The 126,550-nt window shown below is 33.2% G+C and overlaps 5 protein-coding genes and 2 long non-coding RNA genes across 15 annotated transcripts; 4 read left to right on the top strand and 3 right to left on the bottom strand.

Annotated features, from left to right (window-relative positions):
- Positions 1–451: 451 nt before the first annotated feature.
- Positions 452–3,223, top strand: LOC148284067 (uncharacterized). The gene has a single exon (XM_088242726.1). The coding sequence runs from the start codon at positions 452–454 to the stop codon at positions 3,221–3,223; it is 2,772 nt and encodes a 923-aa protein (XP_088098852.1).
- A 19,471-nt stretch (positions 3,224–22,694) lies between these two features.
- LOC148284068 (uncharacterized) lies at positions 22,695–24,004 on the bottom strand. The gene is made up of 2 exons (XR_015825418.1): positions 23,848–24,004; positions 22,695–23,152 (listed from the first exon to the last, which is right to left on the bottom strand). It is a non-coding gene; the product is annotated as an uncharacterized LOC148284068 (long non-coding RNA).
- Positions 24,005–30,568: 6,564 nt separating this feature from the next.
- LOC148284069 (peptide chain release factor 1-like, mitochondrial) lies at positions 30,569–35,169 on the top strand. Its single transcript, XM_088242716.1, has 3 exons — positions 30,569–31,424; positions 33,025–33,279; positions 34,866–35,169. The coding sequence occupies exons 1-3, from the start codon at positions 30,690–30,692 to the stop codon at positions 35,115–35,117; spliced, it is 1,242 nt and encodes a 413-aa protein (XP_088098842.1). The 5' UTR covers positions 30,569–30,689; the 3' UTR covers positions 35,118–35,169.
- Positions 35,170–37,323: 2,154 nt separating this feature from the next.
- On the bottom strand, positions 37,324–72,870 carry stj (voltage-dependent calcium channel subunit straightjacket). 3 transcript variants are annotated; one of them, XM_088242713.1, is made up of 28 exons: positions 72,408–72,870; positions 72,098–72,179; positions 70,795–71,173; positions 70,510–70,641; positions 69,323–69,582; positions 67,762–68,028; positions 65,884–66,066; positions 64,296–64,436; positions 63,867–63,953; positions 59,850–59,930; positions 58,598–58,672; positions 58,410–58,514; positions 58,048–58,119; positions 57,387–57,589; positions 55,948–56,075; positions 55,349–55,402; positions 54,044–54,134; positions 51,983–52,021; positions 50,443–50,553; positions 48,367–48,664; positions 46,719–46,844; positions 46,482–46,607; positions 45,437–45,554; positions 44,361–44,378; positions 41,284–41,429; positions 38,995–39,071; positions 38,116–38,317; positions 37,324–37,819 (listed from the first exon to the last, which is right to left on the bottom strand). In XM_088242713.1, the coding sequence occupies exons 1-28, from the start codon at positions 72,506–72,508 to the stop codon at positions 37,694–37,696; spliced, it is 3,828 nt and encodes a 1,275-aa protein (XP_088098839.1). In that variant the 5' UTR covers positions 72,509–72,870; the 3' UTR covers positions 37,324–37,693. The 3 variants fall into 3 exon arrangements, with proteins under 3 accessions (XP_088098839.1, XP_088098840.1, XP_088098841.1); XM_088242714.1 differs by lacking the exons at positions 51,983–52,021; positions 55,349–55,402; XM_088242715.1 differs by lacking the exons at positions 44,361–44,378; positions 51,983–52,021; positions 55,349–55,402.
- Positions 44,901–48,354, top strand: LOC148284071 (uncharacterized). Its single transcript, XR_015825420.1, has 2 exons — positions 44,901–45,082; positions 47,462–48,354. It is a non-coding gene; the product is annotated as an uncharacterized LOC148284071 (long non-coding RNA).
- A 1,185-nt stretch (positions 72,871–74,055) lies between the features above and the next one.
- Positions 74,056–92,641, bottom strand: Ca-Ma2d (Ca[2+] channel Muscle-specific alpha2/delta subunit). 7 transcript variants are annotated; one of them, XM_088242718.1, is made up of 19 exons: positions 92,235–92,641; positions 88,749–88,830; positions 88,282–88,383; positions 86,369–86,618; positions 85,784–86,286; positions 85,481–85,697; positions 85,266–85,402; positions 85,036–85,125; positions 83,938–84,117; positions 83,713–83,787; positions 83,131–83,507; positions 82,897–83,048; positions 82,418–82,655; positions 79,556–79,820; positions 79,219–79,461; positions 79,007–79,133; positions 77,860–78,103; positions 77,372–77,573; positions 74,056–75,825 (listed from the first exon to the last, which is right to left on the bottom strand). In XM_088242718.1, exons 1-19 carry the CDS (start codon positions 92,354–92,356, stop codon positions 75,721–75,723), a joined length of 3,711 nt encoding a protein of 1,236 aa, XP_088098844.1. In that variant the 5' UTR covers positions 92,357–92,641; the 3' UTR covers positions 74,056–75,720. The 7 variants fall into 7 exon arrangements, with proteins under 7 accessions (XP_088098844.1, XP_088098845.1, XP_088098843.1 ...); XM_088242719.1 differs by having other exon boundaries at positions 77,860–78,076; positions 88,282–88,392; XM_088242717.1 differs by having other exon boundaries at positions 88,282–88,392.
- A 4,003-nt stretch (positions 92,642–96,644) lies between these two features.
- Positions 96,645–97,620, top strand: LOC148284073 (E3 SUMO-protein ligase NSE2-like). The gene has a single exon (XM_088242711.1). It carries the CDS (start codon positions 96,763–96,765, stop codon positions 97,372–97,374), a length of 612 nt encoding a protein of 203 aa, XP_088098837.1. The 5' UTR covers positions 96,645–96,762; the 3' UTR covers positions 97,375–97,620.
- Positions 97,621–126,550: the final 28,930 nt, after the last annotated feature.

Raw genomic sequence — 126,550 nt, forward strand, 5'->3', positions numbered from 1 at the left:
CAATAGGCAACACGCTCTCAGCCGCCTGGAAGGAGTGGAAAGAAAATTAAGAAATAACAGAGAGCTTGCCGCCGCATATCATGAGAAAATGAACGGATACTTACAAAAGGGATATGCATCCGAGGTATGTGAAAGTGAATTAAATAACGTACCAAAGAGGTGGTACCTGCCACATTTTGCGGTCATTAATCCGAAGAAACCCGCCAAAATACGGGTAGTCTTCGACGCCGCAAGCAAGTATAGAGGCGTCTCTCTCAACGACAAGTTAATGGCCGGACCGGACCTATTATCATCGCTATTGGGAAATATGTTTCGATTCCGGGAGGGACATATTGCGCTTGCGGCGGACATAAGTGAAATGTTTTTACAAATAAAAATCACAAAACAAGATCAACTCGCTCAACTTTATCTCTGGCGAGATAATCCGGAGTCGATGCCGAAAACCTACAAGATGACGTCAATGACTTTTGGAGCCGCGTGCTCACCAAGTTCTGCGCAGTATGTGCGAAATACAGTGGCCGAACAGAGTCAGAACGAGTTCCCGGAGGCAGCGGCGGCATGCAAATCCAAATTTTATATGGATGATTATTTGGACGCCATGGACGATGCCGGCGCTGCTGAGAAAATGGTCCGGGAGGTATCCGAAGTCCTACGCCGAGGCGGGTTTACACTGACGAACTGGGCTAGCAACAAGAGTGAAGTGCTCAGCTCGGTGCCGCCTGAAGCGCGCGCCGCGCCGGCCATGCCGATATGCCTAACGGAAGCGCACGAGACGGCCGGCGCTACAAATGAATTCACAGGACGAGTCCTGGGAGTGACTTGGAGACCTGCCACAGATGAGTTTATTTATCAATTCGACGACCCACTCGGCCAGGGTAGCGACAGTTGGCCCACTAAAAGGGAGCTGTTGAGTGCAGTGATGCGAGTTTTTGACCCGGTCGGATTCCTGGAATGTCTCGTCATCCGCTCTAAGATGCTCCTACAGGATGTATGGAGGGCTCAAACCGGATGGGACGAAACGATAAGAGAAGATCATAAGACTAGATGGCAAAATTGGATCGCACAGTTAGAAAATTTAAATTGCGCCATCCCCAGATGCGCCATAGTAAGTCGGTGGAACCGCCGAGAACTACATCTATTCAGCGACGCCTCGGAAGTGGCGATCTGCGCAGTAGCTTACTACGTGGAGAACACGACCGAGGGCAAGAAGACCACCTTTATCAGCAGTAAATGCAAAGTGACGCCGTTAAAGGTGATGTCAATACCGCGCCTTGAGCTACAGGGCGCACTCATGGCGGCCAGACTGGCGGCCACCATCAGGAGAGAAACCCAGTGCGCCATAGAAAAGGTGGTGTACTGGACTGACTCCACAACGGTCCTGTGCTGGATCCGGTCGGAGCCGCGCGCCTACTCAACGTTCGTGGCCAATCGGCTAGGTGAGATAGACGAACTCACCGACGCCACGGACTGGAAGTGGGTGCCGACAAAACTCAACCCCGCCGACATCGGTACGAGAGATGGCCGCCCGCTTGACCTGTCCCTCGAAGGAGTATGGTTCCAGGGGCCAGACTACCTCCGGCAAGGAGAAGAATCATGGCCTCGAGAAAAGAAGATGACGCCCACTCCGGACGATGCGATGCTGGAGAAGAAAGCAGAGCGAGTGGTACTGGCGATAACCACCAGCGAGGCGCTACCCGCGCCACAGCGATTCTCGTCGTGGAATCGCTTGATAAGGACAACGGCGTGGGTACTGCGCTTCGTGAGAAAAAGCCGCCAAAGAGACGGCGCCCGCAAAGTTGGCGAACTGACGGCCGGGGAGCTAGAAAATGCTGAGCTCCATTGGGTCCGTCAGTCGCAAGCGGACGCTTTCGGCGGCGATATACCTACCCTGAGACGGGGGGAGCGACTCCCTACGCGGAGCCGCCTATACGGGCTGACGCCGCACATAGACGACAAGGGTGCCGTGCGAATGGGAACACGCTTGAGGAACACAGATACATCAGAAGGACTGAGGGCGCCTATAATATTGGATGGCGCCCATAGATATACCCGCCTGCTCCTGGAGGAGTACCACAGACGAGCCGGGCATCCGGGGACGGAGAGAGTGTTATGTGACGTGAGACGTAACTTCTACGTGCTCAAGTTACGAGGGACGCTGAGAAATATAAGTCACAGATGCGCCATCTGCCGAGTTCGGCGAGGACGAGCCGGCACACCGCAAATGGGCCAGATACCGGAGGCGCGAGTGGCCAGCTACCAACGACCATTCACCCACTGTGGGTTGGACTACTTTGGCCCCCTATATGTTACGATAGGGCGACGCCGGGAGAAGCGATACGGTGTCTTATTCACCTGTATGACGACCAGAGCCATACACCTCGAGTTAGCATCATCCCTGACAAGTGACGCGGCCATCCAAGCCATCAGACGGATGACCGCTAGAAGAGGCCAACCGAGGGTGATACATTCCGATAACGGAACAAATTTTCACGGCGCCGACAGAGAAATGCGAGAATCAATTGCCGATCTCCATAATGACGCCGCATTCCAAATAGAACTTGCAAATAAAGGCGTAGAATGGAAGTATATACCGCCATCCTCACCGCATATGGGTGGCGCGTGGGAGCGACTAGTGAGATCAGTTAAAACCTCCCTAGTCGCTATCCTCAAAGAACAATCTCCACGAGAGGAGACCCTGTTGACGGCGTTCGCCGAGGCCGAATTCTCGGTAAACAGCCGTCCCCTTAGCCATGTGGCGGTGGACCCCGCAGATGAAACCCCATTGACTCCGAACCACTTCCTAATTGGTTCGGCCGGGGCACGCACACATCTCGCCTTCTACCCCAAAGAAACGGAGAATATCTGCCTGAGAAAGCAGTGGCGGATAGCCCAGCAACTAGCCGACAAATTTTGGCGACGCTGGCTGGGCGAGTTTCTGCCTACACTAGCACAGAGGAAAAAGTGGCTCGATAGATCGGAGCCATTGAAAGTCGGCGATTTTGTAGTGATCGCCGACCCTTCATCACCCCGCAACCAGTGGACAAGAGGGAGGATCATGGAGACACGACTGGCTGCCGATGGACAGGTGCGGACCGCACGAGTTCAGACGGCGGCCGGAGAATATGCCCGACCAGCGATCCGGCTCATCCCACTACTGCTAGAGGACCGTCCAGAGAAGAAGATGCCCCCGCAGCCGAACAGCGTGGCATCGGGGGGAGTGTAACGGACGGTTAAATATGTAAATGAAATGCAATAATATAGTTAGGGCCCCCGGTATCTGTAGGCTAAATGTTGGACCCACAATAAAGGATGAATATTCCACTTTCGGGTCTGACTTTAGCGATACCGGGGTACTATAGAGCAGGAATTTGTGTTACAGGCCCTAAAAAGGGCCTGAATCTAGACGTTTGACGCGTTATTGCCCTAACATGCATATTTGTATTTGTATAAAGACTAAGGACTGCCTTAAAAAAGGCATTTTGTAATTGATGTGGCGCGTGCGGCGGCTCCCAGCGAAGTGACCGGGCCGAGCGCCGGCACCTCCCTATATGCACTTTGGGGGAGGCGCGCCGGCCGGGTATAGTGGGAGCGGTATTTCCCCCCCCACTCCCGTATTGGCCTAACGCCGGTTCGGACGCAGGTAGCGGGAGCCCGCAACACGCCCTATATAATGTGTACATTTACAACAATAAATATTGAGTTCGCCTCGAGACATCAAGTTAGTCTGATCGTTTCATTTCGTCACCCCGCCCGACCTCCCGCTCTACTACTGGATCTACACCTTGGACTTGACCATCGCTTCACCCCAGGACTACGAACCAGTATCTTCCACCGACCTACGCAGTGACACCGGACTTGAGAGGAATTTCGAGACTACATAACTTTCGGGATTTACGACCCCGAGAGCGACGACGGCAGCGAGACACGGCCAACACCTACCCCTTGCTACAGGATTGTGGAATACAGTCCAAACTGTTACTTGTACAGTACATTAAATAAATTCAAAATGTTTTTCCACAAAGTATATGCTTAAACAATAAATAATATCATAAATTTTAATTAGAAAATAAATAAACGATGCGTAAATTTGATAGCAATAAAAAGAAATATTCGCAAATTCTTTTTCACTCGAGTAATTTTCCTACCATTTTTACGGTCAAAGAACCAGAAAAAAAAACAAATTGTCATCACAACTTTGCTATATAGCTAGTTTAAATATTGTAATATCCATATCCCTAGTCGATTCCAGATATTCATGGACAGTTAAAAATATCAAACATTGTTTTCATAAATGACCCTCTAAACCTGAGTAATAATGTATGTTATTACACTTACTGTGAAACTATTCAAAACGCACGTGCTGTCCTACGAGGCGAGGTATATGTTTTAGACTCCTGAAAACAAGAATCAAGGCAACTCAGAACATTCTGTACCATAAACGACTTAAGATGTTTAGTGTGTTGCCGAAATAACTAAGGGATGCTGAGTCCATCGCATCGTTTTGTGGGATGGCGATGGTTGCCGTTAAAAACAAACATCCATACAGGATACAGGTATCTAAAGTGTCATCGGAAAGAGTCTGAATTACTAAAAAAATTACAAATTATTGTAAATTATTTTATTTTTTTTAAAATCACCACTTATTTTTTTCCGTTTCTCGTTTTCTGTTACTGTTCATAATACAGAATAACTCCGTTAATCCGAACTCCAGTCATCCTTATTGGCAAATATCCGGATCGTTATCAAGAAATAAAAAATAAAGAATATTTATTTTTTTAATTTTACAATACGCCCAAGGGGCATTTACAAAAAATATACAGGTAAGTACAAACATAATGCGTAAAAATTTAAAAGATAAACAATGCTTTTTTGTATACATTTAGAAACAATAAGAAGCATACTGCCATGCAAAATAAAAAGTGAAACTTTACATAGTAAAAAAGAAAAAAAAATGGAAATAATAAAAAGCAAATTTTAAATAACTTGTAAAGAATTCAAACAAAAAAATAAATACATTTTCATATACTTATAAGTATTAAAAAAATGGTATCAACAAATTATTGTTAAAAACAAATAATGAAAATTAGTTAACAGTAAGTATATATGTGATAATAATATAATATACGGTACACAAAAATATTTGATAAATTAATATCAGAAAGAGATAAGATAATAATAATACACATCAAAAACAGAGAAAGAATTGTATGAAAAAGAATGTTTTATTACGACATTAATAATTAGTTTCAAACAGTGCATTTAAGAACGTTTTAAAATGGATAATTGTCGTATTAAAAATGTCTATTTCACATGTAAATTTGTTGGCCAAGGAATGTAAACGCGGAATCGGAGAGTGATATGTTATGATAACGAATAAAAAGGGCAATTGACTTTGCTGGACATGTTTAAGCAAGTTTTCAATGTGATTTCAATTCGCTGTTTTATTTTAAACGAAATAAAAAAGTGGTATTTGCGTTATTTAAAAAAACATTGCTTTAATATGGTTAATCCAATTATTTGTATTTCTGCATATCCGGAAAACGTCTGGCGTTCATTGATTCGGATAATTAGAGTATTACTGCACATACAGTTTATTGTAGTTATATTTCGTTATAGTTTGAACACTGTGCTGTGCCAATAGTGTACAGTTACAGATTTAAAAAAATGTAATTCAAAAAAATTATTAGATAGGTACTAAAAGCATACAGAAATAGTAGGCCTGGCTGTTTTTAGCAAAACATAGAATCGACCTTACTGCACCCTATAACACCAATATCTATTTTTTTCAAAATCGCGGACCGGCTGCCTTTTGCATAACTACGTTTAATTGCAACTAATTTTATTAAATTGCGTGCCCTGTGCTGCATTCACGATTGACTGCAGTGTTTACATTCACTGGGTCAACTTTAAAAAGGCTCAAGACCTCAGCTTCTTGTTTTGTTTATCAACCAGCGAAGACAATGATTCCGCGTGACCGATTGACCTTGATACTATGGACATCATTACGGTCGTAATACTTCGATTGCAGTAAACAAGAGCGGCGGATTGTGGCACTGTCTGCGCATGCTCCCTCCGCCTCCGGGTTCCCCTCCGACCGACAAGACAACCGCCACAGTGACAGCGACAGTGACGCACGGTAACCGGACGGTTCTGGATAAACCGGGTGGCGATTGTGCTATCTACATTCATTTGCTCATTGTATATATCTGACATCAATAAAATTTATATAATTTGTTTAATAATTCATAAGCTACCTATGTGTATGTTTGTTAGAAAATATTTCGTCCTAAAGAGGAAAGGCGATCTGACTTTTCTTCTTACAGACGTATTCCCGTACTTTCTCCCTGGGTTATGGCACTAGAGCTTTTTGCACCCTATAAATATTTTTCGTTGGCGTGTCTCTGTGGCTGTGCTTTTTTGGTAAATTGTTTCTTGTGAGAGCTAGGACCATCCAAAAATCCAAAAAAGCGCCCAGTTTTATCCGCCGTTTTTGGACGTATACTGATCAAATATGATAAATATTTTGAAAAAAAAACAAAAATGTAAATACGCAGAATTTTTTTTCTGATACTTTCAAAAAAATAAACTAAATCGGTTCAGTTTTGAGGTGCGGAAAACGGAACAGCGAAACGCCGATTTTATTTAGTCAAAATCAGTCCGACATGCAGTTTTTTTTTTGCACAGTATTGAGGAGGCATTTGCGAGAGAGTGACAGAAAAACATTATTTAAAATTATCGTTAAGGGAAGTTGCACAGCAAAAAGTAAAAATTTTCTTCGTAGAAATAGGTAAAGTTTTCTAGCGAACAAAGCGTTTTGGAAAACTGCAACAATTATTTTGCTTAAATTTTTCTGAACTCTTCGATACAAAAATTTTATTTTAATTTTAAAAATCTGTATTGTGTAATCAATGTTATAATTACATAATATTTACCACGGTTCGAGTATAAAAAAATACATAGATTTTTACATTGTTTTTTATAGCACAGTGCTTCAAAGGACATACCGACTAGAAAACATAGAAAAGTAGCCAGAAACTAAAATGCACGCAACGACCCATGGAAAGACAGATGCTAAGTGTATGTCTAAGAGACAGAATAAGAAATAAAGAAATAAGGCGCTGAACGGGAGTCGTGGATATCATGGATCGTGCAGCAATATTAAAATAGCAGTGGGCAGAACACTCGGCGAGGCAAAATGATGGCAGGTGGACACCCAGAATAATAGAGTGAAGACCAAGGGCAAATAAAAGCAGTGTTGGAAGGCCACAGAAAAGATGGGCCGATGACATTGCTTCAATAGCCGGCGAAACATGGATGATGAAAGCGGGTAATAGGAAGGAATGGAGACGTTTGGAAGAGAATAAGGCTGAAGAAGAAGAAGAAGAAGAAGAGCGTGTTTTAAATAATTAATTCAACTTTTTATGGTACTACTGGCCTTAGATCATATTTTCTAAAGATATTTAGAAAAATACAAATATCCGTTTTTCTTTTTTATAAAATGGGTGTACAAATTAACATGATTATTTCATTCATCGTCATCATCATTCCCTTTACGCACCTAATGGTGCATAGGGCACTGGATTGGCACACCAATCGCAGCGTATCTTGATCATTTTCGTTACATGAAGGTGAGATGATCAGTCTCACGCTTCAGGTACCAAGTTCAGGGACTATGAAATATATTAACTGTAAAAACACCCTTTTAATCAATATTTCATATCAACCATGTCGGGAATCGAACCCGAGACCTCTTGCATGGTGGGCAAACGCGCTGACCATGATACTACGAGGCCGACAAATTATTTAATTTAAGGTAAAATAATAACCCCGTGTTACCCATAGGATTTGCAGGTACAAAAGCTCTCTAATTAAGGTTTACTAATTTATAAATGAATAAAATCCTAATTTATAATTTTAATAGTGTTTACATAAATCAAGTATCTAATACAGAATATTGTGGTAATGGAGAAAAAAATAATTTTCCCATAGTTTACTCCTATTCACTCTGCTGAGAACAAGTGAAAATAATCGAATTTCAACCCCCGTCACCCCTCACTCGTGGCTCTGGAAAAACACAAAATACTAATTTATTTATTACTCCCTTGTGTATTCGTTTTATGTAAACGCTGTTAAAAATATAAAATAGGATTATATTCATTTCTAAAATATGTCCATTGAAAAGAGAGCTTTCGCGGCTCCGAAACCGTTCTACAAATACATTACAACGGATATGAAAAACATTTTATAGAATGGAATATAGAAGTCGAAGAATTTACTGGTCTTATGACCTGTCATTGGCTAGTTTAAGAGACCACTTTATATATACTCTGAGCAAAGATACCAGTCTCGAAGAAGTGGCGAAAGTGACGAAACAGGTCATGGGGTATTCGAAATTAACTGCATTCTGGCTATAGTTAATCATCCACATTTCCTCAACTCTTCCATCAGTTTTTTTCATATTTATTCATTACCACAAGCATTTGTCATATTTATTTATTTAAACACTTTATATACATATACAGTTTACATATATATGCTATGCATATAGGCGGGCATATTGCCTTAAGGCAATTTCTTCCTACCTACCCAAACCGTTCTATTTGAGAAAATCAGTGGTATTTGAACATATTGTTGGTTTATTAGTAATTTAATTACGGAACAAAATATCGATAAAATTTATTTTTTTAAGAAGTAAAAATTGACTAAATATCTACACTAAACTATGAAGAGAGGAGAGGGTAAAGGAGGAATGAAAGGGGGAGGAAAAATGAAAATCTTTAATATTCAGGAAGTGACATTTCATACGTAATTTGAATGTAAATAAAGAAGGGGCGTCTCTGACATTAGTGGGTAGATTATTCCATGATCGAGCAGCTACTTCTGTGAAAGAGGAGGCTTAAAAATTAGAGCGGTGAAAGGTTTATCTCGTTACTAGAACGAAGAGTTAACCCATGCTCTGATAGAGGTTGGAAGAGCTCTCTCAGATAAAGAGTTAACCCATGCTCTGATAGAGGTTGGAAGAGCTCTCTCAGATAAACAGTCATAATACTAGACACCCCAATAAGAACCTGATTCTTTCTACAAAGAGGAGTCAATACTTTTTTATCTCAAAGGCAGCAATACTATATAACGCCCGATGATATAATATAACCTTATCCTGGATTCATGAAAGTGTGGTAAGATAGCCAGTCTGAGGAAGGTGTTGGCTACATTTTTAAACTGTATTGGACGGGGAGAGTCAGAGCAATTGTTTGTCCGATGTAGAAGAACGTTAGTTAATTTTTAGTTTTAATGGTGATGACTTAGGATTTAGGTATTTGTGGTATGCATATTTATTATTTTTTTTAAATCTGGAAGTAGGGCACACATAAGCATATTCTTATGTGTGCTCTAATAATATAAATAAAATTAAAAAATATAAATTATATTTATTTTAAATAAAAATATGTTTACTGTCTTAAAACGGGGAAGCTATCCCTAGTTAGGCAGTAAAGTATTTAAAAACAACCATATAGATGTGTCAAAACTTGAGTCAGTTATTTATTAACACTAGTAATTTCTAGTTACTGTTTTGTGGAACTGAGCAATCGATGTGTTCATATATCATTGATCAACAATATCCAATGGTAAAAAATTTGATTCTTTTGTATTGTATATTATTTGTGAACCTCAATAAACAAAGAATCTTGTTTTTTTTAGAAAGAAAAAAAAGAGTCGAAGAAACCTTTGTAGATGTGGGAAAGAAAGATTCATCTGGCTGAATTATTTCATCTACTAGGCAACGCCTGAAAATAATTTTCAATTTTAATATTTTTTCTTACTTTAATACTAACTGGTAACGTTGTAATTATTATATTCAAAGTGCCAACTTACTTTTATTTATTTTTTTATTTTATTCAGGAAACATTCAGTACGGTTACATAGTTTTATATTTTACACAGTTAGACTTAACTCTAATGGACCAGTGAAGTTCCCATATTGTATAATAATTATATTATGTAAGGTTATCAATGAAAGTACAAAAAAGGGAAGGAAATAAAACATAGATGGAAGTTGTTTAAAAATTAAAATTAAAGTGAAACAAAGTTGTTTAAAAGTTTGTAGTTAGAAGAATTTTTTTTTGTTAAAGTAATAAAAAGGTAAGAATTAAAATGAAGAGTGAAAAACATGCTCAGATATAAAAAAATAAAAAAACATTTTCAAAGAGGAAAAACATAAAAATACACATACATATTTTATGGGATTCAAAGAAACGATGAGAAGAATCTTTAAATGAAATAATAAAGACAATAAATTTAAAAAAACTTCTTCAAAATTTATGACACATTATAGTAAGAGCAGCAATATATGGATTTTATATACAAATACAATATAAGTAATTAAAAGTAGTTTTAAAGTATAAAAACATAAATGCAGCAGAGAAAAAAGAAAAAAGAACAGGTTTAGCAAGTAATCTTTAAAATTTTAAAAAGCAATATAAGGAAAACCAAAGGCAGTTGATAAAATTAAATTAAAGCGATTTTAGCAGTAATACAAATTTAAGTAGAGAAATTTTATTAAAAATAACAAAATCAATTTATGTAATGTGAAGTGATGTAAGAGAAAAGGGGATCAACGGGAGTTTTATTAAAACGTTTTTAATACACTATTTTTAAATAATTGTAATCCGGTATGATGGATAATATCTACATGGTTAAAAAGCTGTTGAAAGTGGAACACGATCCATGTAAAAACGAATTCTGACAGTAGTTCGCAATAGTTCAGTTAGTGTAGTACTTTACTATAGAGACGGACACCGAAACTTCCGCGACACTAATTATTATCTAGTATCGAAGTAAGCTTATTAGGTACGTATTTTAATACCTCGTTAAATAATAAAATACCCTCGCTTGCAGGGAGGGAGTTGAAGATTAATGATTAAAATATAATGAACGTAATAAAATATCAACAAGGTATAACTGATTAAATTCAGTTTCAAAGAACGCTTTATTTTTATGGCACCTTTAAAGTGATAATAAGCGTCTTTCGAACTGGGTCATTGGCGATAAAAGTGATTTACTGTGTTCATTTCGCGGTCACAATAATATAATAATATTATCGTGCACACATAGGTAAATTTAGTACTCGGTACGTCCCTCTCTCTTTAAAATTTAATTTTAATAATATTCGTATTTTCCCAGTGTTTTGAGCTTTTATGACCAGATTTCTAGACATGTATTATTTTTGCATTTGGCTTACTGAAGTATTCTGATTATGTCTTATCACGTATGCACATGGATATTTGTTATATTTTATAATTAATAATAACGTTTTCTTTGCAATTGTATTTTAGTTTTAAAGCTGTAAGGATATACTCTCTTCTAATTACTAAGAAACAAAATGTACGTAACAAATATGAGAGTACACGGCGTTTAAGAAAAATATTTTTATTGATGACTTTATTTTTTTCGAACAACTAATGTTTATCATGCAAAGTGAAGAATTCACAATTTATTCTCAGTTCGTGTTGATTTTAAGCAAGCCATCCCGTTTAGTCAACTTCTGCCATCGCAGTAGCTGACTGTCCGTAGTAGCTGTAGCTGAAGTCCGGACAAACCGACGGAAGAGTGTATTTGTACTGTTGGCCATCAGATCCACATTCCACGCTGGTCGCATGACCCCTGTCAAACCATTCAGCTTCTCATCTCTGGCATCATCCAATAGCTCACGGTGCCACAGGATGTGTTCGGCCGATTGATGGTCATCTCCGCAAGCACAGCTCGAGACAGGGGCAAGTCCAAGCTTATGAAGCTTGTCTCTAAACTCTCAATGTCCCGAAACCATTTGTGCGGTATGATGGGCAAACACCAAGAAATTACCACACATCATGTGTCTGATGGAAGGTAAAAAAGGGGAATACATTGAAATCTTCGTTAGATTTAATCAGACAGTCAAACAGTTTGTTATATTGCTGGGTAGTGTTAGACGCGTTGTTCCCTGTGGGGGTAGGCTGAGATTATGGAACGCCGTATCACTCTATCTTTACATAAGAACCTCGCTTCCTCTACATTCGTACGTCTTATCTTCGCACTTAACTTCCAGCCTTATTATACTAGATATCTAGGGCGTAGATAGTATCTACACCCTGTTCGTCGCTCATCTGAAAAACCAACTCTTTTTATGTATGACATTTGCACGATAAATAAAGTGAATTTTAATCAAGGAAGTGTTTTCTCTGCTTCATGGCTTCCACTAGCGCCGAATCCCAGAATCTAAAAGACGACACAATCACACTGTGTTACTAATAACTATTAATAATAATTATTTGTTCATTGTACATCATGGTACCATTTAATAAAAAATCGCCAGTTTGGAATATTATGAGATAATAAACTGGCTGTATGTTTTTTTTATTTAAGAAGACTTTGCGAGGTATAATTTATCATAAAAAGCGCAATTGTTTGCTACCAACAAATGCTGAAAAATGTTTTCATTCTTCACAACTTACCACTGATTGACTTTAAGCATAAAACTAATAATTTGTGATAACAATATAAGTAATACGTGCTTTTTTATGACTTGGTATTCGGTATTCAGCAGAATACTGTATAGTATATTATACTTGGTAGCGCGAGTGGTTGATGGGATTGAGTGGTTTGTGGCTGAATCGACCACCGGTGGATGAAAGTCCACCTATCCTACACATCCTGTGATCTCCCAACTTTCAATGTTTGTTATTCTCCTCGTCTCTAAGACCATGGGTTGCTACGGTTGCTATGGGAACAATTTTCCATATCCATAGCAACCAATATCAACAATTACACATTTTTTCCTCTTCTTGATAATTTCTGCCAACTTCAGCATGTTAGAATTTTATCTGCCCGCGTCTGCTCGTCCTATGATCATCTGCCTGCATCTGAACATTTTTACATTATCTGACCGCCGCTCCGCCACATTCATCATTATATTTTGCAAATAACTTTAGTGAAAGTGCCGTGTTCACCAAAAAGGGAAAAACTACTCAGAAGCCAGGACTTGGAGATATCATCCAGATTCCTGTCCCTGATTCCCTTTCCTGTCTTCCTAAAGGTAGGATTTTTGTCTACTGAAGTTTGTTTATCCGCATACTGTTCGATTCCGCACTTTCCATCTCCGCGCAACGCATCTCTCATTTCCCCGCAAATTTTAACACAGATCAATAGATTCAGTCAAATAATATCCACACAAAATTATAATCGCCACCCCAATACTATTTTAAAAAGTAGCGGAATAGGCTAAATACAGAATAGTAACCGAATATTCGTGGCATCTCTAGTTACAACTCAAAGTTGGTCAAATTCTGGAATCAAATATCCCACAAGTCACAACGGAATGCCCCTGAAGTAAAGTTTACTCATATTTTTTCTTTTTCCAAAAAATTTTACAACGTATTGGAATGCGCCAAAAAGAAACGATTTAAAAAAATAAAAATTGTATTTTTTATGCGATCGGTTTATAATACGGGGATGTACATGCACAGTGTACAGTGTACATTTGGGTGTGTCACGCGTAACGCTCAATTCAATAAAAAACATTTTTTAGGTCTCAAAAGTTGAATCCAAAAAATCGTCTATGGTTCGCTAAAATGGATTGAAAATTCAAAAAATAAAAAAAAATTTGCTGTGAGAGAAAAAAAAATATAAGAAGTTTTTTTTTCAATACAAACGATTTTATTAATTTGTTGACTCATTAAAAAATAAAACACAAGATAAATATACATTTATTACTGATTCGACGAACATTAAAAATACCAAAAATAGCATATTTGACACAAAAATACAAAATTTTATGCGTTTTTAAGGCAGTTAATAGACTTTTTAAAGCTTATTAATGAACAGTAAAATAAAAATAATACATTGAGTTTTTCTACTGACATTTCTTGGTGGAACTGCATTTTAATTATAATAATAAAAATACGTAAATAGTTTTATTCCACTTTTATTTATAAATTTTTACCAGTGACCGGGTTTCCTCGTGACCGACATCTTCACCCGTCTGACGATGTCGGTCACGACGAAACCCGGTCACTGGTAAAAAATTATTAATATAAGCGGAATAAAACTGTTTACGTATTTTTATTATTATGTCAACCTCCGCGGTGTAGTGGTCAAGACGTTTGACTCACACACGAAAGGTTCCGGGTTCGATTCCCGGTAAAACACAAAAATTACTATATAATTTTTCTCAAGCCTGGGTGTTCTGTGATGTAATTCACCACTGTAATTGGGTCTCCTGGCCTGTTGTGGTGCAAAAATAAATAACTAAATGATTATAAAATAATAAGATTTCGTGCATATAACAAGGTACATGCATTTTTTTGTAAAACGCAACTTTTGAGATCTGTTACGTTTCTGAGTTCGAAAGTTGAAAAAAAACACACCCTAGTGTACATGCATCGGCACTTGTTATTAAGTGGCACAGCAGGTATAAACATAATGTATAATTATTTTGCTTTTTCGCCTATTAACGAACAAACTGTTCTCTGAAGTAATAAATAATCGTTCGTTATTCACACGCGTCATCTTAATAAGTCAGAAATATTCCCCGAGGCCCTTTGGCCATACTCGTATGTAGTGTAGGATCGCAGGCACGGTTGCCTGTGCTTTGCAAGAAATGTAGCAACTTGTCAAACTCCGCATATTTCTCACCGAGGTCTGTAGACACCCCTGTAGTTTTGTTAGACACACCTCCGATCCTCCGATCCTCCGCTCCACGCGTAATGATGGGTTTTTATGTTCTGTTAATTAGATATTATTACGAAGCAATGGAACACTACTCTTATGTAACGAACAATATTATACCTACAATACGTAAGGTATAATTCCGTGCGACAAAACTTTTTTTGTTTTAGTTTATTAATTATTTAATAAAGAAACCTTGCACTTATACGAGTATAAGATACAATACATCTTCAGGTATGTTTGTTGGTTTTTATCATACTTTTTAGTTAATTTTTGAATTTCTGAATTGTCGCTGTTTTAATATTGTGAGGTTAAGCCATTGCAGATTTTTTTAAATTAATTAATTTATTTATTTAATGCACAAAATATACAATTTTACATAGACACAATTAAATGTTTTGTATGTCCCGACTTGTTAGAAAATTCCGTGTTAAGTCGGGACTCTTCGGTATATAAATCAAAAATATTTATTTACATACTAAAATAATAAACAGGTAATTAAAACAATATGCAAAATAATCAAAACAATATACAAAATAATAAAAATTCATAAAACATGTCAAAAATTGAATTAAAAGTTATATAATAATACGTATGACAGTGATGAGATACACATATACGATATGCGTATATGGATAATAATGAAAACAGCAGCGATGTTATGCATTTATTCCCGAAGCAATCTCATACAGTGGTCTGTACCCCTCGATACAATCCAATTATGGATCTTCATCTTAAATATAGACGTTGTTTTGGAGAACTTAATATGTTCATCCAAGACGCTGAACACTCTTGGAGCTATATATGAAAAGTGTCTCCGAGCAAACATCGTCGTTGTTCATTGATTGGCCTGTTTTTGTTTTCACTCTTCATATGTGGTAATGTTGTGATTTTCTCGTGTTATGATTGTGTTTATCAGTTACTTTTTAAATCACATTTATTTATTTAAAAACTGTAGTCAGCGTCTTTACGGCTTGGGTAACGCATTACGTAATCAGACAGAATAACAGTGCGAATGATAAGTTAATTAATAAAAAGCAGGTAGCCGTTAAACTGCCGATATGTACAGAAAAATAGCTTCATATTATCCGCAGAAGCCGTATTCAACAAGCGAATCGACTTATTAAGTTTAGGTAGCCTGTGAACTAATAATATCCTGAGTAGTTTTTCGTTACACCAGGAGTTCAATTTATTTTTGTGAGTCTGTTGCGATTTGCTGCTGGAGCGGACAGTGTAAAATTTTATTTTTATTTATTAGCGGAAAGTGACTAACCTGCTTTCCTTCCATACTTTTATTTGCTTTTTATATATCTTGATATTTTTATGTTTTTTCACTTTTTATTTTTGTATTATTAAATGAAGTACTCGCTATTATTTGGGATATTATTTATAACTCTCATTAAATTGAAAAAAAAAAAATATATTATAAGATTATGTTAACCGATGTTATTTTGTTGCGTTTACTCAGTACCTATGCCATGTTGTCACGTAGTTTAATTTGTTCGGTGTTTTGACGTTTTCAAAGTCACATTCCACAGTGTAACCATTTGTAAAAAATAAATAAAGAACAACATTCAATTTTTGAGCTTTGGAATCGAAAAACTAGTGGTTACATTTCACTATAGTAAAAATGCGGGTGAAACAACGCACTGATAGTAGAACGATAGTAAAACCAAAATCGTTGGTAAATTAAACTATAGTAAAACTTTACTTTTACTAACGATCAAACAACCGGGCCTTAGAAAGTCCAATGAATAGATAAAAGTAAAGTCGAACGTTACACACCTATCAAAAGCTTATTCAAACAGTAAGCTTTTATCGGTTTATTAACTTTTTTGTGGAAAAACGAGGAAAATATGATATAGTTGACGGTGCATACTTTTTAGTTGAAGTGAACTTATCTTGTGTTATGAAATTATATTACGAATATGGCAACATATTTTAAATTAAAATAGAATTTTCATGACTATGTGTCAACTATTATTATGTCTTTATAAATATTGTTAATACGATTCGACGTTTTTTCATCGCAGAAAATAAACATGACAGTTTTCCATAACGATGTTCCGCGTATTCATAACACGTACGCAACTTTAATAAATCTACGTGGAAGCTTCCAGAGAGCGGCATTTTCCCTCGCTTTGCACAATTATTGCTCAGGGCTAAAGCCTCATTTTTGGTGAGTCGACAACATGGAGCCAATAAAATCTGATTTCACCTTATTATATGTACTCATATTAAACACATGGTAAGGTACTCACCGTGATAAAAAATGCGAAAAGAAATGCTTTCATTGTGGATGTTTTCCGTCACTCAACAGTAACTTGTAAATAAAAGATTTAGTATTTTATGACTTAAGTTTTAAAACATCGAACGTCTCCCAATGATGGTTCTACATCGGGCCAGGAGCCAAGAACGCGTTCAGCGATATTGGCGTTACTTCACGAACTGTTTATTTGGCCGACCATTGCACTTTATTACTACTTTATAGTAGAGATAACTATTTATCAAAATGTTTTTGTAACCAGACGGTGTCAATACTCAACACTCAGATAATTCATTGACATTAGAAATTACACGCTTTAATCCTGCCAGTGAAAGACTTACTAAGTTTAAAATGAAATTGTTATTAAATTTACATTACTCATATAGACAGAAATGAATTTATTATAAGCTCAGAGTAATAATTCACTAGAGAAGCCGTTTAGCTCTATTGCATAGATTGATTAATAGATTAATCATTACTTATTAACTAATTTATAGTAAACTAGCGGACCCGACAGACGTTGACCTGTCCGAACGTTGGCAAAAGACTTTTCATTGATAAGTAGGTACCTAGATTCTTGTTTGTGACTAAATTCCAAAACTAAAAATTGTTCATGTTCAAATATTGAATTCAAGTAAGTACCTTAGTACTTGTTTATGGTTGAATTCCAAAACATAAATATTTTTTCAAATATGGCATTCTTTTTGCAAACGTCAAACTCCGATCTTCTTATCAACAGAGTGGTGTACTAATGTAGGAATACGATTTTTTTAAATGTATTGAATTTAATATTATTTTAGTATTATCAAAAATAAATGGGTAGAAATTATAAGGAATTTAAGGAAAGAATCTGATTGAGATCCACAAAAAACAAATGCTGTTTATAAACACTCAAAAACAAACTTGTTTATTCCCAAAAAACCAACAGCTTTCCATTTTTTTGTAAATGAATTCTCCTCGAATGCAACCCTGGTAGATCGATGAATAAAACATTTATGCTCCTTACATCTCTTTTAGATGTTAGATTGAAGATTTTAATATCCACGAACGCGCACAGCGCAAATATCTATGTTTCTCTGAAAACCGCACATAAATCGGTTAAGCCGTTTAGAAGGAGTTCAGTGACATCACACGTACAGAGGAATTATATAGATAAAGAATAAAAATATTTAAAAAATGCAATACAATACAAATAAAAGCACTAGTTACAATTGTAAGGAAACGGTTGCAAAAAAAAAGCTTTCCAACTTTCTCTGGGGATTTTAGTAGTTTCTGAACTGTTATAGGCTGATTTAAGTCATGATGTTACACACTGTTACATTCACCATTACGCCTGAATTTGTGTTTTCAATGTGTTTAAATCGTTTTTAAAGCCGTGTGTGGATATTTTTTACATGTTATTTGCTGTCGCAAACGACGACTTTTTCTTTGAATTATAGACGCATGAAGTAAATTATTCAACGGAGATAAATTTGGAAGAACATTATGTCGATTGTTATCAATAATTACAATTTCCGCTGAACATGGGCAATTAATTTCCATCGAATTTGGGAAACACGTAGAACCATAATATATATGCAGTTCCATGGTTCTTTCGACAAGGTAAATATGGCGAAGTAGAGTACATTTATTCTAAATCGATATAAACTGTAATATTTTATGTTACCCTAGACTAGTGGCCTCATCACTACAACTTTGTATATTTGAAAGATTACCTTTAGGCAATAATTTTCGAAATTATATTTCAATAAAACTTTTTGTGACAGCTATTTCCCATTACAAGGACGTTATCAAACTAAAAGCAACATAATCTTAAAGCTGTTTGGGTTATATTAAAAAATATTTGTTAAATTTGGTAAACTCAGAAGTTCATTCCTACAAATCGATTATGGCGTGCCTCAAGGTAGTGTTTTGGGACCAATGTTATTTCTTATACAATTTAACGATGTATGAAACTTACAAACAAAAAGTTTTACAGATGTATAAGAAAGCATACAATGTAGCAGAAAGGGGACTTTCAGTTGCTTAAATTGGCTAGTAACAAACGCTCTAACATTGAATTGTACGAAAGCGGATTACTTAACTTTTTCCATCACATCAAGAAGCAATCCAGATGAGTTATTAACAAACCAAATCCGTTAATGCCAGAATAAATCAAGCCGCAACTGTACCACCACCATAGCGCACTCCAAAACAATGAAATATATTGAATATACGCTGAAGATGAGACACTCATATTAATAACACAGCTAAAGTATTTCTTTGAGAGCATTAGAAACATCATTATTATTTTATTTATTTTTACGTGTGGAATGATGCGGAGTGGCTTTTTAAAGGTACGCTTTTTTTCATCTTTTTTTACATTGTATTTAGTAATGTATAGAAAACTATAATCGGCGTATAATTTTTGTTTATTTGTAAATATTTATTTTTTGTTATAAAAGCTGTTGTTTTCTTTAAATAAATAAAATAAAAATAAAAAAATAAACAAAAAAGTACAAATGATATGAAAAGGGTATACTTTGCCGATTAAATTTAGAACATGTACTAATAAAGTAGATACCTATCCACCCTACAGCTACACATCTTATACGAATAGAAATCCATCTAAAAAAAAAAAAAAAACTTTTATATACCTGAGGTACGCCTAATATACACTAGAACTATTCTGCTTACGGATTTGGAGATGGAAATCGTTATCCCCTGGGAAAGATAATATAGGACGGGTACGCGTGAGTTGATTTGAGGTTAAATGAGAAAGATGGATTACAATTGAAGTTATATACATCCTGTTATATTGTACAGAAGGAATTTACAATAGCGAACACTGGCGGAGAGCTGTAGGCAGGCGACACGAAATGCCAAGATGAAATGTAGGGCGTTCTTCCAATGCACGGCATTTAATATCTCGTCCGAGCTGACGTTGCAGCGGACTACGCGTTGCGGGCCAAAGCGGAGTTCAGTCCGGTCAACCTTACGGCTGTTAATGTTGCTCGCCACAATATAATATCATTGTCAAACGCAATATTTGGTCAAAGTTGCAAGGATTATGTATGTTCTTTATTGTTTAATATGCTTCCACGTGATGTAAAGTAAACAAATTACAAAAAATATTTATGAAAATTATTCAAAATCTGGTTGAAGCAAATTAGCATAAAAAAATAAAACAAATATTTGAGTGACAAGCGAATAGTGTAAATTAAATTTTGAGCACTGTACAGAGGACTTTACAGACTGGACTGTCCTCTTTAGAACAAGTGTTTCTAGCGAAGGCGACTTTAAAATTAATTTTATACACTAGGTATAGCAATAAATAAATTTAAAAAAAATCATTAACTATGTTTTAAGTATGTCCGAATGTTTGAAGACCTACTGGATTTCCTCCTTGGGAATTATTTAGATGTGAATTTGTTGCAACTGAGAGGGAAAATATTTTTGAAAAGGGGATATGGAAGTCTAAGCATATACAGGGCTTATGACCTGTCATTGGCTGATATAAGTAGCCACCCTAGAGAATTTAGTTAAAATCACTAAAACCAGGCAAAGTCATCATCGAGGCTTTTCACTATAAAAATGAGATATTGGTCATATTTTACATTTAAACCATGGTTTAGATGTCAGTATCGAAATAGTTGAGTTTTTTTTTCTCCTTCTTCTTTCCTTTCCATCTCCTCTCCTCTCTTCATAGCGGAAGTAGGGGGGTAAATACTGCCCCCACTATTCCCGACCGGCGCGCCTCCTACAAAGTGCATATGGTGAGGTGCCGGCGCTTGGCTCGTCACTTCGCTGGGAGCCGCCGCACGCGCCACATTGATAACAATGTCATTTTCAGGGCAAACATCAGTCTCGTCAAATATAAAAGCTTTTTAAAGGCAGACATTAGTCACGTCAATACAAATACTTTTTTTAAGGCAGACCTTAGTTTCGTCGAATACAAATGCCCTTTTTAGGGTAGACGTTAGTCTCGTGGAATAAAAAGTGCCCTTTTTGGGGAAATAATTAGACAAACGTGCAGCTCCAGGCCCTTTTTAGGGCCTGTAACATAATTTTATATTCTATAATACCCCGGTATCGCTGAAGTCAGACCCGAAAGTGGAATATTCATCTTTTATTGCAGGTCTAACATTTAGCCGACATATACCGGGGGCCCTAACAATATTATTGCATATTATATCATTATTATTTCATTTATATTACATATATTTTTAACCGTCCGTTACGCGTATCATTCGCAAGTTGTCGTTGGCAACACTAACATTCTCCGCGGTCCACCAGACTAGGTATGGACTATCTCCACCGGCGCGGCGCGGCGGCAGCATCAATCATTCGACTGTGCCGTTGTTTTCCTCGCATACAACTTCTGTGTATTTCAAAACAATTACTTCATATTATCTCGTTGGATGAAGTAATTAATGACAATAACAAACGACGCTATGCAAAGCAGCCGTGCACGCGGTGAGGCTCCATATAAAAATATGGTCACGCGATGGCTATCTGTCTGCAGTCTGAACTCCTCATTGAAAATTTCAAGATGAGGTCCTATCGCTTCGGCATAATTTTCTTATCATTTGTAGCATTGAGATATAACAAAAAATAGGGATTTTTTTAATCTATTGCCACATTGAGAAAGAAATATGGAAGTCTAGGCATTTACAGGGCTTATGACCTGTCATTGCCTGGTTTAAGTGGCCACTTTACACACTGTGTAATATTCACCGTTCTGACCATGTTTAAACATCCACATTTCCTCAACTCTTCCATCTGTTGACTTTTGTGAAGTAAAGCAGCTGAAACCTTTATTATGTGGGTGAGATAAACATACTAAAAGTTTCTGCTCCTTTACTTCACAAAAGTCAACAAGTGGAATAGTTGAGGAAATGTGGATGTCTAAACATGGGCAGAATAGTGAATGTTACAGTGTGTAAAGTGGCCACTTAAACCAGCCAATGACAGGTCATAAGCCCTATAAATGCCCAGACTTCCATATTCCCTTCTCAATAATAATTTCCCTCTCTGTGGCAATAAATTTAAATAGGAATAACTCCCTAAGGAAGAAAATCCAGCCAGTCTGGACATACTGAAACATTGTTAAGGAATTTTTATAATAATCGAATGCTGCCGGTTGTATTAGATGTTAACATAATAATTTGGCGGCCTCCGTGGTGTAGCGGTCAAGACGCTTGACTCACGCACGGAAGGTTCCGGGTTCGATTCCCGGTGAGAACACAAAAATTAAAGAATGTGATTTTTCTCAAGCCTGGTTGTTCTGTAATGTAATTCACCACTGTAATTGGGCCTCCTGGCCTGTTGAGGTGCAAAAAAAAAATGAAATGAAATTTAAAAACTATACTTTATAAACTTAAAAATCTAAATTACATTAGGGTCTCGTTAAAACTGCTCGTATATAATATAGTAAACTATAATAAATAAAAAACCTTATTTTTTAGTTTTGACTACTTTAAATTTATTATAACTCAATCTTTTTATGATTTACACATGTTTATAATTATGTTTAATATGTTATCATATCTACGTCTATGCGTAAATTTATCTTGTTTGATTGACAAACTGACTAATTACGACACCGCGAGGAGAAAATTCTAATATTATATAGAAAATTAATAATATTTCTTACACGTGGTCTTTTCCAACTATGAAACTAAAACATGAATAAACTATATCCATTAGAAACATATCACGATTTAGCAAACAAAAAAAAAACAAGCAAGGAAATAATGATTTATGGTTATATTATATCATATATAAACCTACAGATAATTATTTTTAAAGACTTCTAGCTTCAATATCCATGAATTAATAAAAATTTAAGAGTTAATTAAATAAACATCTTCCTTATGTGTAATACGCCATTTTTCCAATTATTGTATTTTCGCGGAGGATACGTTAGAGGCGATTACTACCTAGTTCGAGTTACATTTAGCGTAGGGGTAAGTTTCAGTCAGCCAGCGGCGAGTTTCAGCTAGCGCGGACACAGGGGGGTGTAGGTTTCGCCACACCACGGTAGCAAGTTGACATTGCAGAATGTTCCACTGGGGCAGCGAATCAGTTTCGGAGTACCGAGACAGGTCATAACAGCGTTTTTGGAGACGCATTGCACGTTGAGACCGTTACACTGGGCGCACCCGACGTCTCCTGCAACGGGAGTCAGTCTCATCATCACAAAAACCTATGGATACAAGAGTTTTAACAGATATTATAATTGATTAATTTTTAATCTAACAACATATTAATAAAATAACAATGTTTGAACAAATCTTAAGCGCTACTTTAATATTAATATATTTTATGCGATTCAGAGATCTTTTTAAACTATGTAATCACAGTATTTTTGTGTTATGTTTTGGAATCCAATCATGTGGCGAGTTCTCTTTTGAAGTTTGATCAAAACAATTTTAAGTAGATAATTGATACAGTATGTTCAAATTTTCGTAGATAAATACTAAAGTATAGGCAGAAAGGTACGGTAAAGTTATACAGATATAAAATTTACTATTTTCTAGACTCATAAATTTTGTACTTTAGCACGTTTCAATAGGTTCTCTGATTTTGGAAGGTATCCAAAATAAAGAAATATACAAGAGTGTATAATGTGGAGTGTTTTGTCTAGTTAGGACATTATCAAACGTTTGACATTATCAAATTTAGGATACCTTACAAAATTTTAATATGCAATTCTACCAATTAACAACATACACAATAAATAGGTAAGTACTCTGATCTTAGGATAAAAATGTCTGCTTTTTTACATCAATCAAAAACAGTATTTTGTTTTTAAAAACAACTTTTTTGTCGAAATTGTATATCGTTTAACTAGAACAAATAAATGTATCGATTCTAAATAATAGGAAAATAAAAACTCACCACACAGAATGCCAGAAATACTGTCTTCATCGTGTTTTTGTTGAATTTCTAGTAAAAATAAAATTGTGACGTCGACTTCTTCGGCGACTCGATACTTACACTGAGCAGTGGCTTTATGTTATTGTTATTATACTAGAACCAAGTAGCTATCTTTTAATAATTATCTTATCGATTTGACACATTTATAACCATTTTCAAGAATCACAGACTGAAAAGGTTTATTGAGTCAGCGATGAGTGATAACTTTACTACTTCTGGGAAACGGATGTATTTGTTATAAATTATAATTTAAAAAGCAGTTAAATTATTCCACAATAACCGTAAAATTTGTTTAGTTGCATCATATTTTTTTTAAAAAAACGTATCTCCATTTTATTATACGTCGTCGGTATATTTTTTTAAATTTAATTTATCATGGCTTTTACCATTCTTGGTAATATTAGCCAGAAACATACAACATTTACAAATGTTAAATGGGAGCAAAACAATATTACAGAAAAATCAGATAAACCTTTAACAACTTTATAATACACCAGCGGACCCGACATACGTTGTCCTGCCCGAACATTGGCTTGCCTGCCATTAGCTGGTTCAGCAAACGTTTTTTCGATAAACTATATACTAAGTGACATTTGACATTGAGTTTGACATTTCAATCTTTTCGTTTCGTCATTGTGTGATTTGCTGTTGCCCAAAGCAAATCCAAAAAAAGTGTGCATTACCTCGTTATTCTGCGCCGATTGGCTAAGGCCCGGTTGTATGGTCGTTAGTAATAGTAAAAAATATGTAGCAATAGTCCAAAATAGAAAAAATGCGTTATTTCATCTATAGTAACTAAAGGTGGATAGTAAAAGTTTTTAATGATAGAACATAATAGATCTCAAAATTAAAATAACAAAAATTGGAAAAAACACAATAATCACAATAATAATTTGTATTATTAAGAAAAACACACAAAACCTTAATAATACATATTTAGTACTTTTTTTTTTAATAATGTGCAAATTTTGATATGGTTTGAATGCTTTTGTTTATAATTTTTCTTCTTACTCGGGCACGTATCATATTAAACGTAAGTTTTTTTTTTATTATGGGTACTGAATTCATAGCGTTTGAATCTAATTGTACCTACAAACTACATGACACTAACTTACATATAATCTAAATTATTTTAATATTCCGAAGTTATTACATTAGTAAAATACCTATCATAAATATATATTTTAACAGAAATACTTAAATTAGGTCATTTACCGGGTTTATGATTTGTCATTGGCCTTATTTACAAAATTTTGATGCGTTATTATTCGGTTTTACGATACCTACATAAATATTACGGTATCCCCACTTTACCTACTTAGATACAGGTACTTGTATATTAGATATAAAATATGAAAACAACGCAAAAACTTGTCCCTGTAAATAATAAAGTCATCGCGATTGTATTTTCTCAGCAAATCCGGAGAATAATGTTTATGACAAAGACATTATCTTATCCAAATACACTAAACCCGCCATGAATTTACAATAACAATTGAAGACTATAGGGAAAGAATGGTGTAAGTCACATTTTGGTCAAAATTGACTTATCTTATGAATGCAGTTTTGTTAACAATATTTGGTATTTTTCATCATCACTATTCACACAGTTTTCCCTGAAGATGGCTCCTGCAATGGTAGCCGAAACGTCGGATCAAATCCAACATACACGGTATCACCCAAAAAAGATACATAATATTGATCACTATTCCCTTTCCGCACCAAATGGCGCATAGGGCACTGCATCGGTACACTAATTGCAGCGTATCTCGATCATTTTGTTACACGAAGGTAAAATTATCAGGGATATTTATTTGATACTGTTAAATGGAAAAAACAAACAGAAGAAGAAAATTAATAGTCACTGAGATATTCGCTCTTAAAATATGGCAAACAGGGATGAAAAAGGTGCAAGTCACAATATCCTATAGGTACTAAATATTTTTTGCTTAGGGCAGAAATTTATACAGGTAACTTGTTCCTACCGTCGACAGGCGACTACTTTACATCATAGACTAACAGCGAAAATTAAAAATGCAATAAAAAACAAATATCATCATTAAAAGGACATAAAAGTCATTATGGTTTAAATAAAAGCTCAAGAATCAGACTTTTGATATAATTGAGGCTAATATATCCGCTTTCAGATCGAGTACAACTTTTTATTACCGTTTTATTAGAAAACATGTCCCGTTCTAAGCAGACCCATTCGCGAATTACAAATTAAAAAATAAAAATCTATTTGGATATCTCATTGAAAACATTATAATAGTTGGCGAGGTACAATAGTTGAAGATACCTACTTTAGCAGTCACAAAAGAAAAATATAAATATCTTTTGGATTTATAGAAGCTTTCAAGCCCCCAAGCAGCCATGTACATATTTAAAAAAATTCAAATGTAATCTGTTACTAGTGACATACGCCATTTTTTTCCTGTTTTTGCTGACACACCCTTTTCCCGCTGAATAATTTGACTTACGATTTTTGGTTTTCATTTTAAGTTTACATAATGAAATATTTGTAATTTTTTTGTTTCAATTTATCTAAAACAAACATACATCTAAAAAAATATTTTAAGGAAATGCGAAGTCGTAAACTTTTAAAACGAGTTTCTCAACATCTAAATTTAATGACTTATTTTATTTTTTCTATGTATTCTTTAATTTCCATATTATTTATATTTACTGTTTACATTAATTCCACCTATAAACACTAACATTTCACTTCACTAGAAAGATAGAAACGTTATTATATAATTTATTAAATATTACGTTTACATAAAAAAAACTATTTTAAACTTCAAAGAATAATTATGTAGCTACATTGTTAATTCTGAAGATATAACCAACACAATATAAATATTATATTATTATACGTATTTTATTTATATTTTTACAGAAACAATACCAAAAATAATCCAAATGAATCGTAAATATCTAAATTTCTAGATTGAAATATTCTAGATAATCTAGATACACGCATTATAAAAACACTATCAGGCAACGTAGTGTTATTATAACGCGTGGTTACGTGCTAGGATATTCGGCCCTTCGGGCTTTAGTTGATTAATTAGGATCTCGTGCACTGTGAAATTTTACCCATTGCGAAAATGAAATTAAAACACAAACAAAAAAGTTATGCTGCATCTGATGTTTTGTGTCTCCACAGGATAAAGGAAAAGCTAGACTTGACGCTCTACCACAACTTGGTTTCCATTTTTTATAGTGAGTTATTTATGGCCCCCAAAATTGGAATATTTGTGTAAATCATAAGAACATATTTTTTTCTTTAAATAAAAAATAACAAAAAGAATAATGTCACGCAGAATAATGCTACCAAAGCATATATAATATATTAAATATCCCGGCGGCCTCCGTGGTGCAGTGGTTAAGACGCATGACTCACGCATGGTAAGTTCCGGGTTCGATTCCCGGTGAGGACACAAAAATGAAATGTGTTTTTTCTTAAACCTGAGTGTACTGTGCTGTGAATCAAAGTGCGAAAAAATCTATCGATATACTGAATTTCATCGAAATTCTACTGATTATTAAACAATTCCATTTTTTCCATAGATTTTACTATTTATTCGTCCCCAAAATAAGCAATCCACTTATAAATTAATAAACCAAAAACTCACTTTTTTCTGTTTTCTCAGTAAGCCATGTTTTCTGCCATCTGTTTATTTTTAACATTATAATTATTTTCTTTTTTTATATTACACCACAACAGGTCAGGAGGCCGAATTACAATGGTGAATTACAGCACAGAATACCTACCCAGGCTTGAGAAAAATCACATTTTGAATTTTTGTATTCTCACCGGGAATCAAACCCAGAACCTTCCGTGCGTGAGTCAAGCATCTTAACCACTACACCACGGAGGCCACCTAATAGGTTATTTATACTATGCCTATAGATAATACTACTTATAGAATATTTCTTATCCTTCGGTCGTACATAATACATATTATGTTGATTTTTATAACTATTATTTTTAAAGCTGATGAATTAAAATTATGCCATTTCTCTTTATAATTTCATAGTTTCTATTTTATTAAATTAAATATCGTGTATCTTTAAATAAACGTAATTTTTTTCTGCTCATTTATTTCACTATTTTATTATAATTAAGCTTAAATTACGTAAATTATTATGATCTCACTCATTAAGAACAAATAATCCAAACATACTTTGTTAAGCACTTACAAAGTCACTATTATTACTTTTTATGTTTAAATGTGACCACAGTTCAAAGAAAAGAAAATACATTAACAAACTAACAGAGAGTAAACTTCGATTTTATAACCTAAACATATTTGACGTTTACGTAAAACCAGTCCTGTGATAAAAGAGAGAGAGAGCGCTTTACAAGTGTATTCCACTTGCGTCCTTAATTGTTTTGTTTGGTGATGAGGGAGATAGCGCTTTACAAAACGACGTATGTGTACGACTATCACTGGCATGTCGAACATTCTACTGTAGCACGAAATAACATGGGGTGGATTCATTAATTATTATTTTTTAATTATTTCATTTATCAATAGGCAGGTAAAAACACAAAACAGTACACCATAAAGCACTAATCTCCACTCGATTTATTTTATCAAATTTTCACCCGCGAGTAGAAACTTAATAAATGAAACCAAAAAGAAAAATAATAAATATGTTTCCACCCATCTTAATTTTACCGGACCGAGTGAATTGGCGCAATACATGTGAAACGGGCCTGTACCGGACACACACAATCAGTCATTTTTAGAATAATAATATATATGGTACTATACTTGTTCTTATTTGTTGACTATTTATTTATTATTTGTCCCTATCTAATTATTGGTAGCAATAATTTATTCGAGTCACAAAACTACATGATTTGACTGTTAAAATATGGGAAACGGAAACGATGCCAGACGACTGGAACATCAATGTTATATGCCCCCTGCACAAAAAGGGAGATGCCATGAACTGTGATAATTACAGAGGTATAACACTGCTGGACACAGCTTGCAAAGTCTTTGGTGCATTCTTATTTAAAAGACCTCTCCCACATGTCGAAAATATAGTAGGACAATACCAAAGTGGATTCAGACCAGATAAATCAACAACTGACCAAATATTTGCATTGAGGATCATACTGGAAAAATGCTGAAATATAACGTTGAGACCCACCACATGTTTATTGACTTCAAAGAGGTATATGACAGTATCAAGAGGTCGAAACTGTACGAGGCAATGGTGGAATTGGGGATTCCGAAAAAGCTAATAAGACTCACTAAGATGAAAATGTCTAAAACACAACGCTTGGTGAAGGTTCAAAACAGCAAGTCAGATCCATTCCAGACGTACAACGGTTTTAGGCAAGGTGATGCACTGGCATGCCTGTTGTTTAATGTTGCTCTTGAAAAATCTATAAGAGATGCAGGAGTAGAAAAAACAGGAACTATTTTTAGAAAGACCACCCAGATATTAGCCTATGCAAATGACCTAGACTTAATCTCCAGAACTGTCCCGGGATTAAAAGATGATTTCTTAAAGCTTGAAATGGCTGCAAATGACATGGGTCTTAAAATTAATAAATCTAAGACTAAATACATGTTTGCAAGAAAGTCACAAATAAACTATGTACAACAGGCAATTGACGTTGGGTCACACCACATAGATGTCAATTCCTTTAAATATTTAGCTACTGAAATGACTAATGATAACAACTGTAGTACCGAGATTAGAGCACGGTTCTCGGCAGCAAACATATGTTATTATGGCTTGTTTAAACATCTGGGATCCAAATTGCTCACTAGAAAAACTAAGACCATTATTTACAAAACTCTCCTCAGACCGGTCATTACATATGGTGCCGAATGCTGGGTTATGACTAAAAGAGATGAAAATATGGTATTAGTAATCGAAAGAAAAATATTTAGGAGGATATTTGGTGCTGTCAACCAAAACGAAGTGTGGAGGAGACAGTTTGATCATGAATTAGAGGCACTGTATGGCGAACCCAACATTGCACAATTCATCAAAATAAGAAGATTACAATGGTTGGGCCATTGAAATAAATGAAATGAAATAAATAAATGTGTACAGAATGAATGATAACTGCACCCCAAAAAATATTATTTACCACTCCGGAAGGCAGACGAAGCAGAGGCAGACCAAAACTAAGATCGCTGGATAATGTGGTAAGTGACATAGGAGCGATTGGCCTGACGAACTGGAGAAGAGCCGCGGGGTGCAGGGACGAATGGAGACAAATTCTGGAGGAAGCCAGGGCCCACAACGGGCTGTAGCGCCACTGATGATGATGAATTTATTCGAGTATTTAAATATGTCCGAGTCGTTGTGAACATTTGAAATTTAACCCTCTAGGAAATATGACGATTTCGGAAAATATTTTTGAAAAGAGCATCCTAAGCATTATCAATATATTTAAAGACGTTGCGTAATTTTTCATTATATTTCCATTCTTATTATTATACTATACATTTTCATTTTTTATTTCCTTAGAATTGAATTAATTTAGTATGAAAAGACGGTGCACATAATAATTACTTTATATTCAATATGTATGTTATCGAATTGTAAGAATTTTATTGAAAAATGTTTTTTGACATAGGTAAGTACTCGTAAATATTAGTATATTTATTTTATTTGCAACACATTTTATTTTATGGCAGGAATTTCTAGTGTCAGCTGTCAATTTTGACATAATAATAATTTGTTGAGGTTATGTTAGTGTTGTTGAAAAGTGTATTATCTATTGAAACGAGTTCCCCTTATTTTATTAATTAATAAAAATCAAAATGAATTTCTTACGTAACTTGTATAAACTAACGTCTTTTCAAACAAAATTACCATCTCCTAAAAGTTTTGCTTTTGCATTCAGACATTGTTCATCAAAACCACCATTAGATATCTCGGATCCTGCGGTTTTAAGGTACCTCGAATACATAAAAAAAGAATATTGGAATTTGCACACTAAATCATCCGTAAATACATCCGAGAAAAATAGACTGAAACAATTATTACCCATTGTTAAAGTATTGGAAGAGCGATTGTGCATCGTTGAGAATTTAAACAACTTAGAAGAATTAAACGAAAAGGACTCGAAGGATAAAGACTTGTTACAATTAGTTAAAGAAGAAAGAGACACTTATAATGAGATATTAAAAAAATTAGATCAAAAACTTGTCAACTCACTTTTAGATGATAATGTTAATTATGGATCTACAGACGCGATTTTGGAGATAGTGTCAGGTGTGGGGGGTCAAGAGGCCATGCTGTTCGCGCGGGAAGTGTATAACATGTATATGGGGTATGCCAAGTACAAGGGCTGGATGTGGGAGGTGACACAGCTGGACAGTACGGAGCTTGGTGGGGTGCGCAAGGCGGAGGCGGTGGTTTCCGGAGTGGGGGCCTTCCAGTGGCTGCGGCTAGAGGGAGGTGTGCACCGCGTGCAGAGGGTCCCCGCCACGGAGAAGGGAGGGAGACTACACACGAGCACAATTAGTATTGCTGTCATGCTGCAGCCATCAGAAGTAAGTAATGACATAGACCGTGTCTAAAGGCTTCATACTGTAATAAAAAAAGCGGTTCAATTATTTCATATGTGTTTTAAACCAATTGCATAGGTCTTGAGTTAATAGACGTTTGCAGCTCAAATCCTTTTGCTAGAATGTCCATAAGACCTATGCCATTGGCGTAAAACGCATTTGAAATAATGAAAATGCTTTTTTCAGAATTGTAGTTTAAAACCTTTGAACTTGGTTGACATTATATGTAAGTAATCAATAAAAACCGTGTACTGATAAAAGCAACTCTGAGTTAGCTAATCAAAGTGACCTTTTAAAAAAATAATCAACATACATTAACACCTTGATCTTTCCACTGAAAGTACCTAGGTGCACTTTGTTTTTGAATTTTTTTGCACCACAACAGGCTAGGAGGTTAAACTACAGTGATGAATTACATTACAAAACACCCAGGCTTGTAAAAAATACTATTTCAATTTATCTGATTTCACCAGGAATTGAACCCAGAACCCCCCCTGCGTGAGGCAAACATCTTAGCCATTACATCACGGGAGTCACCCGTAGTTTAAATTATCTTAAAATGAAGATTAATATTTTTTATCACTCAATTTTTTGTTTTTGTGGTTTGTATGAAAAAGAAATTAAAAATAATTTTGAACACATACTGTTCGTTTTTGAAATTCCTTGCATCGCTCTTGTACTTTTTAGGCCCAGAAGGGCATGCCCAAAAAAGTAGTGAAAAATGTTTATTACGATTTTAAGTATTTTTTTATTTTTTGAAGAGAAAATAAATATTAGCGTTCTATAAATTACCCAAATATTTCAATTTTATTAGAAAATGGGAATCATGTTGGGGTAGAGTGGGGTTCGAACCTCGGACCTTTAATCTGTGAGTCTGCAACACTAGCCACAGGACCACAACCCAATTTAATTGTCATGTTATATTTTTAAAATAAAATTGTGGTACAATATATAGTAAACAATTTTTTTTTTTAAATTCCGAATGATTTTTATATAAGAAAACAATAATAACCCATTTATTTACCATGAGGAATTTCTACTACACTATTTATTCTTTGGCTAGGTCCATTTTTTTTTTTTAGGAAATAAGCATTAGCGCATAAAAACATATTTTAGGCAATTTTCTCATATTTGGTATGTAGATATACACATTGTATATAGTTTAATTTTTATGAAGTGTAATTTAAATAATTATTTTTGAAATGGTGTCTAAAGGCTCAATTTGATTATTATAGGTTCTTTCCAAAAATGTTTCAACAAATTATAATAAACAAATAATTTGTATCGAATCAGAGTCTGATGACTTGTAAAAAAGAATTGCGCAACTCAAGTAATATTTAGAGACAGTACGCATAATGTACATATTTGATTACAATAACAGGCTTTTTTATAGATAATTTTTAAAACGTGTCATTCAACAGATTGTTTATTAATTCAGTAATTTAAAAAAAATGTTATGTGAAATAAAACTCATGGTTCAAGCACCAAATCAGCTGTCAAATTCCATTTTTAATATGTATATAAGTGTTAAACCACCGCAATTAAATAATCTTGTCTAGTATTTACTGTAATATTTCTTGTCCAGATAGAGATAGTTATTCCCAGCGGTGACATCCGAGTAGAGACCAAACGGGCCACTGGAGCCGGAGGGCAGCACGTCAACACCACAGACAGTGCTGTTAGGATCGTCCACCTGCCAACTGGGATGGCCACAGAGTGCCAAACTGAGAGGGACCAGCACAAGAACCGCAGGGTTGCCATGGCCAAGTTGAGGGCTCTCCTTTACCAGCAACAATCGGAGAAGCAGGTACAAGAGGAAAGGGCACTTAGAAAGTCACAGGTGAGCATAACTAAATGATAATATATGATCTATAATGTCGATATACGAGGTGTGTTCAGAAAATAACAGGAATTTTTAAATTTCGCGGGGTTGGAGAGTCTGAATTGCTATGCAACAAATTTTTTTGAATTTTGTACAAAAACAGCGGCAAATGGAAGTTGCTCAGGTTTCACTAAATGAAGTCAACGACGATGCAAGATTACTGAAACATGTTATAAAAGGTGACGAAACATAGGTTTACAGATATGACGTCGAAACTAAGGCTCAATCGCCAAGACGAAAATCTCCAAATACGTCAAACCTTAGCAGCTGCCACAAACAAAGTAAACAATGAATACAGCTGAAATTACTTCAGGGGCATGCATACCAACATAATAATAAAAAAAATACAATCGGACTATCCAAAGCCGCGAAATTTAAAAATTCACGTTATTTTCTGAACACACCTCGTATATTGAAACAGAGATAAATAACACTTTTGAAAAAGAATATGCATGCCTAGGCAATTACATGGCTTATGATCTGTCATTGACTAGTTTTAGTAATCTGTTTACGCTTTATGCATACCATTACGCACCATTCTGGCCATGTTTGTACATCCATATTACTCCAACTCTTCCATCCCGTTTTTGTGAAATAAAAGCCAAAACCCTTATTAATTGACCATTATAAATTTTTATTTGATTTGACAAGCCATATTAAAAACACATTTCCTTTAATAAATTTTACGACTATTTTAAACCACCTAAAAATGTATATATTTTGGTAAATATTAAGAATACATATTTTTTTGATGAATAAAAAAAGAGGATAGTAACAAAATATAAGCAGGTACTTAACAGATTATGAAAAGTGAAAAACGACATTATTTATGTACAGCTGACTATACATATTTTATCTGAAATTTGTGTTTAGCTTTACACAATTCGGGATAGATATAACTGGTGGGAAAAAGTCGGCTCCCACCGGCTGTCTAATCTGCCCTCGGGCCTCGTTTTATAGGTTCTGTGGGCAGTTAGTTGGCCCTTTGGGCTTCTGTTGATTTGTATCTCGAACACCCAGAAAGATCGCCCTTTTTTGAATTCATTGTTTTATATTACTATTCCTAATCTTACTGGCGTCAAATCCTGTGGCAGTAATAGACCGCAGCATAAACAAATGAAAGCTAAAACTATAAGAAATCACACAAATAATGGACCTATTGAATGCGTTTCACCATTGTGGACCACAGAGATTGGATATAAGAATAATTATTTAGATTTCATAGATCCTAAAAATAATTATCTTAATATTTGATGTGTTTTTTTATTTTATAAAGCCCTGTTACAAGATCATAAGATCTTACCTAGAAGAAAGAAATATGTGGTGATATCTGACAGTAGTCATTTCTCAGCAACCAAATTCTCTATTGTAACATTCATGGAGAAGGATACAAAAATGTGTTTAAATGCTGATTTTGAAATTAGCTAGTTTTAGGAATCACCCCACTACATAATTTATTTAAAGATAATTTTTGTCATTAGTCAATTTAGGTACATCAAATAAAATAATGTGATTCTAAAATTTATTTTATACTCTGTTTCCAGATTGGTTTAGGACTTCGTAACGAGAAGATCAGAACATACAACTATAACCAGGACAGGGTAACGGATCACCGAATAGGGGGAGCGGGAGGCACAGTCCACGATCTAGCTAACCTCATGCAAGGAGGAGCCGTTCTGGACCAGCTGATCATTAGGCTAAGGAAGTTCACTCACACACAGGAAATATTAAACGACATAGAATTCTTTGGGAATGCAGATAAAGAAAACAAAACCCTGCTCAAAAATAACTGTTGAATTTCTATTTACATTATACTAGGACAATAAAAACAAATGCTTTGATATTCAATAGAACGATTTATTTATACAACATACATATTATGTTTATATACATAAAAAGGCACACAGACTGTACAAAACGCTTTTTAAACATTTCAACCCATTATACAAAATCAGTATATAATATTATGCATTTTCAATAAAGGAATGGAGATAGGAAACATTAAACAACACCAAACATTATAATGTACTTATACTATAAATAACACATTTTAAAAACAACTAGTCTTTTATACCAAGGAATGTATCAGTACATATGAATAAAAAACTATTTTCTGTAACAAATTTGAAATTTTCATCAATAAATAAAACATTTATCAAATTTTGATGAATTGGGATAATAATTTATAAATACTTGACTATTTTTATACCAGCTGTTTGATAATCTAGTTTTATTGATTTAGCCTAAACTAATGTTTTTTTACAAAAACTGGAATATTCTTCCAATTTTAGTATGCAAAATTCAATATGACAAAACCAATTAATTTGTAGATGATTCATAATCACATGGCAAGCTAAATCGAAAAATATTCATTTTCATAAAAAATAATAATAAAATATAAGCAGATAATATGAAAAGCCAAAAAAACTATGATACTTCTGTACAGTCAGATATTATATTTGGCTTAAAACACTTGGGAGAAATCGAATCTCAGAAGTCATTAAAAATAACAATATTCCTACTTATTAACATATTTTTGATTTTGTAAAAAAATTCAATTAAGCTCTACATTTCCATCAAACGAAGCATTGTGTCAGATAATTATTTGAATTACGTACCAAAGCTATATTTTTTTTATCTACATCATAATTTAAATATAATAAATTTGCATTGGTACAATATTCAGGCAAGGGTACATCAATATAAGTAGTTTAATTTATCTAGTTAAGAAAAAATATTCTTGATAGTCAAAAGGATTGATTTCAAATAAAAAATTACGTTGACCGAAATAAACTCAATATTTCCTTACTAGAACGTTTAGATATTATTATTAAAATGGACAGTATTTTGGAATGGATTAATTACATTCTTTGCAAATATAATTAAATGTAAGCATCGTGGAATGTTGTACTTTGATCAAAAGTTCATTTTATTTATATGGAAAATGCATAATCCATTTTATTTTGAATATGTATGTACATTTTTCTACAGTATAAAAATGGGGTTTTGTAATCCCTCTTTGCAATAATATATTTATTATAAATTACATTACAGGAGTGCCTAATTGGCTTGAGCTTTTTAAATGTTTTAGTAAATATTTTAAGTATATAATGTGTTAGATTAGATGCATCTCAAGATCATTGAGTAAAAATTTACCTAAAGGAAAATTTTGATAAAAAAAATAAATAAACTGTCTTATATCGCAAGGAAATATAGGTGTCTGAGTTTCTATAGTTTGGTAATATAAAGACAAGGTAAATCAACACATTTTATTTTTTTTGATAAAAAGAAACATTTACGTTCTTTTGATTTCCCAAACAATTCAATTTAGGGGGCATTTTCAACGAGTTGTAAATAACTCACTTTAGAAAATGGTAATCAAGTTGTGGTATGTGGGTTCGGACCTCTGACTTTTGATCCGTGAGTCCGCAACACTAGCCACAGTACCACAGCTTGTAAATTTGCATGTTATTCAATGTTAAATCATTTGTTGTAACATTTCATTTTGAAAAGCCAAAATATTTTTATTATTTATTTATGAAATAATATATTATGTATAATACTTTTTGAACCATTGAAATGTAAGGAATATTAAACGTTTACTTCAGTAGTGGTAACAGGTGTTCCAATTTTAAAAATTTTGAGGTCTAAAACAATGATTTGGCAGCCCCCGTGGGGTAGTGGTTAAGACTCTTGCTTCACACAAGGAGGATTCCGGGTTTGGTTCCCGGTAAAATTGCAAAAACCAAATGTGATTTTTCTCAAATCTGGGTGTCCTGTGCTGTAATTCACTATTGTGATTTGCCCTGCTGGCCTCCTGTGGTGCAAAAAAAAATACAAACACAAAGAAATATTCTCTTCGCCCCAGGATGCCAAAGTCTAATATGCTACTACAAAAATGAATATACTATAAAAATATATAAAAACTGCAGAATAAATTCAGTGGTTTTTATATATTTTTTTGATTCGTTAATAGACTATCAAATGAAGTCAATTTTTAAATTTTTTTTATAATTTGAATTTACTTCGCATGTGACATCTCAAGTCCTCTTCTTCTTCTCGATGAGTTATTCTGATTTGTCAGTTACCTCACCGTAAACCGGAAATCTGTCACAACTTTCTTATCATCGGTTGATTCGGAAGAACTAGTGACATCATGCAAAGTAGTTCGTTTTTATTAAAATTAATTAATTGGATAAATAACCCCTTTGTTTGGGAGCATCAATTACATTTTGTATGCAATTAAATTAATGTTTGTGACTTTTTGGAACTAGAGTCTTCCTATGCGATTGGACAAGCTGCTATTAGCTATTAGACTTGAAGCTAATTTCAGGGTATCAGGATCACAGCAAAGAGCGTAGGTAATATTAGTTTAGCACGTAATATAGTATCTCCCTGGTATTAGTTGACTGAGAACAGTAATGAGCATCGTAAACAGCGGAAGCTTCCAGGGTACAGTTGTATGGGAAGCTCCACCACATAACTCGATTTGGCTCTCCTATAAAACAAACAGATAAGATTTCAAAACAAACAGTCGGATTTAGCGCCCCGTCACTTATGAAAGGGGACGGAAATAGATACATTTGTAAATTAATACGAGCGTGTTATTCTCCCCTCCCTTGTAACCAAGTGTCTGGTTCTTTGTGCCAACTGAACCTATGGCAGGTCCGGCCCTGATCTCAAGATTAAAAGTGAATTTCCTCAAATTCTGGTTGCTTTGTGCTGTGATTCTTCACTGTGATTTAGCCACATGGCTTGTTGTGTTGGAAAAAATAACTTTGTGTTTTTTCTTACATTAGGGTGAAAGTTGATGCAGGAATGGAGTTTCTGCCTGGGCAGGGGTCGCGTGGAGGCTCTCTCGCAGGCGAGGCTGTGGTTGCGCTCCACGGGGAGAGGAGAAGGTCGCAGGGGAGGGGCCAGGTCGTCCTGGGGGCATAGGGAGTCCACCACCACCAGCACCAGATTGCTGTCAGGAATCATTTGCACCACGTACGCCCTGTACGTCGTTCCATAAATAAGATTATTGTATAAGAGAGTTAATATTTAAATTTAACGCAACAGAGAGGGAAAATATTTTTGAGAGGGGAATATGAATGTATAGGCATTTATAGGGCTTATGACCTTTCATTGGTCACTTTACACACAAACTGGTATTAAAAAAAATTGAAAAATTGAAAAGTATTTTTAGGCATTGCCTAGTAGGTGAAATAATTTAGCCAGATGAATTTCACCCACATAAATAAAGGTTTTAGCTTTTTTTTAAAAAAAAGAAAATTACTCGAGTTCTTATTATTTACTCAAATATTTCAACTCTCAAACCATTTCCTAAAAGTTGTAAATAAATTGTGCTGGAAAAACGGAAATCGAGTTGTGGTAGAGTGGGATTTGAACCTCGGACCTTTGGCCTGTGAGTCCACAATACTAACACGGGACCACAACCCGGTTCACAAAAGTCAAGGAAGAGTTGAGGAAATGCCAATGACAGATCATGAGCCCTGTAAATGCCTAGACTTCCATATTCCCTTCCCAAATATGTTTTCCCTCTCTGTCGCAATAAATCTCGAGACTATTGAAATTTATTTATCTAAATTCACAAGCAATGAAAAATGGCATAAAAGTTTACACATTTTCTACAGTAAAAAAATCTAGCGCAGATAGGTCTATAATAATTACCTTTCACATCCTTTGGCTGGGTTTTTGTAGGGAGCTCGATCCTTATCTGGGTACTGCTGGAGTTGATACAGCCAAACCTATGTGAGTGATAATCATATTAGGATAAATATCTTCTTTAGATTTCCATTTTCTAAAGATTTCCCTATCAATATATCAAAACGGAAAGTCTTTTTAATATTTTCCAATTATGAATTAATAAGGATCTATGAAATGCTGTTGAGTAAAATGAAATGTGTCGTGGTCCCGAGGTAGTATTGTGGACTCATGGACCAAAGGTCCCAGTTTCAAATCCCACTCCACCACAACTCGATTTCCATTTTTCCAGCACAAATTATTTACGACTTTTAGGAAATGGTCTGAAAATTTTAATATTTGAGTAAATAATCAGAACTCTAATATTTCTCTTTTTTAAAAAAAACAAATATTTTTTGTACTTATTAATAGCATAAGAAAATATTTTTTAATTTATCATTCAAATTCCTGCGAAAACAATTCATCGAATTAGCCACGCCCCTAATACGTCACAATTCGGTTAAATTTTTACTTTTATTTGTGACTGTTTAAATTTAAATAGCAGGGAGTCACGAATCTTGACGTCAATTTGTCAAGACCAAACATGTCACATGTGTTGAAAATTATGAATGAAAACATTTTTCCACAATATACATATTGATTGTTTTAAAACACAATTTATTTTTCTAAATCCATCTAGTATATTTTTATCGGTATGTGATATTTGCTTTTTGTATTTGTTTACCCTTTTCCAGGATCATCACGGTATGTTCTATCGTCCTCAATTCCACCTCAATCCCAAAACTCAAAAAAAATCTCTCCAGCAGAGTAGTTTCATACTGAAATAACTTTCTATACATGATAATAAGTATTTGAACATTATTTTTCTGCTACTTTCTCGCAAATGCCTCCCCAACACTGTGCGAAATAGACAACTGCATGTCGTACTGATGATGCCTAACTAAAATCGATGTTCATTGTCCGGTTTTCCGCATCTCAAAATTGAACCGATTCAGTTTATTTTAAGAAAAGAATTAAATTTTCCATGTTGGTACCTTTTGTGTTTTTACAAAATAGTTATTATATTTGTATATTGGACGTCCGAAGACGGCAGATAAAACTGGGCGCTTTTATGTGTTTTTGGATGGTCCTAACAATTTATCAAAAAAGTTAAACAATAGAGACAAGCCTATGGTAAATATCTATGTGTAAAAAATTACAGCTACAGTGCCATAATCAAATAATAATAAAATACGGGAATATGTTTGTATGAAGAAAAATCAGACTGCATTTCCTCTTCAAGAAAGTAAATAATGTCTGAAGATAAACGCACAGCAGTAAAGGCGGATTGATTTCCTATAATCCAATAATAATAATAATTTAATAGTGTGATAGCATGATCTAACTGAGTAGACTAATTACAGTAAAACCTCGTTTTTACATTCCTCAATTTTCCGCTGAAATGTTTAGGTCCCATTCTTTTTCATACATTCTCATTAAAATATTACCCCAATTAACGTTTTTTACGTTTTTCATAACCCCAGTTTTACGTTGAAAATTTTTCAAAACTCATTCGATCTGTCAGAAGACGCCGAGCCGCGCGCCTCTGCGTTTGCCCAAAATGGTTAGTAAAATAAAGGTTAAAAAAAAATGTGTAAATTGTTGTCTCAAACTAAATTCAAATTTGTTTCAGTGTAATCGACCATTTTGTTTGAGTGTCTGATTTTGACATTTTACTAAATTGTGACAAACGGTTGACGCATGTTTAGGAAGAATAAAATATTTACATCAATAAATTACGATGCAGAAAGTTTGAAAATTCAGCAACAGAAATATTATTTGAAGTTATAAACATAATTTGGAAAGAAGATTTTTTTAACAGTTATCGCAAAATGTGAAACAGTTTTGCCACGATGTAAATGACAGTTGAAATTCTGTGGTGCCATACTAAAAAAAGTGATACCATATAAGCCAAATTTCCCAATATTTAGAGAAAAAAATCATTGTATGCTAATTCAAATACTTTTTTTAAATTCATTAATTAAAAAAAACACATTGTGGCATTTATTGAAAAAATACAAAATATGTTTAATGAAATAATAGGTAAATATGAATAATCCCCAAATAATGACCGTTTTTACTATTTTTCTGCAGTTTTTCATTTCCTTACTTAAGCGTTTTCCTCGGTTTAACACTTTTTTTCGCTGCCTTCTTAAAAAACATAAAACAGGGATTTTACTGTACATGATTCATTATAATTGCATAAGATGATATTACTTCTTTATCACACGGTGCTGGTCTGGTACGATTGATAGTGATAGCCTTGTCGACGTAGTTGTCTTGTTGGCGGTCAGAACGCTTCAGTCCCCCCTCTCCGCCGTTACTGGTCTCTGAGTCACTCTCTCCGTAGTTTGTGTACACCACTGCAAACACCACAATAATATTTCTCAATACGTTGCAACACTGAGAAAGTTCAGTGAATTAAAAACATATGTATATATTTGTTAATAGACTATCAAACTTAGCAAAAAATATTTTTATATTTCATATTCTCATCGTTGTAATGTAAAGTGTAATTTTGAAATTACTCTGCCCGTGACGTCACAAGTTCTCTTAGGCGAGTTGTCCTGACTTTATTTAAAAGTAGAGCCCCGTAGCTGACAAAATATACTAAACGTTTAAAAAAAATGGCTTCCCGGAACTAGGAATCTAACACATGTCAACGCTATTATTGATTGGTTGAATGACAAGAACTTGTGACGTCGTTCAAAGTAGATCGTTTTTATAAATTTTTGAGAAATTTAACTATAAATACGCTCTAATTTTTACCGGGTGTAAGAAAATATTTTTTATATCCAATTCCCCATAACACTGATAAGGAACTTTCTCGATAAGGAAGTTGTTCTAATCATTAATTCTTGAATGCTAATAAATGTTTTTTTTTTTTTTTAATGCATTTTGTTATTTTTATTATTGTGGTGGCCCCAGTGATGTGACGCTTGCCTCATAAATGGAGGATTCCGGGGTAGATTCCCGGTGCGATCACAAAAATTAAAAGTGAATTTTCTCAAGCCTCGGTATTTTGGGCTGTGATTGGATATTTTGGCCTGTTCTGGTGCAACAAAAAAATATTTAATTAATAATCCAGCATAATATTACTGTACGGTCTACTTCAATATTTAATAGCCTTCGATTCATATGTGCATAAAAATAAGTTAGTTTTTGTATAAATCATTCAAATGTCCGTGCTTACACAAGCAAAAACTGTATGTTTACTTGGTTCAACGACAGGTACCCATTAAACACATTAACATAGGCTTATTAAACATTTAAACTCTCTATAGGTACAGGATTGGTATCATGTATTGTTTCAGCATTAGATAAAACAAATTTTTACTAATAAATAAAAACACATTTTTGGTTCCACTTATACCTATATGCATGTGTTTTACTTGTAGATGAAAAGGCGTTCTATAAATTAGCTTAAATAAAATTTATTTGAAAACTTAAACTTTTGTTTGAAGCTGTTTATTTTTTACATTTACTTTTTCAGAGCTGCAAAACAGCGTTTATTCATTATTATTATTTACATGTTATAGTTTTAGTTACCCATTACGTCTCAAGACTAAATTGCCCATTTAAAAGTGTGAAAAAAATAATCCAGGCACAATAATATTATTCTTTATGTTGGGCCTCAAAACCTACTTGAATTTTGAATAATTTTCATTGTGTCAAACATGGAACGCGGGTATTTTGCAGTTGTCATCAGATAACTTTGAGGTTAAGTCATGCAGCGTTTTTCAGTCGAGCAACGCATAGAAATTGTGAAAATTCACTACAGAAACTTTACATAGTCGGTTAAAAAATGTTGCACATTTTTCAGTCATCATTATGTACGATCTTGAGCCGCTGTGGGGAATTTCATTAATAAATTTGAAACTGTTGGCTCCGTTCAGGATGTTAAAGAGGGTGGCCGTCCTCGTACGGGTCGATCACTTGAAAACATTGCGGCAGTTAAAGAAAAGGTATACGAACTCCCATCTGCCTCTCGTAACTGCCATACTGCGGCAGAAACAATGCAGTTATTGCAAATTAAATTTCCAGGACGAGTCGTCTTTGGACTTTTTTTATTTCGGGGTTGCTTAAGGAAAAAATGTTTGCTAATAATCGACAAGTTAATGACGAAATTCATCTGGACAAAGCCAAGGTGGGCATTTGTCAGATGTCGCGTTCGTTCCACACATCCGTGTCTATATTTTACATTGAAAAGAAAAGACCCTCAAAATTGAACTGCAATATGTGTTTTAATTTTGTACTAAAAAACATAAAAGAAAATGCTGTCTACCTCAGAACAGGCATTTACTATACCTAGTGAGAATAGACAGTGTCTAATATGTTTGCTTATATGTTTTTTTTTTACCTTCTTCACTGTTTTGCAAACACAATATAATAATACCATGCTTTACTTATAATAAATGCCGATTTTCAGTGCTGAACTGAATAAAAATTAGAATTCAAGTAGGTTTTGAAACACCCGTTATTTAAAGAAAGAGTAAAATAAAAGTTTTTTTAGTAAATTCTTGCAGAATGCACTTACAGAATATGAAAATATTTTTAAAAATATACATACACATCGGTACAAACATATGTAATGTACGACATAACAAGGTATTATCGGTGCATTTATTCAATATTACAGTTAAAATCAATACCACATACGAGTACATGACATCATAACAAAGAATTAAGATCATATTGTATTATTCTCAAGTGTGCAAAGAAAAAACATCCGAAGTAGAAACATTCCAATTAAAACATCCCAAAAATGTTCAAAGACACCAAATACTTTCAAATAAATTTCACCAAAGGCAGGTAGGTACTCTATTAAATCTGAATAGAAAATATTTTTAACACATATTACCCAATCGATAATTCACTGAGGAAATTAATATTGATAAACAGAAACAAAAAATTATTCTATTTAAGTGATAATATTATACTGCTAAAGATAATTATAAAAAGTGCAATTATTTCAGTACGCATTCGGTGCCCCATTCAACATGCTTGTGTGTAAAATATAACAAAATAATACAGGTTATCATTCTACCAAAATAAATAAACAAAAAGCAAATGTTTACATTAATTTAAATACTAAGTAATTGAAAAGTCTAATCATATTTTTCCGATATTAAAAATTGAACTAAGCGCCGCTACTTCGTTGATGGTAAAGTCATGCATAATATTTGCAGAATAAATTCATTCTGTTCTAATCTAAAGTACGAAAAGGGTGTTGGTAAAATAATTCTAATCTATTCAATTTAGCTCTCTCTACATAAGCCGATCGTATAACTTACCAGTTGGAGATACCACTTCTGAAAACCAAAATTTAGGTTTGCATTTTAAGGAAATTTGTACGGATTTTGGACTCTACAATGAGTGCTTGGACCGGGTGGTTTGGTTCTAGAGGAAAATCCCTACAAATCAAGTCTATTAAACCATATTAAAGCACTTCAAGTGAAGAAAATCGATTTGCATTGTACTTATTATAAGATGCTATGCAAAACGAAGGCAGAGTAAGGCCTTCGGAGATATTAAATCAATCCAGTAAAGTTTGGAAGAAGAATTAGAGAAATCACTTACGAGTGAAAAGCCCTGGTTTTGTTCTACATTAGTGATAAATATAAGCGTTATCTAAATGAGTATTATAAGTTCATACTAAGACAAAGGAAAAACCAGCTTTTTGATACGTATTGAATTAAAACATTTAACACATAACATATGAACACACCACATAAAACAACCTTTTGTGAGACACATGCTTCCATATTTATTTGATTATGACAAACAAACACAACTGTTCATTTCTCAAAAAACAATTTGAAACAACGACGAACATATACATATCATTATTGCAAGAGACAATGTAAAGACAGTGTGGTAACAAATCAAAAGTGAATATTATGTTTTGGGGCATCCAAAAGTGACATTAATTATAAATTCATTATTGATCAGTGCTTCTGTGAAAATACAGACTCGTGACATCACTATGACATACGGCGGTGACCAACTTATCCAGGTATTGCAAAACTATAATAGTGATGAAGAAAATTATAAATTTCCAGTGTGGTTCAATTAACTTCTTGAATAAATATAAAAAATTCAGATATTTTTGTATAAATTGTTGGCATTATGTAAAAATAATGTAATTGATGGGACTTATTTGTTTTACTTTAAAAATATTAAACTTATTATAGTTTGTCTACGGATTAAAATGAAGGAATGAACGATTATTTGAAGTATAAAAGATATTTTCTATGGTTGAACAAGGGGTTCATTCTCATTCACATGACACAATAATAATATAATATATAACGTAATGTCTAGAGCACGAGGCAGATTAGTCTACGGTAGTTGGGGGGAAGGGACTTACCCTCCTCGTTGGGGTAAGAGTAGCCGTAGGCCTCAGAAGACACCAGGGGAGCGTGTTGCCATATCCAGAATATGTAGGAAACTGCCCAGCCGAATATGTGCTGAATTATTCTGAAGGGCTACAAGAAAAACATACTTTAATATGAATAATTTTCAGTTGTACTCACCATGTGAACCAACCAGATCAAAAGAAAGGTGTATTAGCCAATAGCTTTCTGGCTTTCAAGTAACTTAATAAGGTAAACCACTACAGTTGTTAATGATAATTTATAGGCAGGCAGCCAATGCTAATGGCTATAGAAACTCATGGAAACATATAAATCTCAATTATTAACAGCCGATTCTGACAGTAATAAAAGCAACAACATCATTATCATCATCGTCATTCCATGTCCTCTCCCTAGTCGGAGCACATGGTATCCACAAAGAGCCTCCATGCATCTATCCAAGTTCCGAAAATAGCCTCAACCGTGCAGGACAGAACAGTGGGACAATACAACAATTCAACCATAGTTCGAACGCAGAACGCTGCTTAAATAAATATACAACGACACGCGCATCGGTGGAGGTAAGCCATTGTCCTGCGGAGATAGCCTGTCCTAAATCTCGAGGACCACGGAAGACAATAGAGGACAATAGGTCTGAAGCAGGGAAAGGACAGGACAATACTGTCCTGTATGTATTCACCGATGCTTCCATTGGTCTTCTGCAGATTCCGAATAATATAATATGAGAAGCTGGCTCAAAAAGACACAATTTTACCATTTGCTTTCAAAACTGAACTTACATTTTTTTTATTCCTTTTAATAAAACAATTTGAGAAAACACGGACCTGCTATAAACAGGTAAGAATAAAATACTCCTTTTAAAAAAATGTCTAAAATTTGTGTGGAAGAACTCGTTTTAGTTTTTTTTGATGTCCTGTAAAATTCTTTAACTATCCCGTTCTGCTGGCCAGCTCCTCATATATTGTCTACTCTAAGTTCTTTCACTGGCGTCACCTTAAATTCTTTTTTTTTTTAAAGAAATTAATATATTAAAATTACCGTTAAAAGAGCATTGGCAGGATTCGAAGTTTTCAGGTGGTCAGCACACACCGCCTGGTAGTCCGTAATCTGAACACTTCGGAATACTTTCTCGGCCACTAGTTGCCTCATCACCGGTGCTCTCACCTATTTAAATGATCAACCGAGATATTTTAGTGAGGAATAACCAAATAAAAATAAAATTTTCTGGGTACTGAGAAATGATTTATTTTCCAAATTTGAATGTTCTTGACTCACCTCTCCAAAGAAGCGACCAGCATCGCGTAGATTCTCACTGACTACTACGAAACCATTGTTATCGATCACATAACAGTCCAATTCTTCCGATTTACAAGTCTTTATGCAGGTTACCGATTCACCACACTGAAAGACAACATTATTAAAAAATCAAAACCTTTACAGTATTGAATATTTATTTTTATCACATGGAACATCACGGGAACATGGAAGTTGAATCTAATGACCTGTCAAGTGGCCACTTTACACACTGTGTAACATTCACCACGGTGAAAAGTAAAATAAAGTGGCCATTTAAACAAGGCAATGACAGGTCATAAGCCCTGTAAATGCCTAGACTTTCATATCCTTTCTCAAAAATGTTTTCCCTCACTGTTGTAACAAATTTAGATATTTCAACCTGTTAAAAATTTACCAGTCAGCCAATGTTTTGAAGAAATTTTAAATCCATATTTTTTCCATTCTTATAAATTTACTGAATACTTCAATTAAGGGCCATTTTTTTTGCTGTAAATAACAGTGTTAGAAAATGGAAAACATCTTGTAGTAGACCAGGGTTTAAACCTCGGATCTCTGATCCGTAACCTACACCTCCACGAGACCGCAATCCATATTTTGTCAGGTTTCTGGCACAAGTTGGTAACTACAATTTTTTTCAAAATGAATTTTTTTAATAAATGGCTGGATAAAATCTGCCCCGATTTCCGTTATAACAGCATTACTGATGTACGCCTGAATTTCAGGGGGAGCGAGATTCCAGGCTTCGAAAAATGGCAGTTGAGAAATCATGGAGTGAAAAAAAAAAGAAGGAAAACCGGGTGGACGGAGACTACGACCCAGCTCCAGGAACAGGGATTAAGAGAAGTCTTCGCTGTGTTTAAGCAAAATCCTGGCGGCGGAAACTACAGCAGGGAAAGCAGCACGCAATTGAGAGGAGTCCAAGCCAGTGCCCGTGGTCGAGCTAAATCCCAGCAGCGGCAGCAGAGAAAGCAGCCCGCACCATTCAGTAGTTTCCTGTCTCTTTGTCTCCTTCCACTCCCCATATTTCATCATCACCATTCCCTTTCCGCACCTAATGGTGCATAGAGCACTGTATTGGTACACCAATCGCAGCGTATCTTAATATTATTTTTGTTTCATGAAGGTTCTGGTTATATTCCACACAACTGTACTCTTCATCCAACTGGACACGGAGAGAGACATGTGATATATTTATAAAGTTTTTAGAGTTTCTCCAGGGTATGCTTGGCTACAACAGTTTAGAGACTAGAAGGAATGTGTATTTGACTACACATTTTTATCGATTGTTGCGCAGTGTGATAGATAATTCTGAGATTATGATGAGCTGGGTTTGTATGTTCCTGATAATTACCTAAGAGCGTCAGCATAGATTGTTTCATATTCCGATATACAGGACCAACCTGCCTATGGTTATGCCTGTTGGAAGAGCTACCGCTATGCTGAACAACATCGCTCTGGATATTGATCTGTTCCATGTATCCAAAGGGGTTTCCCGGAGCAGGATTCTCCTACTACTTTGACATGAGTCTCCTTTTCTTTTTTATAATATGTAAGTATTGAAAATATGTTTGTAATGTACGTTATATTTAAAATAAATTAATTGAATTGAATAAAACATATGACTCACGGATGATGTGATGTTTGTGAAGAGCGCATGCAGGCTAGAGTGGTGGAACTGGAAGCCGACAACAGCGGCCGGAGCGGACTTGTCCGCCACAGAATGGAACACAGCGTGCGTGGCGATAACCAGCGGCTTGCCCTGCCCCGTCCCCGACTGTCCCAGGTCCTCGTCGGAGCCGTACCGCTGCCCGGCGTCCCAGTCCACGGAGTACACGAAGCTGGAGGGCTCCATGTAGTGCTGCTCTACTGCACGCTTGTACCACACCTCATCGGTCGCTCGAGGGTACCTTTCGCCAAACTCGGGTCTGAACAAAGACATTGCAAATTAAATTAATTATATTTAAAAAGCTGCATAGCACTATGGTGCGGTGCTATGATATCGTATATCAATATTATGATATCACACCCCCTGATGTTCACAGTGGTATGTCTAAATTGGCCATTTTCCAGGATAGCAAAAATGAACTTCTTAAAATTTGTTCATGGTAGTAACTTAATGAATATCAGAATAATGCCTAGAATTAATTTGATTTATTTATGCTTTATTAAGTTGGTTCATAACATCTTAAGAACTAATTAAACTTTTAATAACATTTGAAATATTTCGATTTTTTCTATCTCCTTTATCTCTTGAGGTAACTCATTGTACAGCTTCAATCCCTTGTACAATGAGTTTTGAGATTCTGTTTTTCTCCTCATTTGTATTCTTATCTTTTTTATCCCTCGTTTCATGTGTATGACGTTGTTGGTTAAATTTTATTATTGTTTTTTTTTCATCCCCTTAATTATTTTATGTATAAAAATTGCTATACTATATTTAATTTGCTGCTTTACTGTGAATACTAAATACTAAAGTTTGAGGTATATCTCGCTCAAAAAATTCTTAGCGATACACGAGTGTTCTAAGAAAGAGAAAAAAAAATGTGATTAATCTGCATTCATAACTCAACACAGCCAAATTTAGACTTAGGACAGTGTACTTCTGGGGGTGCGATATATTCACCACTGGAATCATTCTGGAAGATAATGAACTCCCCTTTATAAACAGGACTGGAAGCAAAAGGACGTAACTAGCATGTGTTAATGAGAAAGTTCAATGCTACGGGAAACTAATTTCCTTTTTACACCGAAATATTTAGGTCCCATTTTTCCCATACATTCTCATCCAAATATTCCCTCAAATTAACGTTTTTTACGTTCTTCATAACACCAGTTTTACGTTGAAATTTTTTTTTAAACTCATTCGATCTGTCAAAGACAACGAGTCGCGCGCCGCTGTGTGAATGGAGAATAAAATCGAGGTAAATTAAAAAATGTGTAAATTATTGTCTCAAACTAAATTCAAAGTAGTTTCAGTATAATTGAACATTTTGTTTAAGTGTCTTATTAGAACATTTTACTAAATTGTGTTTACATGTTTAGGAAAAATAAAGTCTTTACATCAATAAATTACGGTGCAGAAAGTTCAAAAATTTGGCAACCGAAATATTATTTGAAGTTATAAACATAATGTTAAAAGAAGATAGTTTAACATTTATTGTAAAAGTGTGAAACAGTTTCGCCGCGAAGTAAATGACAGTTTAAATTTTGTGGTGCCATACTAAAAAAAGTGATACCATATAAATAAAATTTCCCAATATTTAAGGAAAAAATCGTTGTATGCATTTTATGCAAATTAAAATTTTTATTTTCGTGGTTTAAAGGTTGATACCCTACATAACCTACATACAATTATTTAAACATGTTTTTTTTTAATTCAATAAAAAATAACACATTGTAGTAGTGCTTGAAAAAATATAAAATATTTTTAACTAAATCATTGGTAAATATGAATAATATCCAATTATGACAGTTCTTACAATTTTTCTGCAGTGTATTTAGAATAGTATAGTACAATAATTATATTTTTATGTTATTTTTATTTTTCCATACATTTTAAATTTTCTCACTTTAGAGTTTTCCTCAGTTTCACACATTTTTTGTTGCTGCCTTAAAAAACGTAAAACATGGGTTTTACTGTACTCAAAATGACTTATACGATGTTGTTAGCTAAAGGACAATTTTCAGCTAAGATAACAAATACCTCTCTGAACTGTGGGGATCATCAGGGTGCGGGAAGGATTGCCAACGTGTCAAACCACTGTGGGTCGCTACAAAGGCTACCGTTATCCCAAATCTCTGGATAAATTCCTTCCTAGAAACAGAATTGAAATTAATAGAAAAAATATTGGAAATAGTCAAAACAGAATCAAACGGTAGACTTTGAAAGATGTAAAAAATATAGGCAAGTATATCTAATTTAATTTTCTCCTTTTCCAATACCATCAAATACACAGTCAACTGGGATAATCCATCTATGGGCCAATTGTGTCAAAATCTAATTTCTTTCTAAATATAAAATATACTGATAAAAATATTTATATACTACTGTAACTTTCTTCTCTTACTTCTGGCATTATATGAAACAGTAAAAAAATGGGATTGTTTTGACACAATCGTCTTTACCCCAGCTGACTGTACAGTGAATTATTTAAGTAAAAATGCATAAAGTGTGATCTTTTTACATGATACCCATAGTAAAGTGAGGTAACTAAGTAAAACTCTCATTGTTTTAATACCATTTTTTTATGTCTTTCAAAAACCTAACCCGATTATTTTTTAAATCAATTATTTTATGTGCATAAGTATGTTGTCATTCAGCGGCATGTAAGAAAATATAAGAAAAAAAATGAAGTAGTATTAATAAGTTAGTTCTCTACCCTGAAAATAATAAGTTCCAGTGGTAGCATTAGGAATTACACAAGGAATTATAAAGATGGTTATCTACTGCACGCGGCTCCTGTGCGAATAACATTCAACCACGGCAGATATTTGAATTTGACGTAGGGTATTTATTGAATAACCACGGCTAATATTATTTGATAGATACCCCCCCTGCAGAAATATATAGTTATTATTATCTGAAAAAAAGATCCGACTGTCAAACTACAGCAGGTATTTAAAATAAGAAAAAAAAATATTCAGAAATACAATTTAACAGATGATCGAACCCGCTAAAACATGTTTGTTAAGGCGCTTAAGTAACTTATTAAAAAAACTTATTTATAGTAGTTAGTTTAAAAACATCAATAGTTAAATACTTATAAATTAGGTAGTTAAGTATAATAAAACTCCAATTATCTGGATTAATGAGTGCTAGATATTACTGCTTTTGAAATAATACAGCGAATTGGAATCACATCAAAAACTTACTTAAACATGTCCAGTAAAGTTAATTGCACAGTTATATTTTAATTAAAAACTTCGCCTTTATTTTTAATTTCCTGATAACGATCTAGATATTTGGCAATCCGGATAACTGAAGTTCGGATAAACGGAGTTCTACTGTAGTAATGAAAACCCTTAATAATTGTACAGTAATTAAATTTTACACTAATTTATGTCTGTTAAATAAAATATTAAATTTGCAACATGTAAATTAGCAGATACAATTATTATTTTTGAAACTCATATTAATTAAAGATTTATTTTATATCACTAGTAACACAAAATAACCGAGTTGTTTTCGTAAGTCAAAAAATATAGAACCATGCTTGTTATCAGTTTCATGGTGTATACTTTACCTGGGTAGCAATACCATCAACATGGTAATGGGACTTGGGCTAATCCAATAAAATGATAGTGCAAGGAGCGACATTTCATTAAAAATATTAATTCATTAGTGAACAAATAAACAGAACAAAACGTCAGAGTGGGTATGAGAAAAGGTAACAAGTTGATGATTGTGAAAAATTCTTTAGTTAGTTTTATGTTGTTTGTATGCGTGAACAAAATAAACTGCCTGAGTTATGCTCATTAAAATAGCTGCATATAAAGAAAAATACTGAGCACATTAAACACAACAAGTTATTTAAAGACTCAAGTATGTACATTCTAGGGTAAAATATACAGTTTTTGGCACTTTAAGAGATGATATTATATTGTTTAGGTAAGTACTAAATTAGGTACATTTAAGATATTTGAATAAAAATATTGTTTTCATATCAAAAATATTTCAAACAACTGGCATGAATATATTTTTAATGCTCGGATAACAATTTCTACAGAAAATTAGAAAAAAATAATTGTCAGCACCCAATGTGGATAAACTAACTCAATGCATTATTTTGTTTACAGATATTCAGCAGTATTCCAAAATGCTAAATATAAACAAAAGTGGTTAAATAATTTAATTTCCTACAACTGACACTAAATATTCATTGGCATAAATACTAACAACAAGATTTTAAATTCTCATTTAGAAGGTTACAACAGAAAAATTTGCTTTGTTCCTTACGAAAAACACAACCAACACCGTCGGATTCTAAATTGGCACTGCAGTAGGCAATAAAACTCTCCATAGTAAGGTTATGCTGAACTCTGGAGGTAGACTACATGCATTATATTTATCACAAAAAGTGTATCCACGAGTTAAACAACTTCACAGAAGTATCAAATGTCAAACAATCTTATTTTTTACATTCAAATGAAGGAATGTAAAAAAACTGGGTAGTTTCGATGAATTGTACATTTATACATATTCTAAAAAATATAATAAAACGAGAAGTACAGTGAATAATGTTTTGTGTAGGATTTATATACTCAATAAATGTATTTGAGGCACCATGTATGTGTCAGAATAAATAGTTATTGAGTGTTTTCTCCAAAGATGTTTTAATATAATTAAATGAGAAGATTCTATTTCATTAACCTCGGTGCTCGGTGCTCCATACATCTGACTTAAACACACATTGACAACTAGTAAAAGCGTATTCAATATATATATATCTAAATACAGTAACTCGATGAGTTGAAATGAAAATGTTTTAACAGTGAGTATTTTTTAAATTAACACTATAGTTTTTTAGGTAGGTTAAGATAAAGTAATGGCAACGCTGGATCTAAACGGATCTAGCGCCCCATCACTTACTGAAAGGGGATAGGAATATATGAATTTGTAAATTGATATGAGCATATTATTCTCCCCTCCCTTGTAAGCAAGTGTCGGAACCTGTGGTAGATCTGGCTCTGAGTAATGGTGATTTTCTCTTTTGAAAAAAACTAATATTTAAAAAATGCGTATGTTTTAAAGACAAGTTTCATCTAAACGATAACAGCGCAAGTCCAAAATTGTTTTTTTTTTAGTAAAGTATGCAAAAAAGTTCTTGATTTCCTATCTCCATCATCAATTTATAAAATGATTTATGTGGCCAAATAAAAGCAAAATTATCAATGTTAAATTATATTTTTTTATCAAATTCAAGAAATAATAGTGGTAGAATGATCATTATGCCATTGTTACTTCTGCAAACATTTAAAACTAGATGGTGCAAGTGAGTGAACTTTAAGTTGAGCCTTTGTTTTTGCGAATGAATGCTTGTTTACTGATAGCGCGAGTATGTGTGTAACTGCAATATTGTAAAAATCGTTTTTTTTAATTGTGCCATTATTATTCCCATGGTGCAAATTATTGTGGATGGAAATGAACAGATTTCCTCAATACTGAAAAAAAGAAATTGATCTAAGGAACATGGCAGTTTATGTCACTTTTGCTCGAACAGGTAGATGTGATATTCACTCATTCCGAGTTCGGAAAATATATGTAATGCGAGGATTTGTAGTGTAATAAGAATTATAATATTTACCCTTTATCGTCTTTAGACCCCGTGATATTCTGAGAAAACCAATCCGTGACTCTCGCATCAAATACAACGGCTTGCATCAAACTACGGTCACCTACAGATCAAGATATTTATTGTAAAACACATTCATACATATTTACTTATCAAAAAGAATAATTTTAACAATAATTTCATTAATAAATTTGTCTCTTTCGATAAATAGTAAAAGAGACAAGTAGGAAAAGTAATTAGTTGAGATTAAAGAATAAATAATAAGTAAATAAATGGTTAGACAGAATGCACTAATTAAAAATATGTGGAAAAGTTATTCGACAAGTTTTAAAATTTATATTCCATATCAGATTATTCACATATTGTTTGTTACAAAAATGCTTAGGTTTTATTTATAATACGAAATGCAAAACCAACATTTTCTTAGGAATCCAGAATTCATTCTAAGTAGGTACGGATGAATTAAAAGGTTTATTATATTTAAAGGGTTTTAGAAAATATGAGTATTAATTGTAGGTTTAAAAAAATATATTAAAATTATTATCTTTCAAATGTATTCAATAGGTATCCGTTTTAAATTTCAGCTACTCAATATTAACCACCTCAAATAATAAAATAAAATACGGTGAAAAATAATAAAACTCAAATCTCAGGAAAAATGTGAGGTGTGAATGAGATGGGTAATCTAAATGATTTCTAGCAACACATAACTTGCTCGTTATACGAGTGTTCCGGATATTAATCACTAACGATAGGCAACAATTAGGAATCATGTGCTGGGAATGTGCCGAGAACGGCCGTATTCATTCGTAGATGTGTGCGTCACATTAACATGCGGGGGACATGATTCACAGTCATTTATACAATAATTTTACCGGACACAATCATTTCTAAAACACAGTGCAAAAATATATTCCATGCAGAAAAAGGTGAGTAAGTCTTAAAAATATTATCTCGAGGGTTTCAATCGCACTATCCTCTCGTCTAGGTTTGGGGAAATAATTATATGTTTGAAAAAGTAACACTAATGCCACAAAGCACAACCACAAACATGCAGTGAAGTGTGGGAATGCTGTCCTCCAAGACATCCTATAAAAGGTGTTGAAAAATTACAAAAGATAGTCAATATTTTATTTCAAGACATAGCTGTTGTTGCTCTCGCCTACTATTACAAATATCGCATCTGTTTAATCCGAGAATGGAAAACAGGATTGCGCAAGGTGTCTATATATTTATGTGAACACTTGACAAAAGCTAATGTGCACACGAATAAAACAAAATATCTATCCATTCCATGTAACATTAGTCGTTACTCACAGAAATATGAATCCTTCTCCATTTTTGGTTCAGACTTGCCTGTACTTGTGTTGGCTGTGGACATTTTGAGAATAGTTTATATCTCAAAATTGTTTTTTCTTTCAGAGGCATTTTTATAATTTATGCAAAAACATCAAATAATACAAAATAACCGATATTTGTAAGTAGATATTACGTTCATTTTACTTTTACATATTTATATTACTTTTACACTTATTTGGACTTTTCATGGTATCATCAACTGTGATATATTCAATTAACTAGAAGAACAATAATTATAACAAAATGCAAAGGAAAGGCAATATGGAATGGAAAATGATCAACTGAAATTAATAAAAGAATAAGACAAAATAAAATGTCAGTTTTCTACGCACAGATAAAACTAATTCATATCTCATCCAAAATGTCGGATAAACAGAATCACGAAAATAGCGATGGATGCAAAAAGGGGACATAGATGTATTTTGGGGGAAAAATCCTCGATAAGTTAAAACACACTGAAAATAAACACATATGTATTAGAAAATGGATAATTCTGGGATGATATTTTATAATGAACGAAGAATGACGAGATATTGTATTATCGGGGGTGTACTCACAGTGCATGTGCTCGGGAGGGCGGGGCTTGAGGGGCCAGTGCCACCCCTGCTGCCTCATGCGATCCAAGAAATACAGCAACTCATCTTCGGGAGAGACAAAGGTCTTCTCGTGATGGCGGCAGTACAACCTAATGTCGCAAGGTGTTCCGTAATATGAGTTACAAAATTATATGCATTTATTTCATTGTGTATTCAGATACAAAACCTAGATTACAGGTGTTCTGAAATAACAGCGAGTGCTCATAAAAATAAAAAATACAAAGAATATTACAAACTTTATGAACCTATAAAATTTTATGGATTAGGATTAATTATGCAAAATTTAATAATATTTTTGAATAACATAATTCTAGAGGGTTCAAAGGTTCAAAACAGGTTCAAGAAAGTTCAAAGGGTGCAACCCTCTGAAAAACCTGACTTAAATGGCAGTTGTATAAAATATTTGATTTGAGTTTTATTATTGTTTTATTTTATTAATTTTTTCCCTACAGTTAAGAAGTTAAGATATTTATGTGAATATATAGAGTTTTTCTACTGACATTTCTTGGTGGAACTGCGTTTTAATTATAATAATAAAAATACTTATAAATAGTTTTATTCCACTTTTATTTATAATTATTTTATAAATTTTTTACCAGTGACCGGGTTATGTCGTGACCGACATCGTCAGAGATATTTATGTTAGTTAGAACGTACATTAGGTTTCGAACGGTGTTTTTTTTTATTAGTATGATATATATACCAGTTGCTAAAATCCATTTTACCAAATATAATGACAACTAATAATACATAATTTTAAACATAATTGGTCACAGGCCAGCTGTCATTTAACCTTTTTGAATCAGATTGTCTAACAAGAGTCAAACTGTCAAATGTGAATGCCATTTTAGGCTCGATAATGTATTGCAACCTAGAGTACAGAAATAGACGCCATAGAGAAGTCGCCAGCAATAAGAAAACAAAAACCCCATATTATTATTTGATTTATTATGGGAAACATAAAATCGCAAAGTGAGTGATCATTTGAACATACATACGGTCTCAAATGGTACAACATATATGAAAAATTCAAATTTTCCAAGTTTGTGTCATTCTATAATTTGGAAGAAACAATAAGCAATTCGGTTTGTTATTGCTTTGCAGATTTATACAAATAACAGTCTGAAGAATAGATTGGAGAATTTGGCCATTTTAAATATTTTTTCGCAATGTCTATTTCAGTTTGACGTTATGAAGGATTGTAAAAATTTTGGTTGTACATATTTTAATATAAAAAAAAAAAACATGTATACCATCTCCTGGCTAACCACAAAGCGTGTTCCAAGCCAGGCAAGTTTTTTTTAATATTGGGATTGAACAATTTATAAATTGGTAGCCTTTATTTAGTCTACTATTTATGTGAGCACATTTGGTTGTAAATTATTGCAGATAGCACTAACCAATCAGGGTGTATGCGCCAGCGTTTCCCTCGGAAGTAATGAGTGGCATTGTTCCCCTTGACCCTATTCCGGTGAATGTCATCCTCAGGACGCAGCGACAGGCGCTGAAGGCCGTAAGGCTCAGGAAGCGCCACCACGAGGCTGAACGGAGAACGGGGAATCCCAGTCCAGAAATATTGTCTTCTGATGCGGGACACCCGTTTCTACAGATAACAAATATTTAATAAATAAACGCATCTTCGAGAACTAACATTGCTTGGGGAAAATCACATTTCCATTATTGTGTTTGTCCTTACCCGTCTTCTGATATAATATGGTATAGGTAACTAAATTGTAACTTGACTGAGGTCAACGCATACACACAAACAGGCGCATATTGGTGTACAAGTATAGTATTCCGAAGGCTACAATAGTGTGTGTAATAGCGATATGGGCGTTTATTGGACAAGATAATAACAGTATAATATTATTATCCGCTTAAAGGGTGATCTTTATGTATTGTATTCGCCTCAACTAAGGTTGCGTTAACCTATAACTCAAGAAACAAACTTTATGATTCTTATTTTAGAGCAAGGAAATACCAGCTGTGTTACTTGAGAATATCGTAAGGATGTAACATTTTATTTTTATGAACATAAATAAATAGACAATTAAAGCTCACCATATTATCAAAATGATATTTGACTTGCATCCATTTGCTGCCATTTGATTGACTAATTATTTCGCTGCGGAACTGCAATAAGAAATCATAAAACATTTTTTAAAAATATTTATCGTTCAGTCTGTACAGAGCCAGATCTACCATGGGTTCAGTTGCCACAAAGAACCAGATGCATGCTTACAAGGGAGGAGAGAATAATATTCTCATATTCATTTACAAACGTGTATATTCCCGTCCCTTTTCAGTCAGTGACGGGGCGCTAGATCCCGTTAGATATGGATCGCAATATTTTCATAAGCTGAAGTGATTACTTTTTAAGTTAAGAGCCATTTTTAACAAAATATAATAAATCTATTACATACCTGGACCAGCTCTGGATTGAAGTCTCTCGGACCTCGACCATCATCCATTAGTTCTACTTCCAACATATCAACACTGTTATAGCTTGGTTTCAATATTCCTTGAAACTAGAAAAAAAAATTATTTTTTTTAAAAACATTCACAAGCCTAATATTTTCAATCAATCGAAGAGTCATAGATAAGAACTTACAACAGGTCTGAGATCCGGGTGAGTTAAGATGAACCCATTGTTAGTGACTATAAATGCATATCCATTCACTCCCAACTGAAAACAAAAAATTCAAGCATGTTCAAAAAAAGCAAAGAGAAAAACAAGTTTTTTACGGTTATTTGTGCTGAATATTTTTTCAGTCATTTTCCATTGATGTCCGTTGGCAATATTAAACGGTTGTCAAAAAATCCACACATCTGGTAGCAACTCGCGACATTTTTTATTTTATTTTATTGGAAAGCCAACAGACATTTATAAATTTATAAGCTACAATTATATTGTAAATACGTATCATAAATGTTTTTTTTTCTTTTTTCGTTTCTTTTCTTAATTAATTTATAAGTAAAAAATATTTCTCTTTATCATTTTTTTTTTACATCATTATATATTATTATACATAAACATATACTATTTACCTAAATATTAGTTTTCAATAATAATACAAATATATATATATATTTTTTAAGGTTATTCAAAATTGACTTCTTAGTTATTTTTTTAACTGGTTCAAAGTATTTCTAATACCAAATTATCTTTTTTTATCGATAATTCTATAACTGGTAATATTTTATTCTTTTATATAGTTTATATTTCTTAGACTTTCTAAATTAATAATATTGTTTTAAATGCTCTGTATTACTTATAATTATGCTTACATGTATGTAAATTTAATTGTATTTGTAAGTAATATGTAAAAGGCACTATGTGCCGTTTATTTAAATAAAATAAAATAAAATAAAGTCCAATTAGAGGCTTCCACATGATATTGTTATTGTAATTGTTGTCACATAAAAATAACACATAACATAAAATAACTAACCATACAAAACTATTACTAAAAATGTAAATGTAATACGTATTATTAAAAATATATCTACTTTTGAATATTGGTCACACAGTTGCAAATTTTAATATATAATACAACTATAGTTGACCATACAGTGTACATTTATTATGTGCCTACATACAGAACTACACATAATTTGCATATTATAGACATCTGACAATCAACATTATTTGTTGGAATTTGACGATTGTCGAATGCCGAGTATGTCTGTAGGCACCTTATGAGAAACCAAAATTTTTACATTAGCACAGTAAGAAGATTTTTTCTATCAAATTTCCAGACACGTTAAGGAAATATTCGGTACTCTTTTACTAAATCCGGAAATAAGTTATACACCAAGTTAAAGGAAGACCAAATGCTGAATATCACGAAGGTTTACTTTACCTGGTGGGGCATCATCAGTGCCTGAATATCCTCGATAGGAACATCTGTCCCCGCCACTCCGAGCAAGTTCGCTACTCTTGTCTGCCCAAGGAAAATAGATCAGCATTAGTCTATGCAAATATTTGTTTATGCAGTCATTTTGAATTCAATTCTGCTGCAAGATTCAATTATAATACCCATATTTTAACGAAAAGTTTTAGTGGATAAAAAGTGTAAAGTGTTGATGTGGAATTTAAATGATTTTGGAAAACATTTGATATCTATAAGTAAAAGGGATATAAAAAATATATAACATATTAGGTAATTCAATTCAATTTTTTAATATAATATTTTATAATGGATACAATTTGATATAAGGAAAATGATTTTAGTCTTCATAGAAATTTATAGAAACAGATACCCATATATAATAATATAGAATAATAAAATATATTTACAAACATGATAAAATCACTATTGATAAAACTGTACATGTACCTATGTATAGTATTTAAACACGCCTTCTAGCAATGAAATGTCTATTTACATAAGTAGTAACTTGAAATAAAGAATTCGACGAAGCATCAACTACTAATAATTATTAATGTATAAATCCTACATTCAAACATTTGATTTAAAATACATAATATTCGATTAAAGGAAAAAAAACTTTACTGAAATCCATTACACAAAGCCAATATTCGTTAAGTTATCCCAATCTCCCAAATGTGAAGACCCTAATGGCCTAATCTAGCAAATTCCTCAATAATATTTCCACTAGATACTATTATTAATATAATTTAATATTATATTTATAGCTATGTACTACGGTCAAATATGACAAATTTTATTTAAAAACAATTTATTAGATAGACAAAAACTACTCTTGGTAAAATCGCGTACAGAATAAATATCATCAGATGTGAAAAATGAGGTAGGTGCAATTTTATAAATTGAATTTTAAATTAACACTTCCCTTACAGTGCCAAAAACATCCGCGCGTTACCATGTAATCAATACACACGCAAAAAATGAGATTCGAAACTGGAAAAATGGAATATTCGTGGGTAATTACTTCAAGCATTTATAGTTGAAGTTATAAGCAAAAATATTTCAAATCTAATTGTAAAAAACATGAAAAAAAAACATTGACTGGCATTCACAGCGCAAACAGAGAGACCGCTCCTAACAAATGCCCGAAAGCAACTGCGCAAAACTGGAGTACTGTGGCAGTGGTACAGGTTACTTTGCAACTAGCCTGCGTGACATGTAAATTTGTCTCGCTTACAAATATACCTATAGCATCGAGAGTGAGACGTAAAGAGTGTTTGAGACCGCCGTTTATTTGGTACTCTTATATACGACATACGTCACATTGGTAATTTTTTTAATGTATTTGTGTTTCATCTCCGATTTGTTACAAAATGCTTTTTCAGTTCCCAGTAATAAAATATTTTAATCGATACGTAAATGTATAACGGAGGAATACCGAACATCTTAATGCAGAATTGATACTGTTCATAGAGATATTAAAGTCATTTGATGCAATGTGAACTAGCTGCACATCACCGGGAAGAGAGAGTTAAAGGTATTGTGAGTAAACGACAACAATTTAAAGATTAATATATGTACTTTTAAGAATTCACTAATGTATAAAATTAACAAGATTATAATGCTAATTTTTCAAATGATTAAATTTGCTTACAAAGAGTAGTTTTTGATTTTTAAAATATGAATCTCAAAATTGATTAAATTTGAATAAAACTATATCTGCCATGACGCTGGCTCTACAGGTAAAGGTAAGTCCTATTTCTCCAATTACAGACAGGAACTAGTAGGAAGTATGCACCTATGTATGGGGGTATAAACCAATATTATACTGCAACCATCCAAAACATAACTGCAATAAACTGCATTAAAAGTGAGTATAGGCCGATGATATACCTCTCGTGTTATGGAAACCCAGTATGCTTCATTTACCAGTACATTCTCTGTAATATTCTGAGAAACAATTTCAGTATTAGAATGTGGAAAGGGAGTTATCTTTGTCTTGTTTATTGTTAAAATATATAAACATTAACATAGGTAAATATTATTACTGGCCCGCTTATAAATAATTGAGAATAAAACTATAATTGTGGGATAACATGTAGCCATTGCAGGTGACGCGAACTAACCGACATTTTGAATGTGAAGTAAACTCATTGCTTATATTACATTTCTGTAATGAGTAAAATCCATAAATCTTTTTTTCCTAGTTCTTTATGTACAAAGAATCCATGTTAGTCAAAAACATCAAAACGGTTTAGTAAAAAGCTCATAGCATTTTGAATAAGTCAGTTGGCTCGCTTTACCTGCAATGGGCTCACATAATATACATACATATTTTTATGAATTTATTATGTAATTTGGAGAGTCACATTTTTATAATTTTTTGTCTAATTCCATAGAGTTAGCTTAGAAAAATATTTCAAATGTAACAATTTGACGTCAACGGATTATATAATAGTCGCAAATTATTTTATTTTTTGTACATTATATAATGCGAATACATACATAATAAAACAGTTATCGAACCCGAAAATTAGAACGCTTTTAAATAGAACAAAAGCGTTCCGAATTTTTAGTTTGGTTTTTAGTTAACAAACGTGTGATGGACGGTTTCGGTTTGTGCTTGCAATTCTCGACCCAAGTACCTAAGGCCCGTTGTATTGCTGTAAACCTTAACTAACTTTGTAGGTGATAATCATAGAATGGTTTTTGTCCGTATGGGCGACTCTATTAACCAGTGGCGAGTTATTACACTAAGCATATTACATACTTATTTGAAAATTCTTAGCATGTTTTACAACAAAACATTAATCTTGGGCTGTAAAAGTGCTTGAAGAAAAAAAAAGTCATTGTATGCAATAAATTAATATCAAACCTCAAACTACAAAATGGAAAAGGTTTAGAAAAATTAAATTATATCACTGCATTCTTCTTGTTGGAATTAAAAATACTGTTTAATTCTCTTTCTCCTCTCATTCCTCTCATCCTCGGCACTTTGGAAGTTATACGACAAAAACTTTAAATATTTTATTACTTTTATAAAAGGTTTAATAAATATACACGAAATTAAAGATTTATTCACTTTCCTACATACTAAAATAAAAAAACGGGGAAGGTTTTTTAAAAATTATTGGTATATTTAGCTATGCAACTTTGTTTTCCTTATTTGATAGTTGAAATAAAACAGAAATGTTCATGTCTTAGTTTGACAGTTCTGGCTGGTTTGTTTGTTTTGGGGTGAATTCTTGTCATCCTTTTAAATGATAATTAAGACCAGTTTTAAATATATTTAAAAAAAAAAAAACGGTTTGGAAACCCAGTGTTAATTAAAAATTTATGTTTATAATTTCTTGGGTAAAAAAGATTTACAAAAAAAAATTAATTAAAAATTCAAATAATTCTGTCAGTACAAACAGAATGTGAAATATTTTGTATGACCCATTTCCTTTCTCCACCTAATGGTGCATAGGGTATTACATTATTACACCAACTGCAGTGTTCTTTGAGAATTTTTGTTACAAGAAGGTAAGATAATCAGTCTTGTGCTTCTGGTCAGTTCAGGGACTGTGAAATATTAAAGTGTAAAAACACAATTTAAAAATAAATATTTTATGTCGACCATGTCGGGAATCCAACCCGAGACCAGAGAGACCGAGAGCATGGTAGGCAAACGCGCTGACCATTTGACCACGAGGTGGACCACACAGGTGTATGTTTAAATATTCACAGGAATTAATTTAGCTCTGAATGGGTTAATAGGATTATCTGAGTTATAAAATTTTTCTAACTGTGGAGTACATATTTTTATATTAAAAAATACCCCATTTATCAATGACTGATTTTGGAGTAAAATTTGTTAATTCACTCTTTGAGCATCTATTTTAGAACTGTTTTGAACTAAATATAGTTGTGTAGAATAAAAAACTTACAAGTTGATTATATTTTGTAAACAAAATTGTAATTAATATTCATAGAAAATAACCTCACCGCATTTTCTCTTTTATCATATACCGGCATGGAGACTGACGTCATTAGCTTGTACGCTTGCAAGTCTCCGGGTTCCTGGTCTTCCATCTGAAAATATATTGTAAAATAACTGGTAAATCAATAGTAATTAAATGTCAATGTTTAATTAGAAATAAAGTTTAAGGTAGCTAAAATGCAAAACGGGTCTGTCTTCCGTATGAAATTATTTCCCTACAATGACGTTACGTATAATTACAAATATGTAGAATTATTGGTTTCCCAAATAAATGTCGTGTAACAATTACAGGTAGATTTTTTAAATGTTTCAGCTTAAAGTTATAATATTTATCGCACATAGAGTGCGTCAGTCAGGCCAAGATATTATGAAAGAATTTCTTTAAAAAATATTTATGAAATAATATTATTAGGGTTAAAAAAAGAGGCACTTACTTCTTTTTGTTTAAGAGCATATCTTCTGTCTTTTTCGAATACAGACAGAAAGAATGAGGCGTTCCTTTTTACACTCATCACCCTTTCTCTCTGCTCTTCGGATTCTCTCCTTTCCCACAGCCAATCTGTCATTTTAGGGTCCTGAAAATTGAGAAAACAATGTAATTAAAATATATTTGATAGACTTTGGTAACAAGACATTGAATATTAAAATTTTGTTCAAAATTCCAAAATTCAAAAAAATAATTTTTTTAATCTATTATTTACTTGACCTTAATACCTGCAAGCTGTAACACAAAATGGACTTTTCTTATAAAATATTCAGATTTTTTATTGTTTTAAACCCATAACACCGGCACGTGAAGCAAGCACCTTCACCATTGCATTATGTGGACCACCAATAATAAATTTTGATAGAAGATGTGTCACAATAATAAAACATTGAAAGCCCCCCGCCCACTTACTCGGATCCGTTTTAAAGGTCTGGTGGTCTCTTTTCAGATCCGCGCATTGCCAAAAAAATTTTTAGCTTTAATGAACCATAAATTATTATTATTAATTTTTTTATTCTTTGTTTACAAAAGATTTGCGTTTTTTATTTATTTATATTTACTGCTTTCAATACCCCTATCGCCGTCAGAGCAACCTAAGCATAATTTATTGTCAAGTTGTCTGTGTCGGGCTGGGCTGCTCCTTTGCCGGAGTGGTGTGTTATTAAAGACGCCGTCCTAGTATGTAGGATTAGGTTTTCATATTGCGTGGGGTTAATAAGGTTGATTGATAGGTCGGTTGATAGATTGCATGATAGGTATTGACTAGGATGATGCCAGGTATTGAATAGGTTGATACTGATGTTTGAGGTTGATGCAAAAAAAAATAAAATAATACAACCTTCGGTCAAAGAGGATTGGCCTACTACTTGGTTAAAGTGTACAATCTACTTCCATTATCCATTAGGACAATTAGTAAGTACTCACAATATAAAATTGCTATTAAGAAATGGATAATGGAGGTGGGTTGCACACGGATCGATGAGTGGATCAAGCCAAATAGATAAAATGTGTGTACTGTTTATGAAATTTGGTCTATATAAATTCGTTGTTTTTTATGATTATTTTAGTTTATATTGTTTATTATGTTAATGATAATTAGGTTAATTAGATTAATTACATTTTATTTAAAATTATTATTATGTTAACTTAAACAGCTAATTTAAGGCATGTTTCATATTTTGTAATATGTTTCCCCCGGCACAGGACACCCTAGTGAGGGAACATTATTCTGTATAAAAAAAGAATACAAACAATGGAAAAGTATAAATAAATCAAATAAAAATACTAGGTTTTCGTCTTAAATAGAGTGGTGCTAGGAATAGAGCGAATTTGTGAACAATGATTTTCTTTTGGGCTTAATAGGTTTGGATTATTTGGCCGTGGAGGGGTGGTGATGGTTCTGGTTCTCCCGATCGGAATTGTTTCTTCCGGTTTAAGAACAAGCTAATGAACTAACATACCCTATCGCCGTCGGAATTGGGAAAATTAGATTGAGGGTGACAGACAATAATAAAACAGTTGATAGCAAAACTAACCGTGATATCAGCGTACACTGGGGTCCATATAATAGGATGCTCATCCCTCCACAGGACCAGCGGGCGAGCCATCACTGGAATATAATTGAGGACCTGTTCCCTGACCTCTGCCAGAGTACAGAGGTGAACATAGTAACCCTGGTTGGCGCACGCCATCCACTTCACTTCTCTTACATCCGCTACCTAAAAAGGAAAGATAACGCGTGTGGATTTTGATGACGATGTTCAGGGTTTTTTTTTATTTGTCAATAGATTGACAAACTAAGCTAAAAATAAATTTTAAATACTTAATGTTTAGTATTATCATCGTTATGATTTTTTAGTTTTGTAATTTTGATAATACTCCGCCCACGACTTCACTAGTTTTCGTCGGTGAGTTGTCCTGGCATTTAAAAGTAAAACCCCGTAGCTATCAAAATATACTTAACCTTGAAAAAATGGCTTTCCAGAAACCGGACCTCTATTACAACACATGTCAACGCTATCATTGATTGGTTGATTGATTGATAAGAACATTTGACGTCGTTCAAAGTAGTTAATTTTTTTATTTTCATACATTTTCAAAAAACTCCGCAGTACAATGAGGAAATTCAGCATCTTTTTTTTCTTTTTTTATTTGTTAATAGAATATTAAACTAAGCCAATTTAAAAAAAAAATAAATTATATATCGTATTATCAGCGCTATGTTTTTTTAAAGTTTTGTATTTCTAAAATAACTCCGCGTCAGAGGTTCTTCTCTGACAGTTCTTCCGATCGGTTCGTTTACGGTGACCGAACCGGATATCCTTCAAAGCTCTCATATCATTGGATAGTTCATATTATGAACCAGTGATGTCATTCAAAGTGGTGCGTTTTGATTAAAATATTTGCAATTATTTTTTTTGTACAATTTCAAGGTATTTTGCCGTACAATTTAATTCTCTAATTTTTACCGCGCGCAAGAAAACATTTTTTATATCCAATCTCCCTTAGGGCTGAAGTTCCTCATTAAATGCTCTAATTTAACCGAGTATAAGAAATAGTTTCATTTATCCTATATAATTTCCTATAATTTCCTGTAGCACTGAACATCCTAATTATAATCATTCAAAATATATGAAAAACACCCCAATAAATTCCAAGTGCGCAAAAAACACATTTAGATTGTGGGGTTTGATTGAATACTGTTATCGCAGCATTAAATCAAAATCAAATAAAATTCCTCCTTCGTTTACTCAAGTAACTCATATTCGAAGTCCACAATTTTGAATATTTCATGAACAAACATGCTTTTTACTACACTTGACTTACTTTATCAACACTGTTATCGTTCCATCTTTCAATGGTGCATAGGGCACTACAACCAATTGTAGTGTATATCAACTATTCATTAAATGAAAAAAAGATTACAATAATTCATTTACTTTAGATGCCAGAAAATAAAAATAGTAACATTTTTAGGAAAAATACAATAAAATCATGGACACGCATAGTGGCATCTGATGTGGTTACCATTAAAGAATACAGTTCTGCACGTTAAATAGAACTAAAATTCTCAGGTAAAAAGAAAAAGGAAATGAGTGGAAATAGTTCACCTCGTAGGATAGTGGTTGGTGCACCTGCCTATTATGCTGTCTTCTTGCCCATACTGATCATCATGGTTTCGGATGTGACAGGGTTTAAAGAACACTCTGTATAAGTTTGATAGAAATGATTTAAATGATAAAAATCAGGTGTCACAAACAGTTGGCCTGCAGTACGGGGATACATAATTATGTTAAAAGATCTTCTCACTATAAATGCAGTGCTCTATGCATCATCGGGTGTGCATATGGGTACGACGATGATGATGAATGTGAAAATTGGCTTTGAGAAAGGCAAGAACAAAATTTTCAAACCTCTCGGCCAATAAGGTAGGTAAACACTCTGACGGGCATCTTGGGTCTCTCCCTCCAGTTGTATATTTCGAAGATCTCCTTGTAGTTATAGGGGACACCATCGGAGACCAGCATGATGGCCTGGTTACAGCGAGCACCCTCCCTCTCGCTGCGGTAGACCTCCAGGAGCTCAAAGGCTGTTGTCAGAGCGGCCGAGAAGTTAGCGATACCCAAAGTGTCTATGGATTCCAGTCCCAGTTTTAACTCTCGAACATTCGCTAGAGTAGCCTGTAAAATAGTTTTTTCTCATTTATTTATTATATAATCATGTAATTTAATCATTTCACAATTAATATTTATTTATCATAATAATAACTACGCAATATTCTCACAAATCGACACTTAAAAAGTAAAATGACACTTGTGAATATTTTGAGTTATGAATAAAGTTTTCTGTACTACAAGAAGATGCGGTCAGCGAGCAGTTTGATGAATAGGTATTTAAATAAAGTTTTTCTGTTACTCTCTCGCAGATGTCTATGCAAATACTGTGCAAAAAAGACAACTGCACATCGAACTGATTTTGCCTAACTAAATTGAGATCTCGAAATTCCTGTTTTACGCATCCCAAAACTGAAATGATTTTGTTTTTTTTTCAAGAAAGAGTATCAAATAGACATTCATTGTATCTGCACATTTTTCTTTTATCAAATATAGTCATGTTTGTATACCGTACGTCCGAAGACGGCAGATAAAACAAGGTGCTTTTAAGGGTTTTTAGATGGTCTTAGCTCCTATAAAACAATTTATGAACAAAAAATAAACGGTAGAAACACGCCAATGGTGGATATCTAGAGTTTGTAAAAATATCGTTGCTTTAGTGACAAAATCCGGAGAGAAAACACAGGAATATGTTTGTAATTTAGTAATTTACCAAAAAAATCAACAGATGGTGGGTAAGAGGTATTTAGACCGAGTGGGAAATGTTACAAATTGTATAAATTGGTCACTTTCCTAACTTTTTCCGGCCTCCGTGGTGTAGTGGTCAAGACGCTTGACTCACGCACGGAAGTTTCCGGGTTCGATTCCCGGTGAGAACACAACAATTAAAAAATGTGATTTTTCTCAAGCCTGGGTGTTCTGTGATTTAATTCACCACTGTAATTGGGCCCCTGACCTGTTGAGGTGCAAAAATAAAACACAATTAGCTGGGTCCGTATCCTAATGGGAAGATAAAATTTATCTTCAATTTTATCTACAAAGTATAACTAAGTTTTCTCTATGAAAAATAGTTTTTTTTTTTTAAACATATTTAATTACAAGTTACCAGCGAAGATCCTCAAAATTTTCATACAAATATACACATTTTCATTCATAAATATCGAATTTATTTTATACCGTCTCGATATCTACCGATAAAGATTGCGTTCATAATCGCGGCCCTGGCATATCACAAAGTCTTTAAATGCTTCGAGTTACATTCCTAACTGTCAAAAAATATTCAATAAAGAATGTGTATTTGCTTTTTAAATGTCAGCAATAAAAACCAGTGAATGCAATATTAATATAAGAATGAAGTTACCTGCACAAGCATATTAGCAAAGCAGGGCACCACTTCCGAGACAATATCGTTGAATGTGAAGATGTTAACAAAGTCATTGTTTCCCAGTGTGTCCAGGATATTGGACACGACATGACGAGCAATGTCCTTCCTCTGTCCCGTCATGGATCCTGAATTGTCCACCAGTACAATGACATCCTTAGGGCTGACAGCCGCCTCTATGTACCAGGCTCTTGTTCTGCAGTCATACAAGTCCACTGGGGACGCTTTCCACTGCATCGCTGTAGAACCACATCATTTTCAATATACCAAACACTAAAATAGTTTCCCAGCAGTTTAAGTTAGTTCTTAAAAGTTTTTGTTAAAATTAGATTAACACTTTGTAAAGCTCTAGTCAAATATTTATTTCACAAACAATGATAAATATAAAAAATAGCTAAAATTTATTCGTCCGGTTTGGATATTTTTCATCAATTAGAGGTAAAAGCAATATGCACAAAAAAGTTAGTAAATTTATTTTTGTAAAAAACAACATGAAATATGAATTGAAATGAACATATAAAAATTATCGTAAAAAGAGAAAAAAACAAGATGTGTGTAGTGTTGAATCTATAATAACAATAAAGATCTATGTAATTGTAACAATTGGAAAAAAATGCTATTTCTTTATTATCATTGAGGAAGTTAATATTTTTTTTATTTGTTAGTAATTAGTAACTAAGCCAATATTTTTTTTGTTTTTATGTATCATATTATCGACACTATGAATTTTAAAAGTTTTGTAACTACTCCGCCTGCGACGTCTCGAGTTGTTTCGGTGAATTGAGCTGACATTTTGAAAGATAACCCCATACGTATGAAAACACGCAAACATGGCTTCCTGAAAACCAGAAATCTATCACAAGTCATGATTGATTGGTTGGCTACTCTAAACAGCTGTTGAGCAGAACCTATGACATTTTAGTTCATTTTTATCAAAACGTACTTTCATTATTTTTTTCATACATTTTCGAGAAACTTTGCGATACAATTAAATGCTCTAATATTTATCGCATGCCAAAAAAACATGTTATATATCCAATTTCCCATAGCACTGCTGCAGCTGCATTTCAAATGCTGTCATCTCTTGCATTTCTCAAGTTCAGTTTGGCTAGTCTATAATTTTTTTTTCGGAGATGGTCACTTTTCTTTTATTATCAAATGATTACCTGGGTAGTGCCTCATGAAGCCAGTTGAACTTCCAAAGTATTGCCAAGAGAGAGATGGATCTGCCTTGTAGTTGCTTGTAAAGATAAAATCCAGTTTCTCAGACCATCTGATCGCATCTATCACGTCATCAGCTGAAAAAATTATAATTCAGAAATACATTGTTCATCATGAATTTTCGGAATAAAAACAAATGAAAAAATAGGCATGGCAATATACTGTGATAATGTTGATAATACTGTGTTTTTTTATTAGTTATGCAAGTGAATATAATATTACGATCTTACCTCTCTCGTAAACATTGGTCGGAACATGAACACTACTGAAGCTCGTGTTCACGGGAATGTTGCTGAAGTGAGGGTTAGGAGTCAGGACTACTTCCCGGATCGGAGGAGGTGCGGGCGAGTCGTCGTCTCCAGTGGGCGCATACGAGGGGGTGGTAGGCGTTCCCGGAACCTCGATCCTTTTGCTGTTGTAGAACTGGAATTCCGGGGGCACAGTGGCCGTGGGGTCCCTGTTCTGGAAGGAGAGAGCGTTGGTTTCCGCAGCGTCAGAAATCCTTTTCACCGCACTTATCTTCAGCTCCATCATATTGCTGATATCGGAAGCCATTTGCTCCACAATTTTCTTGCCATCCCTAACCTCTATCTGCGCCGTCTCAAAGCTCTGAAAAAGCATTGATTTCAAAAAATTAACCTGAATCAGTGAGATTAGAATAAATTAAAAAAGGTATTGGTGGTGATGGGAAAATTGCAGTTTGAAACCACCGTTTAAACCAATATTTTATTTGATGAAGTAATGGTAGGCAAATGCAGCAATCGCGTCTCTACGGCTGTGTGAAACTACTAGCAACACATGTCTCACATATTATCTGGTCACAAACAAAACAAAATATAACTGAACCAGGGATGCTTTCTACTGTATACTCGCTGCCCTAGTTCTTGTATGTTCAATAGACCATTTTGCAAATCGAACAAAAGACATTTTTAGTTGTTTTTAAAGTCAAATAATTCAAATCAGTGAGTGCATATTGGCACTCGAAAAATGCTGAAAATACTATTTAAAAAATGAAAAAAATAACAATTCTTTAGCTACATCGATGCGTAATAAGATAATGAACATATTATTCATAACTCTTTTTTTTAAATGGTCTATTGAACATACAAGAACTAGGGGAGTATTTTTTTTCATGCGATTACACTTTACTTTATATATGGTCACACTGATGATTAAATGTCAACCAAGCATGATGACTTTCAATTACAACATTATTGCAACCATAAGCATAACCCAAAACGCATGATTAGGTCGAATTAAAATCTAAAAACGATCTAAAAACGATCTAAAAACGATCTGAAAACGATCTAAAAACTCGTCTAAAAACGATTAATGTGCTTCCAATTCAACGTTTTTTGCAGTTTTTATGTAAATTGTTGTATTGTCTACACAAGTCTTTCTTCAAGACTATTCCTTTTTTTGTTTGTGTTCAAGCTTTTATTTATTGCGGAAACAATGGTACAACTTAAAACTGGTTAACATGTACTTTTAAGGATAGACAAAAGAAAAATATTTTACAAAAATAGTACTCACATCCTGGACCTCCTTTCTCCTTGTAATATAATCGCCAAAATGCCATAGTTCAGCTCCAAGTTTTTCAGCCCAGGCGTGAACGCTATTAGATAATAAAGAATTGCTGTCAAATTTAAATACGAAAACCAATAAGAAAATCAACATTAGTCTATTTTATTCCCGCTAGAACCCATTATGAAAATGAATGTATTTTTATTACGGTGGTGTTATTTAAACGATATATAATTTACGAACAAAATCACGCCAATAAACCATAAAGGTTGCATAATTAATACGCGTTCCATAAATCAAGAAAGAAAAGAATACTCACAGGCCAAATCTGATGGACTCTTCATTGTACGTGGGAGCTAAGGGAGGAAGTTGAATAAAGATTGTTACAGAAAATAATATGCTTAACAACCTTATTTCCATGTTCCTCTCTAAATTGCGAACATTACGACATTTCGAACAATTTGGTTGACCAAAAGGACGAAAATGACAGCGCGGAACACCTTTCCCGATCCAATAAAAATGTCAGATTTCGGGTTGTTTGCGCATGGCAAAGATGGCGCAGGCTTTTCTCGGGCGCATGCGCTTAAGAACCTTCGCGCCACCGCTTTTCTCCTGTTTAGTGTTTGGGTTTTTTTCCTTTATATTAAGGCCTTCTACCAAAACATGATAACATTGGCCCAACGCAAGTTACCTACACGGATATACAAATTATAATAATTATAAAAACTACACAAACAGAAAGGAATAACAATATGGACACGAACAATAGACAATAAAAATATATGCACGAATAACGTAAAAGGATATTTGTAATAATAAACATATAATTATACCACCAACATTCCATCATAAATATCGTTCGTCCATTATCATATCATTAGAGAATATTATTCCTAACCAGCATTGTCGATCTACATTTTCTAAAAACTTCATGATAAATATAAAAACATAAAGGTACTTGCATACTTAAGTTGCAAATAACTTTTTCTATTATATTCAAAGTTCCGAAAAACCAAAATAATAATAGGTACTAACATTTTTTCTATTAAAGAATACAGTCCTGTGTGTGTGAAATAGAACCAGAACCCTGGAAAGAAGTCGAGTGTAGATAAATTCGCCTCGTTGTGTAGTGGTTGAAGCGTTTGGTCTTAAGTTCGATTCAGGATGGACGTGAACTATTGATTTGAGAAGTTGTTTAAACTGCAATATTTCATTTATCCTGAACTGGAACCCGAAGCGTAAGACAAATCACCAGCGTCGTGGCTAGGATCGTAAGCGCACCTGGAAATATTTGAATGTTGCGCCCCCCAAGGCGTATTTTCTAGGAAGAGGAATAGAAAAGAAGGCTGTGACCCTGAGGGTTCCGCCCCTGGCAGCCGCCGGCCTGGCCAATGTAACAGGTGATTGAAATACGCAGCATTTGGTTTACTAATCAAGTGCCCTGTGCACCAAAAAAAACTTAAAAGTCCTTGATGGTTTTTGCATATCGCTAACCCAAAGCAACAGTGAAATATCTCTGTAGAACATGTTCTGAGATAATCAGACTTTTAGGTGTGCAAAGGGTTTGAATGAATTAAATTATTTGAAGTAAGTCGTATTATATTTTCAGATAGTTTAACTATCTAGCTTAAGTATTTTATTACTTGAAAACATTAATGTATTAACATATCTGCATGTGTATCTCAAAATCGGAAATTTCGAGTTCATCTCACTGTTGCTTTGGGCTAACGATATAGGTATTACTATTTGCTTTTATTTTGTTTACATTTTTGAAAAAAAAAGTTTATGTAAAAATATTTATGCTTTATTCTTTAATTCTTCTTATAAACTCTAATTCTGTGGGTTATAAAATATTACTTGCACAGAATCTAATGTTTTATGTGTCAGGTGTATATTATGAATGTGTTACTGTTTCGGATATTTATCCAAAATAAATTGACTAATTATAAACGAAAGAAACAATAAAATTGTATCCATAATTTATTTACAAAATAAATAAAAACATACATTAGGCTTACCTATTTTGAACTAGGTTTCACATACTGCTCTTAAATTAAAATTCAAAACAACACACTAATCAAAATAAATCATAATCGATCAGTTATACACAACAATGTTAAATAGTTTTAAATGTAATGTATATAAAAAAAACGTTAAAACAACGACTTTTCAAATACATCATTTAAAAAAAATGGTGAGTGGGATTCAAAATATGTACTTAATAAATTTCAAAAATACTTCACCTATCTAATCTCTTTGATTCTTTTATCATTTTTCAAATGTTTTAAACATAGATTTAAGAACAGTCCAGAAGCCGCATACGCGCATCACACAGAAGGCGACTAAACTATTCTTAAACGAGTAGTTTTACGTTTTTAACCCATTTTTTTTGTAGACGTCGCTCAGTACGCAACTCCCGATTTGAATTCAACTATGCCGTGTTGTGTCGCTTTAAAGTGTGGAAATACTGCTGGGATCTTGAAGAAACAGGATAAGTATCAGATGCATTACTTAAAAATTGAATTATTTTTCCACCTGTCAGATTAAAAAAAAAAAACAAAACAGATATTTTGCTAGTTTTGCCAGGGTAGTCAAATGTTTTACGCTACTTTGTGTTCATCTAATGAGAGAACTAATAAAAATTGGACCTCTCGGATTAAACAACGCCGTAATGGACATTTGACCGACATTATCTTTAAAACATCAAATATTATTATGATGACAAAAATATCCGTTTTATGTAAAATAAAATTAGTTTTATTTTTTAAGTTCAAAGTGCATGAATTAAATTACTCTTTTTAAATGACCCTTTACTTATCTCATCTGTTGTGCTAATCAAAGTTTCCGTGTGTACAATAAAATTTTAGAGAAATTAACAAATTGCTTTTTTTTAAAAATAGTGTTATGATTTTATTTTTCGACGATGATTAATTTTTTGCGATCTGGCAACATTACGCGGTGACTTCACGCATGGGCGCGGTGAAAGTAGGGGAAAATGGGGGAAAATGAGTCCGATGTATTCAAATATGATTCTACGCTCTTTCTGGACTATTCTTAATTCTATGGTTTTAAATATATTAATAGTAAAATAATTAGAAGTAGGTACTTAATTTATTACATAGTATAGTAAACAAAAAATTGGTTCATAAAAAAACAACAATATTACACATCGTATATGATGTACCGTATTAGCTCGAATATAACCCAATATTTTTTACTCTAAATATTTTTCTAATAAAATCATTTGTAATAAATTCGGGGTTAAGATTATGAAAGTTTCATTTCATTCCTTCCCCAAATATAGGTATAAGGTTGTGTTATGTTCGGGCTAATTACGGTATTAAAAAAACAATACTTTTTTTAGTAAACGATATTTTTAAGGTATTCTTTACTGAAACACAAATTAGGTTTTTGTTGGTATTTTTTCATTTCATTTTCATTTTTTTTTTGCACCACAACAGACCAGGAGGCTCAATTACAGTGGTGAATTAAATCACAGAGCACCCAGGCTTGAGAAAAATCACATTTTTTAATTGTTGTGTTCTCACCGGGAATCGAACCCGGAAACTTCCGTGCGTGAGTCAAGCGTCTTGACCACTACACCACGGAGGCCGCCATTTTGTGGTTTCAAACTAAAAAAGGAGACGTTTCCAAACTAGAATAAGCCAACATGTGAACATCACTATTATTGAAAGTTTTAGATCGCCACCGCGACCACACTCTTCTATCTCAATTTCCTGAAAAAATAAAAAAATAATTACCATGAGGAAGTTCAGTGGTTTATTCATTTTTAAAATTTGTTAATAGACTATTAAAGTGAGTATTTTTTTTTTAAATATATATATATCGTATTATCAGCGCTACGATTTTTCAAAGTTTCGTATTTCTGAAATAACTCCGCGTGTGACGTCTAAGGTTCGCTTCCGCTTATTCTCGATCGGTTCTACCTATTGGTCCATTCACGACAAGAAAACCGGAAATTATCTATAACTCTCTTATCATTAACATATTACAACAGAGATGAAGAACATTTTAGAGAAGGTAATATAGAAGTAAATGACCTGTCAATGGCTGGTTTAAAAAAAAAATTATTTATTTCAATTTTTTTACAGTATACATAAGAGGTAAAACAAAGTATTAAAAATAAAGGATAATTACATAGAAATGAAATACATATTAACAGTAAAAAAAATAAACAAATAAAATCCCACAAAGGCATGGCCTGTTCGTGGGTATACAAGAAATGTTTATGAATTTTTGCTCCTATAACAAATATTCAGTTTTAATATTTTTGTGTCACATAAAGAGAGAAGAAAATAGTATAGAAAAGATTCTAAGGTATTTTATTTTCTTTATAGTAATTAAACAAGGAAATAAGAAATATAAAAAAACATAAAAATATTCCTTAAGTGGCCACTTTACACATTGTCTAACATTCACCTTTCTGCCCATATTTGAACATCTATATTCCTTAAATTCTTTTATCTGTTGATAAACCTTAATTTATGCGGGTGAGATTCATCTAATTGAATTATATCACTAACATAGGTAACGCCTGAAAATTTATTTTTTTGTCAATTTTTATACTTCTTCATTGACCAGGTGGATTTATCAACAAAATTTTGAGTTTGTCCAAAATTTTCTTGACAAGGACTGGATTCAACTCCTTAGGAAGCTGTTAATATTAACATATTACAACAGAGATGAAGAACATTTTAGAGAAGGTAATATAGAAGTCTATGCATCTACAGGGCTTATGACCTGTCTATGGCTGGTTTAAGTGGCCACTTTACACACGTTGGAAGAAATTGCCATTTAGCAATAAGCCCGTCAATGTACAAGTACAAAAAGTTAAATAAAATAAAAATTTAAAAAAAAAAAAAAAAAATAAGAAAACTAAAAAAAAGCATAATGATGATACTACGATATTTTTTTTGCTTAGTTTGATAGTAAGAAAAAAAACTAATTTCGACAAGTCCATGTTTATCTCGGCCATCCTCAATTTCTAAGTCCATCCATCTTCGCATTTGAAATATTTTTAGTCGTTTGTTCGGCGTCCTTATACCCATGTCCAAGTCCTTGTTATGTTGGCACTAATGCTTCTCTCAGCCCCACATAATATAAGGATCTCGACATTTGTACACTTATCGTACATAGTTAAATCACACGTTGAGATATTGCATTTTCACAGCATTCAGTCAACTTTAATCCATATTTTACAATTCAGTATTTCGCTTCTACAAATGAATTTCATGTACTTCTGTTCGTTTGTAGGAGTCTTACCAATGGGTGATCTGTGTAGCAGCCTTCAAGTCGCCTCCTGGGTAAGCCAGCCAGCTGCAGCTTGTGACACGGAGCACCATCTCCCAGTCCCTCGTCAAGTGGTCTGGCTCTAGCCTGGATCCTCCTGTAGCACGAGGGGTACATCGTGTTTACTACCACCAATACCAGGTTGCTGTAGGGAATGCGCTTTATGAAGTACGGTCTGAAAACAGAGGTGAAAAAAATTCAAATCAAAATCATAGTTACTTCAAGAATAAACTTGATAGTTTGAAAATTTGGGAGATTCCAGAGTTTCTCAATTTATTTTTCCGTAAAAAAGGGAAAACAAAGTACCCACCTACTAACAAAATTGTATATTTTTTCTGTAGAGTTTTGAATGTAAAGCATAAGGCCGTTCATTTTCAAATTAGAAAGCGGAAAACTAAGTTTTTTGGCTTGTTAAAACTAACTACATTCAAATGCATAAATATGTTTTTTTTATTCCGAACCTCGAGCAGTTAGTGGGTCCATTCGCCATGAAGCCATCTCCGCGTATCAGAAGATCTTGTCGCAGAACAAAAAGGTCCGCCTGCCTGTCGCAGGGGTAGCTCTGGTTCTCCCACACCGGTGGTCTCGGCTTGCTGAAGTACTCTTCTTCCTCCAGGTCGAAGCCCTTGCGCATGCGCCTCGGGGGCGGCGTCCCTTTCGGGGCTCCTCCCTCCTCGCCTGTCGAGTCGTAAGCGTCGTAGTAATCTGCCAGACACGCGTGCGAGCACACCAAATGTTAATGCCATTAGTCGGTTAGTGATATCATGCGCGGCAGGGCTACTGCCAACGTTAGTTGTCTAACCAACTGGGATGCTTGTGATACCGGAATATTTGTAGATATTTTATTTTTATCATGGAATCACTAAAGTTCCTTATATCTGGTATAATTTCGAAACCATTTCTTTAAAAAATATTCACAAATATCCACCATCTTATATTCAAATCAATGTTAACTACTTGGTCATTTTTGGTCATTTACTTCGGTAAATCAGAAATCTTATAACAAAATCAATAACAACCTTCGTAGTCTATCAAGAGTTTCCCTGGAATTATGAACATCGTACCTATGTTAAATCAACGAATGTACTGCAAATTAACTAGCTGAAAAGAAAACGACAAAAGTACATAGTTAATAAAAACACCAGTAAATATATAATAGATAACTAAAACAACATCTACCATATTATCACACCTACTATAGTCGTGTTTTAGTGCGAATATTATATTTGTGAGTAGTACGAGGTTATTGCCAAAGATCACTTGAAGTTACCGGAGTTTTAGTGAAGTTCACAGAAGCGACAAAATGAAAGAGGTGTGTAATGCACTGTTGAGAAAGCCAATCGATGTAAGCGTATTATTATGAAAATTTAAGCAGAACTAAATTTAGAGTAGGTAGTAATTTGTCTAATTTAAAATACAATTAGTAAACTGAACAATTTCAAAAGAGTAAGTGTACATGATATCGTATTAGAAATACGAGTATCTATTTTTAAATTTGTTCTCATTAAGATTTCTATTGATGAAGCACATTTCATTATCTGAAAAACCTTATTTTCGCATAGGATACCTTCTTTGGTCTCATTTATTAGAAAACGGGGTTTTATTTACCGTCATCATCCATCGATTGAGAATAGACTCCGAGAGGTGCCCAGAGGAACGATAGATTGGCCTGTAAGAGAAGCCAAGCAACTTGTCCACACAGCCACTGGAGCATCACAGAAATTATTTGTAAAGGCTGGAATGGCAAATCAAACCAAAACGTTAGGCATGGTACATTTTGATATATATTACTACAAATTTACGTGATCGAGAGTACTAACTGTGGAGAGAATGTTTGCAACACTGCTCGTCATGACCATTTCGAAGCACACACCCTGCAGATCAAACACGCTGACCTTTTGAAAGATATCCGCATTTACCATGGCTTCCATTATAGCTCCTTCAACTTCACCAAAGAATTTGCCAGTATCGTTATGTGTCTCCGATACGATGATGTAACCGGAACTATCAATCACGTAGCAATCTTGTTCATCTGACTCGCAAGTTTTCATACACCCATCGCACTATAAATCACCGTTATATAATATTAATAATAAATCTATTTGACTTTCTAAAATGACTTATACAACGGATGAAGATAAGTGAAATCTGAAATACCTTAGATCTTGAAGTGATTTCCATGAACCTTTGACGCAGTAAGCGATGTGAGAACTGGTATCCGAGAACAGCGGCAGGAGCTTGTAATCCTCCGTCCCTTGGAAATACAGCGTGGCTAGCAGTCACAATCACATTTTCTGGTTGTTGAAAACCAGCATCAAAATCTACAGAGAACACGAAGGATTCGGCTTCAACTTGGTGCTGAAGAACGGCGCTTTTGTACCAGGTTTCATCGATCGCCGTAGTGTGGTAGTCTCCAAATTCTCTAAAAGGGTAGCAAAATAACACATGTTTTAACCCTTATACTGCTAAACAACGATATATCGTTGTTGTTAATCCCTATCATAAAGTTCTAACTAGACTGATGCTGACGTCATAATCCCCAAAAGGGTAAATGAATTCGGGAACTGCTTGTTGCACTTAACCGTCAGTGGTATAAAACATTTTCAAAACATAAAAATTACTATTCGACGGGTTATTATTTAGTTTCGTACCTATTTCAGGCCTAAGGAAAATTTAATACATAAAATATTTTCTTACGCGCAGTAAAAATTTAAGCATTAAATTGTGCAGCAAAGTTTCTTGAAAATGAATAAAAAATAATTTAAAATATTTTAATGAAAACGAACAACTTTGAACGACGTCACTTGTTCATATGAATCAACCAATGATAAGAGGGTTGTTTAAGATATCCGGTTTGCTAATCGTCAATGGACCAATCAACAGAACTAACTGAAAGGAAGCGGAAGAGACCTTGTGACGTCACACGTGGATTAATGTCAGAAATACAAAACTTTAAAAGATCGTAGCGCTGATAATACGATACATAAAAATTGAAAAAAAAAGCTTTGTCTATTAACATTTTTTTTTTAAAACCACTAAACATCCTCATTATAAATTTACTTATGATGTTTAAATTCGCAGTGCTTTTAAGAAAAAAGAAACGAATAAACACAGGAAACTTCTAGCTAGTCGGGACCTGAAACAGTGAACTTTTTTACATTCCAGAAACAGTGAAATAAAAAATATATCAATGTTAATAGTAAGATTTTTAATCACTTATATGACATTTGAGGAAAATAATTATATTCGGTGTTTTCCCCGCTATTAAACCTGATTCAGTGATTACGAAAATATTGATGTACTTCCGTAATGAATAACTAATTGAATACTTTACTTTTAATATAAAAACTCTTATCTAGCTTTATCACCGGAAAACCCCATAATTAAGAATATAAACAAATAAGTAAAGAGTCATAAAACATAAAAATAATTCACCATGGAACCTAATGATTGTCAATTAGGACGTTTGAATATTAAAAAAAATCATTTGTTAATTTATCATAATGGGTACCCACAGTAATGGAAAATCAAAATGTTTTAGCTGTTCATTGGGTAGTAATTATTACTCTACTAGCAAAACGTAATTATTACTATACAAACTCTATTCTACAAACAAAACGTAAATGAGGTATATCAGCTCGATATTGATCCAAAAATACTTCAGAAAAAGCTTCTTCGATTTCGTGATCTTCGTAAGAGTCATATTATTAATTATTATCACTATCACTTAAAAAAATATCGTTATTGTCTAATTCACTTTCGGAATAGGTTCAGCTGCTAAGCCTCCGAGTTTCTCGGCGAGGTACTATTATTTCTTTATCACTTTCACTATCCGTTATCATTTTGAATGATATGTTTTGTAAATTTATTCATAATAAAAAGGACGCTTTGCAGAGTTAAATTGTTAGTTAGAGTAACAAAGTAAGATTAAAAATATATATAAATGTAAAAAATATGTAATTTACCTCAGCTGTTTGTAATTTCGGCAACTATTGTCTATCTCGCTCAATTCATTATGCGTGAACTAGCTATTAGTAAAACGGAATATTTTTCTTAGAAGATATATCAATTTGTGAAACAGTTGTATAAAAACATTATTTTTTTAAATTAAAATTATATTACAACAACTACCAAGAAATAATATCACTTCTTAGTACATTTACCGGTTACCTTTAAGTTTCAATCTAAATAACTCCCTACAAACATTTGGACACACTCAAAATATTGTTGATTAAAATAACTTGCATAAAAATAGTATTTTTAGGCATAACCTAGGAGGTAAAATAATTTATCCAGATGAAACTCACCGACATCAATAAAGGTTTCAGCTCTTTTAGTTTGCAAAAGTCAACAGATGGAAGAGTTGAGGTAATGTAAAAATAATCATGAATGTGGATGTGTAAACATACCCAGAATAGTGAATATTTCGCAGTGTGTAAAGTGGTCATTTGAACCTGTAAATGCCTAGACTTCCTGTGTCCTGTAAATGCCTAGACTTCCATATTCCCTTGGCAAAAATGTTTTCCCTCTCTATTGCAACAAATTTCAAGATATATTTTACTTAATTTTTGTTTAGCATGCATTGATGGAAGTGGTAGGTTTGATAATATATAACAGAGCACTTTGCCCCGCAATCAACAAAAAAACTATCATAATTATTTCGTTTCAATAATAACAATGCGCCTTGAGATTGCAGTACGAGATCAGTTTTGTTTGTTTTTATTTTCAATTTAGAAAGGGTTTACAACCGCTGTACAAAAATTGTCTATTTGCGGCACGAATTTTCTATCTTGCTCACTCCATTGGGTTTGAATTAGATATTTATGGAATGGAAGATTTTTCCTGGAGTTGCTATTAATTGATAAAACAGTAGTGTGTTTGGAAAACAACGTATTCGATAAAATATTTTTGAAATGTATAAATAAGAGGATTTCTGATTAGATTCTTGAAAAACTGCGTAGCAGCGTAAGGGTTAATGTCCATAAGAAACTACTACGCTAGGTGGAAAAACTTACTTACGAATCTGTGTTACTTTCGTCTTCTCCAAAGACAAATTGCCACCTGGTCAAACCACTCATAGTAGCAGCAAATCGAAGGGAAGCGTTATATCTGAGAAATAGTTGTTCCTCTTCTTTATCTTTGAAGGTCCAAGTATTATATGAGGGATCTGTTACCTTGGCATCAAATACCAATAATTGCACCAGTTCTTTATTGCAATAATAGTCATCATCATTGTGAGTTTTGCGACCGCAATTCACTGTAAGAAAAACAAACAATTAAAAATAATATCCATACAAATATGTTTTTTGTTATATGAATATAAACTCAAAACATACATATACTCGTACGTAAGTTTATAAAAAAAAATCACTAAAATTTCAGAAATAAAAATATATTTTTTGCATAAATGCTTATTTTCTAACAAGACTCATAGCGGAACGTATTTTAATCTGATCATAACAATTTACAATATTTAGCATTAGATAAACATTATTTACACTCGGGAGATTCTTGGTGGTGAGTTTCATCTTGCTCATATTGCTCTGACCATTTCCAATTCGGCTGTCCCATTTTAAATAGAAAATGTAACAACTCTGCTTCAGGAGTATCAAATTCGTGGCCTTCTAAGTAATGATATTTGCAATATACCCTGCAACAAAAAGGAATGTAATTTGCACCCGTTTTAAAAATTTCATCAAAGATAACAATTTATTTTTTTGTTTTTAACTTACCAATTTGGGTGCACCTTCCAGTTGTTACCGCCAAAAAAATTTTCAACTTTGTATCCAAGATGTTGATTTCTCTTAATTTCGTCCCCGACTTTGATCCAAGTGCTTCCATAACTGTGGGGTAATACTATTCCGAGGGAGAAAGGAGTGTTCGGAAGAGGAGCGTAATAGTAGTCTTGTTTTTCTCTAGATACGCGTCTCATGTGATCGTAATGGAAGCGCACTCCTATTCCAAGTATGGAACCTTCAGCGTCTCCAACCATCGCCTCACGCAGGGATAGAACTGTGGCACCCAGCTCACGAATACCGAGGTCGTCGTCCATCATTTCTACTTCAACAACGTCAATACTGTTGTAGTTCTCTTTTAGGATGCCTTTGTACTGTAATTAAAAATCGAATTGGTTAAAATTAAGTTCTACGGCTGTCTTTAGAGACATCCCGATTAGTTTATTGTTGAAATTGTAATTATGTGTTAATTCTAGTTCAAACCTAAAATTTGTAGATGACTGATCGAAATTTTTTGTTCGAAAGACACTTTTTCAAATCAAGCGATTACCCTATTATAAAATAAATAAATAGACTTACCACCGGTCTCAAATCTGGATGCAACAAGAGATAGCCATTATTACTCACAATGAACGAATATCCATTTACACCCAACTGAAAAATAAGAAAAGTGTCAACCTTTGAAGTATGCGCAAGTCTTTGTAGACCAACATATATGATCAAAGAAAACTTACGCATGTAGATATTTTTTTTCTGAACAAAACGTTATTTTAGCACTCGTATTTTAAAATACTTTAAACTCACTTTGTAAGGCAGTGTCAACTTGTCAATATCCTCCACTGGAACGTCAGTTCCCGCAACTCCTAGTAAAGTGGCAGTTCGCGTATCGTTCTTTTTATTAATTTTTCTATCGTACAAAGGTATCGCTACTGACGTCATCAACCTGTACTCTGCGTAATGAATATTTTGAAATTCTTTATTGTGCTGAAACGTTTTTCATAAATTTAATTTAAAAAAAATTACACTATTGGTAGGGAAACAGGATAAACGAAAATCTCCACAATATGCGTTTTTGTTTTTGATAACCATTTTAGAAAACATTTCCAGGATAATGAACAAGGGGACATGCTAATAAATGTAAAAGAAATTTATAATTTGGGACATCAGTTCATGCGAAAAATTGATGCGAACCACACATTATAATTGTCTAGATGAAAACATATTATCGTCGTTGCGCCGGTAATATCTGTTAGCGACATTTTTTTTTTTTTTAAAGAGATAATTTAAACAATGGATCTTTTAATTATGGATGTTATTTTTAATACATTTAGTGACAATTGGGAAAAATACGTCATTTTATTTTGACAAAATATTTATTTAAATTTTAGAGAAACAAAATTGTTTGATATTAATGAGAAGTTAAAATAACTTTTTTTTAAATAATCACTTCACAAATATTGCCGGCGTAACGACCTTATGTATGTATGTAATATTATGTAAATAATAAAAAAACGAATTTACCAAAATCATCAAAAATATGCGGTCTAAAATATATTTGACAGTTATTATTTATGTTAGGCACAATTCTCCTCAAACTGAAAAATAGTCAATCGGATCGGATTAATTATTTTAGTTTAAAAAGATAGAAATGTCAAATTTCAACTTCATAACTATACTCATAATGTGTCAATCGATGGATAGTCGAATTATACAATTTTGCATTCCTGATTTCTGAATATTTAGTTTCGGCCGAATAATATGTTGTGTACCCGTTTGTTCTGAAATTATAAATGCTAGACATTTTTAGAAATTATTTACTTAACAAATAGAGGGTAGAAATGCGGAGAGAGAAATGGGTAATTTAAAACAATGCACTCAGGGGGAACTCTGGATCTGAAATACCTTTCGTCTCGTTTTAGCGAGTTCGTAAATTTTTTGTCTTTTTTTAATACTGTCACTGATATCCCACAGCCAAGTGGCTACCTTTTCATCCTATTTAGGAAAAAATCTCATAAATATTCCGTAATAATTCTGATTTTTTCGTGCGGAAACAACTATGTAGATACGTCAAATAAAATTATCTTATTTATTGAAAGAATATGAAGATACGTATTTTAATTTTAAAAACTTACAGTTATGTCGGCATACGCATGAGTCCATGTTATTGGATGGTCTACTTCCTGTAAAACTAGTGGTCTTGCTATTACATCAATATATTTTAAAACCTTCTCTTGCACTTCGTCTAAAGATTGGATATGCACATAGTAACCTAAAAATATAAATGCGATGTTGTCATCCGCTAATTAAATGATTGAAAAATTTCGGATTATTTTGTCGAGAGAGGTACCTCTGTGAAGGCAAGCCATCCATTGAATTTCCCGAACGTTTGTAACTTCTTTGCCGATAAGATACGTGAAAATCCTAACGGGTATGTGGGTTCCATTACTTTGTAAATTGTAGTTATCAAAAACTTGAGTCAGGTTCCCCGGAACTCCATCAGTGATGAGCATTATGGCCTGGTTACACCCGACGTAAGTTGCATTGCAACCCCTGGTAATACGATACTGAAATAAAAGAATCGACATTATTTTACCAACAACATATTGTTCACTGGTTAACTCTCGAATTAAACATTGAAAATAATTCTTACAGATTCCAAAAGCTCAAATGCCCTAATAAATGCTAGAGTAAAGTTTGCGTGGCCGTCCGGCTTCATTTCAGGAAGAGCCTCGTTGAACGTGCGCAAATTATCGGGAGTCGCCTGCACCAGCATATCCTTAAAACACGGTACTGTTTCGAACGTGTCGTTGGAAAATGTAAATATGTTTACAAAGTCATTGTTAGAAAAGGTTCCCAAGATAGCTTTAACGGTAAAAGTTGCGATGAAATTTCTATTTCCAGTCATGGAACCCGAATTGTCAAATAATATGACCACGTCTTTGGAGCACGTAGCGGCTTCGATATACCAAGATCTTGTCCGGCAGTCGAAGAGATCTGTATCAGTTTGAGCCCAACCCATCGCCGGATACTGACGCATAACTCCGGTAGAACTTCCGAAATATTGCCACGAAAGAGCAGGATCGGAATTATAATTCTGGACGAATACTTCATCCAGCGTTTCAGACCACGCGATGGTTTCTAGGACATCATGACCTACAACCAAAAGTTCGCAATAACATTATCGATCTCATACATATAAATAAACTATTCATGAAAGAGTGGAGTCATCGATTACCTCTATCATAGACATTGGTCGGTACGTGAACAGAGCTATAGCTAGTGTTGACGGGAATGTTGTAGAAGTGGGTATCTGCATTAAAAGACATATTTCTGAAGAGCCAGGAATTATTAAAAAGTGTTTTTGGAACATCAGGGGGAGGTTGTCCTTCTATTTGAGAGTACTTTGCAGAGTAGTATGTTAGATTGGTGTCCGTCTCGTTGTATTCATATTGCTCTGCTATTGTTTCAGCTACTTCGAGGATGCACTACGGGTAAATAAATAAAAATTACTAAATGTTATTAAATATTTGTATTTAACCACTTACCGACTTTTCTACGCGTCTCCTCGTCAGGATACCAATTACACCAACATGCAAAACCCACTATACACCTTCACTATAGTTGTTGCACAAAAATATAAAACCAATATGACATGCATTTTAATAAGCACGTGCACTGATTAGGACAAACATGCACTGATTAAATTATGAAAATATTCTATGTTGTTTGAGAAATAATTGAAAAAAGGTGGTGGAGGGAGGGGGTGAACTTAATAGGTTTAGAGTGACCATTACAGTGGAACATCGTATAAAGGACTATATTGAAAGGTTGTTTGATTATTGATCAAGGGAACATTATTTTTTAAAGCTTTCCTTATGTGAAATATTTCCATATTATTTACTTTTAACCCTTTTTTATTTGTATGTAAAATATAAACTCCCGTATTTTTGTTGAAGTCACAATTTGATTTGCGAATTCGGAGAAATTATTACTGTGAAGACACCTCATATGTTCTTTAACACGAATCTCAACATTTCTTGATGTTCTTCCAACGTAAACTGAAGGACAAGTATTGCATTTTAATTTAAAAAAATATATATTCATCTAAATATTTTTGCTAAAACCTTGCACAATTTTCAAAACGCCGTATTTCAAAATCGCTAAAAAAATATTGCTTGTAATAAACACCTGAATGATTTAATAAACGATTTTTATCTTTATATTAAAAAATGATTCATCAATATCGCTATTATTTGTATTAAAAAAGCAGGTTTGATATTATTTGAGACGTTGGTGGATATTATTATTATTTATTTATTTATAAATTCATTGCAAAAAAATAATATACATACTCAATAACAGGGAATCTATAAAAAACAATTAATGTAAAATGAAAACGGAGTGTTCTCTGTTTATGATAGTATCCATCTAACATGGCACAGCCTGTTCTAAGATGGAGATTTTCTATCTTTAGAGTATAATTAGTCCTATACTAATAAAACAATAACATAAAAAAGAAAAACTAAAACTACTTAATTATAAATGCCTAGCTAATCAAATGTAAGAAATTATAAACCGTTATTATACAAATATAAAGTATATATATGAGCCAAGAATACATGTTACTTAAACATAAATAATATAGTATAATATTTAATAAAACAAATATAAAGCAATGGAAATACATAAAAATTTAAATAATATGTGTACCAATTATATAAAGTACTACGTTTTTTGATTAACATATATTTTTCAAAAAAATGTCTCGCTACACTATTTATATGTGCAGTTATTTTTATTTAAAAAAATGTTATAGTAGGATATAGTACATAAAAAATTCTTCTCCGTTTATTATCATTATTAGTATTATTATAATTACTGTTAACAGGATATAAAATAAGATGAAGGTGTATAGTGGGTTTTGCATGTTGGTTTAGTTGGTGTCCTGACGAAGAGACGGGTACGTCTCGAAACCGGTTGACATAGAAAAGTCGGTAAGTGGTTATATACAAATATTGATTAACATTTAGTAAAATGTTTGACCACAAAGTTAATGCTTTAAATAATAATAAATAAAAATTATTTATATTTTCAATGAATTATTTTGTTGCATGATAATTTTTACCGAATATCACTAATTCAACAAACCTTAATGGCATCCATTTTTCTGGTCAGCATTCGTCCAACAGTTTCCACGGCAGACTTGAGTAAACTTGGGCCATCTTTTCGCTCCACTCGCACGTGGAGGGCCTTATATCTCTTAAAATATTATATTTGCAAAACAAAAATAACAAGTTAAAAATACTTATATTAGCACTATGAGAAATAGATACTGTTAAATAAAAAAATGATTTTAAAAAGGTATCCATTAGTTGAAATAACAAAATAGAATTAAGCTGACAGTTTTAAAATAATACAATACGTTAGAAATATACTGGATTGGCCAATTTTTTGTAAATATCTTGGCTTTGCTTCACTAACCATGTAAATACGTAGAATGCAGAGTAAAATAAATCACTTTCAATATTTTCTGTCGGGCATCATTAATCATTGTTGATTTTTATATGTAAAATTCGTTTTGACGAATGCTCGATTAAAATAATAAATATGCTTACCGCTTTTATGTCAGGTGCCTTCGTTATCCTCTGTCCTAGATCCCATAATTCTTCTCCGAAGGTTTCCGCCCATTCTCCGATTCTGTAAGGATTTAAGAACGTTTCAAAAAAAAACATAAGTACTAAAATAATCCGAGATAATCTAGAAAACTCGAAATATCACCACGCGACAAACCACAATGTATTGAAAACTACGATGAAAAATCACATCGTAGTTTTAAGTACATTATTTTCTACAGGGTGTTCTTTAAACCTTGTCACATCCGAAACCACAATGATCAGTATGGGCAAGAAGACCAAGAATTATTTTAAAATAAAATATTTAAAAAAACAAATGGTTGCTTACTTCTTTATTTATTATATTTGGGAAATCAACAGTTCTACTTACATATTTATACTTATAATTAGAAATCAAACACTGATTTGAGTCTACTGAACACTTTATTTTATTTTTACAAATATAAACATATAAAAATAAAAACTTCGTGACAATAGACGCTATAGTTCATAAGATTATTTTTATTTTCTACTTAAGTACCTTGAATTATATAACTATATAAGGACATTCAATCCAAATAATCTTTACATTTGTTTGAAAATGCCCTAATAAGGCGAAACAATTGTCACGAAGTTTTTATTTTTATATGTTTATATTTGTAAAAATAAAATAAAGTGTTCAGTAGACTCAAATCAGTGTTTGATTTCTAATTATAAGTTTAAATATGGAGTTCTACAAAATAAACACCAAATCAATCAATACATATTTATAGTAAACAAACAGATATAGTGTATAAACTCAGAACTAATAACAGTTTTCCGCATAGTATACAAAGTTAGTAAAGAAAGTATATTACATATCAAATAAATACATATAATTTATACATATAAAAATGTTATTTTCATGTACTCGTAAATATTATTCAATAATCAAAGATTTTTTAAATATTTATTTTAAGAACATTAAGTTACTGTAAATTGGGCGGGATTAGGACAAGATTGCTTGAAGATAGGATAAGGAGGGGAAGGGAGATGTACATATTTATTATTATAATGTCTAATAAGTTACATAATGCATTTTTAGTGTAAAATTTAAATCTGCAGGCAAGAAGTGAGGGGAGCGCGGCGCTGTATCAGACTCCCCCGTCCCCCTCCTCATTTCTCCCTGCAGAAGTAAGCATCCATTTGCTTTTTTTGATATTTAATTTTTAAAAATTTCATTCGTTCTAAAAAATAATTTAGTGTGCCAATATGTCTTCTTGCTCATACTGATCATCGTGGTTTCGGGTGTGACAGGGTTTAATGAAAACCCTGTATACCTAGTAGTAGAGAGGAATTATTATTAAAATACTTTTTTTTTAAATTCTGTCAGAGGGAAACAGAATCTTTTATATCTGATATTATCTATAGCCCAATCCCATTAAAATTTTCCAACGTATATTTTTGGTTACAGTAATTGATTACAGCAGTAACATAAGGACCAAAAAAAAAATAATGATATTTTTCTGACATTTTAATGAAATTGTGATTTTTACGTATTTTATTCATACAACTTGTTTCAGGACTAGTTTTTTGCACCAGAGAGCGAGCACTTGAAGGAACGTTCTCAAACAAGCTTTTGTGAATTTACTGAAGTAAAGAAATTATTTTTAGTCGCCTTTCTAATTTTTTTTTGGTGATTTAACATTTTCGACAGTTAAATCATCATTTTTTAAAATTTTGCTGTATACGAGTAGTTCACAAAAAATTTATGAAAAATAACTTTTCATTAATAATTCGAACTTGTTGACTCTTTCTAAATTGTTAGTTCGACTTTTGTTTTTTGAAAACTCATTGATTTTAATTTTTGATATTTCACTGTCTAACAATAAATTTTTCTATTCTACCCATTTATTTATTTTTAAATAAACGGCATAAATTGCCTTTAACATATATCGAACATAAATGTGGAAAAAAATACATATATGTATTTTTTTGTTTAGAACAAAAAATGATAAAATTGCATAACTTTAACAATAGTAACAAGTAGGTAAATACATATAATCAACCAAAAATATTAACGAAATATATGCGAGAATATGAAAAAGCAAAAAAGAAAAATATTTTAAACATAAATAAAAGTTTAAGAATTATATTGCCAGAAAAAAAAAAGAAATCAGACCCATTTTATAACTATCAAGTACAAAACCCTCATACTACGAGTGCATGTGATAGTTGGTCCTAGAACTTGCAGAACAAAAAGGAGATCTGTGGCGGTTATGTCGACCAGGTACACGGAAACACACCAACTCCAGCAAATCTGGACAGTCAATGAATGAATTGATCACTTTGTAAAGTAATATTAGGTCAGTTGGGATTCTGATAGTATCATATTTTTATTGATTGGGATATTATGTGCATTTGCGAGCTTTTGCCATTGTGTTAAATATCTCAAGTCTACAAAAACGTATAAATAACATAGATTCCATACTCCATATTCATATTTGTTTACCATGTCTTGATATTCCAACGTTACTGGAACAAATGGCATTCAATGAAATGATCCATCGATGGCGAAATAATGATGTGTTGTTCCTCGATCAGCACAACACAAGCTGCTCGCATGAACCAATGTCCCGATTGTGTTGTATTGTAAACTCGAAATAGGATCTGGACTTTTTTGGTGTAAGTCTTTTTAGATTTACAATAACTCAAATAGATCAGATGTTGACTCGAGGTAGTATTTTTTTTTTGTTCTAGTTATATTTTTTTCGGTAGGATTTTATTTTTATTTATTTATTTCACATAAAACATTACATATTTTCTTTTCTATATAAACACCTCACTGGGCATAACTCGTGTCGAGGCATTCATTTACATTATTTTCATTGTATATTGTAGTACATGATAAATATAATATAATATAATAAATATCACTGTATTGATATAAACATAAAACATAAATAGCAGACATGCAGCAATAATTCCGAGTTCAAATAGACTAGTGTTTTGGTGGGGTGACCATTTTAAGGCAGTTTTCATGACCCAAATCCAGAAGCCATTTTTTAACAAATAAATTAAATTTCAATTTATTTGTATTCAATTTTAAATGAAGAGGTAGAGTGTTGTAAATTTTAGGAGCAAGGTACATGTGACTCCTCTGACCAAACGTTGTACTAAATTGTAAATGCACACTGAATACATCCGTAAATAAAGAAACAAATGAATAATAAATTATTGCAAAAACTTTCCAGCTATTTGGAAAGTTTTAAAACGCGAATATCAGATACCTAACAACTTAAAAACTTGCGAAAGAAACGTAGTTAATTAATTCCTGAGAGGAATAATCCGTCATTCCTTAAAAAAATATTTCAAATGTCACAAAAACACGCAGGCAAGTGGTTTTAGGGAAACATGTGGAGATCCCGTGAATCACATTTAGTAGAAATAAATCTGCTTAAAATAGATCCGCGAGAAATACACTAAACAGAGTTTCTAGTCTCTACTAACATTTCCCCCTCCAGGGAGCCGGAGGAGCTGCGGGGCTGCAGGGCCAGTAGGAGGGCCAAGCCTAGGGCCAGCAGGGGCAGCGCCGGCGTGGGGTGCCGGGCCCCGGGCCGCGGAAGCCCCATCAGGCCGGGAGACACATGGAGAGAGCTTCCTACAGGATAGCGGCCGGCTGCTGATGCGGACACACTCAGACTGACGTGCGCCAGCCCGACAGCGAGAGCAGAGTCGAATTGGATTAGGATTTTGATTTTAGAAGTAAATTCAAGAGATGCACAACTCGGAATAAGAAAATAAGTACCACTGCACGGAAAAAAAAGGTATTATTTAAATTTGTAATGGTTTAATCGGAAAGCATTTAATGCCGCCTTCAAGAACATTTTTAGACTCTTGCAGAAGACAAGATTTCTAATCTAGCCTTACTGTCCATTGAAAATTACTTAGCTTAGACATAACCGTACGAGGAGATAATAAAAAAAAATCAGATGCAAAAGTCCGTAAGCAGCGATTTACTTAATAATATATTCTGCAGATAATTGAAATAGCCGCTATTATTTTTAGAAGCCAGCCAACACTGTTTAGATTTTTTATAAGCATTGTTAGATAAATTTGTGAACCTAACATGTACTTAGTACCAAAGATGATTATGTTAATTGATCTTATCAATTACCTCATGTTAAAAAATAAATAAATTATTAGTTGATAAAATAATACAAATCTCTTTATTAAAGTCATTTTTGTGATAAATAAATGCACCTTAATTTCAATTTATTTTGTTTGCCATTCTACATCAACTGTTCTAACAGGTACTGCAAGGAGTGCTGTGTCGGCCCGAGGCAAGTTTAGCTAAGATGTAGCGAGATTTAATTATGGCGCCCCCCAAGACTTATTTTCTAAGAAGAGAAAGAGAAAAGAAGGCTGTGAGTCGGCTGCCGCCCGCCTGGCCAGCCCCAGCTATGACGCTGCGAAAAAGCATGGCTATTTTCAATAGACAAGTTAAAAAGAGATTTAAGATGTTGTCGAGATCTTCCATGTTCCATGCTTGCACGCACAACTGGTATGTATTAGGAGCAAGCAAGAGGGGCTATAATCGAATCTTGCTCCATTCTAAAACGTCCCTCTGGCCGGCACTGTACCTATGTACTATTTTTCGACAATAAACGCCGTATTTTGGCACTGAAACTAATCTAAAACGACTGGTCATAAGCCATGTAAATGCCTAGACTTTCATATTCCCTCTCAACAATGTTTCAACTCTCCCAGTTGCGATAAATTTCAATATTCACACACTCTAAATACCGATAAATTCAATTACAATTTCGTAATAAAAGAACAAAACAAAGACAACTAAAACAAATACAATCTAATACCACTTTTGGACAAAGGGATTTTGAGTATTATTCAATTAAAATCTAAAACCTACTTCCGCTATTTATTAAAACAATTAGTAACCAGAAAATGTTCAAAAGGGCTATAAAAAATGGATAGTGGAGCTAGGTAGAAGTAAAATGGATTGTTTTATTCGCCCAAACCAATATTGAATCAACTGCTTCACAAGTGTATAGCTTACGTTATGTTTTTGTTCGTGCATCGTGTACATTAATTGATTATAAACATATATAAATACGTATTGTGTTTAAAACTGTCTGAACATTTTGTTGATTATCTCTGATTATTAAGTCTTCTTTGTTTATTCTCAAATGTAAAAATATTTTTGAAAAAGTGTATTGTCAATAAGTCTCCTCGGCATGGGTAACCCCAGTGAGGTCACATTATTTTTATTATTAATCATAATTTATAATGGAAAAAAACATGAAGAAATAAAATAAATAAATAAATATTGAATTTAATCCTCGAGGTCCAACCGCACTATATTAGCGCAGCAGCCCGACTTATAGCAAAACGATGCATCTCAAAAAAGGTCTAACTGAAATAATTGCCTTTAAGATGTTTATACTTTATACCAGAACTTTTCTACAGTCATACCAAGTTACCAATTGGCTAGTAAGCCTTATAAAATTATATTTAATACCATATATGATAGATCTCTGAGAATATAATATTTAAAGCCGTATTACGGCAAAACGGAGCATCTATAAAAGCATCGTTTTGCCATCAGACGGGCGAGCTGTAGTGCGGTTTGTTTCATCCAAAACAGTAAAAATACTGTTTCGTGTTGCCGCGATTCGTCGTGCAGTGCCGCGCAGTTTTGACCTTTGGGTACTGATTTTGTATAAATATATTGAATTTTTTAACAGATACCAGTCTCCAAAAGGTCTCAAAAGAAAAACGATCACTGGTTATTCCACATTTGCGGACTTGTTGCCCGTGTTCAAAGGCAAAACCGAACTGAAGAAAGTACCAACATTCACTTGAAAACGAGGACATTAGAATATAGGTAGTTTCCTCGCCTTGAGTTTTGTTTCGGAATACGGGCGTGAACATCACTCGTCTTTTATTTCTGTGAGTAATTTCTTGTTGTAAAGTATTCTCAGCCGACCCTGTTTTCGCTCTAAGACTGGGATACATTGTTATTTATAACATTACCTACCAGCCCAGAGTCGCTCCACAATTTTCCGTACCTACTATCGAGTTTTCTAAATCTATTTACATTACTGCACTGCTAACAGATGGCGCTGAATATTGTATTTCTACTAATTTTAAATTCAAGAAAATTTACTCGATAAGGAAGTTCACTGGTTTTTTTAACTTTATTTATTTGTTAATAGACTATCAAACTACGGCAATTTTTTATTTATTTGTAAGAACCGGGTTGTGGTCCCGTGGTAGTATTGTGGACTCATGGGCCAAAGGTCTGAGGTTTAAATTCCACTCTACCTTAACTCGATTTCTATTTTTCCAGCACAAGTTATTTACGACTTTTAGAAAATGGTCGGAAAATTGGAATATTTGAATAAATAATAAGAACTCAAGTATTTCTCTTCTCTTTAAAAAAATGCATCGTATTACTCGTATTATCAGCGCTATGATTTTCAAAGTTTTGTAATTTTGAAATTACAAAACCGCCCGTGATATCATAAGTTCTCGTCGGTGAGTTCTACTGATTGATGAGTTGGCTTCCCGGAAACCGGAAATTACTCGATACTCTCATTGGCAGAACTTCTGACGTAGTTCAAATTAGTTTATTTTTATAATATTTTTTCATACGTTTTCGAGAAACCTTTTGTATAATTAAATGCTTTAATTTTTCCGGCGTGTTCAAAACAGTTTTTATATCCCTGTAGCACTGAACTTCCTTATCCCCATTATTGTCATGATCAAACCCTTATTTATAGGGCACTGCATTAGTATATTTTATTATTCATCTTTTGGCTTTTTCATTACTTTACAGAAATGTTCCAGCCGGTGTCGAGTTTTATTTGTTTCGTTAATTTTAAAATTGCTTACAGATGTGTTAGTAATATGCAAAAGTTAGTGTGCTAGTATTAAATATTTATTATGTTATCTAGTCATCAATAATTATTATTCCTAGATATTTACATAACATTTTAAAAACAGGTTTATTGGACGGGGCTAGAGAGTTAAAATGTGAGTAAAGAGTGAAACGTTAATTTCGGAGAGGAATTTGGGATAAAAGTTATTATTTTTAGGATATCATAAAAAAACATGATTCAGATTGAAATATTCATCCTCAAGCTGACATTGTCCCGGACATAGATTCTAAACTGGTGAAAATCATTGCAACAGCACCGTAGCTAGGGGCTGGCCAGACGCCGACGGGCAGCTGCCTGGAGTGCAACTCTTAGGAGGCACACTTTGCAGACCCACAGACTTCTTTCCTCTTTTTCTTTCTCGAAAATAAGTCTTTGGGGGCGCAAAATTCAAATCTTGCCAGGGGCGCTCATGAACCGGTGCTACGACGCTACGACGCCGGTGGTCAATACGCATTCTACATACATTTTTAATTGATTATATATTCAATTCAATGCAGCGTATCTCGATCCTCTGTTATAAAAAAAGTTGATCAGTTTTACGCTTCAGTTGCCAGTCTAAGAATTATAGCCGACTGTTCCCTGCTAGTAAATAATTCATTTAAGTTTTTTTTTTGAAACCCCACCCCAAAACCTCACACACAGTAAGCGAATTTGCTAATTATCAGATTTAGAGGAGGAGTACAAAGAGTAGATATTTTTTTTTTGTGGTATCCAAATAAATTGTTACGTTTTTCTAATATTTTTAAATATTTCCAATTTCAGGTTTCAATTAAATTACAAATGAAAAATGTGTGAAAAGTAAGTCTCTCTTTTTGAGGGTATAGTTTACAAGATTTTATGTAGATACGTTGATTATGTATACCCCGCTCCGTATTATATTCGGTAAGTACTTAATAAGGTACCGATTATAGTTTTTTAATGGCAACACTACGTTCTCGTATTGCTCAGAATTCAGAATCCAGCGCGATCTGTCAAATCTCAAATATTGACGAAACTTTTGTCTGGAAATAACGGAAAAACAGAAATCTGTTTCTGGTTTTGGCAGGTTTGTTTATAATCTGTAATCAATTAACAAAATGGTAGATCTAGAAGAGGTTCATAAAGAGTGCCTCGACTGTTTTTATGACTGTACCGATAATATTATAAAGTATCTCGATCATAATGATAAAGCTGCACAACTCGAGAAACTTGAAGCCCTAGTGAAAGAATATTGCATTCTCGACTACCAGCGTCAAGCTTCCAAGGCAGCGTTAGAAAAGACAATGCACGGACTGCAAGCTTCTGATCTTCCGAAACTCGATGCAAGTTTTGCCAAAAACCTTAAGGCGATAGTTTCTAAGCAGCATCATACCAATCACACAGCTCACAGGGTGTTTGTTTCCAAGATATCTGAAGATCGACCCGAAGAATCTGAAGACGTTATCGAAACCGTAGCGACAGATCAGTACATCGATCCTATAACTCAAAGACAAATTGTTTCGCCCCTGAGAAATAAGAAGTGTAATCATATTTATGAAAAAACTATTCTAGAAATTATTAAACGGAAACCTCGAACAAAATGTCCGATTGTCGGATGCACCAATCGTGATTTCCTTGTGCGGTCTGATCTACAGGAAGATGATATTCTAAAAATGCAGTTAAGCCAGATGAATCGCGAAGAAAGCGATCCTTTGGGAGATTCTGACTGATTTCGTGATATGATATCGCGATCTTTTCTTTTTTTTATACTAATCTATGTTTAATACATAAAAAACCGGGCTATGTATAGCGTGTGAGCTCGCCAATATATGACAGTAAAAATTTTATTGTCTTTGTATTTCCTAGAGTTTTAACCATCGAAAAAAAAGAAGATTGCAAATAAAATCAACAGACAATGGAAATTTGATGTGTATTATTTTAATAAATTGTTTATAACAGAAAAATACATAGAAAAATATGCATTTTTATTTTTTGTAATAAAAACAGTCTAGTAAATTCGAATAAATAAAAATACGCTTTATATTAACAATATTAATTAAAATGCAAAAATAACATTGAAAACTTGAAAAATAAATATTACTGAGTGTTACAAACATGATTTAAAAAACGGATAGCGATTAAAAGTAAAAACTATCTTTAGTTTAATTCTTATAGCGATAAATACATAAACATTATAAAACAGGAGTTATACAAATACAAAAATAATATTGTAAGTAGGCGGCTACCTACACGGTTAAATTTCGAAACACCACGCAATTTCTTATCTCGGCTACGCTATGTAAAATGAAAAAAAAATATTTAAATTAAAAATTTCATCACGTCATGAAGTCGCCCCTGGGTAGCGCCTGCTAACGTCAATCAACAAAAACATCCTCGTTTTAATTACAATATTTCGGCTACGCCATAAATCTCTTTTTTTAAATAATTTCTTACGTCACAAAGTCGCCCCTGGGTAGCGCCTGCTAACGTCAATCAACAAAAACATCCTCGTTTTAATTACAATATTTCGGCTACGCCATGAATCTCTTTTTTTAAATAATTTCTCACGTCACAAAGTCGCCCCTGGGTAGCGCCTGCTAACGTCAATCAACAAAAACATCCTCGTTTTTATAACAGTATTTCGGCTACGCCATGAATTTCTTATAAAAAATGTCAAAACGTCACAAAGCCACTCTCTGAGTGTCGCTACTGACATCATTAACAAAAACATAATTATTTGTGCTTTTTTCAGGTACGCAACATTTTTTTTAAATACACCTACCTAACCGATAAAATACTATTAGTAATTAAACCAAGGTGTGCTTTAAAGTTCATTATGGCGAAATAATATTATTTATTATTAGAATATTATTGACATGTAGTTCAAGCATTGCTGCATTCACGTTGCTTTACTTCTGAGAGCTCAACTGCTATGTTTTTCTATGGTTATGTTAATGTCATCTGTCATGTATTGGCGAGCTCACAGGCTATACTTACGCCCATGGGTTTTCTCAGCAATGAATACATTGTTTATTCAATAATACAATGTATTATCGTGAAGTATTAAATAAATAAAATATGTACTAGGGAATTTTTTCAATTTCTTTACTGCGTCAGTTTGATGTATCTTGTATACTGACGTTTCAAGCGAAAAGAAAATATCTAGTGAAAGTGTTTTTTTTAATACCATCTGATAAATAATTGTAATCCTTAACAGCTTTATTTTAATATATCTAAAACTAATAACAAAAAACTGTTTTCACTAAAAATGTTTAAAACTATTAAAAAACACCAAATATCTTTTTTTATTTATTCATATTTTTTCCATTATAAATTTTATTTTATAATAAAAACAATGTGACCTCACTCAATAAAAACAAAGTGACCCTGCCGAGGACACTTAACAATAAATGAACTTTAAAATAAAAAAATTATACATTTAAAAATAAACAAAGAAGACTAACTTAATAAACAGAGATAATTAATTAATATTCAGACAGTTTTAAACACTACGTATTTATGTTTATAATTAATTTATGTACGTCTGTATTATTTATATTACAAATCTCACGATGAAAGAACAAAAACATAACGTAAGCTATACACTTGTGGAGCAGTTGATTCAATATTGGTTTGGGCGAATGAGACAATCCATTTTACTTCTACCTTGCTCCACTATCCATTTTTTATAGCCTTTTTGAACATTTTCTGGTTGTTTACTAATTGTTTTAATAGATAGTGGAAGTAGGTTATAGATTTTAATTGAATAATATTCAAAATCGCTTTGTCCGAAAGTGGTATTAGTTTGTATTTGTTTATGTTGTCTTTGTGTTGAGGATCTAGTGACTATACTATTTGTATGTGATGTATTGTAGGGGTTATGTCTTTCATTTGAGTAAGAGTAGTTTTTGAATCTGTAACTGAGTATTGTTTTAGCGTATAATTGCTTTGGTGTCATAAGTTGTGATTTGTGGAATTTTCCTCAATTTCCTCAAAACTTTTAAACGTTGGTTTTAGCTGCCTTGCTTGGACCGGCAGTATAGTACGTATAATTTTACAAAAAATTGCAATAATGAGGAACATCAGCCACATTGGATACAATAAATGTTTTCTTCCGCGCAGTAAAAATTGGAGCATTTAATTTTATTGTATACTGAAAATGCACAAAAAAAATGAATATTTCAATAAAAATTAACTACTTCAAATGACATCACTGGATATCACAACCAGTTATAAGAGAGTTATGGAAGATTTCCGGTTTGCTTGCCTTCAATGGACTGATGGCCAGAACTGAAAGAATAAGCAGAAAAGAACCTTTGATGTCACACACGGAGTTATTTCAGAAATACAAAACATTAAAAAATCATAGCGCTGACAGTACGATATATAAAAATTAAAATATATTTTTTTGCTAAGTTTCATCATCATCATTCCCTTTCTGCACCTAATGGTGCATTGGCACACCAATTGCAGTGAGTCTTGATCATTTTTGTTACATGAAGGTAAGATGATCGGTCTCACTCTTCAGGTACCAGTCCAGGGACTATGAAATATATTTAGTGTAAAAATAACCCTTTTAAATAAATAGTTCGTATCAACCATGTCGGAAATCAAACCCGAGACCTCTTGCATGGTAGGAAAACGCGTTGACCATTACACCACGTGGCCGACTAGCTTAGTTAAATAGTCAATTAACAAATAAATACTGAACTTCCTCATTGGACAATTGCTCTGTCTGTTTCATTGAAAAATATATGCGGCTTATAATTTATTATAAATCTAACTCGCATTTTACACACAGGATACATTCCATACGGTACTGTGTGAAAAGAATTTACTAAAATTATAATAGTGGAAAGGTTTCCTACTATAAAAACTTATTCATGATATCAAATTTTTTTTATGAATTATAACGGTTTTTTTATATTTAAATAAAATAAATATATTTGTTCAAAATGTTTTATTGACAGGTATGTGTTTTGAATACAAATAATACATATAAGGCGAAAAGTACAAATAAAAAACTAAGCTAAATACTACACAAAAAAGAGAAAACATCTTGTGCTTTGTGTATTCTTTATTATATCTCAATTTATACAATTATTTAAAAAAATGGTAACCAACATTATTTACTATCACCTTATTTTATCTTCCAACCAACTCTGTAAAAACGGACTGGTGTTAGTCAAGTTTTAGAGATTTTTTACACCTCTTTGTACGTGGGCAGATAGATATAGTACTTGTGTTTTAAAAAATGGTATTATAATGTGTATTTAAAAATACTTCTGAAACATTAAAAAGAAAGATGTAAGGGATGTATAGGATGTGGGATCAGATAAGAAAATTGGAAAGGGACAGGAAGAGGATCTTAAAAAGAAATATGAAAAGATTAGGGTTCTCAAGGTATTATGTTTCAGGCGTTTTACAAAGGTTCAGTTTTTTTTTATTTAAAAAAAAAAGAAATATTAGCGTTTTTATAATTTGCCCAAATATTAAAATTTTGGTGGCCATTTTCAACGAGTTGTAAAATAACTCACTTTTAGAAAATGGAAATCAATTTGGGGTATAGTGGGGTTTGAACCTCGGGCCTCTGGCTCGTGAGCCCGCAACACTAGCCACGGGACCACAACCCATTTAAATGTATGACTGATAACCAAAAAGTAATCGTCTTTCTTTTAGAAACAGTTAAAATTTCAATGCATTGTTTATAATGTGATATTTTTTTAAATGATAGGATTATTCGCATGTTAAACTCATCATTTTATTGATAACCGAACATGTGCGGGAGACATCTGTAGATAACATCATCACAAGAATTTGAGGTAGTGTTTTTGGAAAATAATACATATTTAATGGACTATTATTTACATTCTAAACATTTTTATGTTTTATGGAATTAAATATGAATACATGCATTTTGATTTCCTGCTCCTTATTCCTTATCGAACCACCAAATGAGCAAAGTGGTTGCATGATAGCATTTTAAGAAAACCAATAAGAGTTTGTTCTTACACCTCAAAAATGACATATTTATTCTTTTTCAAATTTACGCTAAACACAATTTAATCTAAACTATATAAATAAAGCACATTTTGTAAAAAAAAAATTGTTACACTCGGGGTGGTTCAATTAAAGTTAAATAAATGTTACTTTTCTGTAAAACTGAGTTGAATGAAAAAAGTTATCTCAAGCAAAAATAAAAATATATATTATTTAAATAATTGTAGAACAATTACTATAATCTTAGAGTTATAATTCACTAGAGAAGCCCTTCAGCTCTATTGCGTCGAACAAATACGTTCCAAATTTTGGTTTGGTATTAAGTTACAAACTTGTTACGGACGGTTTTAATTTGCGCTTGCAATTCTCAACACGATTACTAACGACCCGTTGCATTGCTGTAATATATAGCTAACTTCGTAGTTGATAATCAAATAATGTTTTTTTCTATGTATGGGCGACTCTTGCCAGTGGCGAGTTATTACTCTAAGATACATAAAATAGGCACTGTACATTCACGGAGACCGGACCGCTGTGCACGTGAAAACCATGAGCCCACTGCGTGATATCGCATGCTTGGCCCGTTTCACACCATGGCATAATGAAATACAATACGGGGGATCGATATTTGTTTTATTTCAATTATTATAATTAATGATTTTGATAAAATTATCATTTAAATCTCTTCTGTTAAGTTTTACTATATTATTTTAATCGGGTTGTGGTCCCGTGGCTAGTGTTGCGGACTCACGGATCAAAGGTCCGAGTGAGTTATTTACAACCTGTTGAAAATGGTCACCAAAATTGAAATATTTGGGTAAATTATAACAATAATAGTTCTTTTTTCAAAAATAATATATTAACCGAGGCGATTTTATTGTCATTTTTATTAAAGTCATAAACTATAGTTTCATAAAAAAAAAAACGAATCAGTATTAAATTTTTTTAACAGGTACTAATAAATGTCAATCCACAATAATTTTATCTTGCCGTTTAGATTAAGATTATATGTGTAATATAGGCTTTTCTCCGTCAGGTATCGCGCGGCTGATTTGTTTATTCGGAAATTCTTAATGGTAGTTCACTTAATGGTAAACTGGTAATAATTAACAGATTTATTTTATTTCATTAGCTACAATATATTATTTCAGGTGCTGGTTGGAAAATGTAACAATAGATGGCGCTAGCCTGAGGTTTATTATTATTATTTATTGAGGCATTTTACAAAAACATATCAGCTGAAAACAAGTTTCGCCAAAGGTTATTTGATATTTTTTGACTTGACCCTTTTAAAAATTCGTTATAGGTACTTACGTGTTTACAAAAATAATTTTCAGAATATACGATTTAGGGAATAAAAAATAATCTTTCATATTTGCTTATTGATGGATATTTTATGTACTTTAAATAAATAAGGTGGGCTACTGATTTGACAAATACTTTTTTTTGCTTTTAGCTGTAAAACTAAGTAAGTATTTTATGTGGGTACTTTTACAACATTTCATCATTTACATCATTTTCCTATCAGTCGAGTTTGGGTATCTTTTTTGCATCTTAAAAGACTCTCTCGATTCAATTCGACAAAATTGAAATAAAAATATAATATCTATGTAGGTATGTATGTTGTTTGAATCGTAAAGAGTGTAAAACCTCAAAGTGATAATTCGCTCCCGCTTTAAGAAAAGCCCTTTAGATCTATTGCATATAATAAAAGCGTTCCACATTGTTGGTTTGATTTTTAATTTAAGAACAAACGTGTAACAGGCGGTTTCAGTTTGCGCTTGTAATTCACGACCTGAGTACCTACGGCCCTCTGTATTGCTGTAAACTGTACCTAACTTCGTGGTTATAATCATTGAATGGTTTTTGTCCATATGGACAACTTTATTAGCTAGTGGGGTATTATTGCTCTAAAGTTGGAACGCAATTTGACAGGAAATTACGCAGTTTTCAAGTCATTACGAGTTTATGATTGGCAGTTTAAAGCAAACATTTGATAAAAAAAACCCAAGTGTGTGAATGGGAAAAATATTCAAGTTGTTTGGTGAAAAAAATAATAATTTAGAAGACATTGACGTCGTTCAAAACAGTTCGTTTTTATTAAAACCTTTTTTATTCCTTTTTTCGCACATTTTCAAGAAACTTAGCGCTAAAATTGAAAGCTCTAATAGTTACTGCACGCCTAAAAACATTTTTTATATCCAATTTCCCGTAGGGCTGAAGTTCCTCATTCACGGACAGTGTATACTTGTAATGCCGTATTAAACAGACCCCACGAACTCGCCAATAGTTATTCCTACGTATCGAATATACGAGTATTTCATGTGGCGTATTGTTCCCAAAGAACAAACATTTTGAATTTTTTCAAAGATGGGGAATGGTAATTAAACATTAAAGATAATTATTAAATGAAAAAGTAACTTTATGATTTCCTTATTATATTACTACTACTACTACCATCGCACCATTTCTTCGTAGGGGTAGGCAGAGAGAACGGACCGCCTCACACGTCTATCCTGGCATACATAGCTTCTTTCACATTCATACATCATGTCATACATGCCCTTCGGTGCTGCCTGCTTTTAATATGACCAGACTTAAAATTTTGGTTTATCTGATCATGCCATGTCTTCCTTGGTTGTCCTCGTCCTACGTTACCGTTCATTTTCACCATATAACTTTGTTTTTCATTCCCCTATGCCCAGAATTCTTAGGTCTACCAACAAACATACAAGTTTAGATTTCTTTGATAACAAGTTGTCTTCTTTCAAACGATCACTGAATCAAATTAAATTATAAACACCTCTCTCCCGCTTCCACTCCCATTACGTCTAGTGTATACTATTGTGTCTTTCTAATTTCCTTTATAAATTTTTTCTATGTAAGTATAAATATGCCCTTAAAAATGCCCATTGGGTGTATACATAAATAAATAAATATATAGGTTCTTGTTTTACCATTCTTTCGGCACCTATTCGTTTTACATGACCGAACCATCTCAGTGATTCTTTCTTAATTTTATCAATTATACCTGACTCAGATTTACACTCTCGCCTGGGTTCATCATTCGTAACCCTGTCATACATTGATTTCCCCCGCAAGAGATCGCATTTTGACCGCGTTTACTCTGCTTTTTCCATGTTTCACTTCCATACATAAGTGTTGGGACTAAAACTTTATTGTGCACTGCCAGTTTAGCTTCGATTGACTTTAAAACTTTTAATTATTGAATTAGATTTTTATAATTATTTTTTAAATAATATCATAATTTTTAGATTTTAAGGTAAAAGTTTTATAAAAGGCAATTTTACGATTTTAAAGTTAATAAAATTAAAATAAACGAAATTGACAAAGAAGTGAAGTTCTTGATTAACGGCCGGGCTGCGTGTACTTCTGTGATCACAACTGTGATCTATTAACCCGAAGTGCCAGAAGGAAGCAGCCCGATCACATCGAAATCGAAAACGATTTTCATTAATTCTAAATTATCGCTTTATTTCGAGTATTTTTTTTTTTTTTGTTTTATTTTATTTATTGGGGATATCAACAGTAATACATGTAATAAAAATATAACAAATAACATATACAGAGAATAAAACCAATGACAGATATCCACAGAAATACATTAAATACACGTACAATACATACTAGTGTGTTTGTGTGAGTGTAAGTGAGTGAGAGGGTGGGTGTGTGGGTGTTATATTGGAAAGAGGGTGTCAGGTATCGAAAATATAAATATATATAAAATATTAAGAAATAGAGATAAAATTTAATAAAATAAAATAAAATTTTATTATTGAAACTAAGTATAAGACAAAAAAGAATGTTTTAAGACGCGCATTTTAAATGTTATTTTTTTACAATCAAATGGATCAATAAGGGGAAAGTTCAAATTATATTCACTAGCAAAACGTATAAGTGGAGAGTTCTGGGCATAGTTCGTACGAACTGCTGGCACATGAAATAGAGAGCTCGACGTGTGACGGGTGCGGTAGCCGGGGACATTTAATGATAACTCTGACAAAAGAGCCGGACTATCAAGGCGTCCACTGAGTATGTCATGAAGCACCCCCATGTCCAACAGTATTTAAATGACTTCCACTCTTTATCCCCTGTATGCATTTTTTTGTTCAATAATCTAGGAAAGTAGAGCCTTTATGTAAAAATTTACTAAACAGAACTGCCGTCAGACCCCATTATAAGTTTAAAACACATAAAAATTCACAGGGACTAATGATAATTTTAAGTTTGCACCAAAAGTGTTGACCCTTTTTTATATTTTAAACAAATTAAAATCCATATTATTTTTCGTTTGAAATTCAGTTATAAATGTAAAATGAATAAATCAAAAGGAGAATAAACAATTTTATAAAATGTTTTCCGTTTTTATTTAATATTTACACGTATTATTTACGGAATAAATGCGGAAACAAAGTCTGTAGAGGGTAGGTTAGGTAAGGACGGTAATTGATACCGTGTATTGATTATGCACGTTGTCTGAGGCTTTTAGGTCAACAAACGTCGATAATAGGCTTAATAGGTAAGTAGACGCGACGCATACGTGTCAACATAATATATATCGAGCCAAAATCGGCAGAACAACGTTAGCGACAAAAAGTGAATTGTGCGGGAGAAGGTTTTTTTTAAATTTTGGTTCCATATATATATATATATATTAATAATTCGATTTATAATTGTTGGTTACTACCAATACTGAAATAGCATCCAAATTGTTTAAAGTTCCATCCTTCCGCTTTTAAGAAAGTGGCGGTAACGCTGTTTTGCATTTCCGCATGATTACTCCCACCATCGCGCGTGACCAACTTGTCACTCCCAAATTTTTTTTTTCCGAAAATGGCGGCAGAAAACTGGCCTTTTAATTATTTAGTTCGTCGAAAATGACGAACACAAAATAATCAATTAAAAATTTTGTCGTGTAAAACAAATTTAATAATCCATTTTCTTAAGCCATTGTTTTTTTTTCATATACACAACCCTCTAATCCAACACAGAATTTTTAGTAAGATAGCACATTTGGTTCAAATTGAATACAACCTTTTTTTAAATCAACATCCTGTAGATTTTAAATGCGTTTGTGTAAGTTTTTTTAACGCGCCAGCTTAAGTTAAACCACCAGCTAACAGTGGTGCAAGCTAGCGTAACCTCCTACACTGTCGTCAGTTACGTTGTTTTGCGTAGCTTAAAAATAATTTGTCAACATATATATGTATTTTTTTAAAGAGTGAAATGATGCGGAGTAATACATAGAAAACTATAATTTTGGTTTATTTGTAAATATTGTATTTTTTGTTTTAATAATAATAATAATCATGGTTGATTAACAAAAATTACAATATCTTTATCTACTACATACATACTTAGGTAATAGATTTCTATGGATTATGTCTAGTCGGCCTTACTAGGTACAACCTGTTTTAAGGCAGAAATTTTTATACAAAAATAAACAATAACGTGACTACCTACAAGTTAATTTATTATAAAGTTATACAATAAAATAAATACTATTGATTATTTTAGAATGTTTTTTTAGTAAGTTTTCCGATTTTTTTCTATCTGAATCCAGTAACTATTTTATTAAGAATTTATTTCATTGAATTCGGGTATGGTTTCGTTATGTTCGGGTAGCATATTGAATATTTTGGGGCCCAGAAACCTAAAATTTCTTTGCCCAAATTCAGAGTTTGTGGTAGATCCCACGACCGACCATGAGTGGCTGTTGTTTTCTTTTAATAAATAAAATAAATATATATAAATATTTTTTAATGTGGCAGGTGAATTTTATAGAGCTATGATGTTTTCAACACTTGTGCAGGGGGCAATAAATAACACTTTTCCGTAAAAAAACGCAATCGCCAAAAATGTCGCTTACGTTGTTCTCGCGATTATGGCTCGATATGTACACAATGTAGGGTGGGTACCTACCCTACAGTCGGCATAACTTCGGTTCGCCAATCAATACAGTAATCTACGTACATCAAAATTTATGTTACTTTAAGAAATAATACCTAGATTGATAGATATTTTAATAGAAATTGAGAATATTGGCTGTCAGTTCGTTTGCAGTTCACATCTGAACTTCGGGACGAGAACCTGACTTGGGAGGACACGCGGGAGTTGGCCGCAGACAGTGGCCTTGAGGGGTTTTGTGGACTCCATATATGTTCCACCTAGGGAGCGGACATGGATGAAGTTAATAACTAATTAATTTATTTCATACGCCCTACGAGCTTTTACATTTAAAAAAGAAAGGAGCGCTGCGTTGGTTTGGGCACGCAGAGCAAATGGACAGCGATAGAACGGCTAAAAGAATTTACGGCGCGAATGCTGATGGATACAAAAAACGAGGAAGATTGAGAAAGATTTGGGATATAAGATGGGATAGAGGAAGCGAGGTCTGTATGCAAAGACATAGTGATGTGACTTTCTATCCTCTCTGCTTACCCCCATGGTGAAACAGCGTGATGCTTTATTTCTTCGTTTGTTTGAAGTCTCATAGGCTTCAAAACAACAATCAATTAAAAAAAATATTTCGCTTACATATTTTTTAAAATTGTAAGTAGGTAGGTACTTAATTATTTGGTATATGTAAATTGTAATTTACATGTTAGATGCGTTTTTCAAATTTTCCTACAGATTTTTGTAAAATTCATAGTTCAACTGTAATGTTTTTTCCCATTTTGTAGCAAATTTTCAGCGACTCAAATGTAACGGAAAATTGGAAGTAAAAAAATATTTTTATGCACGGTAAAATTAAAGCATTTTATTGTATAACGAATATCTCGCCTCGTGCGGACTCCATACTACCAAACACTCTCAAGCCTGGTCGGAACTAAACGGGATTCTAAGTATACGGGGGTTGTCAAAAGCCCTGCCAGTTCGGAGAATAAAACCTTTCATTTTGCAGTGCAAAGTCACATGTTCTCTCGACGTGAGCGTGAAAAGTCAATTCGCCGTCATAAATGACCCTTTTATAGTTGATGATGATGAGAATACTGATGTCTCATCTGGCAGAAGTGAAGATATAATTTTTTTAGGTTACTTGGATCTGAAACGGGCATTAGAAATTATTTACTAAGTTTGACAATGAAAGACTATTTGTAAAGAACATTCAATGCGTCTGTAGTTTATTTCTGATTTTCTAATATAACAAATGCCGTTTCTAATACGACAGACTACCTCAATATCCATTCATTCACTTTTCATTTACAATTCATAGCCACCATTGCAGCTGAGAATGACCAAACTATAATCGAGCATACCTTATTATTGACTATATTCAACTGTGTGCAATATACAAATGTTAACGAAAATGCGGACTGTAAATGAAAATCGAATTTCATTCTGTTTTGTGATTGGGAAATATTTGAGAAAGGATAGGAACATGGAATGGAAACCTACCGAACCTACGAATGTTCTTCAATTTCTGGCACTGGATGACAAAATGAACTATAAAATGTTTACTTAACAACAAATGCACCCTCATAAATAACAAATTATACTCCACATCCTTGAAACGACTACCTCGAAGAATCCCATGTTTAAATTGAAAAATCAAAGTATTATTTATGTACCTAGTATTGATTTTTATTGAATGAGAAGGATATTAGATATTTTTTCAACAGACAGGCATCATATTAATATTTGAAGCATTAACTTTGTGGTCAAACATTTGACAAAATGTTATTAAATATTTGTATATAACCACTTACCGACTTTTCTATGTCTACCTGTTTCGAGTCGTACCCGTCTCTTCGTCAGGACACCAATTAAACCAACATGCAAAACCCCACCATTACCAATTAAAATGCAATTTTTGTTCTTCAGTTTACGTTTGTCAAAAATTTTGATAAAAGTGATTACATACAAATATTGAATAAAATTTAGTAGTGATGAATCTGTTGGGAATAGGGAAGTCTGGGCATTTACAGAGCTGAAGATCTGTCATCGGTTAGTCCACATCTACATATATTGAGTATGGCATTTTTCGATATGGATTTTGCTTTTCGTCATATTAAAAAAATATTTAAAATCACAATGTATTTTTATTGGATTGAAATCGTGTACTCGTACTCGAGTGAAGCATAAAAAATATATTGGTAAATATTTATACATAGTACATTTTTTATTATTGTTGTGTAAAATAGTTTTTTGTACCTAAATAGGTACGTTTAAATAAACGACATGTTTTATGACGTTGACGACATTGACGTACATGACATTCAGTCATATTTTTTGTTGAAATAATAACATAATTTTAATACTTAAATTGCAGAGGTTTTAATTATTTATGCGTACGTAGATACCTAATAAAAATTACTTTTTACGCACCTGCCGTGCTATTCTGATCCGCTCTCGCGTATGTAAATACATGAGATAGAAGTGTTTGAAATAACACCCCTGGGCTGCGATTGTGAACGGCTATCTTCATCGGCATAATATACTGAGACGGTATAACCTAAAATCGATATTTATTTACAAAAGTGTGTATATTTGTATGAAAATTCAAAGGATCTTCGTTGGTAATAGAACATGTTTAGAAAAAAAATTGTAAACATATTATATTTTTCATACAGAAAACTTAATTTTACTGAGTAGATAAAATTGAAGATAATTTTTAACTTCCCATCAGAGTACATACCCTAGTTGATAATATGGGACATGTCCAAAATATTTTTTTTTAGTGTGTTAGGGCGGGGCGAAATACAGCGACTTTTCAATTATCGAATTTAAACAGGGCTCAAAACCTGCGTATTGGCATCTTATAAACGGAAAAATAATGTGGCTGTTTTACTTACTGTATAACATTCACCATTCCGTATATGTCCAAACATCCATGTTTCCTTAACTCTTCTATCTTAAAAGGGCTAAAACCTTTTTAGATGAGATTGGGGGAGATTTACCTGGCTGAGCTATTTTATCTAATTGTAAAGAGGCCACTCAAATCTTGTTTTTTTCTCATTATTTTTTTACGCTCTGTTGCAATAAATTTAGCAACATATCTTGTTCATATGTTACTTAAAGATAATGTGATCGGTTATACGCTTCGAGTGCCAGTACGAAAAGAGTAAAATATAGCATTGTAAAACAACACAAAAAAATTACGTCCACCTTTTTCAGAAATTGTACTCGGAACGCCAAACATAGCAAACGAATTGAAACACTCGTACAGGGTCCTGGTTCTACTTTACGCACAGAACTGTATTCTTAATCAGCCTGGACACAATTCAAAATCTTTTTTTATCAGGAACGAGCTGAACCCGGCAATGCTTTGCTATTGCTAGATTTGAGTACATACTAATATTGAATTTAAGTAGGTACCTAAGTACTTGTTTATGGTTGAATTCCAAAACTGAACATAATTATTTTTCAAATATAGAATTCTTTTTGCCAATGTCAAGCTCTGCTCAGGGGTGCACTTTAGTTAGGAATGCGAATTTCAAAAAGTTATCGAATGTCAGTTAATATTGTTTTAGTATTAACAAAAATCCGGTAAAAAAATATAAATGGATGTAAATTATAAGGAATTGAGGAAATAATCTGATTGTGATCCATAAAAAATAATGTTGTTGTTTGTAATCATTTAAAAACCAGCTTTTTTTATACACAAAAAAACCACCGATATACATTTTTTTTGTGTCCGTATTCTCGGCGAATGCAACCCTAGTGATGAATTAAAAAAAGGTACACAAATTTAGGTTCCGTATGTTCCCTGAAAACAAAAACTGTAAACAAAAATTATTTTTCCTAGTATTTGCATAAAAAAACACACGTAAAAATATGTTTTATGTTAAATTAGAAAAATTGGGCATTATGGGTTTTTTTTTTCTTGTAACTGGCGTGAATTAAACCCGCTACGCCAGTTTCCCAGTTGGCCGCCTAACCAACTACGCCACAGCGAATATATTTTTTATTTTTTTAATGTGTGTTGCTTATTTTTTTGTCTTGCTTATTATGCGCAAGGCTTATATTAATTGCAAAAGCTATGTTCCTTCTAATTACTCGAACTAAAGTGTGAGGATCTGGTGGGATAATCGGCTGTGGCCTTGTTAAGGAGCTTCTCCGAATTCGCTTATTGAAGAGGAAACCACAGAAAACTCATTCAGAAGAAGCCGGACTATTGACAGGCATCAACAGAACTTCCGTTTCGTATATAATACGCGTATAATGTTAAGGGTGTCATGAGTTGTCAGTTTTTCTCCTAATTTAAAAATGAGCACCAAAAATTCAAAAAATTAAATCAGGGTAATAAACTATTGCGTTTGCTTCTAGGTTGCATACATTATTTTATTTGATTACAAAATGAAATGTCAAGTAGACGAAAGTAAGCATCAATGTTTGATTATGTCCAAATTGTATTCAGGCGTTGCCTCGTAGGTGATTTGGTTCAGCCGGATGAATCTCACCCACGTGATAAAGGTTTCCGCTCTTTTACTTCACAAAAGTCAACAGATGGAAGAGTTAAGGAAATGTGGATGTTCAAAAATGGGCAGAATGGTGAATGTTACACAGTGTGTAAAGTGGCCACTTAAACCAGCCAATGACAGGTCATAAGCCCTGTAAATGCCTAGACTTCCATATTCCCTTCTCAAAAATGTTTTCCCTCTCTGTTGAAATAAATTTAAATACGAAAGTAAGCATTTTCAACACCTCGTTCTGTTCGCATTCAATCAAAATAATAAAGGTGCTAAAGCTGCATGCGATATTTGTGCAGTGTACGGTGAAGATGCTGTCAATTATTAACTAATTTGTTGTATAATAATATAATACATTCCTGGTTTAAGAAATTTAATAACATCTTAAAGTCCATCAGTTTTTTTAAATGTAATGTGTTATGCAAATATTCATTTATTTGTTATTTTAGAATTTATATATTACTTTTTTTACATTAAAGATAATGTTCCCTCACTGGTGTCCCGTACCGGAGAGACATTTTATATAATTTTGAAACATTTAACAAGCTTCATTTAACATAATCATAATCTCAAATACAAATACTGTTTGATCTAATCAATTTATACAAAATCCTAAATAATATTTTAGATTGTCCCTCGTTGTTAGAAATGATAAATCTTTATGCCCCAATCAGAAACACGAGAAACCATGAAATATTTTATTGTTCTACCAGTCGGACAGTGTTCAGATTCAATACTCCTCTAAATCAAATGCAAAACCTCGGTAATGAGTTTGCAGAACATCTCGATATCTGGAACATGTCAGTTCCCAAGTATAAGGAGACGATGGTTGTAATATTTCTAGATAATATGTATTTAATATCTTGTACACCCTTACTTTGATATGTTAGGTATATGTGCGTGTCTGTATGTTTGCATGTGTGTTTGCATATAAATGAATAAATTCGTATATATGTGTATATGTATGTGTGTATATGTATGTGTGTGTATATATATATGTATGTATGTGTGTATGTAAATATATATATAATACTTCTATTTGTTTTTAGTTTTATATGCAACATTTTTATTTGCTTTTTAATATGTATTTTCTTTAATTTTAAGATAGAATTAATAAAATAATTGAGACCCTAGATAGGTTCATGCTCATTCGGTTGTACATTGGAAGTAAGTACTACTGACTTTGCAACAATAACCGATGAACCGGAGATTCAATCTGTTTGTATAATATACTCATATAAATGTCTAGTTATTTTAATTTTTGCTGAATTTTTCTGCCTAACAATGTGTGCCTATGTAAGATTTACAAACCTAAAATGCATATCTTTTTTGCTATTTTTCTTCTATACTCCACTATTTTACTATAAATCTTTTATTCTTTTTTTTTACTATCTAAGTGTTTTTCTGAGTTTAACCATAACAATTAACTAAGTTTTCTTTATATTATATAACTTTGTATTTAACTTTAATTTTGTACATATTGGCTACGGCCGTTAGTTATAATAATAAATAAATAAAAACATTTAAAACTCACAAATAAAAACATATTTCTACCCATTTGTCCTGATAATACCACTAATACCTAAATCCTAAGTCATTACCATTAAAAATAAAAATCAACTCACGTCCTTCTACATCGGACAACAATTTTACAGTTATATCACAGTAGAGCGATTGTTTTCTTCTTGGAGAGAAAATAGATTAATCGTGGGAGTCAGTTTTTTTTAAGTGTCTATTTTTGATATATCATATCTCTCAACGTGTTTTGCGTGAGCGAACCGGTACCTATGCATTCAAGGTATTTATAAAAAGTTATAATTCGCACGAAACAAAACCCCCTTTAGCATTTTCAAAATCTTGACAACTTAAATTAATGCTACCTACTTTTTAAACAGATTATTAAAATCAACAAAAAAAAAATGTTTGAAGTGTAACATATTTATTTATTTGTTTTGTTTATAAATTTTTAATTGATTTACTACTGCAAACAAATAAACAACAAACAAATAAAGTAGTCAGGGGTAGGCAGAGAGGATAAAACGCCACATTACTCTGTCTTTGCATACAGTTCTTGATTCCGCTACATTCATCCATCTTCTCATACACGTACGCCGATCATACCTACTCTTGAAATAAGCAAAAACAAAACACATTAAAGAACTTTTACAATGGTTTCAATATGTCAGTAGATATATACATACAAAATGTGTCTCTATAAAATGTCATAATTATGAGGATTTTTTTTTATTATAACATAGTAATATTTATGCGAAGTACTTGTTTTAGTGTATCAGTGTTATTATTGTACATGTAATTGAGGGTGAATATATATATTATGAGAGGGTGTGTGTTATATGTGTATGGGTATGTGAGTATTGTATATATGTATATGACAATGTGTAGTGAATATAAGTGGACTTATTGAACAATGATTGTAAAAAAATATCTGTTTTTTTTTCAAACCTCAATGAGGTAACCTATCAACCACCTTATCGATCGATGTAAAAATGTTAAGAATTTAATGGACTTGATCGTTCCATGTCTTTCTGGGTCTTCCTCGTTTTCTGCATATTTCAGCATTTGCATCGTAGATCCTTTTAGCCGTTATTTCGCTGTCTATTCGCTGTACCTGTCCAAACCAACGCAGTTTTTTCTTGATTCTGTCGATAATGCATGTCTCTGAGACGTGCATTCTAGACATTTGTGCACCTATCATACATCATTTTTCCACACATTGGCCTGAGAGATTGCATTTTGGCAGCATTCAACCTACTTTCATCATTATTTTTCCAATTCCATACTTCGCTCCCATACATTAGGTTTAGCAATAGAACTCCATTGTAAAACCCACTAGTTTTGTCTCCTGCTACAAACAGTTGTTTGCCAAGGTCGATTTCAGTGCACCGTTCACCCTGTTCCCAGCATTCACCCTCCTTTGTCTTTCCATCACTACTAAACACAATCCCCAGATACACTAACTCTTCAACCTGATTCAGAATATTTCCATTCACACTGATCATTTAGTTATAATTTAATCGTTTTCAAAAACGATTACTTTTGATTTGTCGACATTCATTAGCAAATCGCCTTTCTTGCATACATCGTAGACTTTTATAACCAAGAATTACAGGTCTTCTTTGCTGCTAGCGAAAAGCACGGCATCATCAGCATACAGATGACAGTATTTACTAGTAGGTATAACACAGTAAAATAATAAAAATAAAAATACAACGTATAAATAAATATATTACGTACAAAAGTAGTATTTTGACCCATCATCACCATTCCATGTGCGCTTCTTAGTTGGAGCATATGGTGTCCACGAAGAGAAGTGTAACTTTTTGTTGATAAATAGGAACCTAGGTACTGGTTTATGATTGAATTCCAAATCTAAAAATAATTATATTCAAATATTGAATTTAAGTTGTGTATGTTTTAATACCAATACATAAAATAATTCATTTTTAAATATGGAATTCTTTTTACAAATGTCAAACTCTGCTCTTCTCATTAACAGGGGTGCACCTAATGACTAGAACACAAAATGAAAATAATTTAAATGAATGCCTCGACCCGGGTAATGTCCAGTGAGGTGTTCATTTATATAAGTAAAAATATAATGTTTTATTTGAAATAAATTGAGGATTGCGATTTTTTTTATGTATTGCATGTCAGTCAATATTATTTTAGTATAACCAAGCCAGTAAAAAGAAATAAATGGGTTGAAATTACAAGAAATGTTAGGAAATAATCTGATTGAGATCCATAAAAAAGAATGTTGTTTGTAAACATTAAAAATAATATCTTTCCATTTTTTTGTTAATGCATCCTCGGCGACTGCAGCCCTGGTGAACGACGAAAAAAACATTTATGCTCCTAACTTTTTCTTTTCTTAATGAATTGAAAATTTTAATAGCTATAAATATGCTCGTGGCAAAGATCTACATTTCGCTAAAAACCCCAAGTAAATCGGTCCAGTAGTTATTCAGTCCATCGAGGACATACACACGAACATTGCCTTTTATGTACTCGTATATAGATATATTTCCTTTTCACTCACGCTCTGATTATGCATCCGCGTCATTTAAACTTATGAATTCATAACGCCAAAAATAAAATCTGTATTCAATTATCTCCTTTCACTAATGTGGTTTACCTATGTATGCGGATTCCTATAACAGGTGGCTTCTGAACACGCTTCGTACAGATTATCGCTCAATGAAGTATGAAACAATATTCTTATCAATAAGTATTATATTACATTGGATATGAATTTCTCTGTATTTCATAAACAAAATCATAAATAGTATTTACTATCATAAATTATATGAATTAACATGTTTTTTAAACAGATAATTTGTAATATTTTTATTAGTCTTCTATGCTATTTTTGGAAATCTAATCGACCTTTATAATCTTAAGAATAAAAATTTATTTATATTAACTTTATAAGACTGTGGTAAATAATCCCTTTGCGCGCGGTGATGTAACATCGTGTTACCACTAGTAAAAGACAGAATATTCTAAAGTTCAGACGTTTGAAAAGAAAAAAAAAACATGGAGACATACTGTTTAATAATTATTTTTCCATAATTAATGCAAATTAACATATAATTTAGCCCTGTGGTAAAATAAATTAAAATCATAAATACGCCGCTCATATTACACGCGTGTGTCCCCCATCATTGTCATCAACTGACTGAATCTGTTTTACAGAACACCTACCACAGAACAGCGTCTCTCTCTTCCTTGTTGTGAGTTCTATCTTTGTGCTCTCTCTTATACAGATATGTTGCTGCATTGGCGGACATTCATTCTTCGCGTAGCAAGAATAAATATTTTTTGTATTAACATCCAGCATAGTTATACAAATTTTACTTTCCAAATCCGGTGTGAAAATGTCCACTTAGAGATTACAAAAAATACGAGTTTATCATTTAAAAAAATAAGAGAGATATATCAAGTCTTGTATCCTATGTCGACTAGTGTGACATCACAGCCACGCAAGAGTTAAGAGAATACAGTTAGAATTTTTGAAAAATCGTTTTTTTTATTATTTAATTTTCGCAATTAACATATATTTCAGTACACACATTATTTTCGAAGTTACACTCATATTTGTAAAGACGTGTCAGAGAGTTTGGTGGTAGGAGGCCGGAGCGGCAGCGCTTACCTAGAACGCTATCCCTTTTATTTACCTGCCTATTTAGAGCACGCAAGAGGGAAGCATGGTTCGCTGAGAACACCAAATCGAGTTATTAGAAGCTGCCGAAGGGGCGGAGGGTGTATTATATGGCCCTGGAATAGACGACTCGATGTAAGTTGAACAATTATTTTTTACTCCATGTAAAGTGCGTTTGAAACATTAAACTCGTTTTTCTCAAAATTGTGTTTTTAAAGTCGGTGACTAAGATATGTCTCAGAAACGTTTAAACCAATCAGTCTCAAACTTTAACACAAGCTTTTTTAGTAATAATCGAAGATTTTTCTTACCAATGAATATTTATTTTTATAAAACAATTTAAGGCGAAAATTTTGGTAGAAAATCGGTTTTTCGTATTGAGAAGCCGCCATTTTGACAAAAAAAAATTTGCTTATTCCTTCAATTGATTACAAAATTATACATTACTTTAACGAAATCCATTTGGTTTTTTTCTTTTTGATAATCCAGTCCAAAGATATCGTGGTCACCCCAAGGCGCCCTTTTTTTAGCAGCTCCTGGAGATCAGCTATAGCAGCTTTCAAAATTATTATTTTTTCAAATAAAAAATGTTGAAATATAGTTTAAAATTACCATAAAGTGTGTAGACAATTTTTACATTAATAAATTTAAAAGTCTTCTCAGGATTTTTTTTAAAAAAATCGCTATTTTTGGGTCTCCTGACTATATAACCCCTTGTAAATCCTTTGTTCCCTTGCGGTACAAATTTATCCTGGTGTTAAATAACGCATATAATCTTTTATACGTGAATGCATTTGATCTAATCGTAGTGAATGTTTTATGTAAAATCTTTATATTCAATTTAACTTACCCGGAGTTTGGTAGTTGATAACTGAAAAACGGATGTTATACCTGCCATGAAACGCTTGAATTGAAATTTTGTACCAGTCATTTAAAAGTCGTCTGGGCGTTTATAATAAATAAATAAATGTAATTAAAACTGCAAACAATATTTGTATGTTGTAATTATTTATTATTATAGCTATTTAAGATACTTTTAACAAGTGTACATACTACGATTCTATTTTAAAATAACAATGCTCTAAAAATGTTATTATAAAAACGAAACAATGTAAATACAATTTATTACTAAAAAAACATAATTTTAAAACTTTTACAAATTTCAACAACCATCGTACATGTAAAAATAAAGATTGAAGCAAAAGATAATGATAAAGTATTATTTGACTATGTTAACGTTTTACCTATTAACAAACAGTGACAGATCATTTCCTCGACTGCAGTTTTAAATTCAAAGTAACCCATCAGATAGTGACCCGACAAGTATCGGCACAGCAGCTAACGGTGCCTCGACAGAAAAACTACTATGGAGATAGAATAATGGGGAGTGTAGTACCAAAACTGTTAAAGGAACAAGTGAATCTTAAGTGTGCACATAAATAATATTTTCTTCATTTTTTATTAAACTCTGTACCTACCTTTTATAAAAAAAATAAAAAATGTAATGTAACCCGCAGACAAGCTTCAGCTTTGCGGGAAAAACAGCACAATTATGAATGCTATTTTAATGTTAAAATGAATAAATAATAAAAAAAAGAGACTTAACAAAAACAGCATAAAACTATGTAGCAAAGACAAACGAGGGCAACAAAATTATGGTATAGAATATATTCATAAACACGATCAACATATAAGACTTCGAACCAAACCTCGCCAATCCTTCTTCATCCCCCACACTGTTTTAGTGGAAAAGAGATCAACTATATGGAAAGCCGGAAGATCTATCCCAAAAAATTCTAAGTTATGTGACGAATTGACTAATCTACACATTCTGGACATTGGGGTATGTATGACATATGTCGGTATTAATTTATTGACTGACTTGTATAATACTAGCATTGATGTATTCAAAATGATTTGATGTTTGGCGTGGAGTAATTTGGTATTTTATATGTTTCACATGAACTACTTAAGAGTTTTATGAATTTCAATTGATAGCTCAGAACTTATTAAAGATTCAATCATATTATCAGCTCTATTATAAAATTATGATCGTGAGATTCGATCGAGAAATTTGCATCAACAATGAATATAAATTTGTTCTTGTCTCGTCTGTGTTCAATTGAAGTATTGATTTCTGTGACCTCTTCTAAGGACTTGTGAATAATAACTAATGACGTTAGTGACAAGCGATCATATGGACATCACAGTCATTTAACGACTTACCTATTGTACAAATCAATATCACAGGTATACGAGCCATATATGAATTATAAGACAGCACCTTCGCAATTTCTGCATCCTATAATGCCATTTGTTACTTCCCACGCCTGCGCCTGTGTTATGCTATTTAAAAATGTGCCAGTGTCGATTACTGTTAAAAAAATTGCCATTTTTATTTTATTTGAATAAATGGCATGCTAATTGGAATATAAAGCAGTGACGAATAATAAAATAATAATATTTGGCTAGGATTTTTGTGAAAAATGACCTCATCGGCGCTTTACAATTTTGTACGTAATTTTCTGATTTTACAATAATTAAGGGTAAGACAAACGAATGAAGCGAAATTTCAGTGGAGATCAGAACTGACAGGGACTGTTGATGATTCACAAGTGTGAAGGCAATGAGGAAATTCATCCCTATTGGGAATTTGATACAAAAAATGTTTTCATACGCGCTGTAAAAATTAAAGCATTAAATTGTACGGCAAAATTTCTTGAAAATGTACAAAAAAAAATATTTTTTTTAAAAACGCACTACTTTAATCGACGTCACAGGTTCATATGAATTAACCAATGATATGAGAGTGATGAAGGATATTCGGTTTGCTTACCGTTAACAAACCAATCGGTAGAACTAACAGATAAGAACGTCTGACGTCACACGCCGAGTTATTTAAAAAAATCAAATCATTCAAAAATCACAGCACTTATAAATTTTTTTGGGCTTAATTTAATAGTCTATTAACAAATAAAAAATATAAAAAACCTTGAACTTCCTCATTGTCGACTCGACTATTAATTGTCTCTGTGGGTCGGTCGACCAGCTTCAGCGTGTATACGCTAAGCGAAGATGTTTTATTCTTGTACTGCAGGCTAAAATGTGGTGTAGGAAGTCGAATGAAGTCTTACATCCAAAATCTCCCGCGTGGCCCTCACTTTGTTCGTCAAAAGGTTGCTTCAAACTTCGTAAATAAATGGAAGTCGGTACTTAGATGAGTTTTGAACACTAGTAGATTCGATTATTCATTATTTTCACAAAAGTGCTATTATCTCAGTTTTACTTTTCTATGACCGGCTGCTTTCCGTATAACTACGTTTAATTACTTTAAAGGGTAAATAGTCTAGCAATATTATATATGCATACTAGCGGGCCCGACAGACGGTATACTGCCAGAACGTTGGCTTACCTGCTATTTATATTGTATTTTTTGCTACCTTGGAAAAAGACTTTTCATTGGTAAACAGATACCTAGGTACTTGTTTATGATTGAATTCCAAACCTAAAAATAATTCATTTTCAAATATAGAATTATTTTTGCAAATGTCAAATTTGGCTCTTTTCACCAACAAGATTACACTTGATTTATAAATGCGATTTTCAAAAATGTATTAAATATAAGTTAATACTATTTTAGTATTACCAAAAATCCAGTAAAAAGAAATAAATGGGAAGAAATTATAAGGAATGTGAGGAAAGAATCTGATTAGGATTCATAAAAAGCGAATTTTGTTTGTAAACATTCAAAAATAAACTTTTTATTGAACACAAAAAACAACATGCTACCATTTGTTCTGTACACGCATTCTCGTCGAATGCAACCCTGGTGGTCGATGAAAAAAAAAATATGGTTCTAACTTTTTTTTTACACATTCAATTGAAAATGTTAATATCTACGAACACGCGCAGAGCAAAGATCTACATTTCGCTGAAAACCTCCCGTAAATCAGTTAAACCGTTTAAGAGGAGTTCAGTGACATACCACGTACATAAGAATTATATATATTAAGAAGATATATTGCTTTTCAATCTATTCATCAATGATCTAAAAAATATTTTTCCTACTTCATCTATTTGGTTGGAAATATTATCATCTGTGTCTAGTATGCGAGATTTAGGTTTTATACTTGATACTAAACTTTCTTTTACAATTCATATTGAACATGTTATCAATAAATCCTGGATTTATTAACAGAAGCACAACTGCCTTCAAAAATATCAATACCCTTAAAACCCTCTTCTGTTCCCTAGTTCGCCCGCACCTAGAGTATTCCTCTGTTATCTGGTCTCCATATTATGATGTTCACATCAAAAATATAGTATAAGTTCAACATCGATTTTTAAGAAAGATTGCCCGGAGGTCGGGCTTATTTAGAGACCTATATACATATAATGAGTTAGAAACTAGCTTACAACCACATCTTGATTATTTATAATGTTATTTTAGTCCAATAAATGTATTTGAATTCAAAAGATTTCGATGTTTTACTGCCAAAATAAATTATTGTCACCTATCAATATTAAATGTCATATTGTATGTAATATTGATTAAAAAGTATCGAAGTAAAAGATAAAGCAACGTTATTCCATTGAGGTACATTACTAGAGTAAACATGAGCGTTCGAAATATGTTCAGTCAACCTGCGGCCAATTGGCATATGTTTGATAGAACAGACTTTAGTCTGTTACGAGCGTTCATCGGCTACTTTTCTTCTTGCAATTACTAAAATGCCTATATGTACGACTCGTCCAGTACGAGTACGCTAAAATACTGCACAAATAATTCTGGATAAGCGAATATATAATTTTTCACCGGTAAGCAATGTTTTTATTTTAATAAATACTTGTTTAAAATAGCTATTTTAATGTTAAAAAACGTTTAATTAATATATTACCAGCGATCTCCTGTCTCTGTCCTGCTCAGTTAGTCGGTGACGCGTATGCGGAAGGGAGTGACATGCTGAATAGAACTTGCAGTTGACCGATGTAAACAGAACGTGCTTTTTACTGTACTACTTGTTTTGCTTGTCAAAGTCGACGTGATATGACGTGACGATACCTTGCTCCCTCCGCTGGTCATTCCTTTCCTTCGGGGATGACTTTTTAGCTAGGATTTGTATGGAGTGTCATCTCTATATATTATATCTCAATGGTTTATGCATACAACTAAGAAGTTAAATTCTTTGGCCGAACAGATAAGGAATACAGTTCTGAGTTTGAAAAAGAAACAAAACCCTGGACGAGCGTTTTTGACTCGATGACTACTCCTCGAGTAAAAATCCTGAAAAGGGATATCGATTGGAGATGAATTCACCTCGTTTTGTAGCGGTTGGCGTGATTGCGTACCACTCTTGAGGTCCTGGGTTCGATTCCTGACAGAGTGGAAGTGAAATATTGGTTCTAAAAGTGATTCTATGGATCGCCCTCAATATACTACGGGTGGGTGTTACACGATGTAAAAAAAATCTCGTGGATAGGTGGGGGTACCTCTCTGGTGATGATATATTGTGTGACCTAGGACGACAGCCACCTATTGGCATGCCCGCTCGTGGGAGAAGGCTGCACTCCCGGGGGCCTGATTGTGGCAAACGACGAGGCGATATCTGTCGCCGCATATTGGAGCGGTAGGATATGATCCAACCGGACACGCTGAGTAAGTGAGTATCTGCCTGGACGGAGAATGGTAAAAAAATTAAACCATGAATCATAAAAATTGACTTAAAAAAAAAACCAGGTACAACCAAATAAGCACCGCAGGAACGGAAGGGTTCTTGGAATTACCAAATATAAACAGGGTTGGGTCAACAATTTGGATTAAAATAACTTTATATTAAACGGTGCTTTTAAAACAAATATTTTACCGGTCGAAAAGATACACAAATTAATTATGACAGTTATTTTTAAAATAACCGTCTACTTTTCCCACTGTTCAATTATTTCAATCAAATTAAGGTTTTAAAAAAAAAATGTTATATAAAAAGAATTGTTTGCTTCAAATACAAAAAGACAAAATAAATTGTAGTGTTTCTAGGTCACGAAACGTAAGTACGCGACCTAGAACAAGTGGTAATATCTTAATTCCCAAATTAAAAATAACTAAAGCACAACATCATTATACTTTCAGAGGAATATTTTTCTTTAAATAAATGTACAAATAATATAAAAAGTACAATTAGCAATACAATATATTTAAGAAAGTAAAACGTTGCATTTATAAATTTTCGTGTAGCACTGATTAAAAACACCGTTTATAATTTGTTTTTTTGACATTTATATATGTTATACTAAAAATATTAATAACTAAAAATAAAATATATAAACTACCGTAAGAAGTCACTCCCCATTATGTACACAAGAATTATTTTTTTCTTTTACGTAATGGGAAACGTTAATGTAAATATATATATTTCATTAATGTAAAAATTGTATTTAATAGTAATATTGTATTTATATTTGAAATATTAACATATTACAACAGAGATGAAGAACATTTAAGAAATAAATATAGGCAGAATGGTAAATGTTACACAGTTTGTAAAGTGGCCACTTAAACCAGCCATTGACAGGTCATAAGCCCTGTAGATGCCTAGACTTCTATATTACCTTTTCTTAAATGTTCTTCATCTCTGTTGTAATATGTTAATAAAAACAGCTCCCCAGGGAGTTGAATCCAGTCCTTGTCTACAAAAATTTGGACAAACTCAAAATATTGTTGATAAATTACCTGGTCCACGAAGAAGTATAGAAATTGAAAAAATAACATTTTCAGGCGTTGCCTAGTATGTAGGTGAAATAATTCAATTAGATGAATCTCACCCGCATAAATAAAGGTTTCAGCTCTTTAACTTCACAAACATCAACAGATGAAAGAATTGAAGGAATATAGATGTTCATATAAAGGCAGAATGGTGAATATTACACAGTGTGTAAAGTGGCCACTCAAACCAGCCATTGACAGGTCATAAGCCCTGTAGATGCCTAGACTTCTATATTACCTTTTCTTAAATGTTCTTCATCTCTGTTGTAATATGTTAATACAAAAATATAAATATGAAAGATCTTACTAACGATAGTAAAGAAATCACAAATAGTTTTTCTTTATGTAAGACAATGACAATACAATAACTAATTATTTAAATGGACAACGATCCAATATATCTAATTGTGCTAATATTTTTATAGGTTTACCCGAGTACAACTGAACGTAATCCAACACATCCCGACCGCAGGTTTCGGCTGAGCCGAAGTTTTGACCGAAACCGAATCCGGAACTTCGGTCGGTCACTATTGATTAGTTACTTTGTTTATTTTACATGTAATAATACCCATCGAAACACAGCATCGTTTTCTTATGTCAACCTCCAACTGGGTAGGAGCTCCCATGCTTTCCTCAAGCATCAATTCCTACACTTTATTGGTAGAATATGAGAATTCGCAGAATAAATCTGTTTTATACACAAACTACATTAAAATATACACGTGTGCATTTAATACTTAAGTTTGTAAATCGTGTATATTTTTTTAGGTTTATCTATACTTTCACTCAGTAATTGATAAAATGTTTTTTTATTCATAAATTTTGTTCGCTGCACAATAATGTAAAAAAATCGAAAAAGATAATTTGAATTTAGATGAATATGTATTATAAAACAATAATGTATACACAGAATTGAGTAATTCTGTTTTGAGGTTAGGTATATCTTATTTTTCTACGTTTTCTCGGTACTATTTTTAAATGCAATTATTTTTATAATACATAATGTTTTGATAAATAAATATTGTGGCGTTTTTGTTGCATAACTCTTTATCGTGAAGAGTTAATTCTGAACACTATTGTTTAACATGTCTTGTGTCTTGGGATTGTATTAATAATTATTTTTATATCGTTTGACATACTAATATGATATCGTCGGTAATACTGCAATATCGCGTAACCCGTTTTTAAAAAAAAAATATTTCACTGCAATCAATTCACTATAGGGACTAAGAACCATTGGTATTAAATTATTGCTATTTTTACTCTAAATAATATTACGTTTTCTGATACTTCTGAAATATTTTTGTTTGATTAAAATCTATAATAATATATTCATAAACAGAACGCTTTTAAAAATCCTCTGCCAAAAAAACCAGTTAATAGTTTCTTGGTATTTTATGGTAAAGAGTACCTGCAAAGGTTTGCCTTCGACCTAATAAAGCTCAGCCAAATTCAAGTGAGGGTTATCACTAGAGCCCTTACAGGGCACTGCAGATCCAACAAACACATTGCTAGAATGAACCTTTCGGAAACTTCTAGATGTAGGTTCTGCAGTGAAGATGCGAACTCTTGCCTTTCAAACAGTAGCCAGGCTCTTTATAGACCTGGGCTTGGAGGGCGATAACTGTTCACGGGGATCCAATAAATCTTTACAGGTCGCAGTGACGTCAGGAGGTAGGATAGCATTGACCATCATAGAGATTCTTAGAGAAGAATAGGAATAAGTATATCCGATGATATGTTACAGTATTTCATTTCATTTCATTAACAGTTTCTAGAGCATCACAGAAGTAAGCCAAATGGAAAAATAATAGTAATGTTTATGTTCACAACAATTCATATCATGCTGATTCACTAAAATATGATAAAATTTTATACGTACGTAGGTACCATTATACATACTCAATGTTTACATTCATCATACGATAGAAACGCTGATACGGAAAAAAATAGCAATATTTTTCTTAAAATTTGTACTGAACATGCAAACCGTTATCTGTTCTTTATCATCGTAATTTCCTTTCCGCAATTAATGGTGCATAGGGCACTGCTTTAATACACTAATCGCAGGATATGTTAATCATTTTTGTTATATGAAGGTACAATCTTGATCAAGATGACAATCTTACGTTTCAGGTGCCAGTCCAGGGACCTTTAGAATAAAAATACTCAAAACAAATGTATTTTTTAATGTTGTTATTGTTTGTACGCAGTTCATCATATTATTATGTTATATATATTTTTAAGCTGAATTTGAGACATAAATAAAATGAAATATTAGTTTAACACAGTACATAATATTATGACTACAATGCCGTGTACAACATGATCGTAAATGAATGATTAGTACAAAACAAACGAGCTAAACATTTTCGTAATTAAATTCCCTTACCCTACCTAACGGTGCATAGGGCACTGCATTGGTACACTCATGGCAGCGTATCTTGATCTTTTTTGTTACATGAAGGTAGATGATCAGTCTTACGCCACAGATGCCAGTTTAGGGACAGTTAAATATTGTCATCAATACA

This window comes from Micrasema longulum, unplaced genomic scaffold (assembly GCF_059751315.1).
Source record: "Micrasema longulum isolate JH-2025_06_02 unplaced genomic scaffold, ASM5975131v1 h1tg000161l, whole genome shotgun sequence".
Classification (NCBI taxonomy): Eukaryota; Metazoa; Arthropoda; class Insecta; order Trichoptera; family Brachycentridae; genus Micrasema; species Micrasema longulum.

What these genes read in the sequence shown, in the direction of transcription:
- stj (XM_088242713.1), bottom strand. Translation starts at nt 72,508, where the DNA reads ATGGAAATAAGGTTGTTAAGCATATTATTTTCTGTAACAATCTTTATT. An exon ending in CACTGATGATGCCCCACCAG is followed by an intron (nt 58,673 to 59,849) that starts GTAAAGTAAACC and finishes TTTTGTTTTCAG; the next exon opens with TTGGGAGTGAATGGATATGC. An exon ending in GCATCAACTTTCACCCTAAT is followed by an intron (nt 37,820 to 38,115) that starts GTAAGAAAAAAC and finishes TTTGTTTTATAG; the next exon opens with GAGAGCCAAATCGAGTTATG.
- LOC148284073 (XM_088242711.1), top strand. Translation starts at nt 96,763, where the DNA reads ATGGTAGATCTAGAAGAGGTTCATAAAGAGTGCCTCGACTGTTTTTAT.
- Ca-Ma2d (XM_088242717.1), bottom strand. Translation starts at nt 92,356, where the DNA reads ATGGGGCTTCCGCGGCCCGGGGCCCGGCACCCCACGCCGGCGCTGCCC. An exon ending in GACCAATGTCTATGATAGAG is followed by an intron (nt 86,287 to 86,368) that starts GTAATCGATGAC and finishes TTTTGGTTGTAG; the next exon opens with GTCATGATGTCCTAGAAACC. An exon ending in AAATCACTTCAAGATCTAAG is followed by an intron (nt 79,462 to 79,555) that starts GTATTTCAGATT and finishes GGTGATTTATAG; the next exon opens with TGCGATGGGTGTATGAAAAC.
- LOC148284067 (XM_088242726.1), top strand. Translation starts at nt 452, where the DNA reads ATGACGTCAATGACTTTTGGAGCCGCGTGCTCACCAAGTTCTGCGCAG.
- LOC148284069 (XM_088242716.1), top strand. Translation starts at nt 30,690, where the DNA reads ATGAATTTCTTACGTAACTTGTATAAACTAACGTCTTTTCAAACAAAA. An exon ending in TCATGCTGCAGCCATCAGAA is followed by an intron (nt 31,425 to 33,024) that starts GTAAGTAATGAC and finishes TTTCTTGTCCAG; the next exon opens with ATAGAGATAGTTATTCCCAG. An exon ending in GGGCACTTAGAAAGTCACAG is followed by an intron (nt 33,280 to 34,865) that starts GTGAGCATAACT and finishes CTCTGTTTCCAG; the next exon opens with ATTGGTTTAGGACTTCGTAA.